This window comes from Nicotiana attenuata, chromosome 5 (assembly GCF_001879085.1).
Source record: "Nicotiana attenuata strain UT chromosome 5, NIATTr2, whole genome shotgun sequence".
Taxonomy (NCBI): domain Eukaryota; kingdom Viridiplantae; phylum Streptophyta; class Magnoliopsida; order Solanales; family Solanaceae; genus Nicotiana; species Nicotiana attenuata.
In genome coordinates, this window is record NC_031993.1 from 6,253,643 (window position 1) to 6,372,303 (window position 118,661).

The following is a 118,661-nucleotide window of genomic DNA, read 5'->3' on the forward strand; positions in this document are numbered from 1 at the left end:
GTAACCTCGAAAAACGTGAAAAGTCCAAAAAAGGCAAGAGGTGTGCAATATAGACCCCCTTGAAGGAGAAAAGGGGCTCACCAAGATCTTTGAGAAAGGATAATGCTCCGCTACACACGATCGGCACTATCCGCTATGGAGCCACCTACATTCATTTAAAAAAAATGTAGCGCCCCCGGCAAAAGGGACGTTAGTACCATGGAATAGTACTAGTATGTATAACTAAACACCATTTTACTAGAAAGAACTACCAAGCAATAACAAGTAAATCACATAGGTGAATCAAATATGCAAATCATAGAATCATTTACATAAGTCCCATAACTTAGTTTGGGGCATTTCTTTCATACGTTCATCACTATTCTCGATACCACCGCTATCCTGAGCGGAGTCCGATCACGACCCGACCGGCTAGGTTGCCTCATTGGAGGCATATATCTCAATCACTATTTCATTTCCCTTATCCGGAATTTCAATATCAGCACATCACCACCATGTGTGCAGCATGGTGTCCGATCACGGCCCGATCGGCTAGGCCGCCTTGCCTAGGCGTGGTTTCTTTCTCATTATTCATCTCACTTGAATCAAATATCTTTCATGTATCAATTCAATTCATGGGCACTTTGGGCCACACTTATCACATCATTTTCCTTTTCAATACTCACCTTTCAAGTTGTGATCATAGGCACATACGAAAGTAATTCAAGTTGCAAGCACATGTAAGTGTTCACATAGTTAGCATGAAAATTCTCAGTTTTGATCTTTGGCTTATAGCCCACGCATTTCAACACATGATTGTATACTTCATACTTCATTAAACATCAAGAATAGTACATTACTCACGTTTGGGGCACATCTTTCATGTATATGTGTATATAAATTGCAAATCAATCAATGTGAAACAATAATCAGTACACCAACCAATTCAAATCTTACCACACCTTCGTAAACGCCAACGAAGCTCAATTTCTAATAAAAGGGGTTTTTAGCCATACATACCTCAATATAGCTTTCCTTACTCTTTACAAATTCCGGAATTCTTATCACTTCGATCTATGATGCAAGAATTACAAATTAAACCGGAAATTAGAGACGAGGTTGAGATTCTAGCTTGGTTCAAGAATAATATCGAACACTTGAGGTGCGTTATGATCTTAGGCCCCTTTGAGAGGAATTTCTATCATTCTATACCCCCAATTGCCATCTTTTTAGTTTACTACTTTCCAATGTCCTATGGTGTGGTATGCATGCAAGAGATTCATTTTTATACCCATGAATTACTTCCCTAAGGACCCCATATAGCTAAGTATACAAATATGAGCTGAGGTGATGGAGCCTTACCTCTTGGGATGAAGATTTAGGAGCCTTCACTTGATTATCTTCAAGGATTTAGCAAGATTCTATGGAGTAATTTGATGGGGAGAACTTTCTCTCACTTAGACCCTCTCCCCCACTCTAGAAATGTCCAGAAAATGCTCAAAACGAGCTATAATACCGAATATAATGATAGGGGCGTTGGGATAAAAATTAGAAAATTGGAGCTCCAAGTCGGATCTGCGATCGCATTTGCGATCGCAAAGTGGAAATGCGGGCCGCAGATTGGACCGCAAAAAGGCTCCCAAAATCTGAACATTCTGCTTGGGTATGCGACGGAAATGCGGTCCGCATACCCGTTATGCGGTAGCATTATGCACCGCAAAATTGACCTTCACAAAATCCCAAGGGAATTATGCGACGACTATGCGGTCTGCATATTGGTTATGCGATCGCATAATGGACCGCATTTTCAACCTCAAATTAGCTAACACACTGACTCACTCTGCGGCAGAAATGCAGTCCGCATACCTGGTATGCGACCGCATTCTAGATCGCATATTTGCACTTTTCTGAAAACTTTGATTCTTGGTTTTTAAGTTCATAGATCAGCTCAAAGGGTCCAAATCGCGGCGAAGAATTTTTGTGAGTTTCTATCACCTGACCCTAACTAGGCACTACGAGGTTCGGGTTTTGAGTAGAAAAATTCACGGGGCCTTACAGCCCATTTAACCAGTTTATGAAAGAATTCGAAGGCCTGTTTTATTACGGAATTTGGACGTCTCCAAACCGTGTTAATTTGGCTGTAACCTCTTTAGTTCGGGATTTGCCCCTTGGGATTATTTTCCCATTTTACTTCGAGCTTGCCCGAAGTTTCAATCCCCGTGTGGGGTGTCCGTGGCCTATAAAAATCGTGGGTTGCCTAAAAAGGTCTTATGATCTCGAAGTTTTAATAATTCGATCTCGTTTATTTCGGACGACAGTCCCCGAGCGTGGGGGTAATTATCCGAACTCTGGTTATGATCGGCCCTTAAGCCTGTTTACATAATAGATCGAGAGTATGAAATTGTAAGTAGAAAATTTTTTCTAAGGCATGAGATATCAGTAAGGAAAATACTTCTCTTTATAATTGATTATACATGCGTACATGTTCTGTGTCAGGGCTCGAGCAAACTACATGGGCACGATTTGTTTGACCGTTTGGTCCTTACAAATTTTTTCTATCGAGACCCTGATGCCATGAGTTAATTTCCTCGCAACAAAGTTGACATTCGAGGGTAATGCCCCCCCAGTATTCGAGGTTGATTGTAAAGAAGCCTCGGATACTGTTGAACTGTTCTAAGTTAGCACGATCAATGGTTGCCTCATTAAAAACCTCGCCGAAAAACCCATTTGGGACAAAATCGGTCTAAGGGAAAAAGAGTGCAACGCGTGCTTTCAGACCTAAAGACTTCGTGTCGAGGAGTCCATCGATGTTTCTTATCGAACACCTGCAAGAGTTAGTTTAAAATATAAATGAAAATGGAAGGGGTCGTACCTTAGCAGTAGTATCGTTTTAGGTGCGATATGTTCGCCGTTCATCATGCCGAGCTTATATGATCCCTTTCCGATGATTTTGAGAACCTGGTTTGGTCCTTCCCAGTTCAGACCCAGTTTCCCTTCGTTCGGTTTTCGGGTGTTGAGGGTGACTTTTCTTAGCACCAAGTCCCCAATGTTAAAATGTCAAAGATTGGCTCTTCGATTGTAATATCTTTTGATCCGCTATTTTTGGGCGGCCAATCGGACGAGGTCAGCTTCGCGTCTTTCGTCCAACAATTCTAGACTCGTATTCATGACCTCGTTATTTGACTCCTCTGTTGCATATCGAAATCTGATACTAGGTTCTCTGACTTCGATCGAGAGCTTCGGTGCCATAAACTAACAAGAACGGTGTTGCTCCGATACTGGATTTTGATGTTGTGCGGTATGCCCATAGAACCTCGGGCAACATCTCTCTCCACTTCCCTTTCACATCGGTCAATATCTTCTTGAGGTTCTGAATAATGGTTTTGTTGGTTGATTCGGGTTGTCCGTTTCCGCTGGAATGATAAGGCGTCGACAGGATTCTTTTGATCTTGTGATCCTCGAGAAATTTAGTCATTTTGCTGTCGATGAATTTCTTTCCGTTATCACATACGATCTCGGAGGGCATCCCGTATCGACATATGATGTGGTCCCAAATAAAGCCTATGACTTCTTTTTCTCTGACTTTCTCAAAAGCATGTGCTTCAACCCACTTAAAAAAATAATCAGTCATAAATAAATAAATTGAGCCTTACCTGGGGCAAATGGAAGAGGACCGACGATGTCCATTCCCCATTTTATGAACGGCCATGGGGATAAGACCAAATGGAGCTGCTCTCCGGGATGGTGAATCATTGGCGCATACCTTTTGGCATTTGTTGCATTTTCGAACGAACTCTTTTCAGTCCTTCTCCATATCGGTCCAGTAGTACCCTTCTCTGATAAATTTGTGGACCAGCGATTCGGCACCGGAATGATTTCCACAAGTTCCCTCGTGAACTTCCCGTAGGATGCAGTCGGTATCTCCAGGTCCCAAACATATTGCCAATGGTCCATCAAACATCCTTCTAAATAGTGTTCCGTCTTCGGACAAAGTGAACCATGCTGCTTTTGTGCGCAGAGCTCTCGACTCCTTTGAATCCGACGGTCTATGTACTTGTTTCTCCAATCCCAGGTCAAGCTCGTGGAGTTTATTTCAGCGTGGCTTTCTTCGATCACCGATCTCATGAGTTGTACGACAGTCCCCGAGTTGAGTTCGTCGTCTTCGACCGATGAACCTAGATTGGCAAGAGCGTCAGACTCGTTGTTCTGTTCTCGAGGTACATGTCGCAAGGTCCATTCCTTAAATCTGTAAAGCCACCTGTAGTTTATCTAAGTACCTCTGCATTCGGTCTTCTCGGACTTCAAAAGTCTCGTTAACTTGGTTTACCACGAGGACGGAATCGCACTTGGCCTCTATGACCTCCGCTCCCAAGCTTTTAGCTAGTTCAAGACCTGCAATCATGGCCTGATACTCGGCCTCATTGTTAGTCAATTGTGTAGTTCTGGTAGACTGTCTAACTATATTATTCGTGGGTGATTTTAGCACGATGCCTAGTCCGGACCCCTTCGCGTTCGAAGCACCATCCGTAAAGAAGGTCCAGACCCCCGAAGATGTACTCAATTTTATCAGCAGTACTTTTTCAACCTCGGGTATGAGGTCCAGCGCGAAGTTAGCCACGAAGTCTGCCAAAATTTGAGACTTGATGGTGGTTCGAGGTCGATACTCAATATCGTACCCACTGATTTCCACGGCCCATTTGGCCAACCGACCTGAAAGCTCAGGTTTGTGCAAAATGTTTCGAAGAGGATAAGTTGTCACAACAAATATTTGATGACATTGGAAATATGGTTTTAGTTTCCTAGAGGCACTTATTAAAGCAAGCGCTAATTTTTCTAAGTGCGGATATCTAGTTTCGCCCTCACCTAAGGTCCAACTAACATAATAAACAGGGAATTGTGTACCTTGTTCTTCTCGGACCAGGACTCCACTTACCACTATCTCCGAGACTGCCAAGTACAAGTAAAGTTGTTCGTCCACTTTCGGGCTGTGAAGCAGCAGCGGGCTCGATAAATACCGCTTTAGTTCCTCCAAGGCCTGCTGGCATTCCGGAGTCCATGCAAAATTGCTCTTCTTCTTAAGCAGTGAGAAGAATCAGTGACTCCTATCTGAAGATCTCGAGATGAGTCGCCCTAGGGCGGCTATGCATCCCTTTAACCTCTGTACGACCTTTACATTATCCACGACCGTGATATCCTCGATAGTTTTGATTTTATCGGGGTTGATCTCGATCCCTCGATTGGACACCATGAAGCCAAGAAACTTGCCTGAGCCAACCCCGAATGCGCACTTTTCTGGGTTGAGCTTCATATTGTACTTCCTCAATATTCCTTTGCTCGCAGGGACTTAACTAACATGTCATCAATATAAACTTCCATAGATTTCCCTATTTGTTGTTCGAACATTCAATTACTAGGCGCTGATAGGTTGCACCACTAGGCGTTGATAGGTTGCACCAGTATTTTCTTAGTCTGAATGGCATTACATTATAACAGTAGGTGCCATACTTAGTGATAAACGAGGTCTTTTCCTAGTCCTCCGGGTTCATCTGTATTTGATTGTACCCGGAGTAGGCATCGGGAAAACTGAAAGTCTCGTGGCCGACCGTGGCATCGATCATACGATCGATGTTAGGCAAAGGAAAAGAATCCTTGGGGCATGCTTTATTCAGGTCTTTATAATCTACACACATTCTAAGTTTGTTTCCCTTCTTAGGGACTACTACTACGTTTGCTAACCATTCGGGATATTTTACTTCTCGAATGGATCCTATTTTGAGAAGTTTGGTTACCTCGTCCTTAATGAAGGCATGTTTAATCTCGGACTGGGGTCTTTTTTTTTTGCTTCACTAGGCGGAATTTAGGGTCCAGGCTCAGTTTGTGAGTGGTGTGGGATCCCTGTCATATCGAGATGGGACCAGGCAAAACAATCCATATTAGCTATAAGATATTGAATAAGTTTTTTGCTAAGCTCGGGAGTTAACCCCGTGCCCAGGTATACCTTTCGATCAGGCATATGCTCGATCAGTATGATTTGTTCCAACTCTTCGACCGTTGATTTTGTGGCGTCAGAATCATCGGGAATTATGAAGTACCGAGGGATCCAATAGTCGTCGTCCTCATCGGTCCCCTGCTTTTCCATCAGTCCCCTGCTTTTCCGATTGGGTCGAGGCTGGTGTCTGTGGTTGCTATTTGGCCTCCTGTTTTCCCTTCGAATCCAATCCTTTTACTGATGAAAATGCTGATATCGGTATCAGCTCATCGATTGCAAACATCTCCTTGGTGGCGGGTTGCTCCCCGTACACTGTTTTGACTCCCTCCGATGTCGGGAACTTCAGAACTTGATGAAGGGTCAAGGGTACTGCCCTCATGTTATGGATCCAAGGCCTTCCGAGCAGGGCGTTGTACCTGATGTCACCTTCGATCACATGGAACTTTGTTTCTTGGATGGTCCCGGCCACATTCACTGGCAAAATAATTTCACCTTTGGTGGTTTCGCTTGCCATGTTGAAGTCGTTAAGTACTCGGGTTGCAGGCACAATTTGATCTTGTAGGCCGAGTTGTTCTACGACCGTTGATTGAATAATGTTGGCCGAGCTTCCTGGATCAATCAAAACACGTTTAACTTGAATTTTACTCATAAGGACAGCTATTACCAGTGCGTCGTTGTGGGGTTGTTCGATCCCTTCTGCATCCTCGTCATTGAAGGACAAGGTCCCTTCCGGTAAGTAGTCCCAAGTTCGCTTGTCCCTTGTGATCGTCACCTTGGTGCATTTAAATACTGGTCCTTGAGGAATATCGACCCCTCCAACGATCATGTGAATCACGTGTTGTGGCTCTTCTTGCTCGTTCTGCCTGGTTGAATCTGTATTTTTGAAGTGATTCTTGGCCCGATCACTTAAGAACTCTCGAAGGTGTCCCTCGTTGAACAATCGGGCTACTTCCTCTCTTAGATGTCTACAATCTTCTATTTTATGGCCATGAGTACCATGATACTTGCATATTTGGTTTGGATTTCTCTGGGCCGGATCGGTCTGCACAGGTTGAAGATATCTGGTATTTTTGATACGTCCGATGGCCGATACGATGGCGGATGCCTCTACGTTGAAGTTATATTCTAACAGTCGAGGTGCTTCTTTGAGTCCGGCATCCCTGTCGAAACCACTCTTGCTCATGAGTCCTCGGGAGCTCTGTCCTCGATCATTCCTTCTATCATTTCGAACAGGTCATTTCTCCGATCTCCACTGTATGGCTGATATCAATCTCTGTTCGACCGTGGTTCCAGGTCAATGTCCCTTTTAACTCTGTCGACGGGCCTGTTTGGATAAACGAACCCGGAAGGAGCCCCCAACTGGTTGTCCTCGACCCTAATCTTCGACTGATATCGATTATGTACATCGGCCCATGTGACAGCTGGATATTCGATCAAATTCTGCTTCAATTGTTGTGAAGCTATGGAGCTCCGATCGTTGAGACCTTAAGTGAAAGCTTGAATAACCCAATCATCGGTGACTGGTGGAAAATCCATTCGTTCCATTTGTAATCGAGATACGAATTCCCTAAGCATTTCGTTGTCTTTATGTCTTACCTTGAAAAGGTCCGACTTTCTTGTAGCGACCTTAATAGCTCCGGCATGTGCCTTTAAAAAAAATCTGCAAGCATAGCAAACTAGTCAATAGAATTAGGTGGTAAGTTATGATACCATATCATAGCACCCTTCAATAGAGTCTCCTCGAATTTCTTCAGCAATACGGACTCAATCTCGTCATCTTCCAAGTCATTTCCCTTAATGACGCACGTGTATGACGTGCTCGTTTGGGTCTATCTTCCCATTATACTTTGGGATCTCGGGCATACGGAACTTCTTGGGGATTGGCTTCGGAGCCGCACTCAGGGGGGGGGGATTTTTCTGCACAAACTTTTTGGAATCTAGTCCTTTCAATATCGGTGGTGTCCCCGGGATTTGGTCGACCCTGGAGTTATAAGTTTCCACCTTCTTATCGTTTTCCTCGATCTTCTTTTCCCCCATCTCGATATGCTTTGTCAATTCTTCGAGCATCCTTATGATAGCAGGATTGGTCTCCGACTCTTTCTCATTTGGTTTCCTCGAGGCCGATTCAAACCTGTGTATGACTTCTTGGGACGGTTCGAGATCGACCCTGCTCGGGGCGTGATTCTGGTTTTTAAGATAGGCTATTGCTGCCTGTTAAGCCTGTAACATTTTGAAGATTACCCGCAGGCTGATCCCGCCATCTTCATCCCCATGTGCATTCTGAGTTGTTGATCGGGTACCCCCACGAACGCTGATTTCGGGGTCGACGGCCATATTTCCATTGATGGCCACATACTGACGTTGATTGGGTCTACATCCAAGACTCCATCGAGGCCAGCAGGTGGCACAACGTTTCCTGGTGTAAAGTTCTCATTCTCGCCGTGATGGCTGAGATCATTGTCAATGTGTTGAGGTGTTGAATGAGATTTTGACATATTTTAATCCTGTAATCAAAGACACTTCAAAGAACAAGCATAAAATAGTGTGTATTACGAAAATTTTACCAAGCAATCACTATTATCCTTAGCCCCACGGTGAGCGCCAAACTGTTTACCCTTAAAATTGGATAACAATTAAATTTGTAAGTGGTTTTAAGGATATGTGATTTCACTTGGCACAAATTGAGAAATATGAGAATTATGCTAGAAGTTATCCGTAAAATAAAGCAAACCAATATAATGAGCGGCTATGGCCCTCGAGCTAGATCCCCCTCGAACCAACTGAGTATGCTAGTGAAAAGTATGAACTGAACAATAGAGCTTAAGAGAGAAAATATAATATATTGCTTTTTAATGCGTGAATGTCCTGGTTACAAGATGATTAGAACCCTTTTTATATAGTGAGCTACGTATGGTACCATTCTAAATACAGAAGGAAATCTCATGATTGGCTAAATAACCGGTCTTGACTTGATACGTGCCGAGATTTCCGCCACGATCCTTGTCCGATCACGGATATTTCGTCTTCCTGTTATTCGACCTAGCAGGCTCCCTTCGATCTTGCTCGATCTCTATCGTGCTTCGATCTTGATCGCGGCCGTTCTCGATCTTGATCGGTCATTGATTCATGAGCTTGTCAATCCATCTCTATGCTATAACTCGATAAAATGCGAGGCCGAGCCTTGGTCTGCCACCCCGATTTCGATTAGCCATACAAAATTAGGCAGGTCCGAATTTGACCGTATACACATGGCTTCCGTCTTCATCTTTGAAACCCCTCCATAACCAATCAGGGATAGAATATCATTAGTTTCTTGAGGGAATTCCTTCTTTAATTTTATAATCTTAAATAAAACTCCTTAAAAATCTCATCTCATTAAAGATCTGATGCTTATATAAATACTAATCTTTATGCATGTACATTGCACGTGCATAAAAAGATGCATACGTATATACATACATAAAAAATACACATACGTTGTACGTGCATAAAATGCACATGCATTACAGGTACATTTCATGTTAGTTGATATAAAATCAAAGAAGATAAAATAACAAAACACATATACTTTAAGAATTAACTTATATAAAAAAAATTACTTAATCTTGAAATTTAGAGGAAAATATACATAGAGAATTTTCATAAAGAAGTAAAGATGATTCATTTGCTACATGAAGTTAAATAAACCTAACACTTCACAGAAAGAAATTAAATTATAAAGATAAAAATTACATTCCTACAATTCCAAACGTAAATAAAATAAGATTAAAAAAAATACATTTCTAACATAAATAAAAGAGAAAAGTACTTTTGGAAGAAAGAACAACACAACATCCAACAACTGTTCTTGCATCTCACTGAATGAGATGTCAACGCAAGTAGTAGTGGCACATTTATTTCGGATATGCCGAGACCAACCAATGAAGATGAATGTAACACCCAGTACATTCAGACTAGGTGTGGATATGTTAAATGAGTATTAATTTGATATTTGAGACATATAAAGTCCTATCGGGATGAGTATGGGTGAAAATAGTTGTTTTGGAATCAAGACGGAGAGTGAGGTACATAAGATTCAATAAAAACGACTCAGTTATGGAAGGTCTATCTTCTAGAAGGATTTTGTAAACTTCCTCTGGGAATTTGGGAAAGCACAAAATATGGCCTTTGAAATAGCTTTCTAGCAATATATTGTGAAAACCTAACGGATCTCTGTGCAAAAAGTTATGTGCATTTTACAGAGTAACGCGCAATATGCGCTCCCAGGTACGCGCCCGGATGGTTCCGTGCGCGGCCGCGCACTTGTGGCTGTGCTACTTCCATTCTTCGTGTTCAGGTGCGCGGTTGGGCCTTCGGGCGCGTGGGGCGCACCCAGGGGTCATTTTTAAAGCCCTATTTCATCCCCCACACCCCAAAACACAAAATCTTGCTCTAGAAAGAGAAGCTCTTAAGAACCTAACCTCCTCCAAGGTCCCTCCGCCATCCAAGGTGAGTTCTAATGGTGATTCTAAGTTAATTTCAATTCCCCAACACCTTATTAACATGAGTAAACCCTTCAAATCATTAGATATTCGATTGGAACATCAGTTTGAGAGATGAAACCCTAGAACTCGAATTCAAGATGATTGAACGTCAAAAAGGTAATATATTCACCCTCTAATTGACTATAGCTTTGGATTAATGATATAGACTCTAAGTTCATGAGATATGAGTTGATGGATTTGATAGAAAAGCATGAACAGTTATATACTTGGGTTGTTGATTGTTAATTATTGATTAGGATATCGTTTATTTTATGGGTGATAAAGAATAGTATTGATTATAGCAATTTGAGGTTTTAGAATTTATCTAGGAGCAAGGAATGGGCTTTTGGGGTGAAGAAACATCATTAGTGAGGGCTATGAAGCTTTATACCCACCAAGTATTTGATAAAATGTCTAAGTGACTAAAACATGAGTATTTTTGCTAATATGGAATCTCATTGACTTGTATTGATATAGATTAAAGATGAAAGGGTTGGCGAGTATTGTATTACGCCCAAGAGCAGGAAGTTAAGGTATGTGAGGCTAACTCTCTATGTTCGGGAATGTTAATGATTCTCCTTACACTACGTTTCTTTTACGACATTACTAATTGCCTCAGAAATATAGTTAAGCCTAGTTTTCTTAAACAGTTGCAGAACTTCTATTCTCTAGCTTCATAATTTGTTCATGACTTTCATTCCGAACGTTGTGAGCTCAGTGCGTAATCAATATAGACTTGTGTTTAATTCCCATGAGTCTCACTCTAGATTAGCATGTCATAAATAATTGAAGCACAATTTCTCATAATCAGTTCATTAATATATGTCTCAAATCAATTCTATTCAACATTCAAGTATCATGTAACTTACTATGGTTCAGTATTTCAGTATTATGTATTACACTAGGATTTTCAGTTTTTTTTAAATACCTGAATGTTGAACACCTGTATTTGGGCCTGAGGCCACAGCTAATGCTTTATACATCTTTGGGCCTAAGGCCACAGTTTATGTTTTATGCATCTTTGGGCCTGAGGCCGCAGTTATGTATATGTATACTTGGGCCCAAGGCCGCAGTTTGTGCACACACACACACACACACACACACACACACACACACACACACACACATATATATATATATATATATATATATATATATATATATATTGGGCCTGAGGTCGCAACTTATTTATTCAGATGAACAGGTTGTTCATCATTCAGAAGAGGGAATATTCATATCCTTACTTCCTTTGTTCTTTTCAGTTATCATTTCAGTTATCAGTTATCAGTTAAATTATTATTTCAGTTCCAGTTTCAATAGTTATCATTTCAGTTATCAATTATCAATTCGTAGTTATCAGCTCAGTATTGGTTTCAGCATTTATATTTCTTTCTTTCAGTTGCTTTACATACCAGTGCAATTCAAATGTACTGACGTCCCTTTTGTCCGGGTCCTGCATCTCACGATGTAGGTAATGATTTACAGGTTGACGATTCAGAGTGCTAGGATTCTCGTATTAGCTAGTTGATGATCCTAGTTCTTTTGGGGCATTATCATTACCTTAGAGTGTTCAGTGTTTTCAGACAGTCAGTATTAGAGCAATAGTTAACCTTCTGTTCCTATCGAATTCCATATGTATCAAATTCCTAAGAAAGGGCAGGAAAAACCCAAGGTCCTAGAGGATATGATCTCCTATTGGGGTATAGTTATGCAGTACAGGTTGGTAATAAATGAGACGTGAAAGGATGTTGGAAGTGGGATGCAATGGATAGTAGTGCATATCAGAGCATAACCTTACTAGAAAGTACTAAAGCAGTTATTATATTTTATGGTTATCAGTTTACCTCAGTTACCAGTTATACAGTCTTTCAGTTAGCAAGTTTATGATTATTCAGTATGCCAGTTATCAGTTATTCAGTTACCAGATCTCCAATTTTTAGTATATCAAAATTCTGGTGACTGGTGAGTTTACAGATGCCTATGGGTGCTAAAAGAAAATGTAAGTAACAGTGATTATAGCAAAATCTTTGCATATTTTAGGTCTTGATTAAGACCAAGACTCACCGGATGGCGCAGGAAGTGATTTATCAGATGATGGTATACTTTGAAGGATAAGTTTGTGCATGGTAGTGTATTCGTATGTATTTTACCTCCCAAAACAACTTCATTTAATTCTTGGAAATGGAGCCACAAGTTGGATGATGATAGTTCAGATGTCAGACCCTAACATTGGCCACTATAGTTTGGACAGAAAAGAGTCTAAGGGCAAAATACCTAGGAGTCAGGAACGACTGTTATTATCATAGATGTATTTTTCGTACGACTCATGCATATGACTAAGAATATATGATATACGAAATGAGAACCAAGAGCAGCCGGTATTGAATTTCAAGGAATGATTTTAAGTTGTTCATATTTATTCAAATCAGAAGTAGAAGTACCACGTTAGTAAGTTATATAAGAAGTAGCTATTGATGTAAGATAAAAGATATGGCAGTTCTCCCTTAGATTATGTGACATAACCGGATGTTTATAGTCTGATATGATTTTGCATTGTATAGTAAGTTTGGGGTTAGATATTCTAATTTTGTTTAAGACAGATGAAATTTTCCTAAGTGTGAACCATGTATATAAAAAAGAAAAATGGATAGTATGCGACTGTAGAATAGGGTCAGATGGTGAGAAAAGTTAGGAATAACCTTATGCTTTACTTTAGTTATTCAAAGTAGAACAAGTTAGTAGAAGAATAGTAAGTAAGTTTTGAGTAGATACAGTAAATTAGAAATTTCAACAGAGCTAGTAAAAGCACCGGGTGCCGTGTTACGTCCAGGCCCAGGTTCGGAGCGTGACAATAGTTTCTGAAGCTAGTGATGTAGAGAGTCAATTACGGTTTACTTCAATCATTTCTAGCAGCTTAATATCAATATTTAGGGGGCTAACCATTGGTTATGCCTTAAATGTCACGGGTGGTACTATTGGCATTGAAGGTTTCATGGTTAGATTCTCCAAAAAAATTCACTTACGAGAAATAAAAGCCTCTACAAATAAATTTTCTGCCTATATAAATGTATAGCTCATCCTCTTTGCATCCACCATGCAGCTTCAGTCATTCCATCTATATAGGCCACTCATGGGTTGATGTAATCTTGGAGCGGAAACCAGTAACTGTTCTTGGATCGATACTTCAAGTATCCTTATATAAAGGTTTTCAAATAATGTTGTGGCATCAATAGGCCTAGAAATCATTGGATGTAGCCTGACATTCCTATGTCATGGTGATTCACATAATATTGCATGAGATCAATATCAAAAATGCACCAAAGTGTATCCAATATTATTATTTTCTTGAGGAGTCCTTCTTTGATTTTGTAATGTAAATAAATTTTCTCAAAAATCTTATCTCATTGAAGTTCTAACGCTTATACAAATACTAGTCTTATACATATAGGCACACATGCATAAAAAGATGCACAAAAGTACGTACGTGCATAAAATGCACATATATTGTATGTGCATAAAAAATGCACATGCATTGCACATATATTTTACGTCAGCTAATATAAAATCAAGAAGATAAAATAATGAGACACGTATACTTTTAAATTAACTTATATGAAAGAATATTACTTAACCTTGAAATTTAAAGGAATATACTAATGAGAATTTCTTTAAAGAAGTAAAGATGATTCATTCGCTACATGAAGTTAAATAAATCTAACACTTCGCAATAAAAAAATATATATATATATATATATATAAAGAGAAAAACTACATTCCTACAATTCCAAACGTAAATAAAAAAAGGTAAGAAAGTACATTTATAAAATTTCTAACATAAATAAAAGAGAAAAGTACTTTTGGAAGAAGGGATAGCCTAATATCCAACAATTCTTCTTGAATCTCATTGAATGAGATGTCATTGCTGGTAATAGTGATACATTTATTTCTAATATGTCGAGATCGGCTAATGAAGATGAAATAGTTTCTAAAGCTAGTGATGTAGAGAGTCAATCATGGTTTACTTTAGTCATTGCTAGCAACTTAATGCCAATACAGGGGTCTAATCATTGGTTATGCCATGAATGTCACATGTGGTACTGCTGCATTGAAGACTTTATGGTCAAATTCTTTAAAGAAATTCAATTAAGAGAAATAAAAACCTATATAAATAACTTTTAGAGGTTGTTTATAAATTTGTATGGGTATATAAATATATGGCTCATCCTCTTTGCATCCAACTGTACAGCTCTCAGCCATTCTATCGGTATAGGCTACTCATAGAATGATGTATTCTTGGAGCAAATGTCAGTACTTGTTCTTGGATCGATTTTCACCTAGTTGGAAGTATCCGTTTATACTGATTTCTGGACAATATTGTGGCAACAACAGGCTTAGCAATCATTGAATGCAGCCTGACATTCCTATTTCATGGTGATTCTCATAATATTGCATGAGATCATTGTCGAAAATTAATCTCAAAGCTTGGATATTCATGATTTTTGTTGCTCTGACGATTGCGCTCCTTTGTGCTCTCAAAGCTTGGATATTCATTTTTTTGCTATTCTGACTCTAGGAATATTCTTCTCAATTTACAAACTGTTACATGATAGAGAAAAGAAATATGGTGAAGCATTAAGGACGAAATCTGAAAGCAACATTGGCTTTTGAAGAGATTTCTTCCGGAAAATGGCAATGACAGTAGCACTACTAAATATTTCTCAAGAGTAATCTAATGTCATGTGAAAATAACTAATAAAATTGTCAAATTCAGATTTACTAATATAAATAAACTCCTCAAAAACCTTATCTCATTGAAGGTCTAACGTTAATATAGATACTAGTCTTGTGCACATACATTGCACGTGCATAAAAATGCACGTACATTGCACGTGTATTCCACTTTTAGGAATAATTTTGGACTAGCGATGCTAGAGTAGTAGCTGATTTATTTACCTTTTGTAGGTGTCATTTTAACGGCTATCAATACACCTTATACACACACAAAAGTAGACAGTTCTATAGGGATTGTGAAACTTTTGGCACCATTGATTTCTTCTGTGTTGATGCAACGGCCTTATTCCAGAACTGCTTAATTGAAGCACACATACTATTGCCTCAGCAGTATAACACAATCACGGCACAAAAGAGAGAATAAGAGAACACCAAAACTGAAATTATGCTACAAAATTGCACGTTAAAGCAACGCCGCAGTTGGAAAATGGATAATGTCACTACATATTTAGTTTGGTTGAAATTTAGAAAATAATACACCATAGAGAAATTTTGCAAAGAAGTAAAGATGATTCTTTCTCTACATGAAGTTAAATAAGCCTGACACTTTGCATAAAGAAATTAAATTATAAAGATAAAAACTACATTCCTACAATTCCAAACGCAAATATAAAAAGAGAAAAAACTATTCGTAAAATTTCTAACATAAATAAAAGAAAATAATACTTTTGAAAGAAGGAATAACCCAATATCCTACTTGCATCTTATTGAATGGGATGTCATCGCTGGTAGTAGTGTCACATTTATCTCTGACATGTCAAGACCGGCTAATGAAGATGAAATAGTTTCTGAAGCCTGTGATGCAGAGAGTCAATCACGGTTTACTTCAGTTGTTGCTAGCAACTTAATGAAAATATTTGGGGGGCTAAGCATTGGTTATGCCTTGAATGTCACAGGTGGCACTATTGGTATTGAAGGCTTCACGGTTAGATTCTCTAAAGAAATTCACGTAAGAGCAATGAAGGCTTCTACAAACAACTTTTGTGCCTACATAAATGTATGGCTCATCCTCTTTGCATCCATCTGGTAGCTCTTGGCTATTCCACATTTATAGGCCGCTCATGGAATGATGTAGTCTTGAAGTCGGAAGCCAGTACTTGTTCTTGGATCGATACTTCACCTAGTTGGAAGTTTCCTTATGTACTGGTTTACAAATAATGTTGTAACATCAATAGATCTAGCAATGATTTGGATGTAGTGTGTTGTTCCTATGCCATGGTGATTCTCATAATATTGCACGAGATCAATATTGAAAATCCACCAAAGTGGATCTCACTTGCTTTCAGCTCTATGATACTACGGGGAAGCATCATGACAAAATGTGTAAAGATGGCGATGTCTTACAATTTCCAATATGTATGGTGTTGGTCATTTTCATTTATAATTCCAGTTCTTGTACTATCGTTATTTCTTAGTGAGACCCCAAGATTTCTCATTAAGAAAGGGTTAATAGAGGAGGCAAAAGTAGCCCTCAAGAGATTAAGGAAAGTGAAGCAAAAGCATTATTCCACATCAATGTTGGCGGGCTTAATAGAAAATAAAGGTAGGGAAATGGAAGAAGCTCTCACCACTTCTATAACATAGCGCAGGTTTTCGAGCAAGTGTTGGGCTTAGAGTCAATATTCTTCTTTGCACATTTATTCTTCAATCAATTGGATACACATATAACGTCTCATTGCTAGAGTTGTTTGAGCTGGAATTGTCGGACTTACTTATTTGAGTTATAGCTTCTTCGATCGACAGAGGACTCTGATCTCCGCATTCTTAGGCATGCTTCTGGCACATGTTTCTTTGTTGGGTCTCTTCCTTTCAGTAGTAGATCCTGTCTTTTAGCTAAGCCGACAGAGTGCCTATATTGGCATAGCATTTGTCATCCCCCTCATAGTATGCTATTTAATGTTCTCTGGGCCTTGTGATTGGACTGAGGCATCCTTTCCCGATGAGATCAGAGTGGTAGGCGCATCATAGGAGACGAGCATATCTTTGCTCATGTCACAAGTCATGAATCCAGCAATTTTGCTTCCTTTGTGCTCTCAAATCTTGAATATTCATGCTTTTTGCTTCTCTGACTCTAGGAATATGTTTCTGAATCTACAATATGTTACTCAAGAGAGAAAAGAAAGATGGTGAAGCAGTTGAGAAAGAAATCTGAAGGCAGCATTGTATTTGGAAGAGATTTCTTCCTAAAAATGGCAATGTTGAAACTACGTAGCTGATGACAATAGCACTACTAAATATTTCCTAAGAATATTATCGTGTCAGGAGAAAATAAGTAATAAAAATGTCAAATTATGATTTAATAATACAAATGAACTCCTCAAGAGAGAAAATAAAGATGGTGAAGCAGTTGAGAAAGAAATCTGAAAGCATCATTGGATTTGGAAGAGATTTCTTCCTAAAAATGGCAATGTTGAAACTGTGTAGCTGATGACAATAGCACTACTAAATATTTTCTAAGAATATTATCGTGTGAGGCGAAAATAAGTAATAAAAATGTCAAATTATGATTTAATAATATAAATGAACTCCTCAAAAACCTTACCTCATTGGAGGTTTAATACTAATATAAATACTAGTCTTTGTGCACATATATTGCACGTGCATAAAAGAAATGCATGTACATTGTCAAAATCCTCACAGTCTGCAATATCTAATATTTTTTATGCCTTGTGATTGGACTGAGACATCCTATCGTGATGAGATCTGAGTTTATCTTGGGAGACAAGAATATCTTTGCTCATGTCACTAGTCATGAATCTAGCAATTTTGCTGCTCCTTTGTGCTTTTAAAGCTTGGATATTCATGCTTTTTGATGCTCTGGCTCTAGGAATATGCTTCTCAATCTACAAACTGTTATCTGAGGGTGAAAAGAAAGATGGTGAAGCATTAAGGAAGTAATCTCACAGCAACATTGGCTTTAGAAGAGGTTTCTTCCTAAAGATGGCAATACTGAAATTGTGTAGTTGATGATTGTAGCACTACCAAAAATTTCTCATGTGAAAATACCTAATAAAATTGTTAAATTAATGTTTTGATAATATAAATGAACTCCTCAAAATGCTTATCTCATTGAAAGTTTTACATTAATATAAATACTAATCTTTGTGCACATATACTGCACGTGCATAAAAAAAATGCACGCACATTGCACGTATATTTCACTTTTAGGAATATATTTGGACTAGAGAAGCTACAGTTAGTGTTGATACCCAGTTTTTCCTCATATATTTTTAATACATACATATATATATATATATATATATATATATATATACTTTCAAAATAGCACATATGCAGTTATAAGCATGCATAAACTTTTTTTATAATTTTTCTACNCTTTTTTATAATTTTTCTATAATTTTTAAAAGCTCCAAATTAATTTATTTCTTCTCTTTTTATTTATATAAATATCCAACAATTATCCTTCAAATTACCTTTGTGATGATTTATCCATCTAAATTTGTTATTAATGTCAACATAATGTTTAAATATTTTTAGTGCATTTTTTGTAGTTATATTTACATTTTTAGGCTAAATGGCACATCTTTGCAATAATAGTCCATACTAATATATAATTACATTATTGATGCATAAAATGCTCTTTTTATTTTTAAAATGTTAGATAACTATTTTAGATTTTTTTAGCACACGAAAATATTTTTTGGAACTCATTTATTATTTTTATAAATTATGTAGTTATTAAAAGTGGCTATTTAAAATCTGGCCCTTTTGATTTCAATTTTGGTCTTAATTTAACCCAATACCCAGCCCAATTTTAAACCCAAAATATACCCAGCCCAATACCCATCTGCCTAACCCAATACCCGGGCAAATCCTGGCCGTTGATCATTGTGATCAACGATCCAGATTGACCCTTACCTAAAATAAACCAAACGACCCCCCCAAACCCTCTCATTTCCTCACCAACCGCCGCCCTGAAATCCCTCTCATCTCTCAAAAGCTCTCAAACCTAACCCTAATCGGACCTCGCCGTCACTCATCTATGGCTATCTATGGTGGTTTCTCACCACCCCCAGGCCTCTAGTAGCCTCTCTTGTACTGGTATCACCATCTCCAGGGTCCTCAAGGGACCAGGGTTAGTTTGCTTGCATCTATGGCCATTTCTTGCCTGTTTCAGGCTGTCCTGGTTTGGTTCTGAGTGAGATATTTCTATATCTATGGGTTTCTAGGTTTGCTTCTTCATCTCTGTGATTGTTCTTCTCGAAACCTTAATTTCTTTCTTCTGAACTTCTTAGATCTGTATAGATTTGGACATATTTCATATGAGTTTTACAATAACCTTTTGGTTTCTTACAAGAATCGTATGATTTTCGAATGATTTTTCATTTTTTCTAAACTAGGGTTTCCGGAAATTTCTTTTTCCAAAACATTTGGTGATTCGAGTGTTTAATCTTCTGTTTCTATATGTTTTAACCAATTTCGTTAGGATTGCTCTAACTTCAACTCGTTTATACTAAAAACCCTAGTTTTTGACATTCTTTGTTTGGTTTCTGAGTACTGGTGTACTGACTGTGTTCTTGTCTTGGTTCTTGTGATTTCTCTTTAGCCATTTGAATGTCTCGTGGTTTTCTTATGCTGATATGCCTCTACTAAGTTCTTGGTTCAACTTTTCTACTGATCCTATATGTCTATGTTCATTCTGACTATTATTTCTTGCTTTATTTAATTTGTTTGTGATATTTGTTGACTCTTTACGTGATTTCCTCCTTAATTAAACCCTGTTTATTCTGAAGTCCTTATTTCCTGGTTTGATTTGAACGCTTTTCCTTAACAAAACTTTTGATTCTTACCTCTCTACTCGGTTTAATTGAACTGCTTACCTTAATTAGTTTTCCCTTGCCTTATTTGTTATTTTGTTGATTCTTACTGATTGTTTCCTTAATTGAAACCCATGTGCATTCACCCCTAATTACCTACTCTGTGCTCGATTTCCTTCCTTAAGTGTCTGTCCTGCTTTTACCATTGATTATCCCTTGATTAAAGGGAAGACTTACTGATTTTACATGTGATTGATTCCCTGAATTTCTCTAATTGCTACTTAATTGATCCATTACCTTACTTTGTTTAACTCTTGATTACTATATAAACTCCCTCCTATTCTCACTTCAGACACGAACATTAGTTCACAAAAAGCACACTTACACCCTAAAGCTCTCTTTTCTTCTCTACTACTTTTGATATTCACTGGTCTAGCTGGCTGAAAGCCAAGGCTAGACATTGGAACCACATCTGTTTTCCCATTTAGAACGAGGTTTGGATAAGTTGCAAAGCCGACGGAGCTTCTGTATCCCCGGTACGCTGCCTCCCCCTCGGCCCGAGTTGTCCGCTCGGGTAAGCCAGGTCTAGACCAATAAACCTAGGGTTTAAAACTTAGAAGAACAAAACCTCATGCCGGATCCCTAGTAGGAACGTTTGTTTGCATCATATGCATTTGACCTAGGGGACTCAACACAGGGGTTGGGTCCGTCTAGGACAGGTGCCCTGAAATAAGGTGACCATCCTGATGCATCTTACGTGCTACTTGCGCATTTATTTGCTCGGCTTTCCATGTTGACCGGCTTGTCTAAATGAGTGAATTATGAAAATAAGCAGTGTCAGGACTAAGTGAGGGTGACCATTTGTTGTGAAAAACCAAGTGCCCAAATAGTACCGAAATGCTGCCGGATTTTTTGAAAAATGAAAAGGAAAATGTTTGAAAAAGAGATTGTTTTGATCGAACTACGCCGGTTTGATTCTCACCGGATGTGAGATACGTAGGCAACCCTCATCGGGTCCAACCTCCCTTTTGCGAAAATAGCCAAAAATTGTCAAATTTTAATTTTTGTCATAAATAAGTCGGGTGATGCCATTCTTGTCTCAAATAAGCCGAATGTCCCAAAAGGGCGCCGGAAGGCTGTTTTTTGGAAGAACAACCATCCTGAGTCATTTTTTACATGGTTTGCGGGCACAGCCTTAAAATATTCCTCCCAGAAGTGCTGAAAGGCTGTATTTGCAAATCCAAGTCCTGTTTTCTAAATAAAGAATTTTTGCACAATTAGTCATTTTTCAAAATAAATCATTAAAGTCCCCTAATAAATGTGCAGGATGAATTCAAGTAACATCGAAACCTTCTCAGTCCTGAGCGAGATCCCTTTGAAACTCCATATGTGGTGGCATGATTTGGGAAAAGGAAGCAGAGATACCGTGGTCAAAAGTTTGGGCGGTCTCGTAGATTTATTGAACATCAAACCAAGGAAGGATATCATTGAGGCATTGATACCATTTTGGGATCCGACCCGTAATGTATTCCGGTTTTCAGATTTTGAACTCACACCTACATTAGAAGAGATTGCCGGATACGTCGATCTCAATGGGAACCTCCGAGGTAGATACCCATTGGCCTCANACGACGATGAAGACCTAAGTGAGCAAGTACATCGAGTTAGGCCCGAAAGCTGCATTCCCTGAAGGCAGAATTCGAAAGATTTGGAATGAGTGCAGGTACCTTGAACCCAAGACTATAGTACAGGACCGAGCCAGAGGTGAGGTAGATCCCAAATACTTGGTCTGGTTTGGTAAGAGATTCCAAATCCCTGAGAGACCCGCCAAAAGGCCACATGTACAACAATTCACTAACGAGGCCCAGGTGCAATGGGATTGGTTAGCCAAGGAAAATGAGTACATGGCCCGAATAGGAGCATTGGAAAAACAGGTTCAGGAGCTCCGGTTTGAAAACACCTTGCAAGCCGCAGCTGATGAAGGTGATAAGAAGAAATTGGCCCAGGAGAATGAAGCTCTCAAGGCCCAAATTTAGCAAATGAAAATAGATGCCAGGAATCGGGAAAGAAGTCTATCCGACGAGAGATTGATAAAAGGGTTAAAGAAGCAAGTCCTGGACTGTCAGGAAGAATTGGAAAAATCCGAGGGGAACATGGCAAGACTTCGGGCACAATGGGCAAAGAAGACTGAGGAAAGAGCCCAGTTTGTACAACAAATGAAGAGGAACTATGAGGGAACCATTGCTAACATGAAAAGAAAAATGAATACTCTTGAAGAAAAGGCAGCTCGGCGGGACAAAGAATTTCGGGCCGAGAGAGAACAATGTTATGGGTTAATCGCTGAGATGGAAAAGGAAATAAAATTGTTACAAGACCTTCACCTCCAGGATTCTCAGGTTCTAGAGGCTCGTACCCAACAGATAAGTCGGCTACTCCAAGAAAAGGGCCAAATCAGGGAAAGAATCAGAAACATTGCCAACTATATTGTCATGAAGTGTCAGGCTGGTGAGCGGATGGGTCGTACCACGTTCTTTGCCTCCGTGATGATATTTGTTCGCCAGGTCATGAATGATCTGGATCAGTTGCAAAAGGGTCTCGCACGTAGGCCCGCGGCGATGCCCTCATCATTTCAATCTCAAAATATGCCAAATACCATAAAGTACAATTAAACCAAGAAATCATACATAGTATCGCTTGACTGCATCAGAGTTGATAGCCATTTCTACACATCGGACCACGGTATCTCTGCATCCTTTTCTTTAAATGGTATGTCTCTAGTTAAATTTTGAAATCCAAACCCTATGTGTTTCATTCCAGCACTAGTTCATCAGCTATGAATTCAACCTGTCTTCCTGCTTACTTCTTTGCCTAGCATGTCTAAGCTCTGTCCTGTACAATGTATGATTAGCATGTCTACACTTCACCTAGTTATCTGATACTTAACCAACATGTTTGTGGATATCTGTTCAATCCCCCAATTATGTGATCATGTTGGTTATTTGATGTATGTGATTGACCTTGCCTGTATGTTTAATCCTGTTCTCACTGCCTGTATGTTTAATCTTGTTCAAGACATGTCAAGCTTTCTGTTTTACATCTGTGATCTATGTCTTAATTATTTACTATCCATGACTACCCTGCTAAGTCTCTAAGACCCTAAGTGTTTTATGCAATTGATGATTGTATGTTTCCTCTATACCCTATCCATGTACCCCAATGTGACTCTTATGTGTCCCCAGTCCCTTTATCCCCGTGTGAGATCTGTTTGTTGAATATTTCTGAATCTGGATGTTTTATGACCAATTGATTGTCTGCTATTTTCAAAAGAGTTTTGGTACTCTTCTCAAACTGTCTTTTACCACCAAACTATTTCCTGTTTCAGAAAACCTTTTCACTCCTAAAGTCATCTCTGTACTATTTTCAAAACCTTTTCAAAAACTATGTCAAGCACTCTCACTTTACTCTTAGATTGGTAGGTTTTGCCCCTCTAATATATGTACTTCCTTGATACCCCTTGAGATCTCTCTGAACTCTGGCATATCAGGGCTGGCACTTCCACACTGCACAATAATCAGTTACTATTTGAGAAAAGTCTGGGTGTGAGCACTGCCCAGGATCCTTGAGGTCCATAGGGAACTCTGACACCCCTAGACATGAAATTGGCTATGGAACTTTGGCATTTGAGATTACTGGAGGCTTGGAAATCATTTGGGCCTGCTTCAGGCTCCCTATAGCTTAGCTTCTTTTCTTGGTCTGTAATAATTTTGTAAACAAACATTGGGGTGATTAGTAAAAAGGGGTGGGTAGTTGCATATTGTGGGTAAAATCGGGTAGATAACATGCATATAGGGTCTATTTCAATTTAAAAATATGTTTTTTAGATAACATGCCTATAGGATCTAATTTGGTTTAAGTGGATTCTGCATGCTTTATTTTCACACAATTAGAAACCATGCCTATAGGATCTAAATCAGCTCTATAATTAGATATCATGCCTATAGGGTGTAAAGTGATTGAAGTTCAGTTTCCATTACAGCATGTATTCAAATTCATCTCCTTAGAAATCATGTCTATAGGATTAAAACGGCTTTAATAGAAATTATACCTATAGGATCTAAAATCAGCCTAACTTTAACTCACGCCTGCAAGTTCTGAATCAGATTAACTAACCTACTCGTTTCTCAATCAATATCGGTAGAAAGCATGCCTATAGGATTCAAATCGCCCGTTTGAAGCTGTTTACAGTTTTACTGCATCCCTGTTCAATAATAGATATCATACTCATAGGACATCACTGTTATACGCCTAGGCAAGCCTATAGGGCAATTAAAATTCTGCAACTGTAAAACCATGTTCTGTTATCTGTGATTATTCATATTCAACAGGTCTAAAATCAGTAGGCAAGTTGAATAGGTCTTTGACACTTTGGTCCTAATTCAATACTGTATACTCTCAGCTCACCTAGATATCATGTTCTAAGGTTTTTCTCTTAGACGGTTGTTTGAGACGTGCACTTATTTGTTTCTGCTTGCGGAGGTAAAATGTGAGCCTTTAATTGTTTCCCCTTTAAAGGCAGTCCTACTTGTTTTGGTTGACGCTTAGACTTTTCTCCTTTAAACACCTTAGGATGGTCTAGAACTACCAAAATTAGAGGTCCTAAATACCTCCAGGGCCACAGAGAAGGGACGGGTAGTGCACGCATAGGATCTTTCAAGGTTGCAGAACGCTTTAAGCTATGACCAAGGGGAGGGAATTGGGTAGTAAGGATATGATGACTACGCGCTAATGCCACGTGTAGCCCCACATTGAGGAGTGATTACCGGGTATTGTGTGGGTATGATCCTGTAGGCTAACCAACCTAGGTCCCTTTTTTCCAACTCCCGTTGTTTAAATGAATTTACTTTTCTTTATATATGTGCAACTTGTTCAAACCTTTTCCCTTGTTTCATTACTTGAATCATACATGTGCTCAGAATGTCAAAACATGCCACTACAAAAAAACAGCTTAATTGCGGGGGTTATTTTAAGGTTTGCGACGGTTGGAAACCCCCGCAATATGTTGTTACGGCAGTCGTTAAAACCCCCACAATAACAGTCGTTGCAACCAATTTGTGGCAGTTTTTTGCGGACCGCCAGAACTAAGTAGTGGCGGTTAATTTGTGGCGGTTGATCCCTGCAAATCTAAAATTAAATCTTCTTAAAATAATTTTCAATTACGAATTGCGGCGGTTTGAAACCTCCGCAAAATAATTTTAAAAGTTTTTTTTAGTAAAAGCTTATATTTAAAGCTCCTTGCAGTCATAACCTCGGCAATTCATGGAATTACTTTAATTCATATATTAATGAAAAATCCACTAATTAAGGTGTAAATCATAATCAAACCAAAGAAAAAATATTTTAATGTTAAGAGAAATCAATAACATATCATAAAATCATAAAATATTGTCATAAAATATCATTAGTCTTTAAAACTAAATTGTCAACATTAAGTAGCATCATTAGACTCAGAAATTAAATTTGAACACAAAACATTCACTTCAACATTCTAGCATCCGCTCTAACCACACAAATATATTGTCACAATTAATTATCTAAGACAATTACAATGAAATCAACGGTCGTCACTAGAATTACTATCACCGCATGATCTTCTTGGGTCCAAGGGCGAAAGGGGTCCACTGCCCGCATCACTTGGCTGCATAAAAAGAAAAAGCAAAGTATAAAAATCATACAAGAATCAGACATTGCAAGAACTCTAGGTTCACTAAGTACTGTAAGTAAATAAGTGTAACTCTTCAAGCTTCCTTTGTACTTTAAACTCAAATTTAGATTAACATTGAAGTCTTTCTTTTCTTTATTGGACTGAGAAAAGAAAGTTTGTGCAGATATACTTTGTTGGAGAAGTCAAAGAGTATTGGTAATGTATACAAGTCAGTAAACCCAATAATCACTAGCAATTAATAAACATGACCAAATAAAAGGTTAATTTTATATCGCATTATGCTCCTAATTTTAAAAAATCATGCCCAAATCTGACATTGCAGTAACTCTAGGCTCTACAAAATAGTACTAACCTAAGTCACTCTATCTTTGCAAACAGACAAATTTAAGTAAGAAAAAATTGAAGAACTTTACTTACAGTTGTAGGAGAAACCGTCGAAGGAGAAGCGAAGAATCCCACAAACTGTTCAGGTATTGTCCCTTCTTTCATTATCATATATGCCTTCAACGCATTCATCATTTGATTATGGTTCTGTTGACATTGGGACGAACATGAACCTTCACTACTTGAAGCACTTGTACCACCAAAGCGAGGTCTTACTTGTTTAAAACCTCTACTGGGGACAGGTCATAATCCCAAACACCTCACCATTCCAGAGTGCTCATTTCCTAGCACCTTACCAATGGCATCATTTGGCGAAATTTCAGACTCGTCTATAGTGCTTTGGCTCAAAGCTAACTCAATTTTTTCCTACACATACAAAATTTATTGTCACAATTAAACCACCATGAATGCATTTGTCTAGTATACCTTACAGATCCATACACAAAGACTATGCATATGGCTTCTTAGTGATTCTGTTATCCCCATAGTCCTAAAGCTTTATGGATTTTATATCCATGTGAAAAGAGATATTTGCCATCTACAATGTGGAAATTTACTGAAAGAAAATGCAATGGCAATTTTCAACCTTCTTTATTCACAGAAAAAGTTCATGTTTCTCTAAAGCCAATACATAATGACAAATTGATAATATACTTTTACATTTTTCCACCTAAATAATAAGGCAACATAAAATGATCATTTGCTACTTGTTAGTAAGCATCATTTTGACTGTACAAAGTTAAATACATAGCTGCAACATCATTGGGACATTTAGACATGTTGTACTAGTGTTTTTGTGGAACGTGGTTGAGTCCTGAAGCTGTGTGTGGAATCGTCTGCTTTTTTCTATTTTCAGCATTTCTTTTACGCATTTCCTTATTAAAATATACTTGAAACTCAATTAGAAGAATAAATAATAATATAATTACAAAGACTAGTAGAAGCAGTTACATAAGTACCTTTGTTGAATCTTTATATTGATAATCAACAAAAGAAATCCATTGATCCAGCGGAATTCCATCCGGCACATTATCAATAATCTCAGCTCTACTTTTAAGTGGGTCTTCAAATGCACTCCACAAGTTAAGCTTATTTGCAGCCCATTTCTTTCCAATAGATTTATTAACATGTTGTCGCGCAACTGACTCGGTTGTCTTAAAGAAGAACTTGGGCTTCAAGAATAAAATATTGGTTAGCATATCTATTACATGCAAATATAAAGTTCAAAGGAAAAATAGAGATATAGTTGTAAGAATATAGAGCCTATACCTTTATAATTTGATCGAAGGCGCTCTTGAAGTATGACATTGGTAAACTCGATCATTTCTCACGGTGGATTGGAAATAAAGTGCAGTCACACGCTAAAACTCCACAAAATCCTGAAAGTAGGCCGCGTGCATCTCCAAATGGTTCATCCAGGTAACTAAAATCAACCATAAAAATCAACCATAATACGTTCTTCACACGTTAAATTTAGCACTTCTTTGACTTTCACTTTGAGCTTTTTGACATTTTTTTCTGAATCTGTATAAGAAAATAGATCAGGTGAAGCCGGGAAAGAGATGAACAATGGGTTAGAAAGGACTGCTGAATATATACTAATAGCCAAAAGTATTTACCTATTGCTTCTACAGTCCAATGGCTCCCAGAACGCTTTCTAGATGCGGTCTGAATTGTTGGAGCTTGCTTTGATGACTCCTGATCTGAATTTTGCTTTTTCTGCAAACTCTTGAACCTTGGCATGTCTGCAATTCAATAATGAATCCTGCAGCATAAAGAATAAATTTAATAAACAGGCAAAGCAGATCCACAAAAAGCTATCATTCACTTCTCAGATATCTAATAGCCATATAGAGGATATATCTCAAACCACATGTTGGCCATTTCAAATTTCGACATAACAAATGATACCATTCTAATACAACTACTCCATTTCATGATTGCTCATTTAACCTTGCAAGCTGCAACACACATTCCCGCACAGGAGAGAAAGTACCTTCACAAGCTATAAAAAAATCCTAGTTTACTTTGTTGTTGCTCTAGTTATTTATAATTTTTGTACTAATAAAGCTAGAAAAGCAATCAATGAGCAAATGAGTAACATAGCCACTAGCAGATAGTTTCCAACTTCAAGACAGTTGGTGTTCTTTTAAAGGGAAACTACTAGGATTCTTGTATGGTCCATCATTGATTTGAAAAGAATTAATTGATATGATGTAAAGGAAAACAACATATGGAGTTACAAAATATCCTTTAGCTTTTCCACAAGTCTTTGCAACTTCAATAGATGTACACAGTTCAAACAGAGTTAGAAGCCTTGGGAAAGAATTGGCTACTTAAAATATTCAACTTTGACAATGTGTATAAGTAAAAATTATTTAAAATTGGCATTGTGGAAATGTTCAAAAGAATATTGACGTAGAGATAATGAGGGCAGCATTTGACAAGTATAGCAATCAAATAGTTGTTAAATCATCAGCCCCGTGCAAAAGCAAGATACCTACCCAAAAGTGCAGTACAAAAGCAAGATAAAGAAAAATAAAATCTTAAATTCAACGCTATATTCATTTTCGGAACAAGAACATCAGTTCTACAAGATAACAAAAATCCTATAGCGAGACAGAACCCCTATATCAGTCAAAATTAACAGAGATAAAGAACTAATGGAGTTAATAGCACGTGATATCCTACCAATGTAGATCATTTTGTAAACACATTTGTTTCTAAAATATTTAATTTGCCCAATAGCTAGAGCCAAGACAACATCACCACAACTATAGGTGATTACAACAATATTTCAGCAGATACTTACAAGGATACAACTCTCTTGGACTTCAGGTCACACTTCACGCCCTTCCAGCCACATGGATCATCATCTTCTGGTCTCCAATACGTAAGAACATCGTCTGAACTTGGTATTGCGGTCCTAAAATTAACAAGTGCTTGACCAGCAAAAACAAAATTAAAGACGCATGCAATTGAAAAACACACCATAATTACAAATTATACAAACCCAATAATGGGGAAGATGAAAGACCCATTTTGTAGAAATAACATTACACAAAACTAAAAATAGGGCTGTAATTGAAGATACCTGTCGATTGCGATGCCAGAGTGAGTGATAGAGATGCTTATGCCACTGTATAGGGAAAAAGTGAGGAAAATCGAAGGAAAAAAGGGGAAAATGAGAATTGAGTTCAAATCTTACAAACAAAATGAGAAATTCACACAAAACTTTCGATTTTAAGAAAATTAAAGTAGAAAGAAGCATGAAATTTGAGATAATCTCTCAAAATTGAGACCATTCCCTTGAGTTGTTGAAATACATAAGTGAGAACTGAGAGCTGGCGGAGCTTTTTAGGTTTTGATATATTTGAGTTAATCTCTCAATATTTGTATTATGTTTCAGCCAAAAAATAATGAGCAAAGCCAAAAAAAAGTGTGGGAAATGTTAGCGCCCAATTTTTTTTGCAGATGGCGTAGGTTTTGAGCCGCCGCTATTTTCTTATATTGTGTCGGTTAAGTAAACCCCTACTATTTAATGAAATTTTACGGGTGTTGTAACTAACCCCCGCTATTAAACCCCCGCAATTAGGCTGATTTTTTGTAGTGTGCCTTTACTTGCAAGTACGTGGTAAAACTGTTTATCTGTTAAAATGATTAATTCACATGAGTTTAAGTTCGGTCGGGACCCACCGTTGTGGACCGCGAGAGGTGCCTAACACTTTCCCCTCGAGGTTATTTCGAGCCCTTACCCTAAATCTCTGGTAATGCAAACTAGTCCATGAGTTAATTGCTCAAGGTTCCCTAACGCACCATAATTTGTTAGGTGGCGACTCTTCAAATACCCAATTCCCAAAAGGAAAAGAGTTATTCCCCCATGAAATGTCGAAACCCGAACGTTCTCCGCGAGGAGGAAAAAAGGAGGCGCGACAGCATGGTGACTCTGCTGGGGATATATTTAGGCTCTTACCATAACGAACTTATTTTTGTGAATTAGTTTAAGCATGCTCTATCCCACGTACCCTTCTCCCTTACTAATTTAACTGCTTATTTTTTTTAAACATTTATGACTTCTATATTTCCCTGAAACTGACTTGTCTCTTTGTTTTCTTCTTCTGTAACCGTCTTTCAATTATTTAAATGCTGTATTTATTATTTTCTTACGTGCAAATACTTGACAACATGCTATTATGTTGCATATACTCCACATCAAATTCCACTCGTGCGTATCAAAATCCTATAGCAATGCTTGATGAGTGGTTGCGCTCTTCCAGTTTATTACCCTTAAATTCGGAAAGGCTTATTTGCAGTAAAACTAGTCGATCAGCAGTGCAGTCGACGGTTCCGTGCCTTTTCCCCTCAAGTTGTCCGCTTGAGGGTACCAGTCTAGACCCTCGTAGTAACCTTACTCTGATCGTAATTGTGCATGCATCATGGTCAAACCTAGCCGGATTAATATGTTGTCCGCATAATGATCCTTTAAGACGAGCCTTATCCAAAAGTCCACCGGGGTTTCCATAATCCCAACGGACACAACCACGTTTTGTGCATTAATTTGGTGAACTAAATGCCAATATGCTAATCATGAATGTATAAATAGTCGGGTCTGGTGGGGGGATAAGGGACTAACCCTTTTGTTTTGCAGAAAATGAGGCACGAGGTCCCCAGATTCGGTATGGTTAGCAACATTCCACCATTGCTACTAGATTGGTGGGAGGACCTTTCCTCAAGTGACAAGAAACACGTAAGAAAGTACTTGGGCAATCTACCTTCTCTACTAGACATTGAGCCAAATAATAGGTTAATCGAGGCTGCCACTTTATTCTGGGATAGTGAAAGGGCTGTGTTCCGTTTTGGCGACATAGAAATGACACCACTTCTAGAAGAAATTGGAGGGCTTGCGGGATTGACTTGTGATAGTCCCGGGTTATTGGTGTCGGAGAACCGTACCGGTAAAGGGTTTTTAAAGATGATGGAGCTGAAGAAAAATGCTGACTTGGGATGCCTGAAGGAATCTTACATACCCTCGAATATTTGTACGAGAGGTATGGCCATAACAAGTCATACCGAACCTTCCATGACGAGCTCTCTCTCACTTCTCAGGGCCACATCCACCGCAGAGTGTTCGTATTCACTGTGTGCTTCTTGGGCCTGATAGTATTCCTAATGAAAAGGGAAAGAATCCACACTAGGCTGGCCATGGTCGCCAAGACTTTGATGAAAGGGATCAATGGACAGACATACACTATAGTCCCCATGATCATAGCCGACATCTACAGGGCTCTGGAGCGCTGTCAAAGAGGGGTCAAGCATTTCGAGGGTTGTAACCTGTTGCTGCAGTTGTGGTTATTAGAACATCTTCAAAGGGGCCAGTATCGCCAAGAATTTCCGCGAAGGGCTTGGAATGACCATATTGCCTTCCATCACCCCAAGCGGATGACCTACATTCCGGACAGGTTTGCTCAGCCGGAAAGTGCCAAAGAGTGGGTGGAGTTCTTCGAAAATCTGACCGAGGAGCAAGTGCAATGGTTGTTTGAATGGTTCCCAACAGACGAATTCATCATCAGATCCAGGGACGCTCCACACTTGGTGCTGATTGAGTTGAGAGGGATATACCCTTATGTCCCTATCCGAGTTATGAGGCAAGCAGGTAGGAAACAGGTTGTACCAAGGGTTGCCAAGATGAGTCATTTCAGAGCAGACTTTCAAGACGACGACGTCCCTTACAAGTGCCAAGCTCAGCACATGTGGCACTGCAAGATCATTGTGGAAAAGAACACCATTGAGCCCGACAGGTATCATGCAGGGTGCGAACCTCTCTACCCGGCGTGGTTAGAAGACAATCTAAAAGGAATGGTGATGCCAGGAACCGGTCGAGGGAATAGAATCATAGACGAAGAAGCTGAAGCTCAAGTCAAATACAACAGGCTGCGCAAGAGGGTCCACGACTCTGAGAATGAGCACCGGGAAATACATGAGAGGAATGTGAGGTTGATCGAAGAATGGAAAGAAATGGCAGTCACTTCCAACAGGAAGTTGGAATATCTGGAGCGAGGAATAGTGGAGCTGGAGGGTAAAGTCATAAAGAGGATTGAGGATTGCCAGAACGCTGAAGGAACTGAAGGAGGACATCTGGCCAGAGCCTACTTGCTGCTGGGTCTGCGCGAGCTGGGAGACCTGTACGATGGAGTCAGGAAGATCGAATCTGGGGAAGGTCCTTCTGGGACCAAATAGGCTAGATTTATTTGCTTTCCTAAAATGTAATAAGGCCAAGTGCCAGTAGTGACTTATTTTTCTATTATCTTAGTGTCGTTTTGGGATTCGTCTATTTTTCATATTATGAAATGAGGCATTTGTTGGCATCTAAAGTTCTCCAAATCTATTTGTCGCTAGGCCTACCTCGGGCACAACGAGGCTCCCAAATTAGGACGCAAATTTACATTCCCGCAATATGTGTTTAAATACTGCAACACTTCAAAATCCTTACTAACTTGTTACCTTTTTGTTTTTTCCTTTATTTTGATTATTCCCATTCCCTAAGGTTGGTTCACTCATACTGGCATCATCAGCGTATCATACTAGATCTAGAGGCCCTCCACCTCCTCCTCCTCCAAGCAATACAAAAGGCAAAGGAAAAACAAAAATGGACGACTTAAGTGGTATTCGAAAGGAGAATGTTGAGAACGCAGAAACTTCAGACGGTCGGAGTACTCCGGCACCGAATGATCTAGTCTTAAGATTGGAGCAAAAGACACTGGAGCTACAAGGAGAGCTTGAGCAGGTTCGCAACTTGGCGAACTTATCACTCACCCTGAATGTCCCCGACATCAATCAACATAACACAAAGAACCCGGCACCTCCCCAAAACACATCAAACCAACACCCACAAAACCCTCCTGCACCACATCAATACACAACCCCACCTCAAAATCTCAATCCCTTACCAATACCAACTCCACCGCAACACCACCACCAATCAATCCAGTACCCACCAACCGCCACTTACCACACTCCCCAAAATACACCACAACCCATCCCCGATCCTCAAAACTCAACCAATGACCATCACTACACCCAAGTCCCTGGCACTCATCAAAACAACCCCATATATGTGGAGACCATACCTCACTCTACTCAACCAACTTCCTATGCACCAGAATCCTCAGAGAAGGACCAGCTCATTAAAAACATGGCTGAAGAACTCAAGAAATTAACAAGTCGGGTTCAGGGTGTCGAAGGCGGCAAAGGGATAGAAGGTTTGAATTATGAAGACCTATGCATACAGCCAGATGTGGAACTACCGGAGGGGTACAAACCTCCTAAGTTCGAGATGTTTGACGGTATAGGCGATCCTAGGGTTCATCTGAGAACCTATTGTGACAAGCTTGTCGGAGTCGGAAAAGACGAAAAGATCCGGATGAAACTCTTCATGAGGAGTCTTACTGGTGATGCTTTGTCCTGGTACATCAGCCAGGATCCCAAGAAATGGTCCAATTGGGTAGATATGGCATCAGATTTCATGGACCGATTCAGGTTCAACACAAAAAATGCACCCGATGTTTCTACATCCAGAATCTTAAGAAGGAACCCACTGAGACCTTTCGCGAGTATGCTACCCGCTGGAGGTCGGAAGCGGCCAAGGTGAGGCCATCTTTGGACGAAGAACAGATGAACAAGTTCTTCGTCAGAGCACAAGACCCGCAGTACTACGAAAGGCTGATGGTTATTAAAAACCATAAATTCTCCGATATCATCAAACTTGGGGAAAGAATTGAGGAAGGCATCAAGAGCGGGATGGTAACGAATTTTGAGGCATTACAGGCCACAAATAAAGCATTGCAATCAGGCGGCATATCAAAGAAGAAAGACGTTGGGGCAGTAATGGTGGCTCAAGGCCCGAAATCTCCACTTACCTATCGAACACCTTCATCCACATACCAAGCACCACCACCTACATATCAACCATCATCTCCCAGAAATTCCCAACCAGCCACTGTCTATCATACCTATAACTCCCAACCACCTCATTTCCAGTCGCCTCCGACTCACCAAAATTATCTAAGACCGAGACCCAATTTCGACCGCAAGCCACTCAAATAATACACCGCCAACGCTAAACCCATTGACCAGCTATATGAAAGGTTGAAAGCCGCAGGTTACGTCACTCCTATTCCCGCTGTGGCACTAGAGAATCCATCCCAATGGGTCAATCCTAACAAAACTTGTGCGTACCATTCCGGTATGAAGGGGCACACCACTAACGAGTGCCGAGAATTGAAAGACAAGATCCAGACGCTGATTGACAACAAGGTTATACAAGCAAAGAAAGCCACACCCAATGTTCACAACAACTCTCTCCCTGATCATAGAGGTGGTGGAATACATGTGATAGAGACGAGCGAAGAGTGGGACCCTGAGGGGTCGATTGGGCTTATTCGGGAAGGTGATGACTTTAAACCCTCAGTCACACTTACCCCTATTATGGTACAGACTCAGTCACCAATCGAGGTTGAGGTAGCTGTACTAGTTCCGTTTAAGGTAGAGGTGGCTCCACCCGCGGCCACCCCTGTTCCGTTTGAAGTAGAAGTGGCCACACCTTTCACAGTGACAGTATCAACCACACCTCCTTTCCACTCAAAAGCAATACCTTGGGATTATGTTGCCGAAGCTAGGCGAAAAGGAAAGGCAGAGATGGAGAAATCTTATGTCGCACAAGGAATGACCAGGACCGAGAGAATCTATACACCTGAGAACTTGGGAGGACCAAGTAAGGATGCTACTGCCAAGCAGCCTGTCATTGAAACAGGGCCAGATGACCTTTGGAGGAAAGTACAAGCAAGGGAGTATTCCGTCATTGATCATTTAAACAAACCCCAACTCAAATATCCATCCTGTCACTGTTACAAAATTCAAAAGCACACAAGAACGCTTTGATGAAAGTGTTGAGCGAAGCTTACGTGCCCAATAATATCACCAGCGGAGAGATGTCTAATATGGTAGGACAGGTGTTGGAAAGTCACAAAATCACTTTCCACGAGGATGAGTTGCCACCTGAAGGTCTGAATCACAACAGGGCATTGCACATTACAGTGCGATGCGAAGACTACTTCATTGCCAGGGTCTTGGTTGACGGAGGTTCAAGCCTCATTATTTGTCCGTTGGACACTCTGAAAAGATTGGACAAAGGTTTTCATGAAATACGGGCAGGAAGTATGAATGTGAAAGCTTTCGATGGGTCTCAAAGGGCCACGATCAGGGAGATTAACCTGTGCTTGCAGATGGAGCCAACTTGGTTCGACGTCGAGTTTCAGGTGCTCGACATACCGGCCTCATACAATCTTCTGTTAGGCCGACCATGGATCCATGCCGCTGGGGCAGTGGCATCCACACTACATCAAGCCGTGAAATTCGAATGGAATCGTCAGGAGGTGATCATTCACGGAGATGGGAGTAACCCCATTTACACCAGTCAAACCATACCAGCTATTGGAAATAGAAAAAGGCTAGGAGGGGAAACCTATCATCACATTGAACGTGTCAATGCCGTCAAGAAAGATAAATGGTGGAGCAATAAAATAGAGAGCATACTGGCATGGTCTGGATATGAACCCGGCAAAGGGCTTGGGAAGAATCTCCAAGGTATCACTAAACCGATACGGCTGAAGGGTCATGTTACTACCTTTGGGCTCGGATATTAATACACATGGAAAGAGTATAATGATTGGTCGCCTCCATGGCATGGACCGTACTACCCTCTTGAGCAACCAGTGCCACGTCTGGATCAAGCCTTTCACCAAGCTGATACAATATGGGGAACTGCAGAAGAGGAAGCATTAGCTGGGCTGAAGAATCTGCTCTTCGAAGACGAAGACATGGACAACAGTGCAATAATAGAGGAGGAGGAGGAAGAAGGCCTCACTATTCATATTGTGGAGAGAGGAGCTGTTCTCAGGAACTGGACCGCCACACCATCCCCGGGCCCGCCGAGTCCCTAGGTAGCTTGGCAAATTGTATTTTTGCAGCCACTCTAGGCATTTAAAATTTTCAGTAATGTTGTTTTAAAGACTTGCTTGTTTCAAAATAAATGCTCGGTTCGTCAGGCCGTATTTGTCTGGATGTTGTTCAGTTTTAATCAAATGCATTGCTCTTTATTATTCATCATTATGTTCTACATTTTTTTTCTTTCTACAGCGTTATTATTACTTTTCCTGATTAACCGGTGACTGTGACATGTAATGAGGCAATGCAACATGAGGATAGTGATTTTGATGAAGAAGACGGGATACCCGAGGAAGTTGTCAGGGGGGTGGAAAACTTTGAGAATAAGCCTAAGTCCAATCTGGACGAAACCGAAGCAGTAAACTTGGGGGACGCCGAGACCGTCAAGGAGACTCGCATCAGCATTCACTTATCACCAACAGAGAAGGAAGAGTACATCTGTTTCCTAAAAGAATATGAGGATATTTTCGCATGGTCATATGATGACATGACAGGTTTGAGCACGTCCATAGTGGCTCACAAGTTACCTATCAATCCAATGTGTCCTCCGGTGAAGCAGAAACTCAGAAAGTTCAAACCAGACATGAGCCTGAAAATCAAGGAGGAAGTTACCAAGCAGATCAAAGCCAAAGTTCTTAGGGTGGTAGAGTACCCAACCTGGTTAGCCAACACTGTGCCAGTTCCGAAGAAAGATGGGAAAGTCAGAGTATGTGTTGACTATCGGGATTCAAACAAAGCAAGTCCCAAGGACGACTTTCCACTGCCAAACATACACATCCTGATCGATAATTGCGCTAAGCATGAACTCCAATCTTTTGTAGATTGCTTCGCGGGTTATCACCAGATTTGGATGGACGAAGAGGACGCAGAGAAAACAGCCTTTATTACACCATGGGGGGTATACTGCTACAAGATGATGCCATTTGGTCTAAAGAATGCTGGGGCTACCTACATGAGAGCCATGACAACCATCTTCCATGATATGATACACAAGGAGATAGAGGTGTATGTGGACGACGTCATTATCAAATCCAAGAGGGCCGCAGACCACATAGCAGACTTGAGAAAGTTCTTTGACAGGCTAAGGAGGTACAACTTAAAGTTGAACCCCGCAAAGTGTGAATTCGGGGTTCCCGCGGGAAAGTTATTGGGGTTCATTGTCAGTCGTCGAGGGATCGAGCTAGATCCGTCTAAAGTCAAGGCTATTCAGGAATTACCGCCGCCTAGGAGCAAAAAGGACATGATGAGCTTCCTAGGGCGTCTCAATTATATCAGTCGCTTCATAGCACAGTCCACAGTCATATGTGAACCCATCTTCAAGATGTTTAGAAAAGATGCCGAGACAAGCTGGACCGAAGACTGTCAAAAAGCTTTTGAAAAAATCAAGGAATACCTGTCCACACCACCGGTCTTGGTCCCGCCAGAACCAGGACGACCTTTGCTATCTATCTATCTGTATTGGATGGAGCCTTCGGATGCGTTCTGGGACAACATGATGAGACAGGGAGAAAGGAGCAAGCCATATACTACTTGAGTAAGAAGTTCACGCCTTACGAAGCACGGTACTCTCTGCTGGAACGCACCTACTGTGCTTTGACCTGGACGGCCCAGAAGTTGAGGCATTACTTCTATGCCTATACCACATACCTCATATCCAGGATGGACCCTTTGAAGTATATGTTTCAGAAACCCATGCCGACTGGAAAGTTAGCCAAGTGGCAGATACTGTTGAGTGAGTTCGATATTGTCTGCGTAACTCAAAAGGCGGTCAAAGGACAAGCATTAGCAGATCATCTTGCTGAGAATCCGGTGGGAAGAGAATACGAACCCTTCAAAATGTATTTTCCTGACAAAGAGGTGTCGTTTGTAGGAGATGACATTACCGAAGCGTATGACGGTTGGAGGATGTTCTTTGACGGAGCTGCAAATTTCAAATGAGTAGGCATTGGAGCAGTTTTGGTGTCAGAAACAGGTCAACATTATCTGGTATCAGCTAAACTCAGATTTCCCTACACCAACAACATGGCAGAGTATGAGGCCTGCATACTAGGACTCAACATGGCAATCGACATGAATATTCAGGAGCTGCTGGTAATTGGTGATTCAGATTTGCTTGTGCATCAGGTACAAGGAGAGTGGGCCACCAAGAATTCCAAGATATTGCCATATCTGCACCATGTGCAGGAATTGAGAAAGAGGTTCACCAAGATAGAGTTTCGGTATGTACCCAGAATTCAGAATGAATTTGCCGATGCATTGGCCACCTTATCATCTATGATACAGCATCCGGACAAGAATTTCATTGATCCCATCCCAGTAAAAGTCCATAATCAACCGGCTTATTGTGCCCATGTTGAGGAAGAAACAGATGGAAAACCTTGGTTCCACGACATCAAGGAGTATTTGGCAAAAGGAGAATATCCGGAGCATGCAAACCACACTCAGAAACGCACACTTCAGAGATTGTCCAATCACTTCTTCCACAGCGGAGGAAATTTGTATAGAAGAACTCCTGATTTAGGATTGTTAAGATGTGTTGACGCAAAAGAAGCTTCTAAACTACTTGAGGAGATACATGCCGGGACCTGTGGCCCGCATATGAATGGTTTTGTCTTGGCCAAGAAAATACTTAGGGCCGGTTTCTTTTGGATGACCATGGAGACTGACTGCGTCCAGTATGTCCGCAAATGCTACTAATGTCAAGTGCATGTTGATATGATAAAGGTGCCGCCAAACGAGCTCAACGCAACAAGCTCGCCTTGGCCATTCGCCGCCTGGGGAATGGATGTCATCGGTCCGATTGCGCCCACTGCTTCAAACGGACACAGGTTTATTCTGGTAGCCATTGATTACTTCACAAAATGGGTAGAGGCTGCATCTTACAAAGCTGTAACCAAGAAAGTCATCGCAGACTTTGTCAAAGACCGTATTGTTTGTCGATTCGGAGTTCCCGAGTCCCTTATCACTAATAATGCCGCCAACCTCAACAGTAATCTGATAAAATCCATGTGCAAAACTTTCAAAATCAAGCATAAGAATTCCACAGCCTATAGACCTCAGATGAATGGAGCCGTGGAAGCCGCCAACAAAAACATCAAAAAGATACTAAGGAAGATGGTAGAAAACCACAAACAATGGCACGAGAAGTTACCTTTTGCTCTATTGGGATACCGCACTACAGTTCGCACATCAACCGGAGCAACTCCCTACATGCTGGTTTATGGCACCGAGGCTGTCATCCCAGCCGAGGTAGAGATTCCTTCTTTAAGGATCATACAGGAAGCCGAACTCAGCGATGCAGAATGGATAAGAAGACGCTATGAACAATTGGCCCTTATTGATGGAAAGAGGATGAACGCAGTGTGTCACAGTCAGCTTTATCAGAATAGAATGTCCAGAGCTTTCAACAAAAGGGTCAAACCAAGACAATTTGCACTAGGACAGTTGGTACTGAAGAAGATCTTCCCACATCAAGATGAAGCTAAAGGAAAATTCTCTCCCAACTGGCAAGGTCCTTACATGGTTCACATGGTGCTGACAGGAGGTGCACTCATACTTGCAGAAATGGATAGAGAAATTTGGCCAAAACCAATCAATTCAAACGCAATCAAAAGATACTATGCTTAGACTATTTATATTTCCTCATCTGATGTAATTGAACTACGCCTTGACCTGATTCCCGTTTAAGAGGGGATACGTAGGCAGCCTTATGGGTTCGGTCATATCATAATAAAATTTCCATCCCCCCCCCCCCGAAGATCAGAAACTGGGGCAGAATTTTAAGGAGGACCCTCAAAATTCTGGAGCAAGTCCAGCCAACGTTAACATATGCCAGACAGTCAGAAATCGGTTAAGAAACTGGGGCAGAATTTTGAGAAGGATTCTCAAAATTCCGGAGAAGGTTCAACAAGGCTCATTACTCGCAAGTGACCGAAGGATCATCTACCAAACTGGGGCAGAATTTTGAGGAGGACCCTCAAAATTCTAAACATAAGAAAGTTGCAATGTCTCTGAAATGTGTTACAGTCACTAGTTCATCTAAATTACTTAATATTTCAATACGTTTCTAAATAACTCTATTTTTTATCAATAATTACATATTTTCGAAAACTCTATTTTCGTAACAGTCAGGTGTTACCCAGGGAAACTTGGAAAAGGCCTCCAGAACGGAGCAAAGAAAGACCAGTGGATAGAAGCACGAACCAACCTCCCCCTCACAAAACTTACAATTTTTCTTTGAACGTAGGTACATCCGACGTAGCAATAGTGTCCGCAAATATATACACGTAACAAGATCACTGTCAATCAGGCCAACAAACACCGAATATATCTCCAGCTAAGACATATGCTACTCTTGTTTGCTACTCGCTCTTTGCATGAGGCTAATCCTTGCCTCCCTAATTGCATGAGGCTAATCCTTGCCTCCATATTTGCATGAGGCTAATCCTTGCCTCCCTAATTGCATGAGGCTAATCCTTGCCTCCCTACCTGCATGAGGTTAATCCCTGCCTCCCCAATTGCATGAGGCCAATCCTTGCCTCCCTACCTGCATGAGGCTAATCCTTGCCTCCCCATATTTGCATGAGGATAATCCCTGCCTCCCTATTTGCATGAGGATAATCCTTGCCTCCATATTTGCATGAGGCTAATCCTTGCCTCCCTAATTGCATGAGGCTAATCCTTGCCTCCGTATGTGTATGAGGCTAATCCCTGCCTCCACACCTGCATGAGGCTAATCCCTACCTCCCCACTTGCATGAGGCAAATCCTTGCCTCCCTAATTGCATGAGGCTAATCCCTGCCTCCCCACTTGCATGAGGCTAATCCTTGCCTCCCTATCTGCATGAGGCTAGTCCTTGCCTCCCTATTTGCATGAGGCTAATCCTTGCCTCCCTAATTGCATGAGGCTAATCCCTGCCTCCCACTTGCATGAGGCTAATCCTTGCCTCCCTAATTGCATAAGGCTAATCCTTGCCTCCCCATTTGCATGGGATTAAACATTGTCCCTCCTTGCATAAATGTTGCTCTACTCCGGTACTGTCTCCTCTATCGGGCTAAGCTCTTTTTTAATCTCGCAAAACCAAGCCTTGTCTTGTCAACATCTTATTATTGCATCTCGTGGGCTGAAATATCGCTAATCTGTCCAAAGGCGTCACAGTCTAAAGGCATCATCCTCATAGCCGGAAGACATCATGCCATGGCCTGAGGATCCCTCAAATTTGCATATCATTATTCAAAGGAGTCATGGTTCGGAGGCACCATCTGCATGGCCCGAGAACACCATTTCATGGCCTGCGAATCCCTCACTAAACAATTCATGGCCCAGGACATCATGGTCCAAGGACGTCATCCTTAACCGTCCAAAGATAACTTTCATGGTCCAAAGAGAACCTGCATCATGTTTAAATTTTCGCACAAACACGGGTTCGTAGCATCTCTCTATCTGCTGGTGATCAGTAAGCAACCGCTATTCTAGCAGGAGCGGCCTCGCTCCAGTTCCTTCAAACTAGCTCGAACTTAACCGTTCACTATAACCGCTCTTGCATCTCGTGTCCGTTCTTGCAATGACTTCATCGGTATATTCCGCCAATAAATCTAGAACTACACATGGCCTGATTCCCGTAAAACCGGGGATATATAGGCAACTCAAGATCGGAGTCCGGCCTCTATCTTTCAAAATATCCCATTCGGTCAAAATTGGCCATCATTTCTTTACCCGAAAACTCTTTCATCCTTCCCGGGTAAAGAGGGGGCAGCTGTTGATACCCAATTTTTCCTCATATATTTTTAATAAATACATATACTTTCAAAATAGCACATATGCAGTTATAAGCATGCATAAACTTTTTTATAATTTTTCTATAATTTTTAAAAGCTCCAAATCAATTTATTTCTTCTCTTTTTATTTATATAAATATCCAATAATTATACTTCAAATTACTTTTGTGATGATTTATCCATCTAAATTCATTATTTATGCCAACATAATGTTTAAATATTTTTAGTGCATTTTTTGTAGTTATATTTACATTTTTAGGCTAAATTGCACATCTTTGCAATAATAGCCCATACTAATGTATAATTACATTATTGATGCATAAAATGGTCTTTTATATTTTTAAAATGTTAAATAACTATTTTAGATTTTTTTTTAGCACACGAAAATATTTTTTGGAACTCATTTATTATTTTTATAAATTATGTAGTTATTAAAAGTGGCTATTTAAAATCTGGCCCTTTTTATTTCAATTTTGGTCTTAATTTAACCCAATACCCAGCCAAATTTTTAACCCCAAAATATACCCAGCCCAATACCCATCTGCCCCAACCCAATACCCGGGCAAATCCTGGTCGTTGATCATTGTGATCAACGGTCCAGATTGACCCTTACCTAAAATAAACCAAACGAAACCCCCCCCCCCAAACCCTTTCATTTCCTCACCAATCGCCACCCTGAAATCCCTCTCATCTCTCAAAATCTCTCAAACCTAACCCTAATCGGACCTCGTCGTCACTCATCTATGGCTATCTATGGTGGTTTCTCACCACCCCCCAGGCCTCTAGTAGCCTCTCTTGTACTGGTATCACCATCTCCAGGGTCCTCAAGGGACCAGGGTTAGTTTGCTTGCATCTATGGCCATCTCTCGCCTGTTTCAGGCTGTCCTGGTTTGGTTCCGAGTGAGATATTTCTATATCTATGGGTTTCTAGGTTTGCTTCTTCATCTCTGTGATTGTTCTTCTCGAAACCCTGATTTATTTATTCTGAACTTCTTAGATCTGAGATGATTTGGACCTATTTCATATGAGTTTTACAATAACCTTTTGGTTTCTTACAAGAATCGTATAATTTTCGAATGATTTTTCACTTTTTCTAAACTAGGGTTTCCGGAAATTTCTTTTTCCAAAACATTTGGTGATTCGAGTGTTTAATCTTCTGTTTCTATATGTTTTAACCATTTTCGTTAGGATTGCTCTAACTTCAACTCGTTTATACTAAAACCCCTAATTTTTGACATTCTTTGTTTGATTTCTGAGTACTGGTGTACTGACTGTATTCTTGCCTTGGTTCTTGTGATTTCTCTTTAGCCATTTGAATGTCTCGTGGTTTTCTTGTCCTAATATGCCTCTACTAAGTTCTTGGTTCAACTTTTCTACTGATCCTATATGTCTATGTTCATTCTGACTGTTATTTCTTACTTTATTTAAGTTGTTTGTGATATTTGCTGACTCTTTACGTGATTTCCTCCTTAATTAAATCCTGTTTATTCTGAAGTCCTTATTTCCTGGTTTGATTTGAACACTTTTCCTTAACAAAACTTTTGATTCTTACCTCTCTACTCGGTTTAATTGAACTGCTTACCTTAATTAGTTTTCCCTTGTCTTAATTGTTATTTTGCTGATTCTTACTGATTGTTTCCTTAATTGAAACCCCTATGCATTCACCCCTAATTACCTACTCTGTACTCGATTTCCTTCCTTAAGTGTCTGTCCTGCTTTTACCATTGATTATCCCTTGATTAAAGGGAAGACTTACTGATATTACATGTGATTGATTCCCTGAATTTCTCTAATTGCTACTTAATTGATCCCTTACCTTATTTTGTTTAACTCTTGATTACTATATAAACTCCCTCTTATTCTCACTTCAGACACGAACATTAGTTCACAAAAAGCACACTTACACCCTAAAGCTCTCTTTTCTTCTCTGCTACTTGTGATATTCACTGGTCTAGCCGGCTGAAAGCCAAGGCTAGACATTGGAACCACATCTGCTTTATATTCTGCATTCTTTTCTTCAACTGGTATGTCTCTAGTTAAATTTTGAAATACAAACCCTATGTGTTTCATTCCTGCACTAGTTCATCAGCTATGAATTCAACCTGTCTTCCTGCTTACTTCTTTGCCTAGCATGTCTAAACTCTGTCCTGTACAATGTATGATTAGCATGTCTACACTTCACCTAGTTATCTGATACTTAACCAGCCTGTTTGTGAATATCTGTTCAATCCCTCAATTATGTGATCATGTTGGTTATTTGATGTATGTGATTGACCCTGCCTGTATGTTTAATCTTGTTCAAGATACGTCAGGCTTTTTGTTTTACATATGTGATCTGTGTCTTAACTATTTACTATCCATGACTAGCCTGCTAAGTCTCTAAGACCCTAAGTGTTTTATGCAATTGATGATTGTATGTTTCCTCTATACCCTATCCATGTACCCCAATGTGACTCATATGTGTCCCCAGTCCCTTTATCCGCGTGTGAGATCTGTTTGTTGAATGTTTCTGAATCTGGATGTTTTATGACCAATTGATTGTCTGCTGTTTTCAAAAGAGTTTTGGTACTCTTCTCAAACTGTCTTTTACCACCAAACTATTTCCTGTTTCAGAAAACCTTTTCACTCCTAAATTCATCTCTGTACTATTTTCAAAACCTTTTCAAAAACTATGTCAAGCACTCTCACTTTACTCTTAGATTGCTAGGTTCTGCCTCTCCGATATGTGTACTGCCTTGAGACCCCTTGAGATCTCTCTGAACTCTGGCATATCAGGGCTGGCACTTCCACACTGCACAATAATCAGTTACTATTTGAGAAAAGTCTGGGTGTGAGGACTGCCCGGGATTCTTGAGGTCCTTAGGGAACTCTGACACACCTAGACATGAAATTGACTATGGAACTTTATTTCTAAAATGCCGAGATCGGCTAATGAAGATGAAATAGTTTCTGAAGCTAGTGATGTAGAGAGTCAATCATGGTTTACTTTAGTCATTGCTAGCAACTTAATGCTAATATAGGGGGATAATCATTGGTTATGCCATGAATGTCACATGTGGTACTGCTGGCATTGAAGACTTTATGGTTAGATTCTTTAAAAAAAATTCAAGTAAGAGAAATAAAAACCTCTATAAACAACTTTTAGAGGTTGTTTATAAATTTTTGTGGGTATATAAATATATGGCACATCCTCTTTGCATCCAACTGTATAGCTCTCAGCCATTCTATCGGTATAGGCTACTCATATAATGATGTATTCTTGGAGCAATCAGTACTTATTCTTGGATCGATTTTTACCTAGTTAGAAGTATCCGTTTATGCTGATTTCTGGACAATATTGTGACATCAACAGGCTTAGGAATCATTGAATGCAGCTTGACATTCCTATATCATGGTCATTCCCGTAATATTGCATGAGATCATTGTCGAAAATTGATCTCAAAGCTTGGATATTCATGCTTTTTGCTGCTCTGACGGTTGCTGCTCCTTTGTGCTCTCAAATCTTGGATATTCATGTTTTTGCTGCTCTGACTCTAGGAATATGCTTCTCAATCTACAAATTGTTACCTGATAGAGAAAAGTTATATGGTGAAGCACTAAGGACGAAATCTGAAAGCAACATTGGCTTTGGAAGAGATTTCTTCCTGAAAATTGCAATGGCAGTAGCACTACTAAATATTTCTCAAGAGTAATTTAATGTCATGTGAAAATAACTAATAAAATTGTCAAATTCAAATTTACTAATATAAATAAACTCCTCAAAGACCTTATCTCATTGAAGGTCTAACATTAATATAGATACTAGTCTTGTCCACATACATTGCACGTGTATTTCACTTTTAGGAATAAATTTAGACTAGCGAAGTTAGAGCAAAAGCTGATTTACTTACCTTTTGTAGGTGTCATTTTGACGGCTATCAAGACACCTTATATACACACAAAAGTAGACAGTTCTATAGGGATTGTAACCATTGATTTCTTCTGTGGTGATGCAACGGCCTTATTCCAGAACTGCTTAATTGAAGCACACATGCTATTGCCCCAGCAGTATAACACAATCACGGCACAAAAGAGAGAATAAGAGAACACCAAAACTGGAATTATGCTACAAAATTGCACGTTAAAGCAACGCCGCAGTTGAAAAATGGATAATGTCACTACATATTTAGTTTGGTTGAAATTTAGAAAATAATACACCATAGAGAAATTTTGCAAAGAAGTAAAGATGATTCTTTCTCTATATGAAGTTAAATAAACCTGATGCTGTGCATAAAGAAATTAAATTATAAAGATAAAAACTACATTCCTACAATTCCAAACGTAAATATAAAAAGAGAAAAAAATATTCGTAAAATTTCTAACATAAATAAAAGAAAATAATACTTTTGAAAGAAGGAATAACCCAATATCCTACTTGCATCTTATTGAATGGGATGTCATCGCTGGTAGTAGTATTACATTTATCTTTGACATGTCAAGACCGGCTAATAAAGATGAAATAGTTTCTGAAACCTGTGATGCAGAGCGTCAATCACGGTTTACTTCAGTTGTTGCTAGCAACTTAATGACAATATTTTGGGGGGCTAACCATTGGTTATGCCTTGAATGTCATAGGTGGCACTATTGGCATTGAAGGCTTCACGGTTAGATTCTCAAAGAAATTCACGCAAAAGCAATGAAGGCCTCTACAAACAACTTTTGTGCCTACATAAATGTGCGGCTCATCTTCTTTGCATCCATCTTGTAGATCTTGGCTACTCCATCTTTATAGGACGCTCATGGAATGATGTAGTCTTGAAGTCGGAAGCCAATACTTGTTCTTGGCTCGATACTTTACCTAGTTGGAAGTTTCCTTGTGTACTGGTTTACAAATAATGTTGTAACATCAATAGATCTAGCAATGATTTGGATGTAGTGTGTCGTTCCTATGTCATGGCGATTCTCATAATATTGCACGAGATCAATATTCAAAATCCACCAAAGTGGATCTCACTTGCTTTCAGCTCTATGATGCTATGGGGAAGCAAACGTATAAAGATAGCGATGTCTCACAATTTCCAATATGTATGGTGTTGTTTTTCATTTATAATTTCAGTTCTTGTACTATCGTTATTTCTTAATGAGACCCCGAGGTTTCTCATTAAGAAAGGGTTAATAGAGGAGGCAAAAGTAGCCCTCAAGAGATTAAGGAAAGTGAAGCAAAAGCATTATTCCACATCAATGTTGGCGGGCTTAATAGAAAATAAAGGTAGGGAAATGGAAGAAGCTCTCACCACTTCTATAACATAGCGCAGGTTTTCGAGCAAGTGTTGGGCTTAGAGTCAATATTCTTCTTTGGACCTTTATTCTTCAATCAATTGGATAGACATTATAACGTCTCATTGCTGGAGTTGTTTGAGCTGGAATTGTCGGACTTACTTATTTGAGTTATAGCTTCTTCGATCGACAGAGGACTCTGATCTCCGCATTCTTAGTCATGCTTCTGGCACATGTTTCTTTGTTAGGTCTCTTCCGTTCAGTAGGAGATCCTGTCTTTTAGCTAAGCCGAAAGAGTGGCTATATTGGCATAGCATTTGTCATCCCCCTCATAGTATGCTATTTAATGTTCTCTGGGCCTTGTGATTGGAATGAGGAATCCTTACCCGATGAGATCAGAGTGGTAGGCGCATCTTAGGAGACGAGCATATCTTTGCTCATGTCACCAGTGAATCCGGCAATTTTGCTTCCTTTATTCTCTCAAAGCTTGGATATTCGTGCTTTTTGCTGCTCTGACTCTAAGAATATGTTTCTGAATTAACAATATGTTATTCAAGAGAGAAAAGAAAGATGAAGAAGCAGTTGAGAAAGAAATCTGAAGGCAGCATTGTATTTGGAAGAGATTTCTTCCTAAAAATGGCAATGTTGAAACTACGTGGCTGATGACAATAGCACTACTAAATATTTCCTAAGAATATTATCGTGTCGGGCGAAAATAAGTAATAAAAATGTCAAATTATGATTTAGTAACATAAATGAACTCCTCAAAAGTCTTACCTCATTGGGTTTAACATTAATATAAATACTAGTCTTTGTGCACATATATTGCACGTGCATAAAAAAAATGCATGTACATTGTCAAAATCCTCATAGCCTGCAATATCTAATTTTTTCTAGGCCTTGTGATTGGACTGAGACATCCTATCCCGATGAGATCTGAGTTTATCTTGGGAGACAAGCATATCTTTGCTCATGTCACTAGTCATGAATCTAGCAATTTTGCTGCTCCTTTGTGCTTTTAAAGCTTGGATATTCATGCTTTTAGCTGCTCTGGTTCTAGGAATATGCTTCTTAATCTACAAACGGTTACTCGAGGGTGAAAAGAAAGATGGTGAAGCACTAAGGAAGAAATCTCAAAGCAACATTGGCTTTAGAAGAGGTTTCTTCCTAAAGATGGCAATGCTGAAATTGTGTAGTTGATGATTGTAGTACTACCAAAAATTTCTCACGTATATTTCACTTTTAGGAATATATTTGGACTAGAGAAGCTACAGTTAGTATAAGAGAAAAAGTTGATTTATTTTGCTTTTATAGATGTCGTTTTGACGGCTATCAAGACACTTTACACACATACAAAAAGTAGACAGTTCTATAGGGATTGTGAATTTTTTGGCACCATTGATTTCTTGTGTGATAATGCGACTAGCCTTGTTCCAGAACTGCTTAATTGAAGCACTCATGCCATTGCCCTAGCAGTATAATACCATCACGGCACAAGGGAGAGGATTTGAGAACACCAAAACTGGAATTGTGCTACAAAACTGCATGTTTAAAGCAACCCCAGATTTAGAAAATGGGTAATGTTACTACATATTTAGTTTGGCTGATTATATATGAAGCAGAGAAAATGTTACTGCATGGTGTTTTCTTTTCAATTCAGATTGAATGATTTTAGATACGGCCCTATTTGCTGATAATAGTTTATGTTAACACATTCTCTATTTTAGTCGGTTTGAAGTCAATTCTCTAATAGTACTTTTCATTCACTTCTTGGCTCATTATGTACTGAAATTGCGTTATTATTACTCCTAAAAGGTTTAAGGTCATAAATAGAGATTCTTTCGCAATTGATTTAGTTCTAAAATCACATGCAAAATTAGCTCTAGTAAATTTAAAGATATGAATGCGACTACAATCACATTGTGATAATTTTTTGTTTTTCAAAATTCGAATGAAAGTTATAAGTTAGAGATTTGGGAAAATTAACTTCTATACACTAGTAAAAACTAATTAAAAAAATCACTATCAGATCACCGAAAGATCCTTAAAAATAAGGCATGTTACATGTTACTAAAAATTAAAACTGATGTAAAAAAAATTACATTGTCAATATATACAAGTTAAATTTCGTCTCTTCATGATCAACTAATCTAAGTAAGAATCAACATCTTGCAAGTGAGACTTAATTTTTTTTCTCTATTACACGACTGTCAATTTTCACTAGTTTTACAAGGTCTCTCTATGAACTTTTGTTTTTCTTGAATTCAATACCTGCACCTTCTGTTTCAAAATCCAAGTTTAATTATGTCCATTTAAGAAACTCAAATAACCCTTCTGGCATTACTATTCTCCGAATTCGTCATTAACCATTAGCCTTTTTCGAGGAACTTGTGACCATTTGCACCTTATATAAATTTCTAGTCCACAAATCCAGTTTGATGTATATGAGATGAAAAGAAACTATTCGGAACATACAAACGGGAACCGAATCGTTCACAAATGCCTTGACCAGTCAAACCTTTTTTCTTTTTTTAGCATTTCCGACCAAATCGGCTGGAACATTTATGTTAATTTTTTAATTTTTCCATAAACCATCTCTATAGCTGCGGCGATAATGCTACCACTCTCCAACAGTAAGTCTATTTGAAATTTTTGGCTGTATACATAAAAATTAGCTTGAATTTTGAAGTTTAGTTTTTTTTCCTCTTTTTTTACAACAATAATTGTTTTGGCCCTAGTTTTTTCTTTTCAAGTTTCTTGCCCTATTTCAACTTTGCACTATTTGAAGGATTGAGTGTAGCTTGTTGAGGGCAATTGTAAATGGATGATATATTTTTTATGATATTAGTAATATTATTGAAAGTTTTATATTTTGCTCCAAGATGTCATAGTTCTTAAATTTTTCGTTCAATGAATTTTTCTAGTACAAATAGCCAGTTGCTTTCTCATATGGTCATTGAACTAATGAAAATTGGTTAGGAAGTCACTTTACTTTATTTTGTAATTAAAATGTCACTAAATTTTACCCCTTGTAACTGAAAAGTCACTCTATACTTTTAGGGGATATTTGACATTTGTCTTTTCAACCAGGGGCGGATCCACATGGTTACAAGCGTAAAACAAAATTCACTAAATATATCTTAAGTGATAAATTAAAAACGATATAGGTTAAATATTTCAAAGTGACATCACTTGTGAAAGTGAGGCTCTCCAGCCCAGTGGTAACGTATTTCACTAGCTTAGTGCGTGTTGCGGGTTCGACTGTGCATTAGTTCTAAGCACTTTTCTTACTTTTTCGTCACTAAGTGAACAAGTGATAGCCCGTTTGGCCAAGCTGCAAAAATCAGCTAGAAGTAGTTTCTGTTTGGTTAATTAGTTTGAAAGCACTTCTGAGCAGCAATTAGTGTTTGGCCAAGCTTTTTTCTGCTTCTCCAAAACTGCTTCTGCTTCTCCTCAAAAGCATTTTTTTTCCTTTCAAAAGCTTGGCCAAATTATATGATTTGACCAGATATTTGTTTCCTTTTTATAATTAAGGAAACTTCATTATTAAGGAAAAATATTTAAAATCAAGAAAAAGAATTTAAATGTTTTTTTAATAGTATTCAAAATGTTTTACACACCATATGTTTCTCCGAGTGCGTCTAAGACAGTTTATCCGCCGAGTTTGATGTTATAAATTTATTTACTTTCTTAAATGTGACACCGCTTATACAAAATCCTGCGTACGCCACTGTTTTGAACCCAACTATTTCTCCATGATCCGACCCGCTACACTTGTATGGATACCTTATTTGGCTGTGTAAATAACTCGAGCTGAAACTCAAAATAGATCAAACTGACCAAATGAATACCCTATTTAGGTTGTGTGAATAAAAACATCTCTACTTTCAAAGTAGTGAAACACCCGAAACCTGAATTCGCCCTTGTAAAAAATATGGGTGCTACTTTTTATTTTCTTAGATTAAAAGGTAACAGGGATTGAGTACAAAAAGTTGAGATCAAAGAGATTATGAGTGAATGATTAAAGTCGAAAGAATTTTTTTTTAAAGTTGTAGTGTTTGACCAAGCTTTTAAAAAAAAAAAAAATGCTTTTAAGTAGAAGCATAAACAGTTTCAGAGAAGCACAAAAAAATAGCTTGTCTCTTCAAAACATTTCTTTTCAAAACGTTATGAGAAAAAACTTAGAAACACTTTTTAAAAGCTTGGACAAACATTAATTGATGCTGTGGTTTTCAAATTAATTAGCCAAACACAAACTTGTCTTTCGATAAACTCGTTGCTTTCCCCTCAATGATAACGCGAAATCTTCTATTAGAATCTTGGATTTTGTCAAAGACCATCATACTGACATGGTTCAAATTTTGAACTCCTGTGGTGGTTTAATTCTTTGTTGTTGTGCGAAACAAAGTATTACAGGGAACTGCGTGGACGAGTACAAAGTTTGTAACCCAACTACAAAGCAATTCAATTCTCTTCCGAGCGCATATATGTATTCACTAGACCTGCGTTTGGCCTTTGATCATTCAAAATCACTTCATTACAAACTTATAAATGTGGGTGGTTTCGCCCGTATTGAGATATAGTCTTCAGAAACCAACTCTTGGAGGCTATCTCAAGCTCAGTTTCCAACACCATTTCTCAGTCATTTGAAATATAGTAAGGTAGTATTGGGTTATTATTATTTGTTGTCTTGTTCGATTACAACAACAACAACAAAGTATAATCCCACTAGTAGGGTCTGGGGAGAGTAGTGTCTACGCGGACCTTACCCCTACTACCCTAGGGTAGAGAGGCTGTTTCAATAGACCCTCGGCATCCCTCCCTCCAAGAACTCTCCAGGTGACTCGAACTCACAACCTCTGGTTGGAAGTGGATGGTGCTCGCCACTAGAGCGATTGCTGGTATTATTTTTCTGGTTTCTTCTGTTGATTTATTCTTTTGTTCTTTTCTGATATTATTGTCTCGTCTATGAACCGAGGGTCTCCCGGAAACAGTCTGCCTACCCCCGGTTAGGGGTAACGTCTGCGTACACTTTACACTCCCCAGACCCCGGTAGCGGGATTCTACTGGGTTGTTGTTGTTGTTGTTGAAATATAGTAAGGGAGTTTTCTTCAATGGAGCAATCTTTTGGACAATAAGCAAGTTAAATAGCTTTTGCTATTTTGATCTTGATAAGGAAATGATCTACTCTTATACAATGCCAAAAGTAGATGTACAATACTATTGTGGTTGTAGCGATGATAATTTATATATTGTTGGATCTTCAGTCAGCGATGAGTGGGGTCATTTTGATGTCTTCGAATTGGGAAAGGAGTGCTCCTCTTGGATCCTAAAGTATCACATTGAGAGAGATTTTATTGAATTTTCTGTACATTCTGTTATCATGACAAGAGAAGGGAATCAGGAACCTTATTTAGCCCTCTACATACCATACAAAAACACGGCACGCTGGGTGTCATTACCTTCGGTTGATCATTTGATTGAGAATCCATTCTGAGTAGGAAGCAAAGTCCGAGTTGCACAGATAAGTAGTTATGTATATAACGAACGTGTCTGACAGTTTTGTTGCTCTATCTTATTCGTAATCATTCAAAATTTAGCACTTCGGGGTTTAAAATCGTTTTATGTCTTCTTTCGCATTGTTTTATTTCAAATTAATTCCCATAAGATGGCTGTCACCTTTTTATGTTCTTGAGTATAAGGGTAAGAATTATTTACCCTGAATCATTAATTTTGCGGTCGCTGATGTGCCTACTTTATCTATATATCATTGGTTTGTGATTTTCTTTTAATGATTATAGTTGATGATTCTATTTTTTCTGGTTGTTGTTACTATTTCGTTTTATGTAGTTCTCTGTCATAACTGTTGTAATTTTGCTTTATTGACCCGAGGGTCTTTTGAAAATAGCCTCTCTACCTTCACAAGGTAGGGATAAGGACTGTGTACATACTACCTTCCCTAGGCCCTACTTGTGGGAATATACTGGATGCGTTATTGTTTGATTATAGTTGATGACATGATTATACGCGATGAACCATTCGAGTGATATGTATGAATGTTTACTTCATAAATTTGATAAACATTCAATTTTCTACGAAGGCGATATTTATCAGCTTGGATAATGGTAGAGTATTCATTGGCAAGGTGTTGTAACTTGAAATCTTATTTCTAGGATCATATTGGTATTAATCATGAGACAACATGCTCTTTTACATGCACCTCATATAAAAATGATTTTGCCAAAACTAAAGATCTCCATATTCTCGAGGATTTTTTCGTTATTCATTGGTTAAGTTGGGCATGTGTGATATGTATGCTTCACTTTGATAAGTGTTTCTACGAGTCATGCGTTGTAATTACCTGAAATTAAGGTAATTGTGCACATTAAAAGTTTGACAAGTTCACTATTATCACTATGCTGCTAATTAGAGAGCATTTCTTCCGAACCAAATTTTTTTGGCATTCATTTCATCTCCAGTATTCACGAGATTGTAAGAAAGTGGTATGGATTTTGAAATCATGTTTGTGAATCCTCATCAAACATCTCTGATCTCTGGATTTTCATGCACGAAGTTGGCCGTGCAAGCCACTGTGGGCTGAGGTCGGAATAAAATTGGTTGAATTTACTATATGATGCCTTGTGGAAAGTTCCTCTAAGATCCTTTTGTTACTACTAGAATGAGTAATTAAGTTTATTTTCTGTCTATAGCAAGTTATGAAAAACTAATAATAGGAGTATTGTGTTGGGTGCACATAAATGATTCTACTGGAAACACAAAACACACATACTTTGAGAATAATTCATTAAATCTTCTGTTGAGAATATTGAAAGTCCCTTGTTGGGGACTGAACTCATCCTTCTATATATATATATATATATATATATATATATTATACAAGTGTGTGAATAGCTATGAATTCATACAAACATTCCTGTCACATTCCTGATAAAGCAAAATCTAAGGCTTCTCTTAGATTCTTGGATTTTATCAAAGTCGATCCCCATGATGTTGTTCAAGTTTTGAATTGCTGTGGTGGTATAATTCTTTGTAGCAGGTGCTACCATGAGTACGTTGTTTATAACCCAACTACAAAGCTGTTCACTACTCTTCCAAGCCCAAATATGGATTCACTAGAAATGAGTTTGGCCTTTGACCATCCACTATCACATCATTACAAAGGTATTAATGTCGCCTTTCACAAAAAAGGAAATTGGCTCCATATTGAGATATACTCTTCAGATACTAACTCTTGGAGGCGATCTCGAGCTCGATTTCCAAAACCATTTGAACTGTATTTGCCATTTGAAGAGAGAGTATTCTTCGGTGGAGCTATATTTTGGACATTTAGGCAGTTAAATAGATTTTGCTATTTTGATATTGATAGGGAAATTCTCCACTCTTATCCAATGCCAAAAATGGATGAACATTACTACTGTGGATGTGTCCATGGGATTTACATTTGGTTGGCTATTCAGTCAGGTATAGTATTGACGTCTACGAATTGGGAAGTAACTATTCCTCTTGGAGCCTAAAGTATCGCATTGATCTACGTGAACAACCTTCACGAGAAATGGTTTATAGTACTAGAAGTCCAGGAGATTCGTCTTTTCTTGAATTTACATTTAATGTGATTTCTCTTATGGCTAGAGAAGGGAATCAGGAACCATATTTGGTCCTCTACGTGCCCCGCAAAGTTAAATTGCCATTGCCTTCAGTTCATCATTTGATTGAATCCATTCTGGATAGGAAGCAGGCTGAGTACCATAGACCAGTAATTCTATAGGGAATGTGTCTGACATTTCAGGATTTACAATCTTTGTTTTATGTCTTTTTTTCACTTTTCTTCTTCTGATGAAGACAGCAATATTAACTTTGAGTCAAATTAATTTCAAAGTCCTCTTCTTGAGGATAAGACAGTCAGAAATTTTTACTTTGAATCATTCAGGAGGTCCTGCCCATTGTCCTACTTATATGGATGACTTTGTTTTGTAAGTTTTGTTTATGATTATAACCGATGACATGATTAAACCTGATGGACAATGAGAGTGATATGTATGAATGTTTAGTCAGCTTAATTCATAAGATGATACAGATCCAATTTTCTTGGGCGAAATTAAAAAATAGCCATATTTACAAGTGGTAATTGAAAAATAGCCACAGTTTCAAAAGTAATCGAAATTTATCCACTATTCATGTAAAGATAAATCTGAACGAAAACACTGTTCAAAATCCAGAAAATATTCCAGTATAATATACTGAAGTTTGAATTTTTTACATGTGAACTTCCAGCATAATATACTGGCAGTTCCAGCATAATATAATGCTGGAAGTTCATACACAGGTGTTTCAATCTCCGGTATATTATGTTGGAATTTTTCGTGTAGCCATAATATGCTGGAAGTTCGTACAAGTGCACCAATCTCTAGTATATTATGCTGGAACTTTCTGTGTTGCAGCAAAATAGTGGTTACTTTTCAATGACTTTACAAACGCTGGCTATTTTTCAATTACCAGTCCGAAAACTGGCTAGCCCGTGCTATTTTCACAATTTTCTTTGAAGGTGATTTTTATTCGATTGTATAATAGTTGAGTATTCGTTGGTAAGGTGTTGCAGTTTTATTTCTAGGATCATATTGGTACCATTTGCCAACATGCTCTTTTACGCCCCAAAAAAATGGTGTGGCCGAAAGGAATAATCACCTCATTCTCGAACAATGTACCTAGTTGTATACTTCAAAACTCCTTTAGTATACATTTCTGCTTGTTAATATCCCGTCCCATTTAACATTAGCACTTTGACCTAGTGAGTTCTTATACCTATCTCATAGCTCAAGTTGCTACTTAACCTAAATGTTGTCTGGCTTCATCTTAAAACAAGCAATAATATTCTCAGTTTTATGTATCATACTCTAAGAATGAAAAGAATGAACGAAATCTTCTCCAGTATTATACTAATGAATTATGAGGCTCCATCTCTTAAAAGGTTTTAACCTGTTGATTGATTACATCTTCAAGACGTACTTGCTATATAATGACAAAGCTGGATCTTCTATGAACACCTGGCTATGTATTTGACTTTTACCTGTTTTCGTTATTTCCATTCTCCTACTGTTAAACAGGATCTGTTGAAGTACGATCTACATAATATATAAACTAGGAAAAACATGAAAGTGAGAATCCAACAATGTACTTTTTAATGTTTATGTTAACCTCTTGTTAACATCTCAAGCGTTTATTTGGAAAAATTCTTTACAAAATTCTTTACATTGTTGCTCATCAGTGAGCTGAATTTGCCTTTGATTCGTTATATTTCCAATCAGTTGTTTCATTTCCAAAGCATGTATCTAGGAGACTAATCTGTCGTCTAACACTAAAAGTTGCATGTACAAGTGGTAGAGATTCCTTTCTTAAAGAAGCTCAAGAATATAGCTGAAAGTCGTGTGTCAATGTTTCCCCGACTTCCATTCTTTGATAGCAGAGAGAAGTGTGTAATTTGCAAGCAGTTGTTTATGTGGTAATGGTGAATTAGTCACCGGTGAGTGATCGTTGTCCTTGAGCCATGACTCTATTGCCTTCCGGTCATAAGTGTATCCATCAGCTGCAACACAAGGGTCTTGCATCACTTCCTGTAGCAGAGTTTCCCTTTAGTAAATGAAGCAAAGAGCAGGTACTGACTTTGTAATATGCACTATAGATATAGCCTAATGTAAATTAGACCTGCTTTATATTTTTTCTTAGCTGCATATTTACTGTTAAAAATCAGACCGAAATATTACTAACAAATATAACTGTACCTTGAGTAGGGGGCATTTGAAGTGGCTAGGAGATGGAGATCGGATATATATCAAATCTCGAGCTCTATCAGCGACTTCTTTCAATCTCTCTAAAGCAGGGAGAACTTCATCTTTCAAGTCAGGTCTGTCTCTACGTCGAAGCTCAGTGCATTTTATAGCAAGCACGGCCAATTCCTTTGTCTCTTCAATAGGCCATTCACCGGCTTCTCGATCCAGCAACTTCACTAAGTTATCATCTTCAATAGCCATTTCTACCATATGGGCTAAAGCTATGGCGCGTTTCGCAGTAAGCAACTGCAGAATGACCATTCCAAAAGCATAAACATCAGATTTTGTAGAGACTAATCCTGTCCTTTGATACTCAGGATCTATATAGCAAAGTGTGCCAACTGGACTCGTGTCTTTGTATGCCGTCATTGCTGAGGAAGAATCGGACTGAAGCATTGTTGAAAGTCCAACATCTCCAATTTTGCTCACCAAGTTATGATCAAGAAGTATGTTAGCTGGCTTTAAATCACGGTGTATGATCGGTTTTGGCTTCGTGTAATGAAGGAAAACAAGAGCAGAAGCAACTTCCCAAGCTATGCGAACCCTGTCAAACCATGTAAGTGGAGGTGTGTTGTTTTTCCTTATCAACCTATCCTCCAAGCTTCCATTCTCCATGTACTCGTATACTAGGCAACCACGTGCAGGGCATGCGCCAAGTAGAATTAACAAGTGAGGATGATGAATTGTGCTCAATATTTCAAGCTGTAAAATAATTCAAAAAAAATGTAGTTAGTTGTATTCAAAGCCTGATTTGAGTGGTGGCTGACGGAGCCAGGATTTGAAGTTTATGCGTTCATGATTCTAGACCGTTTAAGTTACTAGATTCTAAAGTAAGTTGTATATATTAAATGGATTTCTTAAGACAAATACAGAGTTTGGACCAAGGTTATTGGGTTCGGCCAAATTCGTACTTTGGTTCAGGGTTCAAGGTTCAGGGTGAAACTAGTACACTTTACTCAGAATTCCTTTACTCATTCCTGTTTACTTCTTTCTCAGTTTAGATATTTCTCATACCTCTTGTTGAAATTGCTTAGTTCTATGAGCCTCAGCGGAATAAAGAACTTTCACTGCTGCAGTTGTGTGATGCAAATAGCACTTGTAGACCATTCCATATGATCCCATTCCTATCTTAAGATCCTCAGAGAAAGATGAGCTAGCCGTCACGATCTCTTCCCACGTGAATTCCTGGTAGTGATTGAGAGGTAGTACTAATGATTTCTCAAGCTTTTCTTTTGTTCTAGCCTCCCGGTTTGCAATGCTCTCTGCTGCTCTTCTTTTTTCAACTTCTCTTTCAGCACATTCCATTGCATAGTCAGCTTCCTTCTTTGCTGCTTCACATTTTAACTTCTCTTGTTCTGCTAATTCTTTTGCTTCCTCCTCCTTGAGGTTTATCTCCATCAGCTTATTCGCTTCATCCACTCGAAGCTTCTGAAATTCATTCAGCTGACAAAAACAGAACCAATGAGAACATGAACTCGTATATGTTGCCACACGAGATCATAACAATGATTTCGTGCTTCTAACAAAAGAGTCCTAAAACTTGGAAGTACTATTTGCCACAAATTGATGATAACCACAAAAACAAACCCGGTGTAATCCCACAAGCGGGGTCCGGGAAGGGTAGTGTGTATCCAGACCTTACCCCTACCTTGAAGGTAGAGAGACTGTTTCCGGTATGTGAAATTCAGTTTGAAATTAAAAGTACCTTCCGAGAAGCATCTATTGCCTCAGTTTGAGCTATTGCATACATTCCTTGAATATGTCTGAGCTCAATTCTCAGCTTTTCTAGGTCATAATTGATGTTAACCTGCATATATGCAAGAACTTTAGTGTAAAAATTCATAAAAGAACTAGGTCATTTTTACGCCACCGCATAATATGACTATGCAAAAAACTGCTAAACCAAGACATCCTAGATATACTAATCCTTAAGCAAGTTGCTGGTTAGGAAGCTCCTCATATAAGCAAAGTGAATGTATATTACTGATTGTTAAATGAAAGAAAGCATAATTGGGCAGCCCCGTGCACAAGACATCCCGCGTTCGCGTAGTGTCCAGGGAAGGGTCGCAGCCCAAGGGATGTGATGTGGACAGCCTACTCTAATGCGAGCATTAGTGGCTGCTTTTACGGCTTGAATCCGTGACCTATAGGTCACACGGAGGCAACTTTACCGTTGCGCTCCCGTTCAAAGAAAGCATAATTGAAAGAAGAATATGATACCTGACTTCCAGAGGAAGAATCTGTTGGAGCATCTGAGTTGGAAGACTGACTTGTTGACCATTGTTGGTTATCTACTTTTGCTTTCTTGAAACTTGAAGTAAGACTATTGGGATCAGTAATTCCTGAGCTACTGAAATAGCAACTTTTGTCATCCTCGGCTTCTCCAATAGCAATAGTCATGGCTCTAGGATGGATGACTTCATTCAGATTTGCTCTTTTAGTATTGTTTTTAATTGAGAGGGCTTGAAACGCTTCTCCAATGTCGATAGATGAACTTCTAGATTGGATGGTTTCACCAATATTTGTTCTCTTATGGAGAAGTGTCTGCAGGGCGTGGTGTGTTGGGGATTTAGATTGATAGCGTTGCAATTTACGAGAAGGAGAATACAAATGAGAGTATGAAGCAGGTGAAGTTGAGCTGTGATCCGTCCTCTCTGGGAATTAAAGGACAAGATATTAATCTTATGACAATGATTTGAATAGGTACAACTTTCTTTTAAGATTCTTGTTTATGACATATACAGCTAGACATCTCTATAACAGTCATCCTCTATAACAACATTTCACTATAACGTCCAAGTTTTCTTTGGAACCGACTTTTCATGCTATGTTATATTATATGTTCTGTATAACAGTTTTTCGCTATAGCAGCCAAAAAGTTTCCAAACAGACGATGCCATTATAGAAAGCTTTGACTGCTTCTATTTTCCGCTTCCGGGATGGACCTATCAAATCATTGAGATTTTCAAATATCTCCAACTTCAAGCTGGTATTAATCATCTTCTACTGGTTCTCACTTCATCACTTGTTCTCATTGTTAATATAGTTTGTTGTAGCCTTCATTAATTCATAGGGAAGTGAAGACATATATGAATAAGAAATTTATACCTGCTTGTGAGCTAAAACTTTGGCCTGTAGAATTGTTGGAAGAACTACTTGTATCACTGCTATCATCTATAACAGCTCCATTGTTTTCATAACTGGAGGGACGCACTGACGACAGTTTCCCCTTCGACACAGCATAAACAGTGCAAAAGGTTGGAGCAGTTTCTGAGATACTCGCAGATAAGTTTCTTCCCCTGTGAATCAGTTAGAAGTTATCACACCGTAATGAGTTTATACCATGCTAATTGCAACAAGGAAATGTTGCGATATCTGAATGGATATGCGACTAAAAATCTCGAGTTAAGACATAGCATTCTTCAAACCTTGAAAATAGGCCAGGGGTTGAGGTTCCAATGACAAGCTTGTTGATAGAACATTTAGATACTATCCCTGCTATTGCATTTACAACATCATTTGATTCAATTTGAACAACTCCTACTTGCACCTGCATTTATTTAAACAATGAACATTTTTATCCATACTATAGTTCCTTAAGTTTTTCAAGCATAGGATATAAGTTGAACCTTTCTCCTAATAAACATCGTCTTGTAAGGAAGAAGCTTTTCACTTGCTTGCAACTCGACTTCCTTCCTGAAGGCATCTGCTACATCCTCTCTTACTTGTGCAATAGGAATCAAGTTTCCCACTAGAAAAAAGATGTGACAACTTGCATGTTTAGACTCTAATTACAACGCATGTAATAAAATGTACTATGCTCGAATGTTTCAATGAGGTCAATTGTGTTATATAAAATTCCACATTGTATAGGGCAACCAAAGGGGTCTATAGAGGTTTCTTTTTTAAGAAACTCCATCCGTTGCTTTAAGGTTTTAGTCGGATGCTCAAATTCTTTCACATGGTATCAGAGTTGTATCATCTTGTACTCGTAAAACCATATTATAGTCCGCATGTCAAAATTAGATTATTCTTGTGAGAGGGTGTTGAATGATAAGATTTTATATTAAGTGTACAGAAGGAATTTATACAGAGATTGCCACAACGCCCATAGCTTTAAGGTTTTAGATTGAATGCTCAGATTAGATGTTCTATCATATGTTCTTTAGCTGATTCCATGACTTGAGCCATTGTAGGCTTGTTTCGAAGAATTCAGTTTCTTGATTGAATACAGACCAAAGAAGACACAAAAACTTACTAGGAGTTGGAACTGCAGTGATCTCAGGGCGGGCATGTAGCAACATGAAGCGCGTCTCTCCCTCTGGAACAAATTTGTCCAATGCCCATTTCACCACATATTTGCTATTCTTGTTCCCACTGATGGCTATTGCAACTACTGAAGATGGTGGAGATTGCATTGTTCCTTGCCCTTCCGTTTTCGATATATCGTTCTCCTCCATATTTTGCCACTCCTCTTCAGTAATGAAAGTTCTGCAACAACCACAAAAATGCAAGATTAACTCGTGCATTTAACAGATACGGATCAAATACTGGTTCAATAGGTTCAACTGAACCCATTGCTCTTCTCTCGAACTATATATAGCACTTAAAATGAATACATCTAAGAAGAAACACTCTTTATGAACCTACTGACTATAGATCCTGAATTCGCCTCTATATGCATATATTTCACGTTCTTGAAAATGCTCAAGGAAACACAAAAAGGAAAGAAAAGAAGACTAACTCTTTCCAACTTAGTGCTCTCTTAATACGTGATGGACTTCTTATGTAGTTAAAAGCAGGCATTATTGATCTACTTTGGACCTCATATATCATTCCAAATGAAATTGAGTTCCTTATATCATACTACTAAATAAAGAAGGAAACAAGGTTAAATAGGTGTATCACACAGCCTTTGACATGATCATTACATTGACTGTCCTATTGTTTGTTGGTGAATGGAATTAATTTTTAATTAACGATTAATAAACATGCATTAGCACTAACAAAATTAGAGAATATTAAAATGTAAAAGTGGGAAATCTTGGTATTATTCTTGTGATCATTGCATACGCAGATAAATTGTTTGGTCAACTCTCACTAATTCTATTTTTGACTTTATAATCTTCAATTGTTTGTTTAATGAAGTCTATAATCAACAAACTGATTGGCCAGTGCTTATCTTCAATGCATCTTAATTATAAATTAGTCATTTCATTGTGATGGATTAAGTTGTACTATAAAAATGTATTATTTAAGCGTTGGACTTTGCAGAACAAAAATAGTTGCAAACACGTCCTATATATGAGGTAAGGTCTTACATCTGTACTAAAGGAATGTTACTCTATATTTATCACATTGTTGGATAGAGGAAGAATTTTTATTTTTATTTTTCTTGGTTTCACATTCTGTATTTACTGTCTGGTGTTTGATACTCGCATTAGCGCCTTGATAATAGGTGAATTTGACTATAATCACGCCTTAAATAATCACCTTCTTGTGTAGTTTTTAATGCTAAAAGTGATGACAAAATGCTCTTATTAGTGATTTTCATGATTTGTAGGTGATATATGTATAAAGAAGGCTAAGGAGCAGTTTTGGAGTCAAAAGTGATGAAAAAGAGGCCAACTGTGAAATTTCCCAAGTGACGCGTGCAAAAAACAGGCCGAAGATTCAGAGAACTGGGCCCACCGCGGTTCCACCGCGACCGCGGCAGAACCGCGGTGGGAAGCAGCTGTTGAAGATTGGAGATTCCGCGAGGGTGTTTGGCCGCGGTTCTACCGCGACCGCGGCAGAACCGCGGCAGGCCCAGTAAACTTCAGGGACCAAAGTGTCAATTACGGGATTTTTAGACCTAAACCCTATTTAAAACATTAGACTTCGCCCAAGAGAGGCATGTATTGATTTTTTAGGTTTCTTAGCAAGGAAAACCATTGTGAGAAAATACTCTAAACATCTTTCTTCTTTTCTTTTGATTTTATGATGAATTCAAGCGTAGTTTATTCTCCCATATCTATGAGTAGCTAAATTCCTTGTCTAAGGCTTTGATGGAATCTATTGGGTGATGAACTTCTTGTTTATGTGAATACAAATTGCTAGTTTAATCTTTATTTGTTCAACTTCGTGTTCGTTGTAGTTAATTGACAGGATCCTCAATTAGCTGTGCCTATTTAGTGTGCATAACTTGGAAAAGAGTGCATATTTAGGGTATTGTTGAACAACACTACTCCTAGATTATTAGAGGAATCTATAATTGCGGGTTTAAAGGCGGGATTAGGGATAACGAAGCCTTTGGTGTAATCTAAAGTGAATCGTGCTAAATAAAGTAAGCTAGTGTATCTTAGAAGAGTGCAATAGTAAATTACTGTGATTACTCGGGAGAGATTTGCGGTAAGACTAGCGTTCATGATTGATAGAGATGTGTGGGTAAATTTATATGAGCATAAACAGAAGGGATTCCATCAATAGGGGAAATCATTGCCTTAGCGTTTCCTCATAATTGTTTACAACCTCATTAGTTTAGTTTACAACTATTTAGTTACTTGCAAGCTAGTCGTTAAAGAACACTCAACTGAGATTTGAATATTTGGGAAGCTGGTTCTGAAGAATTAGTCGGTCTGAAGATAGTAGTTGGTAGGTTAACTCTCTGTGGATTCGACCCTGGGCGTAATACTCGGGTTATATTTGCAACGTCCGCTTAGTCCTTTTTATAAGGCATAGTTGGGCGTGATCAAATTTTGGCGCCGTTGCCGGGGAGTTAACGGAATTATCAGTTACCATTGATAGAAATACAAAAATTCTTAGTGTGGTCAGTTTTCTCTATACCCAACTTGTGAATATTTGTGTAATTAATTTTTCTTACCTTGGTCTATTTTTATTGTTATTCGTGTTTATTTTCTTAGTTTTGAAAAATGGCATCATATAATGAAAATTGGTCGGATGGTAGTTGTTCATACTTTGATGACCCTTGTCCTTATTGTGGAGGACCACACTCGTGGCAAAATTGTTTGAGTTTTCCCAGGGGTGGATTGCACGCACAATCTCAAACCCATGAGTGGAGTATTTGTGATAAGTGTGGTTTTCAAAATGGTCATTGGGATGTTTGTGCTTATTCCCTTCCCCAAGCCCCCACTATGATGATTCTACTTTTTGTGATGAAAATTATAGGGCCATGGGAGTTGAAGAAGTTGAGCATGGCCGAAATGGAGAGTTCAAGCTCATGTTGGAATGTTTACTTGAAGGAGGAAACAAAGAACAAAGTGCCTTGGAGGAGCTTTTGGAAAATAGTCTCCGAAATGACATGGCACTTGAAAGGTGTCACTCACAAATGGGAGAAATGCTTGAAGCTTTAGAGGTCCAAAAAGCCTCGAAAGTTAATGAGAGCCAAGAACTTTCCTTAGATGTGGAAGCCGAAAATCTTTCCTTGGAACTTGATCAAAACCAAGAAGAATCCAATTTCGAGGAAGAAAGTGAGCGTTACTTTGAGGATTCAAGAATTGAACATCCGCCAACCGATTCCATGAGTGTTAATGGTGCCGAGAAAAAAATAGGATTAGAGTCAACCGGTGTAAATAAAAATTTGGTTGAGATTGACTCTAACCCGAGGGAAAAAGAGGATGTCAAAATCCGAGAAAAATTGCAAAATGAAGGTTTGAAGTCGCATTTCAAGCATTTTTCAACATTGGACTTGTGTGGTGATATGGGAATTGATCTACACGACTCAATGAGGGATTGCAAGGAGGAAAGGCAACAATCATTCATCTTACAATTTGAGGGAACAAGGAGGAAAAATGACATTCCTCACATGAAAGCCAAGAAGTGCAAAATGAAGTACTTAAAGCTTGGCTCGATCATCAACGTACCACCCCCGATCGCTCGAGGTCACAAGCTTGATTCCAAGCTAGGTGCCCAGTTCATATCATCCAAGTGGCGAGAAAAGTGTGTCAATTTTTATTTTATTTTTTTTTTCTTCTAGGAGCATGAAAAACAAAGGTAGTGGAAGGATGCAACAGCAAACCAAATGTTGGAACTAAGTGTGAGGTCCTGATGACGGACTAGGTGGACAGTACTCTTGAGGGAAGTAGTCCATGTAGAATTTTTTTTAATTTTATTTTCTTCTTTTAGGTAGTGTAGTACCTCCCCCTTGGTTTTTCTTTTGACCACGGTTCTTTTCCAAGGGTTTTTCTTGAACCGGGTTAGGTAGATTTTTTCTTTTGTAGGTTTAGGATTAGATGGGTGAAGGTCAGAATGTAACCCCAAATGTGCACACTTGCAAAGAAAAGAACTTGAGAGTGGACGTCTAAGCTTGTTTGTGGACTCATAATATATGCATTAATTTTGCACATATTGTCTTGCTTGAACACTCGTATGATTGTGTTGATGAACTGATTCGGAATGAGTTACATGCTAAGTGTGTGTGAGTTGTTACTTGCATCCTATGCTTGCATATGATACCTAGAACTTGCCCTGTGTGTGTGCAAAGCGAAATAGAAGTCGTTTGGTTTTAGAGATGATTGAGGCATTTCTTTGTGCAACCCTCTGTACTTGAGAATCCACCTGTGCATATTACCATAGTTAACCCCTTTGAGCCTGAAGCCTGTTCTTTGATAACCCTATAATGATCTAAATCGCTGTGTTTGAATAAGCTAATTGTTTGAACCTTTACCTCCTAGAAGCACTGGAATAACTGAAGAATATACAAAAGACAAAGTGTGGGGTGGGAGAGAATAGTAAAAGGGGGAATCAAGAATGAAGGTTCTGAGTTGTAAACTGGCAGTATACAATAAATCTGGAAAAAAAAAAAAAGAAGAAGCCAGTGGTATCTAAAGAAAAATGGGGGTCACAAGTGGAACAAAATGTGGAATAAATATTGGGTTGAACATGAAGGTGAAATAAAAGGAAGAGTGTATTAAAAGTGCTTAGGGAGGTTAGTCACTATATCCAAATATATCCTACCCGTCCCTTAGCCTACATTACAACCTATAAAGACCTCTTGATCTTTGACTGAATGGCTCGATTAGTGGAGTATTACACTAGGGGCAAGCTTATGGTGTGTCTGTGTGGCATGTGAATGCTCTTTGCTGAGAGTGAGTGAATTCTCTATATATACGGTTCACTGTTGTTGAATTTTATGTGTGTGGAACTTCTCTCAAAATTTTGTTATGTGAGGGCATGTGACTCAGAAAGAAAAAGGGAGTCTTCACTTCTGTTAGAGTAATTAGAGTTAGCACAAGTGTGTCTTGGCATGAGAGTCCGCATCTCAGATATGATTGTGCACCGCTTAGGCCAACCGTTGATAATAGTAGGTGTGACACAAATTGGGGCAATGCATTGAGCAGTTAGGCCTAGAAGTGTGGTTTAGTTGCTCGAGGACGAGCAAAGATTTAAGTGTGGGGTGTATTTTTTTATTTTTCTTGGTTTCACATTCTGTATTTACTGTCTGGTGTTTGATACTCGCATTAGCGCCTCAACTAATATGGACTCACATCGTATAAGGCCCACTGAAAGAGTAAAGGTTTCCTACCGGGATTTTTTTTGGGAAACTTACAAATGTCCCAAATGAATCTCAACTTACCAACCTCTAGCCATTAGTCATAGACTTACTAAAACTAGCCAACAAAAATTGAAAAACCAAATAATAAGGTTCTTTCTCTCAAAGAATCACATGCAAATATTACCCTTCCATATTTTTAAGCTTGATTAGCAACACTAGATACAAGACGGAAAGGAAATTTCATGGATGAGGTAGCAAATAAAGTGATGAAATACAAAAATATATACAATATTCTAAAAATCTAAACAAAAAAGGAACTTTTTTAATGGGTATAGTTGAAATTCATTGAAAATATATAGATAAGTCGATATACAAAATTTGAGGAAGATTGGAAGTGATTTGCACTGGTTTTGTATCAAAATTCGTAATTAAATCGAGTTCAAACAAGTCTTCTGCGACACATGTATCAAACATGTATCACGCATGTATCTCACACACATGTATACATGGATATACATGTGATACATAATTGATACAAATATGATCCATATGTGATACACAAATGATGCACGGTGTGATGCACATCATTTTTTTCATGTTCAGTTTTTACTTCGAATTTTCAATTCAAACCACCTCAAAACTTCACCAAATCATCCCAAAACTGAGATTCAAGCTTCTTAAGTTGAGCCCAATCTATTCTAATAGCACCCACTCAAAACAAAGCAAAAATTTGATATTTTTTTGCTACAAATAGCTAATTGGCTAATTTGGCTAATATTAATAATATTTTATCAATTGGCCAATTTTTGTAATGAGCTACTTATAAATGGACATAGCTGGTAATTTCCCCTTTTTTCATTCTCAGAACATTAGAGGAAGAAAGTTAATAGGTTGTTCGAAAGGCGTGTCCAGGATTTTAAGAGCATGGGTATATAAAAGCGATTTAGTATAAAATATTTTACACTAATGATGGATATTAGTTAATTTCATCATATAATAAATCATTTCCCGCGGATTATTAATTTTTTTGACCCGATAATATGGGTTGACCTATATTTAACGGGAGAAATTCAAAAATAGCCAGATTTACAAGTGGTAATTGAAAAATAGCCACTATTTCAAAAGTAATCGAAATTTAGCCAATTTTCATGCAAAGATAAATCTGGACGAAAACACTATTCAAAATCCGAAAATATTCCAGCATAATTCCAGTATAATATACTGGACTTCTAGTATAATATATTGGAAGTCCAGCATAATCAGGGGCAGAGGCACCTTGATCCGAGCGGTGTCATCCGACACCGCTTCGTCGATGATTTTTTTAATTAATATGTATATAAAATAATACTACGTAAAACAACATAGCAATAAATAGAGCTGAAATAAGACAGCCTAACTAAAGAGCTTCGGTGGCTCGCTGGTAAAGCATCTAGATTTCCGGGTGGAAGTCAAGAGTTCGAACCCTTGCTAGGTTGGTTTCATTTTTTTTAAATTTTTAGCATTATTCTGGAATAGAAGCCAGCAAGGCTTGATGCTATAACTTTTTCCCTAAAATGTAATAACTAAACCATCCACGACAACATCCCATTGGTATATCTCACTGCCAAAAATACTTTTAATGATTCATAGAATATAGAAAGAAATATTTCTAATGAGTCTATTGTAGATACAATTACTTAGAACTCGTCCAAGAGAAATCTGTATTAGGGTACTTGAATTATTGTTTTAGAAAAAAATATGAAATAGGATTTTATTATAGTATTTTATTTATTGGCTCACTTCTTTAAATGTCGACACCGCTTACGAAAACTCCTGCGTACGCCCCTGAGCATAATATGCTGGAAGTTCATAAACAAGGTGCTCCAATCTCCAGTATATTATGCTGGAACTTTTCGTGTGTTGGAGTTCCAGCATAATATGCTGGAAATTCATACACAGGTGAACTAATCTCCAGTATATTATGCTGGAACTTTTCGTGTTGCAGCAAAATAGTGGCTATTTTTCAATGACTTTACAAACACTGACTATTTTTCAATTACCAGTCCAAAAACTAGCTAGCCCATACTATTTTCACATATTTAACCCGCTTTAGTGGACCAGATATCCAATCCATTTTTTGAGCGAATCATATGGGTGAATACTTACAAATTTTATCCATTTTGTCACCTTTAGTTGTGAAGCATGGAGTAACCAATTTAATATTGAGCTACATTAATACTAAAATACTCCATGTGGCATGATTATTGTGCAACATTAATACTTAATACTCCATGTGGCATGAATATTAAGCAACATTAATACTATATTACTGTGGCATGCTTTTCAGTGGAGGGTTACCTCAATACCAATCAGTCATTGTAAAGATCATTGTCTGACCATATAAAATTTGGTGGTGACACAATCTTTTTAAATACATATTGTAGGAATATCCAGTATCTCCTAAGAATTTTGAAGTTGACTCGAACCAAGTCCAAGTTTTTCTTCCTTTAGAGTTTAAATCAATATCTTTCAATTTCATAAAAAGAATTAAATAAATAATAAATAAATACTACATGCTCGGCAGCTTTTCTCAAAAGTTATACAAAGCAATTATGCATCACATGAAATTTTGAATAAAGTAATTTGATAATTATAAATTCAATTTTTTTTAAAAAAATTATAAAAGAACAAAAACTTACACCCTCCTTTCCCAAGTAAATGATGGGATACGCTCAGAATATTAGACCCAGACATCTTATATTTTGATTTGATTTATAAGGGGAAGCCTTGAAAGGGGTACGAGTGCACCTCTCGTAGGCGAATACCAACTCATGAGTCCACTCTTATTGTGCGGGATTTTCAATCGATTGGTGCCTGGTCGGCCTCTAGGGTATTATTTGCCTTGGGAGTGGTTCAGTTATCAAGTTACTATATGGAGTAGGGGATTAGACCGGTGACTATTGCGGTTGTTGTCTACAGTATATGTAACATCCCACGAGTTGACTAGTGCGTTTGCCAAGAGATTTTTCTTTGGACCGTTACAAGAGCATGCCTAACTCTTTAGAAAGTATACAAATATAGAAAGGGTGAAATACAGGGACAACAACAAAGTTGTATATGAAATTGTTATTTGAGACTTCAAATAATAACAGTATTGTAACGACCCCGATCGGTTGTTTTGAGCATTTATGCTCCTTTCAACTATTTGAAGTCTTGAATAGCTTCATATGATATATTATGATGTGTGTGAATCGTCGGTTTTGGTTTTCAGGTGTTTCGGAATTAGTTCGGAAGAATGAATCTCATGCTTGAAACTTTAAGTTGGAAGAGTTGAGCAAGTTTGACTTTTTAGTATTCGACCTCGGATCGGAGTTTTGATGATTCTGTTAGGTCCGGAAGGTGATCTTGGACTTGTGCGTATGCCCGGAATTTCATTCGGATATTTCTAGAAGGCTTCGAAATCAATCGGCGAAAGTTCGAAATTTGAAGGTTTGGAAGGTTCATAAGTTTGACCGGGAGTTGACTTTGATGATATCGGGTTCGGACTGTGGTTCCGAAAATTTCAGTAGCTTTGTTATGTCATTTATGACTTGTGTGCAAAATTTGAAGTCATTCTGGATTGATTTGATACGTTTCAGCACGAGTTTTTGAAGTTGGAAGATTCAAAGTTCATTAAGTTCGATTTGATGTGCGATTCATGATTTTGATGTTGTTAGGTGTGATTTGAGGTATCGAGTAGGTCCGTATTATGTTATGGAACTTATTAGTATATTCGGATGGGGTCCCAAGTGGCTAGGGTGTGTTTCGGGGTGAGTTTTGAACGAGTTTGGCCATTTCGGCACTCTGGTGATGTTTTGGAACAATCTAAGTGCGGAGGGCACATTTTTGAAGTGCAGAGGCAAAGCCCATGTGCGGCCGCAAACTCCCAATGTGCGGACCACAGAGAAAATGTGCGGACCGCAGAAATCCTCTTGCGGCTGCAGAAAGGAGAATCTGCAGGTTTGATAGTTTGACTTCGTAAGCTTATATCTTTTAAACTATAAGGAATTTGGAGATGATCTAAAAATAAAAGTTGTATCCCTTTGAGTCTAGTTTCTATAAAGTTAAACCATTCATCATTTGTACATTTGTATAGAAAGTTATGGTAAAATTACTAAAGACTGGTAGTACAGTCACTGCTGAAGTGCGACCGCACAATTTGGATTGCGGCCGCGGAACCTGGAATGTGCGGCTCGCACAAAAAAATGTGCGGTCAACATAATGGGAGATCAGATTTATGTACTTTATAAACGAGGGTTAGAGTATTATTCCACATTTGAACTCTGGGAGCTCGGTTTGTGGCAATTTTTTGTGGATTTTTCAAGAAATTCATCGGGGTAAATGATTCTCACTCGGATTTGGTTTATATATACGAATATATCATTGTTTTCATCATTTAATTAGTATATTGAGAGGGAAAGTTGGAGAAAATTGTAGAAACTTCATAAACTATAATTTGAGGATTTGAAGGTCGAGTTGTGATCGGATTTGACTAATTTTAGTATGGTTGGACTCGTAATTGCATGGGTTGCCGGATTTTTGTGAGTTTTGTCGGGTTCTGAGAAGTGGGCCCCACTATTGACTTTTAGTTAACTTTTCGAGCGGAATTGAAATTTTTTATAAACTATTAAATTGTAAGCATTGGAGTATGTTTAGATTAATTTGCACGTTGTTTGACTAGTTTCGGATCATTCGGCTTGAATTGAGGAGATAGGAAGGCATTCAAAGTTTGATACGTGCGGAATGGAATTTCTGGGGCATTGTTTAGCTTGCTCGGCGTTGGATTCGGCTTGTTCGAGGTAAATAATACTTCTAAACTTGGAGCTGAGGGTATGAACCCTGAATAAACGTGTTATGTGATTTGTTTGGAGGTGATGGGTGTGTCGGCGTGCACCGTAGAAATTGTGACGTAATTGATTTCGTAGAATTGTGTAGTCAAATAATTGTGGCATTATCCATGTACTTTCACGTGTTAAAGAAATTGAGTTGAGAATCATATTAAAAATCGTGCTGAGGCTATATGCCAGTATTATTGAGACCCGTAGAAGTCGTATTGTTGTAGAATTATTTATTTAAATTGTAATTTCATACTCAGTCATGTTTATTCATTTCATATCATATCTCAGTCTCGGTTGCTATTTATTGTTACATGAAATCATCATTTTTGGGCTTATTTCGATGATATTTTTTAGCCCGAGAAACCGGAGAGATTGATGACTGAGTGAGGCCGAGGGCCTAATTGTAAGGATATTTATGGGATCGGGATGCACGCCGCAGTAAGTCATATTGGCTTTATACATGTTATTATTATGTGGATCGGGTTGCATGCCGCAGCAGGTCAGTTGGCTTATTATAGCGCTTGGGTTGAAGGATCCCCTCCAGAGTCTGCACACCCCAGTGAGCGCAGGTACCTACTGAGTGCAGTGCGAGTGCCGAGTGATTTGGGAGGATTGAGTGACTGTGATGCATGAGTGACTGTGAGGATTGAGTGACTGGGGGACTGAGTGACTGGGAGGACTGAGTAAATTGATACTCTGAGAGTATGCATATGGTTTTATCACTATGTTGCATTGCATTTGATATGCGCACTTGACATACATGCATGGAGATGTATTTTTCCTCGTTCCATTTGATAATGAAATTTCTTATTGTGGAAGATTACTTTTGGAAAAAATTACAGCTTTCAAAATTTCCCATATTTCGGTGATTTCGGCAAAAGATTCGAGATTTACTGTTATACTTGAAAAGCAAATATCTATTTTCCTGAACTATGAACGAGCTGAGCACTTTATTGTTGAGTTATTATTTGTGTTACTTTCATTATATTGTTATGGACTGTTGCTCGTTAGTGGTGTTGGACTCTGACCTTTGTCCCAGCTTGTCACTACTTTCAACCTAAGGTTAGGTTCGTTACTTATTGAGAATATGTGGTTGATTGTACTTATACTACACTTTTGCACCTTGAGTGTAGATTTTGGATGTTGATGTTGTTGTGTATGGCGGGAGATGGCATTGGAGATGTACCTGCGATCCGGTCATAGCTGCCTCTTGTTCTTGGTAGCTTTAGAATGATTAATCTGTTAATGTATATTTCAAATAGATGATGTATTTTATTTCATACCAGCTTTGTAAATTCTAAATCTTAGGAACTCGTGATTTGTACTACCAGTCCTTTGGGAGTGTATTAAAGTCATATATATTATCATTTATTTTCTTAGTAAATCACATTAATTTGGAATGTTGATTAATTGGCTTACCTAACGGGTTTGATTAGATGTCATCACGAGTAGTTGAATTTTGGATCGTGACAAGTATGGATAAATAGTAAATATTAGAAGAATGAAAAAACATTGAAGGCTAATCCAACTAAAAACTCATTGTGATATATGGACATTCCAAAAAGAGTCATGGAACTTTAGTAGGTCTTAGCTGGGAAAGTTTGATCAGATCAATTTCTCACGTCTGACTTATTATGGTTTAGAGTTTAGACTATTAAATTTGCCTAATATTGTGGGACTTCTGTGTTCCTTTTATGCCTCACGATTTGAAAATCAGTAATCTCTCTTTCAATTATAAATAAATGGAGACTTTTTTAGAGCTAGATTCAGAATTTTAAATCAGTTGATGTGAAGTATTACTGTACTTGTTATCCTTTTGTTACAATATAGGTGTCGATTTAGTATAAATATAGAATTTTCAAAAAAGTTTTTAGTCGAACTGCGTAACATTCAAAAGCAAGAGAGCATTTCTTTGCTTTAATTCCAGGCGATGTTCTTGTCTAAACCGGTGTTACACCAATTATTTGTTCTATTATTGAAGGGGGATTTACATCTATACCCGCATTTTGTGTCACGTTTTAACTTATGTCCGCTTTGCAAAAAAAATTGCAAGTGTACCCGCTTTTTCGCATAACTTCAACATACGAGGCTGAAGTAGCAAAGACAATCACGCAAAACTTCAGCATTCTAGTAGACGGGCCTGAAGTAGCAAATGTAACTGGCGAACTTGAGCTCTAGAGCTGAAGTTTTTGTTTTGTAACTGGCGAACTTCAGCTCTAGAGCTGAAGTTTTTGTTTTAGTAACTAACGAACTTGAGCTCTAGAGCTGAAGTTTTTGTTTTGTAATTGTCGAACTTTAGCTCTAGAACTGGAGTTTTTGTTTTGTAACTGGCGAAGTTTTTGGAATTATAAAACAGTATCAAGAACAATATAATATTGTTCTAGGAGCATAAAACTCTCCAGCTTTGTCCTTCACTTTCTCTCAAAGGGCCTTTTTTTTTATTCAACCCATTGCTGATAAAAACGTAGAGTATAAAATATATATGAAGGACTTTCAGAAAGAGAAGTGTATTAGGAATAAAGATAAGTCTACATATTAACTTTTCTCTGTTACAGTTAAAAAAAATTATTTGCTTCGACCACACCTTCATAACACAACAAATCAAAAAGAAAGTCATTGAGGGCATTACAATTCCAATTCACAGGTCTTTTGGAATTATAAAACAGTTTGACAGCATCACCAAAAAACATTTGGTAAGGAAGCTTTGAATTTCTTTTAATGGAACTATCGGAGGAGAAAGGGAGCTGAAGTTATTTAAAAAGTGGGTACAAGTTAAAAGTTTTTAAAAAAATGGATATAGATTAAATGGGGGCGACCAAATAGGACGCCCCGTGCAATTTTTACATTATTGAACCCCAAATCAAAATTGTAGTTTTGATCGTGTTGTAGGCTTGCATTAAGCGTCTAGTATCAGAAACCCACTAGCCAAATAATTTGCACCTAAAAGGCCCTATCTAAAGATTTTGTATAACTGGAGCTCGGTCTCGGAGTTTCTTATCAAGGTTTGAAGGGATCTTTAGTTCTTTACCATCTATTGCATTGAAAATAGGGGAAAAGACAGGAGTATCTATAAAAGTGAAATTATTTACCATGCCCTACTCATAAAAGAATTCTATCTACTAAATAATTATAATCTCCAACCCATTAATAAATAAACGGGAATATCAAAATAACTACCCACGCTTAATGCCCTAACTATAAAAACCCAAAAGCTGCTCAAAGTTTCAGAAAATAAGCGCACAAAATTGAGATTTCCATAGACATTCCCTAATTTGAAGATCGCTAAGTGTGAAAAAACAGATCGGAGATGCTGATACGCATCTTGTTTTCGGATTTTTATTTCGCTGTTGTTTTGAGATTTTGATTTCCCTGTTGTTTTCGGATTTTGATTTAGCTGGCAGAGCAGAATCTCAAAAATTATAAGTATTACAGAAGTTTAGCGCTCAAACTTCTGAATTTTTAGCTGAAAATTCTAATCTCGGTTTGGCGATCTGGAGATCTAGAGGTTTGATTTCGAAAAATCTGTTGTTGAAATTCAATATTTGACATCAAACACTGTTGAAATTTGCATTGTTGAGATTCAATTTTGGACATAAAAGTGATTATAACTTCAGAATCATGGAACATATACCAATTCTGCTGCAGCATAGTGGAGAATGGGATGATAACAATAATTTCATAAATTTTCATGTTGATGCAATTCTAATAAAGACCTATTGGAAATTTGAACAACTTCTCAGAGAAATTGCAAAGCAACTGCAAAAGGACAGTAACACAATAGTTATTCAGTATGCTATTGCTCAAGGATATCCACCAATTACAATTTGCAGCGATATGAGTGTTAGTGTTTACATGGAATTGAAAAAATCAAGTGCAGGGATGACAACACTTCCCCTGTGTGTGTCGTTTGCTAAAAACACTATAGATACAAGCACCTCCAGTTTCGATGTTGCTCCAATTTCATCAGAAATTGCACAATTTGAAAGTACTGATATGATTAGTACGTTTGATGTGCAAGAAGGAGATGACGCCATTTTACAACTTGATGATGCAAACATCATAACTGATCAATTTCATCAAAATGTTGAAAAAGGACAAATTTACAAAGACAAGAACCTGCTGGCTCTCGTTATAAAACAGTATACCGTTAGAGAAAAATGTCAATATCGTATTCATAAATCATGCCCAAGAAGGTTCGTCAGCATGTTTTCAAGTAAAAAACTATGTGATACCTATATAGTATATAAGTATGCTAAAGCAGTATACTATGCGAGTATGAATTGGTTTGTCTGTGTTTTTTATCAGTGATACTGGTATAGTATATAAGTATGCTATATCAGTATACTATGCAAGTATATAACTGTATTGGTTTGTCTTTGTTATTATCAGTAAAACATAATACCAATATAGTATATATGTATGCTAAATCAGTATACTATGTGAGTATAGAATTGTGCTGCTTTGTCTATGTTTTTTATCAGCAAAATATGATACTGATACAGTATATAAGTATACCAACAGAGTATACTATGTGACTATATAATTGTACGGATTTTTGTGTGTATTTTTTATCAACAAAACATGATACATAACTGTATTTGTATTATAAACAGGTTTATCCTTGAATGCGTGGATGAAAGATGCACTTGGAGACTTAAGGCATCAAGCCTGCGAGCATCAAATCTTTTCAAAGTGACGGATTTCAATTCTGTCCACAGTTGTTTAACTGATAAGAGATTTTGTTCACAAAAGCAAGCTGTCTCAGCTTTTGTTGCAGCTGTGGTACAAGATAAACTTGTTGACCCGAAAAACATATATACACCAACAGATATCCAGAGAGACATCCAAAAAGCATATGGTATGGACTTAAGCTACATGCAAGCGTGGAGATCAAAAGAAAAAGCAATGCAATTGTTGAGAGGAAAACCAAGTGAGTCATACAAGAAAATGCCAACATATCTTTATATGTTAGAGTGCGCTAACCCAGGATCAGTGACACGACTACACACTGAAGGAGATGGGAGCTTCTTGTATGCATTCATAGCTATATATGCATCGATTAGAGGATGGGTCTATTGTAGGCCAACAGTTGTAGTTGATGGAAGTTTTTTAAAGTCAACATATAGAGGGACCATACTCACGGCTTCCACGCAAGACGCAGAGGGTAAGAATACAATCCAGTTACATTCAGTTAAAGAAACAAAAGATTTTCAAATATTATATGATACCAGTATGGTATACAAGTATACCAACAGAGTATATAGTTATTTTGCTACATAGCTGTACGTACCTATGACTATACTACTATATGAAACACTAAATTAATATTGTGTGTACAATCCAATTACATTCAGTTAAAGAAACAAAAAAGATTTTCAAAAATTATATGATACCAGTATGGTATACAAGTATACCAACAGAGTATATAGTTATTTTGCTGCACACCTGCACCTACCTATGACTATATATTTTGTTCTTTGGGTTTACAGGACAAATTCTACCCCTCGAATATGCAGTTGTTGATTCGAAAAATGATGCATCGTGGGAGTGGTTCTTCGTGCAGTTCAGAGAAACCTATGGACAAAGAGAGGGAATATCAGACAGGCATGATGGTATATGGAGATCAAGTTCAATCATCTATCCAGAAGTCCCTCATTGTGCATGTATGTTCCATTTGTGGAACAACATAAAGACAAACTTCATGAAGAGCCAAAAACAAATCAAAGAAGTATACTTTGCGTTAGCAAGAGCATACACTGTTGAAGAATTCAACAGGCATATGGCAGAGTTAGAAGCTATTGATAGTAGAGTGAAAACATACCTGATGGATATTGGATATGATAAATGGTCCCGGGCGCATTCCAAGGCAAATAGAACCATGACCATGACATCGAATATTGCGGAATCAGTAAATGCAGCAAATAAGCACGCAAGAGACCTCCCAGTTGTGAATTTGCTCGACTTTATGACAACATTGATTCAAAAATGGAATTACACCAATCGGAAGGATGCAGTGGAATCATTTATGATGATTGGTGCAAAGTATGAAAAAATATTATCAGATAATACTATCTTATCACAGACGATGACGGTATGCATTTTCAAAATCATAAAAATACTGCATGTACTGTAGTTTTACTTTTTTACCTTAGTGATTTCACTAAACAACTGAATATTATTATTTGAAAAATACTATTACTTCGTATAGCTAATGACTTTTCTTAATTAAAATTATACTAGGTGTTGCCATCAACTGAATTCTTACATTTAGTAATTGATGGCCAAACAAGAAATGTGGTGCGCCTACATGAAAAAAACTGCACTTGTGGGAGGTTTCAGCTAGACGATATTCCATGTCCACACGCAATGGCAGTTATACAAAAATTCCATATGGATTCATACAAGAATTGCTCGGATTACTATAGCATAGAGTACTTGCTGAAAACATATGAGATACCAGTAAATCCTTTGCCTGATGAAACAACGTGGCAAATTCCAGAACATGTCTCTTCGCAGGTGGTACTGCCACCAAAAGGAAAAATTAAACCAGGAAGACCTAAAAAGAAGAGAGGCATAGGAGGCTGGGAAGGAAATACAGTTACATGTGCACTATGCGGGAGAAAAGGACACAACCGGAGAACATGCCAAAATATTCCAAAGAGAGATTGATATAATGCTTCAATCTTTTCATAGAACTCATATATCGTAGAATCATAACATTTGAATTGCAAAGAAATAAAATGCATTACTTGCACTAGACATATATTTGGTATGATGATTCTTTGCGAAATTACTTTTTGGAAACAAATTTATATGGCTACTTGTGTTTTCAAGAAGAACCTGTTTATTTTCTATTTTAGTATACAAAAGTGGGATGCATTTAAATCTAGTTAATAGAGGATCGGGGCGTAAATTCCAAAAACGACCGGCCGGGTCGTTATAATAAATGTGATACCTAAGCGGTATATCTGTATACCTTATTGGTATATCTGTATATCTTATTCGTATCAAAATATGTGCAGAAATAGAAGTGGTACCGCAAATGCAACATTTGTACATACATCGTTAACAAAATGGGCACGTTTTGCAGCTCATGTCTGTATTGAAGTATAACAAATTGGAAGCCATTTACATGCAGTTATTGTACATCATCAGGTACATAAATATAAGGTGATACCCAAATGGTATATTTGTATACCTCACTGGTATATAGTGGTATTGCATTAATATGGCTAAAACAAAATATGCGCAGAAATACAAATGGTGCACCAAATACAACGTGATACCCAAAATGCGCACGCTTTGCAACTCATGCCAGTACTTACATCTAGTTGCTGCAGCAAAAAAGGTACTCAAATACAATGTGATACCCAAATGATATATCAGTATACCTGATTGGTATATAGTGCTACTGCACTAATATACTTGAACCAAAATCTTTGCGGAATACAGCTGGTGCAGCAATGCAAATTATGCACAAATTTTCGTAGATTCAACTACAACTAACAACTACTCTCAATATAATTTCAAGACCAGTTCACTTTCTAAAAATATTTCTTCTCATTCAAATCAATGCTCGCCCTGTTCTTCAACAAAATAACAACATAGTTCCTCTTTTTGAACATTGTAACTCCCTTAAAAATACACCTCCAAAAATAACTTCTGCTTGTGTATTACAACGAACTAATAATGCTTCTCCTACTACAAATGAAAGTAGTACTAGCAACTAACAGTGCTACTGTAACAGTCATGTTCTACACTAATAGCTTGACTTCAAGTGATGACAAAATTCTGTCACCAAAAGGCACTCCTATTAAACCAACAACTTTATGGAAGAAGCCTAAGAAAAGTCTAATAAAACAAACTGAAGATACATTCCAACATTAAAACAGTTATAGCAACATATTGTACTATTACAATTGTATTCCTAGAAAATACTTTTAAAAGCTAGCATTTTTACAATATAATAATGCAAAATACCATACATCATCAAAAACTATTAAAATCCTGCAAAGTTTTCATGCTACGATTAACTAAAACCAAAAAGAGACCTATACTACTTCTTGCGTTTCTTTCCACGAGTCTTTTTAGGTGCTACTGGAGCCTCAGATTCACTTGATTCGCCATGCAACTGCTTGTTCCTCCCATAGTGCCACAACAGTATACCAAACCTAGCTCGAAGACCATCCACATCAAAATCGGCAACAGGGATTGGAAGATCTTCAATAATATACTCAGCAAAGCATGCAACATATACTCCACAATCTCTGAAATAAAACAAATGAATAGAATATAAAAGTCAATTAGAAGTGAAAATGTTAATATGAATGAGGAAAACAAAGTAAAAAAAAGTAACTATTCTTACGAATTTTGCTGTGTTGGCAGATTTGTAATCATTTCAATCTCAAAAGGATCAGTCAACTCCTTTCCCATGTGCAGACCATTTTGTACTACAATGTCACTTCTTTGGTTATAAAATTCAATGCTAACTAGAAATAGGGGGATCAACACAGCATATGCCTCTGCCACCTTTTGAATAGATTTTTTGTGCTTTCGACTACGTAGCGAGTCATATACGTAAAAACATCTCTTGTGGATACACACCCCAATATCCAATGCCAGTTTTCTGTCAAATTAATTGGAAAAAGGACATGATCAACCTGGTGCCATGGAGTGTTGCAATACATCCTTAATCCTTTCATGTACTCCATGATATCGTCTGATCGATCAATCAAATGATCTTGTTTCCCACCTTTTACAAATTCTGTGAAAACCCTTTGAATGATATTATTAAATAGAGTATCTGTAGTTGTGACTTTGATTGGCATATTAATTCCATATTTCGCCTTCTTCCTAAGATAGTAGAATATAATATTCAAGTGCTGCAAAAAAGAGAGGAAGAAAACATGACTAACACTAAAAATATGATTGAACTACTACAACAACAAAAGTAAAAAGCAGTACACATACCGAACTAGACAGCGGCCTGCCAGAATAGTTTAAGGTATGGAAAAACATCTTATCATCAATCTGTTCAACTTCAAAGTCAAAACAAGGGTCTAGCTTTTGATCACCAGGTAAATACACTTCCCTATTTCATATAAAAGAAGATATGGATAAGAAATATAACAACAAAATTAAGAAAACATGAAAATAAAAGTACATGAAAATGAATACGCACTCTCCCAATTGCATGTTTGCTTCGACAAAGTTTGAGAATGCAGTCGTAAGCTTATAATCAACAACCACTGAAATGTCATTTACAAATGGAAATCTTCCTTTGATAACCTTCGAGGATCCCCCAACTGCACTAACACCAGATTGCCAGTCATTCCTATACGGCGACTGTTTTACAGCTGCAGGGCGCCTTCTCCGTGTGAAAACTGCAGGAGTAGTTTCAACATCTGTTTGTATCTGGACAATACTTCTTGATACCGACTGATCAGGTTTAGACTTATTTACAGCACGAGTTGTCAGTTCATTTCCAGATTGATTTACATTACGTCTCCCTCCTTGTGTAATGGCAGCAATTAGATCAAGTTGAGAATCAGTATATTCAAAATCAGAATCCAAGTGAAGATCACCCCCGTGTCGACATGAAGCTTTAATTAGAAAATGCTAGTGAATAAATAAATATACAAAGTTAAGAAATTTAGAAAAAAAGAATGAAAAGTTATATATAGAAGACATTACCAGAAGGCAAATTCACATTACTGCCACCAACATCCACTTGACCAACACCATCAACCCGACATGCTGAACACATAAAAGCATTATCAGCATAACTACTTAAATAAAAAATAAAAAACTATCAAGAACCTATCATTTACATACTAACTACAGAATTAGAAACATCAACATCGTACCCTGTGGAGCAGTATTAGACTCAATAACAACATCTGCTCGTGTCTGTACAGGGATTCCTGATGGCAGCGGAGCAGGACCCGACTTTTTAACATCATGAGATGACTGCTTATATGTTGCTTGTTGTGTAATGGCGGTGATTTGATCAATTGCAGATGCAGACAGTTCAAAGTTAGAATCCAAGCCAAAATCATGCTCATTTACGAAGGGGGCTGAAAAAAGTTTTTTTAAAAAAGGTTAGTCAATGCACAAATACATAGAGTTAAATAAATAAAAAAAGAATTAAAAAATTACATATACAACATTTTACCAGAACGCAAATCATCATTAACTACGCCATCACTTGCTGTGACGTTCTTCACATTGACACCAGTGGCACCTCCATCTTGACCAACCCCACCAAAACCAGATACTAAACATATAAAAGTATAAGCAAGAGTACTATTTTCAAAAAACAACAGCAAAAAAAAAATCAATCAAATCTGTGATTTACATACTAGAAGGTGCTTTGGGCGTGCTATCTCCAATAACTACAGGATCATTCCCAACGTGGCCACTTTCAAACTGGTCATAATCATTATGCATCTCACGAAAGTCAGGATCATTATCCTGTTGCTTATGCTGAAAATAAGAAACTAACAATTTTATTATTATACATATTACAAGAATACTACGTGTACTAAAAGTAAAGAATGGAATAGTATCCTATAGGCATATATTGCATCTTTGAACAATATACTATAGCATTATATTATATAAAAGATCAATACCGCTGAATTTCCCTCTTGTTTCATTGATTGACTACCAATAGCTGCAAGCACCTCCTCAAACTTGGTCTCTACAAAAAGCTTCAAACCTTGTAACTCCTTCATTACCTCAGCATTGGTGGGTTGGGAATCACCTCCAGTACTTTCATGCATACTTTGTGTCTTTGGTAATTGAGTGCCAAAAACCTGAAAGCTATCGGGCTGACTGTCAGTGCACTCAACTTCAATTTCAAAGTTTAGACCAGGCACATCAAATAGTTGCTTCTCATCATCAGTTGGAGTGATGTTCTTTAGCTGCAATTATTAAGCACACTAGTTAGAAATAGAAATGATAATAAAGTATGGAAAGATAAAAGATCCCTATTACCATATGATACCAATATAGTATACATGTATACCAACAGAGTATATCACTGAACTGGGATATTGCTACAACTGTGACTAAACTACTGTACCAAAAAATTAAGAGAGGCAAGGCAATAAAACTATGAGAAAATTACCTGCTCGCGTTGCAAGCTAGACATTCGCAAAGCAACTCGCTCATTCGGTATTTGACCCATGACTACCCAATTCAAAATTCGTGGAAGTTCGTTTCCAATATGATCAGCAAAGTGACCATCCAAACTTGGGCAGCATTCATACAACCAAATCTGTAAAGCCAACGGGAAGTCACCGAGTCTATAAAAAAAAGGCTTATCTTGAAACTTGTTGGAACACGAGTCAATTGTAGCGTTATAAACATCTATACCCCAGGGATAATTATTAAAATCACCGCACTCAACCAAGTCAATGTAAGACCGTGAAATAACCTTTGTTTTGAGTTGAGAAAGTAAGAAGCTGTTCACAAAATAAAGAACTGCTATCTTCAACGCATCATCATTTGTTTCCCATTTCTTCTTCTTAAAACAGTCTGCTAGTTGGGCCAATGTCACCGATGCAGTCCCAAAATATTTTGAAATCAACCTATTCTCTGCTATGCTCTCTATATTTGTATCACCTTTACATTTCAACCCAGTAACAAGTGCAAATTCACCCAAACCAAAGCGCAACCTAGAATCATTCACTACAAGCCGCATCTTATTTTTCACCTCATGATGTACTTCTCTAATAAGCAAATGGTGCATAACCCGAATCTGCACAATAACTGGTGGTAGATTCAAAAAATAGCCAAAGCATGTTTTCTTAAACAGTCGAAGTTGCTTCTTTGATAAATTTGCTTTCAATTGATAAATAACATGGTAGTTGGTATCCCAATCAACCTTTGGTTTATAATTTAAGTCGATAGGCACAAGAAAATCCCAACACTGCAAAACATGTTCATATAAATAATTTCAGAAATAGAAATCACTTAAAAATGCAACTAAACCAACTAAAAATATTACAACTACCATACGATACCAACACGACATATAACTATACCAGCAGGGTATACAATTCTACTGGCTAATTTCCGGCAACTATAAATGACTATTACATAACAGATAGGAATAAAGAGAAAAAGTAAAAAGATATGCAGCTATAAAGTATTTTTAAGATACTGTACGATACTACTATTATTAAAGGAAAAACAAATAGCGAAGACAGCCAAAAAAGGATCCAGAAGCATATAATAGTATATATCTATACTATTAGGGTAAATAGTTGTACGGTGTTATTCCAACAACTGTCTATAAGTATAAAAACTATCACACAACACACATACACTATGTCTATAGGAACAAGGGAATCTCAACAATGCAAAACATGATTATATAAATTATTTAAGAAGTAGAATACACTTAAAATTAACACAACTGACTATAACTATAATATAATACAAAAGCATAACAGGAAATCAAAAAATAACAATGCACTATACATTCAAAATCTCACATATCATAATTGTAAGAAAATTACCTTCTTGGGTGCGACACCATTTTTTTTCTTATTTAACTGAGAATCATCGCTACAATCAACATCTACTGGTTGAGTCTCTGTTGTAGGCACGGATTCACGTCGGCTTCCCCCTAACTCAGAATCCTCAACAACTTTACCTTTTCCCTTATCAGTCACAGGAACACCTCCTATGACTGGTTCGGAATTTGTGTCGGGTAATGACTGGTAGGGAGTTTCATCGACTGACGAAGTATTAATATTATTGCCTTTTCCACCCTCTAATTCTACATTTTCAGTTGTGCTTTCAACATGACTACTGCTAGGGTTACGACTAAATAGAGACTAAGAATCAGAAAATAAGGAAAGACTAGGACCAGACATGACTGAGGCATCGTTCAGCAGGTACTTGTCTTGAAGAATGATATTGTCCACGGCGACACCATCTACGCGCACAATGCTTCCGACCCATAGAGAAAATAACAACCCATAGACATTGATTCACAAAAGTACAAAGAAAAACACAAAAATCCTATTATTTTGAAAATCCACTTTCACTAAAATGTACTTTCAGAAGAAAAAATTTCACCCAAAAATAGGTACTAGACGAAGAGATAGAAAGGAATCGGAAGAAAAAATTAAAATCACGAATGTGGGTGAAATTTGCGTTTTCATGTGTTGGCTATGGAGATTTGGAAACTGTTCTCTTTAGTATAGTGTTAACCGTTAAAGGACAAAGACGGAAGCTTGGGCCGGGTGAAATAGGTGGGTTGGTCTTTAGTCTAGTGTAAAGAACGAAGATAAGGCTGACAATGGGTAACTTGGGCCGCGTGATGGGGGGCCGGGTAAATAAATTGGGCCGACTGGGCAGGAATAGTAAATAGTTTGGGTATGGGTATTAAAAGGTAAATAATTTGGGCTTAATAGGAATAAAATGAGATTTACTCGTGAAAATAGCACGAGCTAGCTAGTTTTTGGGCTAGTTATTGAAAAATAGTCAGCGTTTGCAAAGTCATTAAAAAATAACCACTATTTTGCTGCAATGCGAAAAGTTCCAGCATAATATATTGGGTATTGGTGCACCTGTGTATGAACTTCCAGCATATTATGCTGGAACTCCAGCACACGAAAAGTTCCAGCATAGTATACTAGAGATTGAAGCACCTGTCTATGAACTTCTAAAATATTATGCTGGAAGTTCACATGTAAAAAATTCGAACTCCAGTATACTATGCTGCAATATTTTTCGGAACAGTGTTTTTGTTCAAATTTATCTTTACATGAAAAATGGCAAAATTTCTATTACTTTTGAAACTGTAACTATTTTTCAATTACCACTTCTAAATCTGGCTATTTTTGAATTTCGCCTCCCATTGCATCCCTTGTTGGTGGCTATCTCTATTATTGTCATTTTCTATGAAGTTACTCTTTTTAGGACCGTAAAAATGATACTAGGTAGCCCCTTTGAGCATCTATATTTAAAATATATCCGGCTTTCAAAAAGTAGTTAAGATTTCAGCCAGTTTTGGCAAACTTCAGACAGTTCATGCTATTGTTGTTACTTCTTCATCGTCTTCTTCATACCTTGAGTCAACTTCAGACTGTAGCTCTGGAGTTAGGCTTTCATAGAGGCTCATTTCAGAGCTGACAATCTGAAGTTGATTCTAAGACGACTAAACTTAAAAAGTTTGTTAGTTTTTAATTTTTTTAGGGAATCTTTACACAAATAGCCGGCCATATTCATTGTTTATTTTTTGTAGCCATATAAATAGATTATACATCGATTATACACAATTATACATGTATAACACATAAATTACGCATATTATATGCATCCACCGGCTACTTTTAGTTTAAATGGTTGAGTGAGTGGCTATCTAGGTAAATTCTTCATTTTTAAAACGTAAAAATTACACGGGGCGCCCTATTTGGTAGCCCCCTTTTAACTTATACCCGTTTTCTTTTTCCGTTTGCATCCGTACCCATTTTTTGTTAAAAGCATTTTAAAAGGACGATTTTGCCCTTCTTTAATAAAAGACTATCGACAAACTACAGGACAAAAACTTAAGCATGTTTAGGCTAAAGCTTTAGCAAATAAACTAAAAAACTTCAGCTTGTTTAGACTGAAGTTTCGGATAAAACTCAGGACAAAACTGTAGACTGCGTTACGAAACTTCAGCATGTTTTGGTATGAAGTTTTAGCAAATGAACTAAATAACTTCAGCATGCATTAGCAAAAACTCTTTAGAAAATTACATACTGCAAGACAAAAACTTAAGCATATTTAGTCTGAAGTTTTAGCAAATGAACTAATAAATAACTTCAGCATGTTTTGTCTGAAGTTTAGCAAATGAACTAAATAACCTCAGCATGCATTAGCAAAAACTCATTAGAGAAATTACATACTGCTAGACAAAAACTTAAGCATGTTTAGTACTCTGAAGTTTTAGCAAATGAACTAAAAAACTTAAGCATGTTTTGTCTGAAGTTTTAGCAAATGAACTAAAAAACTTAAGCATGTTTAGTCTAAAATTTTAGCAAATGAACTAAAAAACTTAAGCATGTTTAGTCTGAAGTTTTAACAAATGAACTAAAAAACGTAAGCATGTTTAGACTGAAGTTTTAGCGGATGAACTAAATAACTTCAGCATGTTTAGAAGTTTCAGATAAAACTCATGACAAAACTGTAGACTGCAGGATATATAACTTCAGCATGCATTAGCATGAAGTTTTAGCTTCAATGTGAAACAATTTCGTGCTATATTAGCATGAAGTTTTAGTTTCAACATGAAACAACTTCATGCTACATCAGCATGAAGTTTTAGCTTCAACGTGAAACAACTTCATGCAAGTATGACTCCGAAGATGAATCTGGATAAGTTTCTAATTTTTTGATAAAGCTGCTGAGAGGAGAGGAGGAGATCTTTTTTCACGAATGAGGTTGCAGATAACGCGATTAATGCGTGATGCAGGTTTTATATCTTTTGTCAGGGGTGTAATGGTCATATTATTACAGATTTTTTGTCAGCTAGCTACCAAATCAATAATTTTTAAAAATAGGGTACAGCTTAAAAGGTGGCACAAATATAGAATACCGCTTCAAATCCCCTTTTTAAACAGGGTCCTAAAATCGGCTATTTGTGCATTTTTCCCCTTCGGGACCATACTAGAGGCCCAGCAGAAAAATTCCGAGGAAATGGTGGCCCAATGTCGAGCCGAAATGGTTTAAGCCTAAAACCACCCTTTTCAAGTCGCAGTATTATCCAAAATCTAAGCTTAGATTCACGATATACTCTCTCTCACACACACAATCCCGCGTATATTTCCTCTCTTCAATTCATTCCTCCCTTAATTCGAATTCCAATGGATTCCCAATCCCACCCAGTTGCTCCTTCCGAATCCCTAGCTCAAGACCCTTCACAAACCCTAAATTCATTCGAACGGTACCCTCCTCATTCAGATCCGTACTATCAAAACCCTTCGCAAACCCTAGATTCATATCCTCAAGATCCCCCACCAAGTGTTCGTGAAAACGCCCAAATGAACAAGATGAGTTCAGACAACCAGAACTTTCTAGAAAACTCATCTCATGAGAACCAAGCTCATGCAGGTGATAATTCGGTTCAACACCAGCTGTCATTGGAGCAAAATCAGGTCGACCCAAATTCAAATTCGGATCCTATGTTGCAGAAGCCATTGTTGTCGGAAAATGGGTTGACTAATAACACTCATAGTGGTGCAGAGAGGGACCAATCAGGGGGCGAAGAGGAAACGAGCAGTAGGAGGAGGAGGAGGAGAAGCCGATGGGACCCACCTCCGACTGAGGATGGTACTGAAAATGATGGAAGTGGGACGGGACGAAAGAGGAAGTCGAGGTGGGCGGATGATGAGCCGAAGCCTGTGATTCAGTTGCCCGATTTCATGAAAGATTTCGCTGGAGGTATTGAATTTGATCCTGAAGTACAAGCTCTTAATAGTAGATTACTTGAAATTAGTAGGAAATTGCAATCTGGTTTACCTTTAGATGATAGACCTGAAGGCGCTCGTTCGCCTTCCCCTGAACCTATATATGATAATATGGGCGTACGTATAAATACTAGGGAGTATCGTGCCCGAGAGAAATTGAATAGGGAGAGACAAGAGATTATATCGCAGATAATAAAGAAAAATCCTGCCTTTAAGCCACCGGCTGATTATAGGCCTCCTAAGCTTCAGAAGAAGCTTTACATTCCTATGAAGGAGTACCCGGGTTATAATTTTATTGGGCTGATTATTGGGCCGAGAGGGAATACTCAGAAGAGGATGGAGAAGGAGACGGGAGCGAAGATTGTGATTCGAGGGAAAGGGTCAGTTAAAGAGGGGAGGTTACAACAGAAGGGGAATTTGAAGCATGATCCTGCGGAGAATGAGGATTTACACGTGTTAGTGGAAGCTGATACTCAGGAGTCGCTTGAGGCGGCTGCAGCTATGTTGGAGAAGCTTTTGCAACCTGTCGATGAAGTACTTAATGAGCATAAGAGGCAACAGCTCAGGGAACTTGCAGCTTTGAATGGAACGATTAGAGATGAGGAGTTTTGTAGGCTATGTGGTGAACCGGGTCATAGGCAGTATGCTTGTCCTTCTCGCACCACCACGTTTAAGAGTGATGTTCTCTGCAAAATATGTGGTGATGGGGGACATCCCACTATAGATTGTCCAGTGAAAAATACTACTGGAAAGAAAATGGATGATGAGTATCAGAACTTCTTGGCAGAATTGGGAGGGACGGTTCCTGAATCGTCAAATAAGCAGAGCTCAGCGACCCTAGCTCTTGGTCCTGGAAGCACAGGCAGTAATCCTCCTTGGGCCAGCAGTAATAATGGTGGTGGTGGTGGTAACACGTCACACCCTGGATTAGGGTCAAATATAATCAAGCCAAAAGAGTATGATGAGACAAACTTGTATATTGGTTATCTCCCCCCTACTCTGGATGATGACGGTTTGATTAATTTATTCTCTCCCTTTGGTACCATTGTGATGGCTAAAGTTATAAAGGATCGTCTCAGTGGTCTTAGTAAAGGTTATGGTTTTGTCAAGTACGCAGATGTTCAACAAGCTAATAGTGCTATTGCGGGCATGAATGGTCATTGTCTTGAAGGGAGAACTATTGCTGTGAGAGTTGCGGGTCAACCCCCTCAGCCTACTGTGCCTCCGGGCCCTCGTGCTCCAGCAATGCCCACTTATCCTGTTCCTCATCAGGCTGCCGGACTCTATCCGTCTCAGCAGTATGCGGCTGGTGGTCCCATTGGCACTACTCCCCCTGGTGGCTATGCTGGGAATCCAGTTCCTTGGGGACCACCTGTACCTCCACCATATGCCTCTTACCCGCCTCCTCCTCCTGGCTCAACCATGTATTCTCCTGGTCCAGGTCAATTTGTTCCTCCATATGGTGCACAGTATCCTCTACCAATGCCCCCGCCATCTTCTGGTGTCCCTGCTCAAACCGTTTCTTCTGGTGAAAACCAACAAAATTACACCTCTTCTGGCGAGACACATCAAAGTTATCCTCCCGGAGTACAATCACATAATGGTGCACCTGTTCAATCTCTGCCCACCTATGCCTATGGCAATTCTGTCACTGCAATGCCACACAATGCCCAACCTGCATACCCAACATCTTCATACAGCTATCCTTCTTATTATGGCATGGCACCACCACCTCCTCCAGCTGCATCGCAGTCCAATGTGGATCATTCACAGAGTATGAGCAATGTTCCCTGGGCCTCAAATCCACCAGAACCTGCACCTGCACCTCCACCTCCGCCTCCACCATCATCCTCAGAGAAACCTCCCTATGGTACTGATGCAGAATATGAAAAGTTCATGGCAGAGATGAAATGATGATTCGCAATGTTTCATTGTATTGGCTTGCAGTACAAGGTATGGAAGTGTTTCATTCGCAATGTTTTGTTGTGTGTACAGTTTGGTTTTCACTTTTCATAGCTATCTACATATGTATACACTCGTACCCACACTTACACTGGGACAGCGTGATTTCTTAGCAGCCTATTTGTTGAGGAGAATTATTTATTTTTATCGCAGCTGATGATAAATCACTTCTTTTCCACCTTTTAGGAAAAATGGCCCTTGGAGGTGGTGGGCGGTTATTCTTTTATATAAGGCATGCACTTTATGCTTTCGGTATCTAACCTCTTCAGCATATTTTGTGAATTCATTTATCAACTCCTCCACTTCCAGAGAGTTTCCCCGGAAAGAAAAAAGTATTGACGAGAAGGAAATAGAAAGTACGAAACCTAATTTTATAGTTGATTAGCCATGTCCATTTCACATTGTTCATTTCCTTTTTGAGTTGTTGCAAGTGTGCAGATGGGGATATTCTACCTGGACAAGTATCTATTTTCTAGAGTTTGGTCCTTCTGTTCCACTTGTTGGAGTTTGACGTCTTTCGAGATTTCTTCATCTTTTTCTTTTTCCCCTAGTTTGAAAAATCCTTATTTTAATTTGGTTTAATGTATTAAAGAAGTGAGTGCATTCTTTGATGATTTGATCTTAACATGTCTCCTTTGTTGATGTTGCCATATTTGACAGGCTGATTTGTTGGAGCACTTCACCTGATTTCTTACCTCTTGCCATGTCTTACTCTTTGGAAGTTTCGGACTCACATCTTTAACCTTGCTGTACTATTATGACATTTGCAGAGAGATGAGGAGTTTGGTTATAGTTTTGGAGCTGAGGTCTTTTGTCGTAGCTGCCTAGCATATCATTTTCGAACTTCTTAATTATTTTTTGTTGGAATTTCTTGATGACTGACTGACTGACATTTTTGTGTCTGTTATGTTTTTTCTCGACTTACATATTCACTGCTTATCAATTTTGGTTCTCTGCTAACTGGTCTTCGCTTTTAGCTTTCTCTACTAATTTAACTATGAATATTCAGACAGCAGCCTGATGCTTGCCTCTGCTGTTTCTCTCCAGAAGGTGATGCATCTTCAAAATGTGAAGATCCTCAGGGTATGTGACTCGATTGACTACTACATTCACATGTCTCTGGATTAACTCTTTGTTATTTCATTCTGATATATTTTCCAGATGTCTTGTGACAGGAAGATGGTTGTAGTGGAATGGGCCTTCCTATTCTGCACTGATTTCTTTTATTTACTTGTTTGCCTCATAGATAGTTGTATTAAATGAAACCTTGTTGGCTTTATTCGGTCATGGATTAAGCAATCAACATGGAGCTCACTGGAGGGATTAGAAGCCTAGGGGGGGCTGTACATAATGATTCCTGATTAATTCCCTTAGTATATTTTATCCTAGCAGTAGTAGACTATGTTTTTCATGTCGGAGTGGGTGTTAACGGGTGAAGGATTACTTGATTTAGCTCTTTGTTAAGAGGGAAGAGCGTATTTTCGTAAAAGGTAGCAATCACTTAGAATGTGGATTGATGCTTTCAGATGGTTTTGTGGTTGTGAAGTCTTGGAGAATAAGGAGAAGGTTAACATAGTACCCTTAATGACATAATTTTATCGCTATAGAAACGTCATGGTATGTTTTTGAGACTACAAACTTCAAAAAGTCAAGTCTTTCTTTCTTAGATTCAATGTTCAATCAAACACTTTCATATAGCATGAAACAGATGGAGTATATGTTTAGGGGCCTTCTTGTGAACATGTTGAACGCATCCCAGAACCTGTCTTTGTTTGAAGTTATCTTACCTAATTCTTCTCTTCAGTATTTACCTGCTATTCCAATCATTTTATAAAGAATTGTTCAGAGTATTAAAATTAGCACCCATGAGTTTTAACAATATTTCGAGTGTACAAATTGTTTTAAATTTATTAGGAATATTTTTAAACTATAACTAATGACGAAATGAAACTCATTTACTGATGACTTGGGTAAAATTTAGTTGGAATGAAACTGGTATAATTAGCGTAAGATATAAAGTAATCATGCAGTCCACTTTGTTATTATATTACATTGTTGTTACTACTGTTTGTTGCTTGATTGCCTTCTTTTCGTTGTTTCTTGAGCCGAGACTTCTCAATCTTTATAAGGTACGGTTGAAGTCTGCGTATACACTACCTTCCCGAGACCCTACTTATAAGATTACATTGGCTGTTGTAGTCCATATAAGGTTTGGGTAAGGTCGGCGTATACACTATCCTCCTTAGACCCTACTTATGAGATTATACTGTGAGTGTTTATACTGTGAGTGTCCAACTTAGCTTGGAGATTTCAAGAATCGACTAAGACTTGAAGTCTACTCGGTTCAAATTTTATCCGATCAAATTATCTAAAACCTGTTAGAAGTAGGATAAAAGATAAATTGAATAACTAATATAGCAACATGAAGATGCTCCTTGGCTGATTCAAGGATTCATATAGGGAGATCTTTGAAAAAAAATACTTACTAGATTGTCATGTCTAAGATTTGAACATATAATCTAAACTAACTTTTAGACCCCTTATGTTATTATTGACTATACTAGAATCTCTTTTTATGTTAAGGGAATCTAGCAGTTGGTATATAGCCAAAAAGAAAATTCTTTTTGCCTATTTATATGATGTAATTTTTCAGCAAGGTAAATATGATTAAGCCTGCTTGCCTGGTAGGGTATCAATGGAGATCTTAAAATTGACTAAATTGATCGAACCGTGCTGTACTGAATCAATTTTAATGTTTTTTTAATAAAATCGTAGGTTCTTATATAAATTTATAATCGTATCGATAATCAGGATAGATCTTTTATTTCATGAAAATAAATTGAGAAAATACCGGACTGTACCGAATAAATTTACATGTAAAAAATATTAAATTTAAAAATAATAAAGCATTATATTTTTCCTTGAGCCTTGAATTATGAAATAATTATAAGTCAAGTAATTAAACTCAAAATTCTAAATCTCAAACCTATTATGCTATTCTTATTAAACTAAATTATCTCCAGCATATTCACTAGCAAGACACAAGGTATTGTGGTGATGATGAGTAGCAACCCTTTCCTTTCTTTTTGTGGAAAGAAATTATGGTCAAGTAAGCAAAATATGTCATGATTCTAGGAGTCTATTTATCGCGTATAGACTAACTACAAAGTATTGAATATGTTTTTTTTTGTATGATTAAAATTTATCTCTTTAAACATTTAATCTTCTATAGACTTTATTCTTGAGTCCCAACTTGATTAATATCTTTTTACTCGTATGATTTATATTTTTTTGTATTTGCGTAGTTTTTTTTATGCTGCTGTAGAATAGTTGATGGATTTATACTCTGGCCATTTTTTTTATTTTCTTAATATATCACCCTTTAAACTGTAAAAATGTTAGGGAGTTTTGCTAAGTCCTATAAAAGTACGTATGTTATTGCATTCTACTTATACTAGTGACATTTACATGACATTTTAAAAAATATCGAAAATTAACCGAATCGTATCGAACCCGATATGATTGAGACGGTTTCGAAAAGTTTAATTTTGGTTATACATACTAGAATAACCGAAAAATTGATATGGTATAAATTTTATAAATAACCAGCCGAACCGTGCCATTGACACCCCTACCTAACTGTACCCCTACCTAACTGTTCTTCTAAAGATATCAAGTAGTTGAACGAAAAAACAAGAAAAGGACCAACTACCATGGCCGTTGGTTCTTGAAGTAACAACATGAAATCTTTTACATGAAAAATAATATTTGTATGACCCTATCCTAAAAGGACAAAGCACCTTTTTGTTGGGGGAAGTGTACAGTTAGCCCGTGATAAGATATGTATTTTCTTTTAAGCCTCTGTTTAAAATGTCTTTAGTGTTTAGCCACTGCTTTAATAAACTTTATATCCGTCCGGACGAAAATAGCCTTCTGCTCATAAAGTTCAGGACCAAATATCCTTAACTTATGATCTTGTTACTGTAAGTTCAGGACTAGTTGTCCTTAATTTATAAGTCTGAGTTTAGGACTACCTGTCCTTAACTTTTGAACTTGTAATTGTAAATTTAGGACTACATGTCCTTAACTTTTGAACTTGGAACTCGAAGTTCAAGACTACCTGTCTTTAATTTTTGTGCTTGTAACTCTAAGTTAAGGACTACATGTCCTTAATTTTGGTGCTTGTAACTCTAAGATAAGGACCAAGTGTCCTTAATTTTTGAACTTCCAACACTAACTTTAGGACTAAGTGTCCTTAACTTATGAGCTTGTTACTGTAAGTTCAGGACTACACGTCCTTAACTTTTGAACTTGGAACTGAAAGTTCAGGACTACCTGTCCTTAATTTTTGTGCTTGTAACTCTAAGTTAAGGACCAAGTGTCCTTAATTTTTGAACTTCCAACTCTAAGTTCAGGACCAAGTGTCTTTAATTTATGAGCTTGTTCCTGTAAGTTCAGGACTAGATGTTCTTAATTTATGAGCTTGTACGTCTAAGTTAAGGACTATTAGTCCTTAACTATTCCGATAACCGAGGACACAATCTCTTTCGTTTTTCTCATCCTGAAAAATGAATCTTATAATAAACATTTGTGCCAAGCTCAAGAAAAAAGATAAAAGAATCATATTGAGTATTGACTAGTTTGGAACATGAATCATTTTAACATTAGAACTTCCAACTGAATCCACTTGAGAATGAGAAGAAACGCAGTCGCAGGTATAAACACTGCATTTCCGTTTGGGAAGGAAAAGAGATAGAAGAAAGGGTAACACCTTTTCATATTAATTATAATAGACTTGGGGCTAATTTTGCTCAGCATTAAAAATGCTGGATAAAAAGTAAATACCATTTTAAAAAGTGGCTACCCCACGCAATTTTTACCTTTTTGTGCATGTACTGTGCTAAATTAAGTAAAACTCGAACTTTTAAGCACAAACTCGTGGAAAGCATTTCTCTGGATTTTTGATTGTTTGATCTATTTTTTGAAGAGACTAGTTTTAAGGTACGCGCTTTGCGCGTGTACCCTATATCAATAAGCATGAAGCTGAATAGATTATTTAATATTATTAAATTATTCATAACATGATGTGTTATTATCAAGTGCCATTTTGAGGTATTTGTAGATTTAATGTTGAGTTAAAGAGTATAATAATTATGAATAATTAGTTAATTTGATGTATTTTTATTTTAGTGTATATTGAAGAAGGGTTTAATTAAAGGGTAATGGACATATATACTCAAAGAATCAAGTATAACTTTTCACAAAGTCTTTCTCTAAATTTTTATTTAAGATGATTAATTTATATAACATACTTGATTTTACTTCTAGGAGTAGTTGTAAATCTAAAGAAATCGAACGAGTGGGAGCCAAAGCAGAAAACGTAAATAAACAGAAGGGACAAGTATATAACGCATTAACTATAGTGAGACTCTCATCTTTTACTACACCCAACCCAATGGACAACACACCCAAAATACCTAACATACCACCGGAACCACCGGACTCAAACCATATGGAGGAAGATACTTCCCAAACACACTCCTACAAAGAAATGCTTCTTGACAAACAGGACACCTTACAAACAGACTACTTTGTATCGGATCTTGAAAAGCCAGAATTTGATCTAAAGGGCAATGAAAATCTAGGCCCAATTCTTCTCTCCCAAGAGGACAAAAGTAGATTATATGAGCTATGGCGTTTCTCAGTCATCATTATACTTTTTGGCCGGCGTATGCCACATTATCTTCTTCGATCCCAATTAATTAAACTATGGAACCCATCCGAACAGTTAATCTTGATTGACCTAGGATGGGATTTCTTCATAGTCAAATTTAGTAAGGAAGAAAATTTGATCAAGGCTATACACCAAGGCCCATGGTTCGTATCCAGGAGTTTCCTCTCTGTCAGACAGGTGGGAACCAAAATTTGTCCCACAAGAATCCACCCTATCCTTCACTGCGATATGAGTACGACTTCCCCAGCTGCCCACCGAATTCTATGACAAAGAAGTTCTAGAAAAAGTTGGCAGGAAGCTTCTCAAAATCGATACGTGCACCTCAGCAACGCTAAGGGGGAGATATACCAGAATGTGCATTCAAGTTCCACTGGAATCACCAGTCGCAACTGATTGTCTATGAAGGTGAGAACATCCTATGTACAGGATGTGGAAGACTAGGTCACATCCTGAGAGGGTGTTCACACAGGCAAAAACCCAACTCACCACCGGCACAGGACATCCCAGGCTGCTCCAATACTAAAGCAAATAGTGACGAAGAAGAGGAATGGAAAACTGTATCCTTCCCTAGGAGACGCAAGCAAGGACACCCCACACAACAATGCCAATCAACGAACCTAAATAGGAAAGGCAAAATCTCTGCCCAATCGGACGACATCCAAGTTTAAATGTTTGACACCATCTCCGGTAAGTTCCTCAAAACCCAAACCTTCCGTTATAATTCCAAGGCTAACTCTATGCAGGACACAAGCCCATCCCAGTGCACAAAAGACATCTCACCTCCCAGGAAGAATCAACCCACCAAGAGCCAACCCATTAGGGATCGGCCCAACACAAGTACAAAAAGAAAAGTGGGCCCAGAGGGGAGAGACCCAACACCCAATAATGACAAGGGGCCTACACCCAAAAGGCAAAATACATAGGCCCCCCAGAAGCTCAAAGTCAACAAGCTCAAAGGGCCCAGAGGGGAGTGTGACAGTAACTCAGAAGGAGCCCCACGCCCACCCCAAACCCAAGGACACCCTAGTAGACCCAAATGATGAACCCTACTGTTCTACATCTTCCCTACCAACACACACCGTACAAAATCCTTCCATGGAAACTCAAGAGCCAACCCTGAGAAATCCAAAAATCGTAACTGATTTGACAATAGCCATCAACTCAACCTGATCTTCCTTTAATCCCATAACTAGTATATTAGACACAAGTTACGAAGCAACTACCATGGGCGTCGATCCAATCCCATCACCAGCCATGACCCTTGATTACCCAAATAACCCCCCATTTAATAGCAGTCCAAAAAAGGTTAAGCAAAAAAAAGCCAAAAATAGGATCCCCCCCCAAACCTCCAATCATACTGACCTCCACCCCACCACCGCAGGATCACACGCCGGCGTCCCGGCTGGAGATTGCTCTCCATGGCCAGGCATTGTGCTACAATTTTCAGCTGGAAAACCAGCCAATTTCCCTTATCATCCAAAACCCGGCCCATCTGGCAAGAGTCACTGCAGAAGCTCTAAATAAGGGTTTAACGCTCAACTATGGCAGTCGATGGTTCTACAAAGCAACCTCAACCCTCTGCAGCCAACCAAAGATCCAGCTTTAGTCCACAACATGATGCAACAAATCTTCTACTCCATCCCATTCTTTCCATATCCTGCAGTATCAGACCCATTTGCAACTCCACAGTTCAAAGTCCTACAATAATGGCCACAACAGGACCCTTCATCTTCAACGCAAGAGAAACAACACTCACCACCACTGGAGAATATCTCAAAAGAGATATCCAAAGCCCTAGAGATTCTGAAGAGCCACGAAACACCCATAGAGAAGGAGACGCAGATACCTTACAGCCCAACGAGGATAAACTCTCTATGGCTAAAGACAGTACGAGTAGTGGAGTTCGGTGTGGATCACAGCGAGACGCTAATCCTACTATGCCCGAAAAACCTTGCAAGATGTGGACTGAGTCTGTCCTCCCATCAAAGTCAAGGTGTACTGAAGCCACTCCTAACCCTAACTCCAGTGATGAGAACCCAGTCATCTTCAACCAGGGGGAAGGATGCCATGTCAACCTAGGGAAGGGACAATGCATCGATGAGCAATCTACCAACAATCCATCACCCCTAATGAATTTCATCATATGGAATGTTAGGGGGGCAAACGATGCCAAGTTCTAAAGGCACTGGTCAGAAATGGTGAAGATGCACAAACCTGCAATGCTAGTGCTATTTGGAAACCAAGATGGCAGACCACAAAAAGCTCACAGAGTAACTGCAATATGACTTGCATATCCAGTTCCCAGCAGTAGGCCATTCAGGAGGTATAGTCATCATGTGGAAGGAGTCCTCTCTCCAGGTAGATGAAGTAGCAGTAACACCCCAGGGTATCTATGCAATGATCAAGGTACTCCCATCAAATCCCCCTTGGTTACTTTCTGCAATCTATGCTAATAATTATATAGAGGTTAGAAAGACCCTCTAGGATAATTTGATTGATTTCTAACCACTTTAAGGTAGCTGGTTTGTGGGTTTGTTGGTGGGGATTTCAATGGTTTTGAAAGCAAGAGACAAATTCGGGGGCAACCAAATTAACTCAAATAGGAGCAACTTATTTTGGAATTGTATTAACAATTTCAAGTTAGTAGACCTAGGCTTTAAAGGCAGTAAGTACACTTGGTCCAACAAGTGTTGCAAGAATAGGTCCAGCCGTATCTTAGAGAGAATTGATAGGTGCTTTGCTAATAGCCTCTGGGTAAATGTTTACCTAGAGGCAAATATTGCTCACCTAGCTAGGACCCACTCTGACCATCAGCCCTTGTTTGTTAGGCTCAATAATAGCAGACAAGTGGCCTCAGTCAAGCCCTTTAAATTCGAATCCATGTGGTGCATCCACCCAACGTTCCAAGCCCTTATTAGAGACTCATTCCCAAACCACTCCGCCCTAATCCCTTCCTCCACTAGGTTCAAAGAAAATGCAATCAATTGGAACAAACTCACTTTTGGCAACATATTCCACACAAAAAAGAGATTAATTGCCAGGATAGCTGGGATCCAAAAATCTCCTAACTATCAATCTAGTCATTTCCTCCAAAAATTAGAAAACAGTCTCATTGAGGATCTTGACTCAATCCTGAAAAATGAGGAAGATTTTTGGAAGCTGAAAGCCAGAATCAACTGGCTCTCTGATGGTGATGCCAACACCAGATTCTTCCACACCTCAACTCTTAATAGAAGAAGGAGAAATATAATTCTTTTCCTTAAAGATGAATCAGGAAACTGGCAGTATGAGCCCCTAGGAAACAAAGAATCAATATCCAAGTTTTTCCAAAAGCTCTACTCAACATCCAACTCTAAGTCACCCATGCACACTACCACACATAGTCCTCAAAGTCCTTCACTGTCCAATATCCAGAAAACCACCATTGCCATGCCTCTGAGAGATAGTTAAACAGAAGTGCTATCTTCTCCTTTAACCCCTTCAAAGCTCCAGGCCCTGATGGCCTGCACCCCTTCTTTTACCAAAAATACTGGGATATAGTGGGGAAGGATGTCATCCAATTGTGTAAAAACTGCTTCTCAACATCAACAATGCACCCATTGATGAATGAGACCCTTTTTGTGTTTAATCCCAAAATGCCTCCAGGCATCCATGATTAAAAACTTCAGGCCCATAGGTTTATGCAATACTGTTTACAAAACTGTGACTAAAATCCTAGTCAACAGGTAAGGTTTAATTCTGTTGACTCAAGATTGACTTGGAGAAGGCTTTTGACAGAATAAAATGGTCCTTCATCAAGGAGACCCTCCATGTCTTCAATTTTCCCACTACCACTATTAATCTCATCATGTCTTGTGTTAGTTCATCCTTTATATCTGTCCTAGCAAATGGGGATCAGACTAAACTCTTCAACCCCACCAGAGGTATTAGGCAGGGTGACCCTCTATCACCCTACCTCTTGATTCTGTGTATGGAAAGACTCTCCAGGGCTATTGAGAGGAATGTCCAACAAAAGGAGTGGTCCCCTATTAGCATACGCAGACCTGGCCCTAAGTTATCCCACTTGTTATTTGCTGGCGATCTAACTCTTTTTGATACAGCTAATCAGAGAAATTGCACCACAATCATCAATACCCTCAATTCCTTCAATCAGGCTTCAGGCCAAAAGATCAACCTTAGCAAATCCAGAGATTTTTCCAGTGCTAACTGCCAACCCCACCAAATGGAGTTCATCTCTAACAACCTTGCCATTCAGGCAACAGCCAACTTTAGCAAATACTTAGGGTTCCCCATTTTTCACAAGAGGCCGACCAACAGTGATTTTCAATTCATCATAGACAACCTTCACACCAAAATGGCTGGGTGGAAAATAAACATGCTAAGCATGACTGGGAGGACTACCCTAGCAAAAGCTTCACTAAGCACTATCCCTAACCATGTCATGCAATACATCAAACTCCCCTCCAAGACATCCAAGGAGATTGATAGAATTCAAAGTAACTTCATCTGGGGTACCACCCCAATAAAAAAAAGATGCATCTTGTCTCCCGGGATACAATCACAAAGCCTAAGGCCCAGGGAGTCCTAGAAATCTAAAAAACAGACCTGAAGAACAAAGCCATTCGTTCAGGACTGGCATGGAAGCTCTACCTATCCTCCCTCTGGGCAAAAACTCTCATTGCTAATCACTGTAACTGGAGGCATCCTCCAAAAAAAGCTAAATCAAGTATTTTGCAATGCATCCTCAAAGGAAGGGAAACATGCATTCAAGCCAAGAGATGGGTTGTCCACTCAGGAAACAAAGTCAGCTTCATCAATGACCCTTGGATCCCAAACCAGCCATCGATTAGAGCCATGATTGAAGGTCCTCTTATACAAGAGGACCTGTCCACAGCAGTAGCATCAATCCATAACAACGGGACTTGGGACATTTCTTCCATCTCCCTAAACATTCCCCCTAGTATTAGAATCATCCTTCTAAACACATTCATGCCATCCAACCCTATAAAGGAGGACAAAATGATCTGGGGAATCATCACCAATGGCATCTTCACTTCAAAGTCGGCCTACTCCCTTCTGGCCAACCTTGCCCAATCAAACTGTACAAACACAAGTAACAACTATTTGTGGATCTGGAAACTGAGAGTACCAAACAAGATCAAATCATTCTTTTGGCTCCTCTTTCACGAAAGGCTTCCCACTGGAGCTTTCCTCCACCACATTGGGATACATCTAGATCCAATGTGCTATTTCTGTGACCAGGCAATTGAGACATCTGCCTATATCTTCTTTGAATGCCTCAACACAAAAATATTCTGGAGAAATATAGTCACAAAAAATACCAGTAGAACTCAAAGTCAAAACATCTCCTTCACTAGCTGGGATTGGCCCACCACATGGGTATCTCTAAAAAAGAAACCCTTCAACAATGTCATCAATTGGGAAGACCTCTTCCCCTTTTGCTTCTGGCAGATCTGGCTCACCAGGAACAACAATCTATTCAACAATAAGAAGGACATGGTCAATGCAAAAGTTACTTTGGCAAAAACAACTGAGTATATCACCATCTCGGTGGACAGAACACCTACAAAAGAGAAAACTATCTGGGTCAAATGGACACCCCCTCTAAATAACACATATTTTTTCTGTTCCAATTTATGTGAACCTATTTCCTTTTTGGTCCGTTCCAAAAAGAATGACCCCTTTCTAAATTTGGTAATAATTTAGCTTAAACTTATAATTCTACCCTTAATGAGAAGCTTTTCACACAAATACTCTGGGCCCCTTTTTGACTTGTTTAGGACCACAAATTCCAAAAGTCTTTCTTTTTTCTTAAATTTCGTGCCCAGTCAAACAGGTTCACATAAATTGAAATGGAAGGAGTATAAACTTAACACTGATGGGGCTGCAGTTGGGAACTCGGGAAAGGGAGGAGAGGGAGGAGTCTTCAGAAATGCAAGCGGAAATTGGGTGCTAGGCTTCATGGGAAGCATGCAACACACTACCAACACACATGCAGGGGTCCTAGCAGTGCTGAGAGGATTGCAAATTGTTGAAGAAAGGCAGTTAACGCCTCTAGAAATCAACTCAGACTCCACGGAGGTAATAAGAATGCTTAACAATGGAAATCTTGTTTTTGACTCACTTATCTTTGAATGCAGGTCAATCGTCCAAAGGCTAGAAGACGTGGTGGTGAAACACAGCTACATGGAGACGAACAAAGTTGCTGACATGCTAGCAAAAGAGGGTGCCAAGAAGGATTTTTTTGATAATCTTTTTGTAACCACAATTCCTCCGGTGTTTGCTACTCATGCTTTTTGGGCAGACATCGCAGGAACTGTTTTTTCAAGACAAGTTTTGGATTGTAATAGTGCTACTTATGCTCATAGCGAGGGGGAACTAGTATACCCCCGATAAACAATGCTATTGTGTTATACCCTAATCGGTAGTATTTTAATTAATGTTTGAAATGCACCGTTTTCCCAAAAAAAATCGAAGGAGCGCCAACCGATATATCGACTTTAATTATATTTTCATACTAAAGTCTTTCTTTCTTTCTTTAATTTTTTTTTACTAAGATAGTTAAATTATTGGTTATAGTTCTACTACAAAGAATAATTCAAACACAAAACAAGTAATAGCTATGTTCTATCTATTCTCTATGGATTTTTTTCATTTTTCATATTACTTGTCTTCTGCAAAATTGTTATTGTTACATATCTCAAATAAGGAAAAGATATATACAAAATATTTAATCAAAAAACGTTTTTAAAACAAAATTTTTAGAAAAGTGTTAATCCTGAAAATAATGAATATTTATCCTATTTAGCTAGCTTGTAAACGAAGAAATTCTCAAGTTCCAATGATGAATAAAATCAAAAAATAAAGTTTTGAATTAATTGTAGTTACAATTTTATCTAAGATCGAATTCACTTAGGAAAGGTAAAAAAAATCATAAAAATTACGTGTTGAAGTTAGTGTTTTATAATAGCCAGACAGGTGTGAATATGTATAAATTTGAGTTTAATTGTCATTAATAAAATGTGCTTATAAATCATGATTAAAATAAAAATCTTTTAGAGATTTTCTATAAAATCTAAATTTATTTTTTAATATTTTTTGTAGCATGTGTATTGGGTATATATTTATTAAGTTCTGACTCGTTTTTATTCTAAATTGCTTAAATAATTTTTTTTGATTGCTACTAATAAAATTGCTGAACCGAACAAACTATTTTTATTATGAAGTTTTTATCCTTAACGTTAATTAAGTTCAAACGTTAACATCTTCTATTTCAATGTAAATTCGGTGCTATCATTATTTGTTAGTAGGAACTACTCATATATGCTAGAGTAGAAAAAGTAACATTTTTAAGAACAATTCGAATATCCAATTCAAACTTTCAAAGCTCTTTTCTTGCTTTTTTACTTTTTTAATCAAGGGTTAAGATTTTCCAATTCTATGAAAGCTCGTACTCAATTATGAGGAACTACTCATATATTTGTGCAAGAATAGAATGAATAACGTTTCTAGAATACAACTCATCACCCTAAATATTAGCTCCTCTAAATTTTTATAATAGTTTTCAAAGCCTTTTTTAAAGCTTTTTTTTAACTTTTTATTTTAAAAACCTAAATATTAGAACTTCTTATATAATTCAAATAAGGAAAGATTTAATAACCAAAATTATAGATTTTTAGAATCCTAAATATTAGGAAAATAATAATATTACTATTTTATCCAATGTGAAAACTTTATTTTAAAGGATAAAAAAGGCGAACGACATTTCACTAATGACCTTCGTTGTGAAAACTCTATTTTAAAGGATAAAAAAGGCGAACGACGTTTCGCTAATGACCTTCGTACTTTTAATATAGTATATAGATAGATAGATTATCAATTGTGTGCAAAATTTCACGTTTCTGTGTAGATTATCCAAAAGTTTCATTATATAAAATTACCATTCTCTTTACTTCCAAAACATATAACAATTTTCTATTTCTCTTGAAAAACAATATCTTAACAAAAGAAAGACAACAATACTGAAAAGTGAATAACATAATCTTTTATGGGAAAAGAAACTAGTACATAAAATCGAATTGAGTAGACATAAATTTTTTACAAAATTATATGTTAATAATGATTAGTCCTATGCAAGTTGATGCACCACCCCCAAGTCTTTGTAAATCCTCCTTCCTAACAACCCTCTTAACCCCTTCACCAAACGACCTCCTGTCCCACTAGACATTGATCTTAACGAAGAATCGGATAACCAATACTTATAGTTAAACTATTTGGCAAACCCATAGGTCACCAACTACTTAAAAATAAACTTCAAACCCTCTGGATGGAACCTATCAATCTCATTGACTCGGGTCATGCCTTTTTCCTTATAAAATTCGTCCATGAAGACAACATGCTCTCCACGACGATGGTCCATGGTTTATTCTCGGTCATTTTCTTATAGTGCATAGATGGGAGCCAAAGTTTGTACTGCACAACTTGCCTACTCCGCAATATGGGCACGTCTACCTAAATTACCTACGCAGTATTACGATCTTGAACTCCTAAAATTAGTCGGAAATAAGCTTGGCCAACTACTAAAAATTGACACTTGCACCTCCATTACAACCAGAGGTCGTTGTGTCCACATTCGCATTGAAATTTCTCTTGCCAAACCGCTGAAAACTCATGTATATATTGGCATACACAAGCAAATTGTCTCCCCAGGTATGTCATCCACCCTTATACCTCCCAAAAACGTCATCTCTCTCCCCCGCTTCTTTAATTTCTCTACGCTCTTCTTCTAATGATGAATTACCTAAAACTAGTAAATTACATCACCTTACTATTAATCCCCCCTCTTTACCATCCAGCTCTGCCAATAATTTAGATAACCCCATAAACCTAGCCTATCTTCCATAATTACTCTATACAGCCCAAAGGACACAAACACTGGCAGCCCAAGTCCATTCCCCAACTTCCACCCCTAACACGTCAACTATTGGGCCTTTACTCTCTAATACTCCCCTATCCAAACCATTTACCACAAGGCCCAAACACTGGTTCACCGCCTCCCCCTCACATTTTTCCGCCCCACCATTCTTAAAACCAATTACAATCCACCACACCTGTCCCTATACAGCCAAATTGCTACTTCTCCCTCCTATACTCTACCGTCCCCCTATATGTCCAGATAACCTCCACCTCATCCCTCCACATGCTGACGCACCTAACAGGCCCACCCTTTCCTCCTGTCACTCAGACCCTACGGTCCAATTAGCTTCTCATTCCCCACACATCAACACTCCTACGTTATTACCTCCCCATGCAACATCCTCTCTCCCCCTAAGCTATCACTGCCCAGACCTCCCCCACAACCATTTCCCTTGCCATCATCCCCATTCCCTCTTCTTCTATGGACAACCCACCACCTCCATACCCTCCGCCATCATACCCCACCATATATGTGACTCAAAGCAACTCAGAACTTCCACCCCAATCATGGCTGGAACAGGGACTATCCGGCCAAGCTCTTCTATTTTGCCTCACACTCAATGATCAGGAAATCATACTAGTGCTCCAGAACTCCTCTTATCTAGCCCAAGTTGTATCGGAGGGAATGAGACTCGGGATGGATGCTTTTGGCCAGTCCCATTGGTCACTAAACTCCCCACCTCCACACACTCTCCTCCCGATTCTAGAAATTTTGTTCTATCACTCACCACTACTAGGCCCGATTTTCCACCCATGGAACAGTCAACAAACCATACACCTCCCAATGGAACTCACACTCCTCTCCAAAAGCCCCACGAGCTCTCTCTATTACCCCTACAGCCCGCTCCCTCCACCTCAACCATTTCCCACTGAACTAGATGCAACAACGCTACAACAAGACCTAGCAGCCACTCTATTCGAACTGAGACCCTCCCATGCAACTCTAGGCACTTTCCGCAGCTTCGTCTTAAAGGAGCAATATGCAAAACAAAAAAAACAAAAAAAATTGACTCAAGTGCCCGCCAAACCTGAAAAAGTGTTCTCTCATTGTTCGTCCAACCCAAAATCCCGAACTAGGCAAGTACACCATAGTGATGATCCCAACCCTACGTCAAGCGAGTCCTCCCTCACCGGACACACAACTTGCTTTGATTCCCAGCGAGAATCCTCCGACCCTACTGAATGATTCTTCTCACACCACTACTAATATGAATTTTATGCTTTGGAATTGTAGAGGTGCCCATAACAGTGGTTTTCGTCATAATCTCCGTTCACTTCTTGATTACTACGCTCCTGCTTTAATTGTACACTTTAAAACACACATGAAAAACCACACTGTTTTAAGGTGTCATTGTTATGCTTTGGTACGACCATCTCCTATCTGTTGAAAATGTAGCTATGACTGAACAAGAAATCCACGTCATGAACCAGGTACATCCTACTCTCAAAAGTGGTTATTTTCTACAATTTATGCTAGTCCTTATTATGCTAACCGATTATTATTGTGGCAAAATCTCACGTGTTTATTCGATCATTACAAGAGATCTTGGCTCATTGGGGGTGACTTCAACGAAATTCTACACTCCATTGAAAAGTTTGGTGGTCGTGTTATTAACAATTCACGTTCAAATCAATTAGCGTCGGATTGTATTAATTACTACAATTTAGTAGACCTTGGCTATAAGGGTAGCAAATATACCTGGACTAATAAAATAAAATTTGGTTCCAATATTTTGGAACGACTTGATAGACTTTTTGCTAATTATGATTGGCTTAACTTATTCCCTGAAGCCCTTGTGCGTCACTTGCCCCGTACACACTCAGACCACTCACCACTCTTACTCACCCTTCAGCCTTCGCGAATTACCAAATCAACCATTTTTCGTCTTGAAATCATGTGGACCTCTCATCCGGATTTTATTACCATTCTTCGTGATAGCTGGCACCCTCCTCCTACCTTAGTAGATGCCATCACTCTCTTTAAGCATAATATTAATAGCTGGAATAAAGACTCCTTTGGTAACATCTTTCATTGGAAACGTCACTTACTTGCCAGATTATGAGGTATCCAATCCTCCCCAAATTTTTCCACTAGCTTATTCTTACAACAACTGGAAAGTACTTTATTACAAGAATATAATGATGTTCTTCATCTGGAGGAAGAATTCTGGAAACTAAAATTCGTGTTTAATGGTTACAAGACGGTGACGCAAATACAAAATTTTTTCACCTCTCCACTCTACACCGTTGTCGCAGGAATCATATTCACGCTTTAAAGGACCATGCGGGTAACTGGTGCTATGATGACCTTCAAATTCATGACACCATTCTCAATTACTTCAACGCACTCTACACCACTGACTCCACACATTCTCTCCTACACCCACTCCCCAATGCTCCTCCCCCTCTCACTTCAGCTGCAAGCGACGCTCTACTACGCCCATTATCAAATAGCGAAATCCTTTAGCAGTAAACTCATTTAAACTCTTCAAAGCACCAGGACCCGATGTACTACACCCTTTTTTTTTTACCAACATTACTGGCCGGAAGAGGGACCAAAGGTCATTGACTTTTGTCACCAAATATTTTAAACCTTTCAAGTTCCTGAATCCATTAATCAAACTTACGTATGCCTCATTCCAAAATTTCGATACGCCTCCATGATTACTCAATATCGCTCTATTGGACTGTGTTCCACCATATATAAAATCATTACAAAACTTTTAGTCCAACGTATCAAACCTCTTATGCCAACACTTATCAGCCCTACCCAATCTAGTTTTCAACAACATCGAAGAGCGGCTGATAATGCTATAACTGTACAAGAAATTTTATACCACTTCAAGAAAAAATCGGGTAAAACTAGTCTTATGCTTCTTAAACTAGATTTAGAAAAAGCTTTCAACCGCATTGAATGGTCCTTCGTTCGTCAAGTTCTCCAATACTTCAAATTCCCCCTGCCCATCATTCAATTAATTATGTCATGCGTCACCACTTCCTCACTTTCTATCCTCATCAACGGTACCCACACCCCTTTCTTCCCACCCTGACGTGGCATTCGTCAAGGAGATCTCCTTTCCCCTTACCTTTTCATATTATGTATGGAATTACTTACTCGCAAAATCGATATGGCTGTCGATTATCAACTATGGAAACCCATTCGTCTTTCAACATATGGCCCCGCACTTTCACACTTGTTCTTTGCGGATGATATTATCCTCAACATCAACAAGCAGTTGTCATGCCATCATTGACACACTTAATGACTTCAATCGCGTCTCAGGTCAAAAAATCAACTTCCAAAAATCGAAAATTTTCTTCTCAAAAATTGTTCCTCCCAGGACAAGAATTTGGTTCTCTCATCTTTCAACATGCATGAAGGCACATCTTTTGGTAAATATCTAGGTTTCCCAATTTTTACTGAATGGCCCAACAAACGTCATTTCCAGTTCATACTTGATAACTTTAAACAACAGCTTGCGGGTTGGAAAACAAACTTCCTTTCTATGGCAGGGTGCAGAACTCTTATTAACTCCACTCTGAATAGCCTCCCCACTCACGTCATGCGATACATTAAAATTCCTCAAACTATCCTCTCCCAATTAGAGGGTTGCTAACACAATTTTCTCTGGGGCACCACTCCCAATAAAAAGAAAATCCACCTCGTAAAATGGAGTACTGTCACCATGCCAAAAATTCATGGTGGCCTCGGTATACAACGCCTTCCCCAAAAAAAACAAATCCTTATTAGCAAGTCAAGCCTGGCGAATGCTTCGCAACCCCTCCTCCTTATGGGCCGCTACCCTTCACCACAAATACTTTTACCAAACGACCAATCCACACGCGCATGGCTCCTTTATTTGGAATAACCTCCTCATAGGCTGGCACCTCTGTCAATAAGACATAAGGTGGCTCACCGGTGACGGCACACTCATTAACTTTTGGTATGATTCCTGGAACGGATCTAATCAACCCTTGCGGCAATATATCACAAGGCCTCTACCCCGCCACGCTCTCCTTGATACAATATCCACTTATCTTACCCGTCACCAATGGGACTTCACCAATGTCCCTTTTGAACTACCGTCAGAGCTCCTACAACGCATCCTTAATACATATATTCCTTCCCACACCACTAACCCCGATTCATTTGCCTAGACTCTAGATTCAAGGGGCACCTTCACCACCAAATCACTCTATCACCACTTACTCCCCACCTACCCAGGACCATCCTTTAATTGGATTTGAAAGCTTTGGCTTCCTCCTAAAATTAAACACTTCCTTTGGCCGATTAGCCATAACCGCCTCCCTACTGCTAGCCATTATCATCACATAGGCTTCCTCCAAGACGACACATGCGCCCTATGCCTCAGCCACTCTGAAATAATAACACATTTATTCCTCCACTATCCAGTTACAGTACACCTTTGGTCAACTTTATCCATGATAACAGACATTACGAAGCTTTAGAGTAATGTTGACCTCCTCTCACATGGCTCAAACAATTCATTTTGCATACTGCCACGCCGAATTCCCTTAATGTCCCTAATGACATACTTATCCCCTTTGGCCTATGGCACATCTGGCTGGCCTGTAATGGAAAACTTTTTCGATCCCATAATCAACCCCTCTCCGCATCTCATATTCTTCGTATGGCTGCAGAATTCTACTATAAAGTTGCCCCTCTTACACCACATCTACACGTATCCCTATGCACATCAAGTGGCACCCTCATAGTCCAGGTTACTTTAAACTAAATACTGATGGTTCGGCCGCACAACACACTTTGCATGGGGGAATTGGTGGAGTCATCTGTGATTCAACGGGTAACTGGCATCTGGGCTTCGCGGGTCATCGCCTCATTCGTGGGAGCATGGAAGCTGAGCTACTTGCACTCTACCATGGTCTCAACTTGGCCTTCACTCACGGATATGCACCCCTTGAAGTCAACTTAGATGCCAAGGCTATTATTACTCTACTTCATATCTCCCATCCACTTTATGCTAACATTACCTTGATTGCAGGTCTGTGATCGCCGAACTGAATGATCCAGTCATCCTTCACACGTACAGGGAGCAAAACCAGGTAGCCGGCTCTTTACATAAACATGGTTTCCAAATGGAGGCTTCACCACTCATCACCGTTTTTGATCAACCACCGCCATTTTTCCAGAAGACGCTAGAAGAAGACCGTTTGGGAACACTTTTTGTTACACAACTACAACCTAACTGCCGGACTAGCACCGTTGGCATGCTTTTTTGTAATCCTCCAGCAACGGCTTCCCCATCTAATAGTTTCCAACAGGCATCCCCTTTTTGTTACGACCCATCCAGAGGTCGCCCCCTAGGATGTTGTGTATGTTGCCTCCTACTCCTTGTAACGTTCAAGCTTAATATTATATAAAGTACCATCTTTTGCACCAAAAAAAAAATCGTATCTTCATACTGTTAACCATGAACCATCGAAACGTCTTTATTTATTGATTTATTTTAAAAACATTTATATAAGTAGTTCCCAATTCATTTGTTAATTTAAGCATAACACTGCATGCTTGCAGCGAACTATGAAAACTTGATTTTAAAGTGTAGATAGAGTAATTAATGGATGATGGTACGTTGAAAATTAGAAGATCAAGGTATGTGTAATAAGCCTGATGTCATGTTCTTTCAGAATATATTTTTGGTGTTCGGTTGGTATACGAATTTTTTTTTGTAAATATTTATTTAAGAGTAATAATATTGTTATCAAATCGCGAGTGTTTTCACTGAAAATTTTAATAGTACTAAGATTAATAATAATATCAGGGATCGTTTGGTTTGAATACGGCTTATGCGGGGATAAGTTACGCTGGGATAAGTTATGCTGAGATTAGTTACGCTGGGATTAGTTATCGTGATATTGTTTTTTATCCACGTTTGGTATGTTGTATTAAAAATGACAATCGCATAATTTCTAAGAAGAAGGTATAAGTTATCCCCGCACTAATTATCCCATCCCTACAAGGTATAAGTTATTCCGGTACTAATTTTAATTTCGGAATAACTTATAGCAGGTTTGCTAACCAAACAAAGTATTAATGTGGTATTAAAATTTTATACCACCACTACATCTACTTATACCTCATACCAAACGACCCTTCAAAGTGTTATCTAGAACAACTAATATAAAATTAAGATACTTCTAAATGACTTCCGTCCTAAAGTGATAGATGTCATATTACCCCTTTTGACTTTCACATGAAAAATGATTTCATAGGAAAAATTGGACTCCTGCCATACCAAACAAGCAAACACATTAGTGGAAATAGAATTACAAAAACTTACCTCTTCTTGATTTTTGTACCAAAACATTAGATGCATAGTTTATCAATCTCTATCATTTACTTATAGTTAATTAATATATATTCTCATATTAGTTTATCTCTTAAACATATAATAAAAGCATCAAATTGTTTATAGTATACAATAACAATAACAACAATAACAATAAACTCAGTGTATTCTCATAACTGAGTTCTGGAAAGTGTAGTGTGTACGTAAACCTTACCCCTACCTTTAGTAGACAGAGAGGTTGTTTCTGGAAGAACCTCGGCTAATGAAAAATAAAAGGAGAAGGCAATGGCAAGCAAACCAAGCGAAAATACAAAACTAAAACTAGGTAGTACAATTAGAAAACCGAAGCAAAGAAAACAATAAGTAATAATAGAAGTCTAGACATACGAATACACTAAGGGGTCGTTTGGCCAGTTGCCGGTTAGAGTTATGCAGGTATTAGTTATACATATATTATTTATGCAGGTATTAGTTATGTATGTATAGTTATGTAGGAATAAGTAATGCAGGAATTAGTTATGCATGTATTAGTTATGCAGAGATAAGTTATGCAAGGTTGAGTTATGTGGGGATTAGTTATGAGGTAGTTATATAAGGATTAGTAATATAAATGTAATGTGAGTGTTATTTATTATTAGCTTACTTTATTTTATTAAGATTGTTAGTATGGTTTAATTTTTTTTTTTTGAACAAAAAATTCCAAGTTTGAATAAAGAGTATTCTTGTCATTTGTGGTTTAATACAAGTATTACTAATACATGTATAAGTTATTCCACCTTCTACCCAGCATAAATAATACATAGATTCTTTCATAACTTATACATGTATTAGTTATGCGGAAAAGAAAAACATGAACCAAACATTGTATTAGCAATGCTACATTTTATGTGAAAAAGAGGAAAAAATAACCAAATATTGTATAACTTATGCTAGCTTCTATGTGGAGGTTATTTTCCCCCCTTCTTTTAACCAAACAATGTATAAAGTTATCCTAGTTTTAATACATGGATAACTCCTCTCTAACCGGCTACCAAACGACCCCTAAATACAACAAGAAGTAATATTAGTTTCTACATGTATTATATTTTCTCAAGGCCTAATAAAAAATAGTATAGGTCAGTTGGTCGCAGAGTTATTTTCCCTCAGGAACGTCTAGGGTTCGAACCACGTTCTACTCTTTTTTTCTTCTTCTTCTTCACCATCTTCATTGCAGCTTTTTTTGCAGAATCTTCTGCAATTCTGATTCCGATCCTTTGATTCTCATCCATATTTTCCCAAATTTTAGCTTCAAGTCCTTCAAATTCTACTTATGGATCCAGATTTACCCTCATCTCCTCCCAAAACCAGAAAGGTTTTCAAATTTCCAATTTTTCTTCCATTATCCTCCAAAATTATTTTCTATTAATAATAGTTTCATTTTTTAACTTCTATCTTTTACAGGTTAAATTTGCTCCGAAAGCACCTCCCCGTCGAAAGAAGCAGAATTCCGTACAACCTAAAACGTAATCCTCTTTTATATTTTCCTTCTTTTTTTTCTTTTTATTTTTTGCATTTACAGTGTATGTTTCTTAATACTGCTATTATTATTATTATTATTATTATTATTATTATTATTATTATTATATATTATTTATTTTTTAATTTTGCAGTGAAGCAGATGGAAATGAAGATACCAATGATAATGAAGCTGCGGAGGCTATTCTGCACCGTGTTAATGTAATTTACCCTTCCTTTTTCTTTTTAATTGTTATGTGTTTATAGTTTTAGCACAATGATTAGAGATCGTAGTTCTATTTTGTAGCGTCACGTCTTCAAATTATAGTTATATGGTACGTAAAAAAAGTATAATAATTATTTTGTGTTTATTTTAATGATGGAAGTTAATCAGACGTCTCGGTTTGAGTTTTGTAATGAAAAAAATTTTGGTAGGAAGCGTTCTACGGACACGGGCGAAAAATTCAAAAAAAAAAGTTATAAAACTGAGAAACTGACAGTGTTCTAATATTTTGTGCATTGTTATTTTTACAAAATGTTTATCATATAAATTTACTTGTAATTACCTTTTACCTTCATACAAAAAAATATATGTTTACTTGTAATCACCTTATATGAGACTTGATTCTTTTAATTTATTTTACATTATTAGTACATAGAACTTAAAATCCTTATTTAATTAGTAGCTTTTTGTCTAGTATTTTATTAGCTTCACTTCGAGAACTGAAACGAACTTTAGTTGGATATTTGTAGTCAGCCAAGGTCATGTCAGCTCTGACATTTGGTTGGTTTTGCTTTTTGGATTTCAAGAATTTCTTTTTTATTTCTGTTGGTATTTTATTTATTTATTTATTTGTTTTAAAATGAACCATCCAGCATTTCATGTAGTAGTGTTATTTCATATTTGCATCGCTCCCCTAGACTTTCATGCTCAAACATCCATTAAAACTATGTTTCAACCTTAAACTAATTGGAGTTGGCTATATCAATCCTCATATTTCTATCTCGCTTTATACAAACTCTTCCTACTTGAGATTTTGCATAGCCAATCTCGAGGCCAAATAAGGGAAAAAGGCTGCAGTAGGATGATGGTCACTATAAAAATAGTTGGTTCCCTTGGGGGGGCATTCGATAAAATTATAAAACTAGTTGTTTCCAAAAATAATAGAGAAAATAAAGGTGGTTTAGGTGAGGTGGCCCTGTGAATTTAGAAAGGGGAAGAAGGAGAAGAGGGAAAAACTATAATGGGGATTTGAATCCAAATGAATGGAACTTTAGAGTAGAGTTGCAATCAATAAGTTTACATCACTTTGGAAGAAAAAGATATAATGTGTAATACACCATTACACCTTAGATGATATAGGTGATTAAAATGGAATTATTACCGAAATTTTATGTTGCGTGGAATATCTGATAGAGGAATTGAGAGGATGTATTTCTTTATTGATGACAAAAGCTGAATACCAGGTCGATGCCATTTATAATTGAAAATATTTCTATAGGGTCTTTTTCTATTCCTTCAACGTTGCAGGGTTAAACCAAAAAAAATTGTTGTTTTCTCACGCTTTCGACAAAACCTTCTCGTGAAAAGTATATTAACAATATTTTCTGTAATTGGTAGACCATCCTTTTCTCGATCCATATCACCATTTCGTATAGAAGTTATATCTTAGCTACGTAGTGATAGTTTAGATCATTTTAGTAGTATTTCTGTTACAAATTTACAATTCTAGTCTTCTTAAGTCTTTTTCCAATAACAATTATCTTTCATCTGATCAGGAGCGCCTGACTAGACAGAAACCCAAAACAGAGAAAAAAGGTAAGCTTTCTCTTCTCCTTAAATGATTAATTGATACTTCCGTTTAGTGTCAGTTGTAAAGGTTGATCTCACTATTCAAGTTTTTATGCATATAGCATAATGCAGGCATAGTAAACAATGAGATACGTTGTGATTAATATGTTGTGTGTTTAAGTCTGGTTTTTGGAAAGGGAAAGAGGAAAGAAGGGAAATATCAGTGCCTTCTACCAATCAAAATTTTTTTAAGCCTGAAATGGCTTTCTCAACTGAAGCTAACACATTTTTACTGTAAGAAATACAAAGATTACTTCATTATTTGTTATGCAATGTTGAAAGACTTGGAAGAAGGATACAGAATTTTCATGTGCCGGTTAGTTAGCATATCTAGATAAAGCTATTCATTTGTGATTTTGCGCTCTATGAAACATCGCTATTTCTCTTTGCTACTGTAGTAAGATAGATGGTGCTCATTGTGCATGTGTCTATGCAGTGGCGGATGCACATAGAGTAAGCACCCATTAACTTTGACCATATTAATAAATTTATGTAGGCAACGGGACAAATATTTAGATAAATATTGAGTGAGCACCCACAAGTAAATTCATTTTTCCTCTTCTTTTGAAATTTTTATCGGCGAGCACCCATAACTTTAAAATCCTGGATCCGCCACTGTGTCTATGGTACAGACTGCATATGCTAATGTATTAAGGTACTTGATATTCCTGACAAGGAGTAGCTTTTACGTACTTCTCCTTTCAAACAAGATTTTCTAATGTTTGAATCTAAAGAAGACTAAGGATGTTCAATCATGGATAGAGTTAAATAACCAAGCATATTTTCAAAAGAGTGATACATCGTACATATTTGGGGCAGAAGTTACTGTTTGGATGGTTCCTAGATAGAGATATACTAGTTTGATCGATCTATATATGTTCTATGTATCGTGGCGCCTTCTAAATACATAGAATCCCAAAATAAATGGCGTATGATTGCATGTGCTCCTGATCTTTGGATGAACAGCTTTGTAGCATAAGGTTGGATTCTGAAACTTTGTCAGGGTTCTGCCATGAAAGTTAGAATCTCCTAGTTTCTGGATAGATATGTGCTCCCAAAAGTTTATTTATCATATTGGTTATTGGCAGTTTTCTCATTCCTTATCGTTTATGGTCATCAATGATTAATTTTTTTTTTAAAAATGCAAATGCATTGGCATTCAAATGAAAGCAGCAGTTGAGGTTGCATTTGCTCATGGAGTAGCATCACCAACTTCCATAAGGACCTTTGGAAAGCCTAAGGAACTCACTGTCAATCGGGGTAGTACTGTGAAAGACCCTGAATCTGATGATAGGATGGACATCGATTCTTCACCTCCTTTACCTGCAAGTATTGGAGCAGATCTTGCTGAAATTTCAGTCAGTAATTCAGATGCTTTATTTAAAAGGAAGAAGAAAGAGTATAAAGAGCCTTGGGTAAAGGATTTTCCTGCATCACTTCTCTTTATGCACACAAAGCACAAGCCAACGTCCATGAATTTTGACCCTTTTGATTCTTGATGCTTTGGCAGGATTACCATCATACCAACTATCCTATAACTCTTCCTCTGAGAAGACCTTATGCTGGAGACCCAGGTATTTCTGATTGAACAGAATATCTTTACGCAAAAATAATCTACTCCATTTGCCCCTAATTGACTAGTTTATTTTCCCGTACATTGCCTCAAAAGTATGTCCATTTCTGTAAATTAAAAACTTGTCCCTGTAATTGTCCATCTCATATCACCAAACGGAAAATACCTTTCTGTCAGTTTACCATAAAAGTGTGAATTCATTAAAAAAGTTAAATGTCTATCCACTTTTAGACCTTTTTCCACTTTGAATACTTCGAAACTTCAGTTTTTGCCTTAATATCGGTGCCTGCTGTAATATACTTAATCTGGGATGTTGTCTCAAGTATTTATCTGTTATAGTACCGTGCTACTGTCTTTCTCTACGATTTCCAACTATTCTGCTGCAAGTGGAAGAGTATAGTTTGGTCCCTCTTGTCAGTGGAGTTGCTTGGGCGCATAAAATTTGTTTCAAATCATATACTCTTTTTAGTGATGAATGTTGATAAAGAAACAAAATCATTGTGCTCCCGTATGTAATAACTGTTGCCTATTAGTGAAAGGATATAGTCTTAAAGAAGATGCTATCACTCTGGTGCTCGTTTCTCTTGTTTCATGTCATGATTTCGCATATAACCTTTATTCCTGTTCTTTGTGGCTTGTAGAAATTTTAGATGAAGCTGAATTTGGAAAGGCTGCAGCAAATGCAGAGTATGATGAAACTAATATACATCCTGCTTCAGAGCTTGGTTTACTGGTATCTGCTCTAGGCAATAAATTCAGAATACAAAAACATATTTTAGAAAAACAAAAATGTCTGCACATGGGTTACCAATATGGATATTTGATTAACAGGAAAAGAAGGACGATGTACAGATTCTTTTTCTTCAGCTTCCAGCTAATTTACCCCTAGCTACCAAAGGAGGTAGAGATACTGCTGGCTGCTTGCCATCGCCTATGCTTAAGGGAAAAGAAGCAGCTGGCACTGCTCCTAGACTTCTTGCCAGTGCAAAGGGGAAAGAGATAGTTGACAGCTCTACAATTTCCAGAAGGCATAATACTGCAAAGGAAGCTTGCAATTTGGAAAAGTTACCTGCGGGGAACATGGGGAAAATGCTGGTTTACAAGAGTGGAGCAATCAAGTTGAAGCTTGGAGACATCCTCTATGATGTGAGTCGCATCTTTCCCTTGCTTTATACAAACTAAAACTTTTCAGTTTGATGATAAATTCTTCTTCTCAGAAAAGATTTTACGCTTCTGAAAAGTGGTTAAAATTTTACGACTTCAGTGTGTTTAAGCTAGCCATAGATTTTTGTTACACAAAAAAACCAAGTTATTTACCAGAGCATGTGTCACACCTTTTTTCCGTTTGTTCTCTTCCCTTATTTCCACTTAGACTTTTGGTTCAAACAATTTGTAAGCTTCCCTAATTGTCACACAGTAGCCTTTTTGTCGATAACTTTTGGACTTTGGTACTTTGATTTTAAATCCTCGTTCATCTGCCTTGAGTTTGAGGTTTGTGGTAGCAAAGTGATCTGTGCAATGGAAGTGAAAAATAGAACTGCAGTTTTTCGCAAATGTACTCCTTGTCATATTGTTTCTAAGTTGTTGAGATTATTACCCTTCTTTTGAAGTTTAGTCGTAGGGTCAAATTTGACCCTCAGCATCTCTACGCCAGTGGGTGCGCCCAGTGAGTGTACGACGACTAACGTAGCGGGTACGACTCGGACGTGGGGACAAAAGCGACATCGTTTAGGACTCAGTGTTTTCACCGGGAGACGTTACCTGTCTTTGTAACTTTTTGATTCTTTCGAGGAAGGTCTCTTATTATATAAAGGAGACCTTCACATTGTAAAAGGGGGATTCGGATCTAATACAACCCTCTCATTTTCTGGCTTTCTCTCTCTATCTCTACCTCAAACGAACATATCTTACTGAGTTCATATTATCACTTTGCAATACTAGATCTACCACAATAATATCATCTTTGCATCTCTAGGTTTATTATATTTGATTACGATTTACCCTTTTCTTACTTTTGATTGTTTTCTAGCTTACAAAGTATATTGTTAACTTTTGAGCCAAACAATTTGGCGCCGTCTGTGGGGATTTCGAGAATCAAAACCATAGTATCCACCTAGAGATCAACCAACTACCACTCTTTACACCACACAGAAACAGAAAATGGCCGAAAATAACACAAGATCGAAAGCGATATTGGGTGTCACTACTAATCTCCTTGGCCCTCTCAACGAGGCCAGTGACGATGGCATCCCGAATGCAACCCCTAGCATCACACCGGGTGCAGAGATCTCACCTTCCCCATTCGAAGGTCTGACGATCTTGCACGAAAAAGGAGCTTCCACATCTGCGGCTACAGAAGCACCCTCAGCGGTCAAGGAGCTACTGGAAAGATGGCTAACAAGCACTCTAAGCGGCTTGGTTGAGAGGTCACCACAAAGTAACATCGGGTGTACACCAACGGTAGGTATCACTGCTGCCGTGGGTGAACCGGAAGTTGCACTAGCTAATGACAAACCCATCGAGACACAGACCAACGATAGCACGCTAACAGCCATCCTAAAGAAGATGGAAGAAATGGAAAATGAAAACAAGGCGCTCCGCAGTCAGATGAAGGAACATCAGGAGAGGGTCGACAAGATCCCCGGTGCTCCCAAGTTGCTACCAAAAAGCGACGTGGGAAGGTTCGTTGAACAACCATACACTGAAGAAGCTGCCCCTCACTCCACCCCAAAAACCTTCAAGATGCCACCATACTTGAGGGTATATGACGGAACCACAGATCCCGAGGATCATCTGATCCACTACGTCACCGCTGTGAAGGGAACCGACCTATCGAAAGAACAGGTACCGTCG

At 38.1% G+C, this 118,661-nt stretch overlaps 5 protein-coding genes across 9 annotated transcripts; 3 read left to right on the plus strand and 2 right to left on the minus strand.

The window, feature by feature from the left end:
- LOC109225225 (U-box domain-containing protein 35-like) lies at positions 56,392-61,962 on the minus strand. 2 transcript variants are annotated; one of them, XM_019389820.1, is made up of 10 exons: positions 61,791-61,962; positions 61,305-61,537; positions 60,676-60,797; positions 60,475-60,596; positions 60,155-60,345; positions 59,267-59,700; positions 58,752-58,853; positions 58,061-58,489; positions 56,999-57,748; positions 56,392-56,830 (listed from the first exon to the last, which is right to left on the minus strand). In XM_019389820.1, exons 1-10 carry the CDS (start codon positions 61,880-61,882, stop codon positions 56,648-56,650), a joined length of 2,658 nt encoding a protein of 885 aa, XP_019245365.1. In that variant the 5' UTR covers positions 61,883-61,962; the 3' UTR covers positions 56,392-56,647. The 2 variants fall into 2 exon arrangements, with proteins under 2 accessions (XP_019245365.1, XP_019245366.1); XM_019389821.1 differs by lacking the exon at positions 61,791-61,962 and adding an exon at positions 61,697-61,784.
- LOC109225926 lies at positions 75,014-78,064 on the plus strand. Its single transcript, XM_019390733.1, has 4 exons — positions 75,014-75,534; positions 76,009-76,559; positions 76,885-77,486; positions 77,636-78,064. The coding sequence occupies exons 1-4, from the start codon at positions 75,014-75,016 to the stop codon at positions 78,062-78,064; spliced, it is 2,103 nt and encodes a 700-aa protein (XP_019246278.1).
- On the minus strand, positions 79,452-85,535 carry LOC109225927. Its single transcript, XM_019390734.1, has 13 exons — positions 85,461-85,535; positions 83,923-84,243; positions 82,527-83,330; positions 82,030-82,320; positions 81,757-81,880; positions 81,570-81,671; positions 81,262-81,471; positions 81,089-81,151; positions 80,577-80,997; positions 80,366-80,486; positions 80,081-80,277; positions 79,761-80,021; positions 79,452-79,662 (listed from the first exon to the last, which is right to left on the minus strand). Exons 1-13 carry the CDS (start codon positions 85,533-85,535, stop codon positions 79,452-79,454), a joined length of 3,201 nt encoding a protein of 1,066 aa, XP_019246279.1.
- LOC109225226 (branchpoint-bridging protein-like) lies at positions 87,097-91,129 on the plus strand. Of its 3 annotated transcripts, XR_002067875.1 has the most exons (3): positions 87,097-89,817; positions 90,487-90,909; positions 90,988-91,129. XR_002067875.1 is itself a non-coding variant. In XM_019389822.1 (2 exons), the coding sequence occupies exon 1, from the start codon at positions 87,106-87,108 to the stop codon at positions 89,776-89,778; it is 2,673 nt and encodes an 890-aa protein (XP_019245367.1). In that variant the 5' UTR covers positions 87,097-87,105; the 3' UTR covers positions 89,779-89,817; positions 90,487-91,129. The 3 variants fall into 3 exon arrangements, 2 of the variants coding, with proteins under 2 accessions (XP_019245367.1, XP_019245368.1); XM_019389822.1 differs by having other exon boundaries at positions 90,487-91,129; XM_019389823.1 differs by lacking the exons at positions 90,487-90,909; positions 90,988-91,129 and adding an exon at positions 90,013-90,437.
- Positions 112,002-116,954, plus strand: LOC109226264 (DNA-directed RNA polymerase III subunit RPC4-like; the record flags this gene model as incomplete). Of its 2 annotated transcripts, none has more annotated exon segments than XM_019391052.1 (8): positions 112,002-112,240; positions 112,330-112,391; positions 112,539-112,605; positions 114,163-114,202; positions 115,409-115,650; positions 115,746-115,809; positions 116,450-116,541; positions 116,640-116,954. In XM_019391052.1, coding segments are annotated over 8 exon segments (924 nt in total), but the record flags the coding sequence as incomplete, so codon positions are not given.

What these genes read in the sequence shown, in the direction of transcription:
- LOC109225225 (XM_019389820.1), bottom strand. Translation starts at nt 61,882, where the DNA reads ATGATATATGAGGTCCAAAGTAGATCAATAATGCCTGCTTTTAACTAC. An exon ending in ACCCCTGGCCTATTTTCAAG is followed by an intron (nt 60,346 to 60,474) that starts GTTTGAAGAATG and finishes ACTGATTCACAG; the next exon opens with GGGAAGAAACTTATCTGCGA. An exon ending in AAGTTTTAGCTCACAAGCAG is followed by an intron (nt 59,701 to 60,154) that starts GTATAAATTTCT and finishes TTTAATTCCCAG; the next exon opens with AGAGGACGGATCACAGCTCA.
- LOC109225926 (XM_019390733.1), top strand. Translation starts at nt 75,014, where the DNA reads ATGGAACATATACCAATTCTGCTGCAGCATAGTGGAGAATGGGATGAT. An exon ending in CTGGCTCTCGTTATAAAACA is followed by an intron (nt 75,535 to 76,008) that starts GTATACCGTTAG and finishes TATTATAAACAG; the next exon opens with GTTTATCCTTGAATGCGTGG. An exon ending in TTCCACGCAAGACGCAGAGG is followed by an intron (nt 76,560 to 76,884) that starts GTAAGAATACAA and finishes TTGGGTTTACAG; the next exon opens with GACAAATTCTACCCCTCGAA.
- LOC109225927 (XM_019390734.1), bottom strand. Translation starts at nt 85,535, where the DNA reads ATGAGCCTCTATGAAAGCCTAACTCCAGAGCTACAGTCTGAAGTTGAC. An exon ending in GTCTAATACTGCTCCACAGG is followed by an intron (nt 81,152 to 81,261) that starts GTACGATGTTGA and finishes TTATGTGTTCAG; the next exon opens with CATGTCGGGTTGATGGTGTT. An exon ending in TACATGAAAGGATTAAGGAT is followed by an intron (nt 80,022 to 80,080) that starts GTATTGCAACAC and finishes TTAATTTGACAG; the next exon opens with AAAACTGGCATTGGATATTG.
- LOC109225226 (XM_019389822.1), top strand. Translation starts at nt 87,106, where the DNA reads ATGTCGAGCCGAAATGGTTTAAGCCTAAAACCACCCTTTTCAAGTCGC.